Here is a 144,179-nt window from a genome sequence, read left to right on the forward strand (position 1 = left end):
ATCCATATTTACGCCTATTCCCAAGAGGTAATCCAACTGAATGTGGAAATTACAGAGCAATATCATCAATATCACAAGCAAGCAAAATTTTGCTGAAGGTCATTCAAAAGTGGCTGCATCGGTATATCGATAGGGAACTGCCAGAAATTTAGGCCGGTTTCAGAAGAGGACGTGGAACCAGGGATATCATTGCTGATGTCGGATGTATCCTGGCTGAGAGCAGAGAATACCAGAAGGATGTTTACCTGTATTTTATTGACTATGCAAAGGCATTCGACTGTGTGGATCATAACAAATTGTGGGTAACATTGCGAAGAATGGGAATTTCAGGACACTTAATTGTGCTCATGAGGAGCCTGTACGTAAATCAAGAGGCAGTTGTTCTGACAGAACAAGGGGATGCTGAGTGGTTTAAAGTCAGGAAAGGTGTGGGTCAGGGTTGTATCCTTTCACCATACCTATTTAATCTGTATGCTGAGCAAATAATCCAAGAAGCTGGGCTATATGAAGAAGAACGGGGCATCAGGATTGGAGGAAGACTCATTAACAATCTGCGTTACACAGATGACACAACCTTCCTCGCTGAAAGTGAAGAGGACTTGAAGCACTTACTAAAGAAGATCAAAGGCCACAGGCTTCAGTATGGATTGCACCTCAACATAAAGAAAACAAAAATCCTCACAACTGGCTCAATAAGCAACATCATGATAAATGGAGAAAAGATTGAAGTTGTCAAGGATTTCATTTTACTTCGATTCACAATCAACACCCACTGAAGCAGCAGTTAAGAAATCAAACGATGCATTGCATTGGATAAATCTGCTGCAAAGGACCTCTTTAAAGCGTTGAAAAGCAAATATGTCACCTTGAAGACTAAGGTGTGCCTGACCCAAGGCATCATATGCATATGAAAGCTGGACAATGAATAAGGAAGACAGAAGAAGAATTGACACCTTTGAATTGTGGTGTTGGCGAAGAATATTGAACATACCATGGACTGTCAAAAGAATGAACAAATCTGTCTTGGAAGAAGTACAACCAGAATGCTCCTTAGAAGCAAGGATGGTGAGACTGCGTCTTACATACTTTGGATAGGTTGTCAGGAGGGATCAGTCCCTGGAGGAGGACATCATGCTTGGCAAAGTACAGGGTCAGTGAAAAAGAGGAAGACTTCAACGAGATGGATTGACACAGTGGCTTCAACAATGGGCTCAAGCATAACAACGATCCTAAGGATGGCACAGGACAGGGCAGTGTTTCGTTCTGTTGTGCATAGGGTCGCTATGAGTCTGAGCCAATTCGACGGCACCTAACAACAACAACAACATGTCATTCGAGTCCAAACAAGGTGATTAGGTTTTAGTCTCTAAGAGGTGAGACTGGAATGTGATGGTAACTCAGGAAGCTGAAACCTAACCATGTGTACAGTAAGCTTTGTAAAAGATTTTTTTAATGGAATGAAGCAGACTGTATGGAGTCCCAACAAAGGGAAGCCAGAGAGTAAGAGCAAGATTGTGTTCATCAGGCACAGTCCCCAGGAAAAAGCTCCTGAGATGGAGAATAGAAATATTTGGCTCACTCCAAAAAAAAAAAAAAAAAAAAAACCCAATGCTGTCATTCCGACTCATAGCGACCCTACAGGCCAGAGTAGAACTGCCCCATAGAGTTTCCAAAGAGCACCTGGAGGATTTGAACTGCCAAGTCTTTGGTTAGCAGCTGTAGCACTTAACCACTACTCCACCAGGGTTTCCTTTGGCTCACTAGGGATGTGTATTCTACTGGGAGGCTAGGACACTTCAATAGGGTTTTCCAAAGCTGGGGTGAAATCTCCCTCAAGACTCTCTACCACCATTTTCTCTGAATCTATGCTCATTGAAAGCAGCATTTAATGAAAAATTCTGCTTCCAAGTTTTCCTGATATCTGGAAGAGGGTGAATACTAGACAAATACTCCCAGGCTGATGTGCATGGTTGTCCATGTTGCGCACTGGGCAAGGATATCATAACAAAGGGAATATCAGTCAGAACCTAGACATTATATGTTTGCACGTTTATTATGACAATGCTCTGGAAGACATTAGAAAACTCTGATTTTGACAAAATCAGTATATTGCAACAATATTCTGACTGATGAATGTAGAACACTGCGAGGAAGAGTCTCTTTCTTATAGCTTTATTGAGGTATAATTGACAGAAAATAAACAGTGCACATTTAAAGTGTACAGTTTACTGAGGGCTAACACTTATCTGCTTTATATTGTGGATTAGCCTGTGTTTTCTAGAATTTTATATAAATAAAATCACATCATATATTCACTTTTTTGAGGGGTCTAGCTTCTTTCAGCATCATAATTTTGAGATTCAGCCACATTATGTGTATCAATAACCCGTTGCCATAGTTCGTTTTTGTATTTGCTGGGTAGTATTCCATTGAGTGTATATACCACAGTTCGTTTACTCATTCACCTGTTAATGGATATTTAAGTTGTTTCCAGTGGGGCGGTTATAAAAAAAGCTGCTATGAATATTCAGGTACAAATATTTGCATGGACAAGTGCTTTCATTTCTCTCGAGCAAATAGTTAGAAGTGAAATGGCTGGATTGTACTGTGGATGTACGTTTAACTGTCAAAGAAACTGCCAAACTGTTTTCTTGGTTGTGTTATTTTCCATTCCACCGGCAGTGTATGAAAGTTGTGGTTGCTCCGCATCTTTGCCTATAGTTGGTGTCATCAACCTTTTCAATTGTAGCCAACTAATGGGTGTGTGGAAACCCTGGTGGCGTAGTGGTTAAGAGCTATGGCTGCTAACCAAAAGGTTGACAGTTCAAATCTATGAGATGCTTCTTGAAAACTCTCTGGGGAAGTTCTACTCTGTCTTACAGGGTCAGTATGAGTCAGAATTGATGGCAATGGTTTTTTTAATGGGTGTATAGTGGTTTCTCACTGTGATTTTAATTTGCAATTTCCTAATGAGTAATGATGTGCTTCTATACATGAGCATGTATGCCACCCGAATATCTTCTTTGATGAAGTATCTATTCAAATCTTTTGCCTATTTTAAAAAATTGTGCTTTTATTTCATTATTATTATTGGATTATAAGAAAAAAAAAATCTATGGGGTAAAAAAAAAAAATTTTTTTTCTTTTTTTAATCTATAGGGTTGCTATGAGTCCAAATCGACTCGACAGCAATGGGTTAATGTATTTTAAATACAAGACCTTTTACTGAATATGTATTTTGCAAATGTTCTCTCCAGATCTGCGATTTTTTATTTTTATAACAGTGTCTTTTGAAGAGCAAAAAGTTTTAAACATTGAAGAAGTCCAATTTATTGATTTTTTTCTTTTATAGTTCATGCTTTTTATATTCCAATATTTAAGCAATCTTTTGTAAACTTATGTTTCTTTAGTAGTTTTATAGTGTTGGTTCTTAAACTGAAGTCTATGATCCATTTTGAGTTAATTTTTTATATGTGGGAAGGGCCAAGGCTCTTTTTTTTAGTTTTTTTTTTCCATGCACATGGCTTTCAAATTGTTCCAGCATTATTTGTTAAAAATATTATCCTTTCCTCCATTGAATTTCCTTGGCAACTTTGCTGAAGCTCAATTGGCCACTATCTTAGTCACCTTGTGCTGCTGTAACAGAAATACCGCAAGTGAATGGCTTTAACAAAGAGAAGTTTATTCTCTCACAGTCCACTAGGCTAGAAGTCTGAATTCAGGGCACCAGCTCCAGGGGAAAGCTTTCTCTCTGTTGGCTCTGGAGGAAGGTCCTTGTCATCAGTCTTTCCTTGGTCCAGGAGCATCTCAGCACAGGAACCTCAGGTCCAAAGGACATGCTCTGCTCCCGGCGCTGCTTTCTTGGTGGTATGAGGTTCCCATGTCTCTCTGCTCGCTTCCCTCAAAAGAGATTGGCTTAAGACACTATCTAATGTTGTAGACCTCATCAATATAACTGCTACTAATCTATTTTATTACCTCATAGTGATAGGATTTACAACACTCAGAGAAATCACATCAGATGATAAAATGGTAGACAAACAAGGGAATCATCACCTAGCCAAGTTGACAGATATTTTGGAGGGACACAATTCAATCCACGGCAGCCATATATGAAAGAGTCTAGTTTTAGATACTCCATTCTGTTCCATCAAATCATTTGCCTATTTTGAAGCCAATACCACACTGCTATGAATAGAAATGGTGAGAGAGGACATCCTTGCCTTATTTCCAATTTTAGGGGGAAAACATTCGGTCTTTCACCATTAAGTATGACGTTAGCTAAAGGTTTTTCATATATGTCATTTGTCAGACTGAGGAAGTCCCCTTCTATTACTAGTTTGCTAGTGATGGAGCATTTTTACCAGGAATACTTCTTGAGTTTTGTCAAATGCTTTTTCTGCAAATTTTGGAATGATCATACGATTTTTGTTTCATAATCTGTCAATAGGGTGAATTACAAATGACTGATTTTTCAAATGTTAAACCAACCTTACACTCCTGGGATAAATTCCTCTTGATCAAGATAAATTATCCTTTTTACCAATTGCTGTGTTTGGTTTGCTAAAAACTTAAGAATTTTTGCATCTGTGACCGAGAGGAAGAGTGGCCTGTAGTTTTCTTTTCCTGAAATGACAAAGTTTTGGCATCAGAGTAATTTGTACAAAAATGTCTCACGGCTTAGTAGCAGCCCTGAGTGTCTTGGTAGCTTGAGGGGAATAGTAAAGTAATAAATTTTCCCTTTGCTTTGGTAGTTTCTTCCTGAGAACCTGATCTCTAAGTGTTGCAACACAATCTAATTTCTGCAAAACTGTAAGACCAGGCTATGAATTCTGAATCCCTTACCAGGGTCCCTCCACTACCGTCCCTCCACTACCGTCCAGCCTATTTTTGCAGGTGCCTGTGACAGGCTAATAATTTGATACACCTTCAAACCACATTCCTTAAATATCTGGTAAATGTTTACCGAGAGGGTAAGAAGGGCTGTGCAGCAGAAGGTTTCAGGAGGAGGACTCTGGTAGCTGTGCTCTGCAGTTTATCTCTGGTCCCACACTTGGACACTCCATTTAGCTAAAGTTCTATTAACTCTTGAGGTTCAGCTTACAAGGCAGTTTAATGACAATCTTATTCATATTATGCTTAACAATCATAATTATTCTGACAAGACCCCTTGGAAAATTTCATTTCCTCATCTCAAGCAATTTTGAAGGCAATTCCATGTAATCACATGTAGGACACCTCCTGAGAAGAATTCCAATAAAAACCATTTCTTTCATCTTGTTCCCTATCTTATGATAGTCTGGAATCACTTGTAGATTGGCAGTGTGGGTAGACCTGCTGGCCACTCCCCAAATCTGGCTCTGACTTATTCAGAGCCTCAGAGGTCCTGTCTGAACAGCACTGGCATTCTATCGCTTTTACAGTCATAGTTATGAGAACTAGTGTTTTGTTTCCTTTTACCCTCCAGCCTTTTCCCTCTTATTGAGTGCCCACTATGTATCAGGAAGTCTGGTAGCTGCCACCCTTAAACAAAGAAAAGTAAAAAAAAAAAAAAGGCCCTTTAGGGAAAAACAATTAGAAAATAATTTTAGTTTCTATGTTTCCTATGTTATCTATTCAACCATACTATAACTTTTTTTTTTTAGAAGTCCAGCTTCTCATTTTTTAAGACCAGATATTGAGTGAAATTTAACTGGGACTGTCACTAAGGTGGCTCATTATATTTCCACCTCACACAGGTTGTTTTTTCTTAGAGTCTTACTTCCAAACAAAGTCTGAGGACTGCAGAACTAAAATGGACAAGGCTCACCAGAGCATATACTATGATTAGAGACCTTTGAGTAGGGGGATTACGATTTGCATTGTCTCTGGGATATCATCAGGAAGTGGCCTCTCCTAATACTTCAACATGGTTAATGTCTTCTACAAACTCAGAAACAACAGAATGAGAACTGTAGTACTGCTGGCCTTTTGAGTGCTTAGTCTGCTAGCAAGCATCCTAATTAATAATATTTTTCATGGTTCTCTTAATGAGTTTAACTTGGGTAACAAAAGCTGAATCTTTTAAGCTAAGTATATAGAGATTGATTTTCCCCCCAAAACATTTCAGTTGTCAGGGCAGAAGAGAGGAAAAATGAAAATATTGGTTGGTATCTCATACATTGTCAAACAGAACGTTCCAAATGCATAAGGCTTTAAAGCAACAGTTTGGCATTTCAAAAACAGAAAGCCAGTTCTCTACTTGGGTTTCTTTTTTTCCCAGAAGTTATAAACTGGTGGCCATCAAACTAATGTAGCCTAACCCATGTTTCAAAAAACAGTGAATTAATTGCCAGCATTTAATAATTAGGAAAGGAGCGCTGGTGGTACAATGGCTACGTGTTCAGCTGCTAACCAAAACGGTGGTGGTTAGAATCCACCAGCAGCTCCCTGAGAGAAAAGACCTGGCTATCTGCTCCCAGAAAGATTACAGCCTAGGAAACCCTATGGGGCAGTTCTATTCCGTCATACAGCGTTGCTGGGAGTCAGAATCAACTCGATGGTACACAATAATAATTATTGAGAAATTGCCCATAAAAATCGGCATTTTCAGCTTCACTCCAAAATTTGGAAAATTGGGCTCACGTTCCTGTGTGGCAACAATCAGCTAAACTCTAGTACCAGCTGCTTGCTTTATGACAAGCATTTGGGCTCATCTCCACCCAGCTGTCTTGCCTACCTTAAGGTGAGATGCATCATTCCACTCTCAGAGCGCAAACAGACTATATGTATCTTCATTTCATATAGTATGTGTGTGAAGGACGTAGCTTGGTAAATTTCATATTTACTTTTGGATAAAATGGGAAATAGCAGATAAAATAGAAAATAGCAAAACACAAGGTGCTGGCATTCCATCTGATCCATCAGTGGAAGGTTTGAGCCCACTTTTTTTTTTTTAATAGCAATTTAATGATTTTTTTTTTTTACTTGTGCTTTAGATGAAGGTTTATAGACCTAGTTTCTTATTAAACAGTTAATATACATATTGTTTTGTGACATTGGTTGCCAACCTCACGACTTGTCAGCACTCTTCCCTTCTTGACCTTGGGTTCCAAATTTCCATTCATCCAGCTTTCCTGTCCCCTCCTGCCTTCTCATCCTGGCCCCCGGCCTGGTGTGCCCATTTAGTTTCGTGCATACGTTTGAGCTGTGTGTATTATTGTTTATGGGCCTGTCGAATCTTTGGCTTAAGGGTGAACCTCAGGAGCGACTTCAGTACTGAGTTAAAAGGGTGTCTGGGGGCCATGCTCTTGGGGTTTCTCCAGTTTCTGTCAGACTAGTAAATCTAGTCTTTTTTGTGAGTCAGGCTTTTGCTATACATTTTTCTCCAGCTCTATCTGGGACCCTCTATTATGATCCGTGTCAGAGCAGTTGGTGGTGGTACCTGGGCATCATCTAGTTGTGCTAGACTCAGTCTGGTGGAGGCTGTGGTCTTTGTGGTCCATTAGTCCTTTGGACTAATCTTTCCCTTGTGTCTTTGATTTTCCTCATTCTTCCTTGGTCCAGATGGGGTGGGACCAGTGAAGTATCTTAGATGGCCCTTTGCAAGCTTTTAAGACCCCAGAGGCTACTCACAAAAGTAGGATGTAGAACATATTCTTTATAAACTGTTAGGTCAATTGAGCTAGCTGTCCCCAGAGACCGTGGTCCCCAGCCCTCAGTAAGTAATGATTATTAAATGAAGAATCTGTATCTGAAAACTAATGCATTTAAGACAATTATAGTCAAGTGCGCTTTCCCTATCCCACCCCTTGAGCAACCAGGCGGCCAAGGTCTGCCAGAGCGGCTTTTATTTGCTCCGTCATCTCAGGACTGGAAGGGATGAGCCCGTTTAAGGCCTCCTCATAAAACTCGATTCCCTTCTCACAGACCTGCCTGTCTCCCAATGGCAGCAGTGCCACTGGCAGGTTCCCTCTAGGAGTTCGCGTCAGGCAGCGGGCGCTGGTCCCTCCGGTTTACCCTTTCACCCCCTCTTCAGCCCTAGGGCGCCACGCGGGGCGGCGTGTTTTTTCCGCTCATTCCGGAGGCTGTGCTGGGGAGACCAGGAATTGCACAGCCTCCTGCTTTGCCGAGCCGTGGAATCCAAGTACTCCTCACCCCAGCCGCTCTGCTGGGGCGCTAGGGGCTAGAAAGTGTCTGGGGTTTGTCTCAAGTTACCCCGATTAGAGAAGCAGCCAGCCTCCAGGGAAGTCTGAACTTATCCCCGACACCCCCCATCCTCTCCATTTCTAGTCCCGGGGGGTGGGGAAGCTTGAGGGTGGCCGGCCGGGTCCAGACGCCCGGCAGCCGGCTCCGTTCGCCGCGGGCAGGCAGGAGCCGGGCCGACCAAGGGTTGCAGACCCAGAGCGCTAAGCAGTGGAGAACGCGCGCGCCCGCGCGCGCGGCCCAGCAGCCCAGGACATCCCCTGAGAAAGGCGCGGCCGGAGGGCGACAGGAAAGGTCCGCGGGTCCGGATCTCTGCCACCCGCTGGCCAGCGGGCTCCTAGGCCCGAGCGGTGAGTGGCAGCGGCGGAGGGAGCGGCGAAGGCGGACAGGGGCGGAGACGCGGGCACTGGTTGGCGTGGGCTCGGGGGCGGGGAGCGCGGGGCGGGTCGGAGGCGGGGCAGCGCCGGGGGCTGGGGCTGAGGGCTCACCGAGAGGAGTCGCGAGCGCTGGAGCGGAGTTGGAGGAAGCGGCGGCCGCGGGAAGCTGGCGAGCAAGCGTGTAGGAGACGGAGAGCCCGGATCGGGAGAGCCTGCGGGTCGGTGCCGGGTCGGAGGCGCGTTGAAGCCGTACGCACACGAGGCCGTCGCTGCAGCCCGGGCCCCATAGAGGAAGGAAGCCGGCCGGCGGGGGAGGTAGGCGGCGGCATGTCCGGGTGTGTGTGCTCGGGAGGGGGAGGTGGTGCCTGCGTGCGCTGTCGCCTCTCTTCCTGTCACCAGCAGCCGCTTCTCCTTCTGCAGAGCCGAGCCGGGGGAAGCAGACCGGGCGCCGGCCCTCCCCGCCGCCGGCATCCCCCACCCGCGGGGCAGCTGCGGGCCCTGCGCCCCGGCTCCACTCGCCGCGAGCGCCCTGCGCACTCCAGTCACGCTCCTGGTTCCCATTTTCCTTGCCCTCCGCGGAGATGGTTCTGCACGCCGCCGAGCGCTTTCGTCCCGGAGTTACAGGCGTGCTTAAGGGATTGCCCCCTCCTATTCGTTACCTCACACTTCCGAGGGTCCCCACTGTCTCCTCGCTGCAGTTTTCCGGGGTCCTTCCCCGGAGGGGAGCACCCTGCCCGCTGCCTTTGCGTTATCGGGAAGGAACGATTCCTTGCCCCACGGCCCTCCAGCTGCAGATGGGGTCGCTGCCTAGTCCCTTCCCCTGGCCGGGCGGGGCGACGGTGGTCCCCGGAGCTCGCCCCGGGCCCCCGCCCTCCGAAGTTTGCCGCCCTCCTCTTCCGGGGTGGGGGAAGTGCGCCTCGGGGCGGTTGGTTGCAGGGGAGCTAACTCGCCGCCTAGTGCCGGCCGGGCTCGGGCAGGTTGTTGGAGGCATATTTAACAGGGTCTCGGAACCGCCCGGAAATCCAGCTTTTTGTAACGCGGTGCGAGAGCGGAGGGATCTGCCCAGCAATATGGAGCCGGCTGGGGGTTTGGGGAGGGCGAGGGGGAGTGCGAGCCTTAGCTTAAGTACCATGGGAGTTACCTTGAAGCTACATCTCTAATACTTCACAAGGGCAGAAACTGCCCCGCAGATCACAAGACAAAGAAAACAGAAAAGCTCGGGCCAAACGCCCCCTTAAAGAAACATACTTTTGGTAGCCAGAATTTGAGTTTGAAATGCAAGGGTGTGAGTGGAGTGGCTGTTAACGTGTTGAATGCAGCCCGTGTGTTAACTGGGTTTGGAGGAAATTCTTTAGCTTCTCTGGGAGCTGATAATATCAGAAAGGTCTCACTTTAACCGTTAATGCCTGACGGAGCTGCAGCGTTGTTGGTGTCCGAGTTTATGCCTTATTAGGGGGATTTTATGACTTCGGAAACAGTGTTTTTGTTGTTGTTAGGTGCCGTGGAGTCGGTTTCGGCTCATAGAAACCCTGTGTACAACAGAATGAAACATCGCCCGGTCCTGCGCCATCCTCACAGTCCTTGCTGTTTGAGCCCATTGTTGCAGCCACTGTGTCAACCCATCTCCTTGTGGGTCTTTCTCTCTTGGCTGACCAAGCATGATGTCCTCCTCTAGGAACTGGTCCCTCCTGATAACAAGTCCAAAGTATGTGAGATGAAGTCTCTCCATCCTCGTTTGTAAGGAACATTGTGGCTGTACTTCTTCCAAGACAGATTTGTTCATTCTTCTGGCAGTCTATGGTATATTCGATATTCTTTGCCAACACCATAATTTAAAGACATCAGTTCTTCTTCAGTCGTCCTTATTCATCGTCCAGCTTTTGCATGCATATGAAGCAATTGAAAATACCATGGCTTGTGTCAGGCGCACCTTAGTTCTCAAGGTGACATTTTTGCTTTTTATACTTTAAAGAAATCTTTTGCAGCAGATTTACCCACTGCATTGTCGTTCGATTTCTTGACTGCTGCTTCCATAAGCACTGATTGTGAATCCAAGTAAAATGAAGTACTTGACAACTTCAGTATTTTCTGTGTTTATGGCGATGTTGCTAATTGGTCCAGTTGTGAGGATTTTTGTTTTATGTTAAGATGTAATCCATACTGAAGGCTGTAGCCCTTGATCTTCATCAGTAAGTGCTTCAATTCCTCTTCATTTTCGGCAAGCAAGGTTGTGTCTTTTGCCTATTGCAAGAGGTTCATGAGTCTTCTTCCAATCCTGATGCCATGTTCTTTTTCAGATAGTCCACCTTCTCAGATTATTCAGATTGGATAAATATGGTCAAACGATGCAACCCTGATGCACAGCTTTCCTGATTCAAACAAAGTATTCCCTTATTCTCTGTGAACAACTGCTTCTTGGTCTATGTAGAGAGGTTGCGCATGAATGAGCACAAGTATTCTGGAATTCTCATTCTTCGTAATGTTATCTATAGTTTGTTACGATCCACACGGTTGAATGCCTTTGCATAGTCAGTAAAACATAGGGCAATATCCTTCTACATTCTTTGCTTTCAGCCAAGATCCATCTGACATCAGCAGTGTTACACCTTGTTCCATGTCCTCTACTGAATCCAGTTTGAATCTGGCAGTTCCATATCTATGTACTGCTGTGATGGTTTTTGAATGATCTTTAGCAAAATTTTACTTGCGTGTGATATTAATGATATTGTTCCATAATTTCTCCATTTTGTTAGATCATCTGTCTTTGGAATGGGCACGTATATGTGTCTTTTCCAGTTGGTTGGCCAGGTAGCTGCTGTCTTCCCAGTTTCTTGTCATAGATGAGTGAGCACCTCCAGTGCTGCATCCATTTGTTGAAACATCCCAATCGGTATTCCATCAATTCTTGAAGCCTTGTTTTTCGCCAGAGAATCCAGAAAGATACTTCCCTGTGTTTTACTGACTATGCAAAGGGATTCAGCTGTGTGGATCATAACAAATTACAGATAACATTATGAAGAATGGGAATTCCAGAATACCTGTGCTTATTCATGCAGAACCTGTACATAGACCAAGACTTTCTGTGCAGCTTGGATCTCTTCCTTCGGTACCATCGGTTCTTGATCATTGCTACCTCCTGAAATGGTTGAAGTCGATCAATTCTTTTTGGTACAGTGACTCTGTATATTCCTTCCATCTTCTTTTAATGCTTCCTGCGTCATTTAATATTTTCTCCCTGGAACCCTTCAATATCGAAACTCGAGGCTTGAATTTTTTCTTCAGTTCTTTCAGCATGAGAAATGCTGAGTATGTTCTTCCCTTTTGGTTTTCTAACTCCAGGTCTTTGCACATATCATTACATTACTATTTTGTCTTCTCAAGTCATCCTTTGAAATCTTCTGTTCATCTCTTGTACTATACTTCTCTTTGCTTTAGTTACTCTACTTTCAAGAGTAAGTTTCAGAATCTCTTCTGATATCCATTTTGTTCTTCTTTTTTTCTTTTCTGCCTTTTTAATGACAGAAGCGATAGGGTTTTTTTCCTGTTCTTTTCCTCTTTCGCAGTCAGCGTGAAGTATGTATGGATAAAGCAGTTCCGGGTCTTGAATGCAGCATAAGATTGTCAATTCAGCGTAATGAGGTTTAAGTTTTGGTTGTTAAGGGGGACATTCCCAAAGCTTATTGACCAAGGCTTTATGGGAAACTATATTTTAATATTTCATTAATTTGTGTTATATCTTGACAACTTGAAAGATAGTTGGGTATTGGCTAGGAAAGGTTGAGTAAGTAGATGGGTTCTTTTTTTGTCATAGGCTATGGTTTTTTTTTTTTTTATCAGAGTAATAGAGTGTAAAAATGTAAATTATTAGGAATTTGGTGACTTCTACATAGAAGGTCACAAATATTGTTGAAAAAGAAAAAGTTTGACACCAGCTATAACTTTTTGATTACACTGTTCTTGGAATAACCCATTTTTAAAGCAAGCAGATGATAGTTTTCTTAAGGACAAAAGTTACTTAAACTTTGGAGAGTAAGTATTTTGCTATAAAAAAAGAAAATATACTACGAGAGATTTATTTTCTAATTTTTTGGTCCCTCCAAGATTTAGGTTTGGGGAGTTCTGAAATAGCCGAGCTTTGCTGATAACTGAGAGTTCAGAGTCAAGGCAAACTGGAGAGGCCAGTGGAGGAGGCTCCCTGTCTTGCAGAAATACTGGCTTCTTCAACTTTTACATGCCATTTGCAAGTAAGGTCATACTGCTTTTTCCATAGAAGTACTGTATATGGACTGGTATGATTGGAAAAAAGTTTTATGTACCTGATACTAGTTTTCAAAGTGTTACGTGCATTTTCTTTGAACTTTGATCTTGCTTTGGGACGTGTTCTTGTCAGTTGCATAGCAGACTCGGCAATTTACACACTGATATCTGCAGCTTGATTTGCTTTCTTAATGATTTTACCGTGTCTTTTCACATATAGTCAAATGTAGAAAAGCATTTCACTTCTCAATGGTTATAAATATATATATATATATATTGGGGTTTTTTTTTTGGTTTGTATGTTTGTTTTAGCTATTTCTTAAGTTTAAGTTTATTTAGTTCAGGAAAACCCCATGGTGTAAAGTTGGTTTTGGGAAACAGAAGTGGTACAATAAGTTATAGGTAATACATATTTTGGTAAGTGACAGGTTTTTGAATATTGCTGGGGAGGGGTGCATGTGGGCGGTGGTGTGGTGGCAGCGTGCAGTAAGCTTCTTGAAATGTGGATTGCACCTAAGCTGGTTTTTGAGGGGCTTTGAATCTTAAATGGGAACCTACCCCTCTTATGCAAATTTTTTACAGTTAAAAATTGTTGGCTCTTTCCTTAATTAAATTTTCCCATGACTGCCATGTAATTTTTAGGTCGATGTGAATTAGCTTGATGGTAACTACCAACAGCATGTTGGTTGAATTTCCTTTTTTCCGTAGGTAGTTCAGAGGAGTATTCTAAAAAGGCATTCACGCTGGAAGATGGTCTACATGCTCAGTAAAACAGAAACAGCTCTAGCTTAGCTTGTAGTGTGTTTGCATCTTGTGATTTGCAAGGTGTGTTTTATTGAACAAAGCGATGGTGAATGAGCACATTTAAAAAAATATAAGATTTTTATGGTGAGGTAAGCTATGGAAAACAGGAGTTTGTGTTTGAATTTTTGTTTTTGATTCACATTTGAGACATACGAAATATAGGAGAAAATGGGAAGTGCTTAAGTATCGATACATTATCTATTTCAGACAGGTTCCCAATAGAGCGCCCTCTTTTGGAGGGTATAGGAATTTTGCCAATGAAGGTAAGGTAATAAAGCATCTTTATGGAGAAGCCCTTTAAAAGCTGGAAAGGGATTGTCAATTTAGTTTTTACTTCAGAAGACATAAACTGTATCTCAGCTTTTTATCAAAAAAACTTTGGTTATAATTATTTTTAAAATTATTCACATTATCACATTTTTTTCACATCTTGTCCGTTTATACACTGTTGTGATTACTTGCTATGATTCTGCCAACGCTCTTACTTGCCGAAAAGAGTGGCAGTAAGGCCATTTCATGTACATTAAACCAAATGAGCTGAAAATAGACTATGTAATTACCAACAAACTTGTCTGTTTGGTTTATGTTAGAGTTTTTTAGAAAGGGTAGAATGAGTATAACTTTTACTTAAAAAAAAAAAAAAAAGGCTTACTATAAAAGCATCTTTGGAAATCTTACTCTTCCAGCATTGTTTTCCTTGAAAGAAATCAAATATGTACCCCCAGGCACCTGTAGTAAAAATAGTTCTCCGGTTAATGATCATCCCAGACAGTATTGCAGTCACAGGAATCTGGCTGAAGGGTGAGGAAACTCCACCAGTGGGCTTAGTGAGTTCAGAAAGCCAAGGTACTGGTTTGGCTGTGCCCTGCCTGTCTGGCCTTCCTCCTGGGTGCCCCACTGGTCCCAACCTGGAGTTAAGCCCCAGGAACTAGGCCTGTAACATGAGAAGGTATTTGCCTTTAGTCCCTGGGGGATTGCATTAGTGCTATCAGGTTTTCTTTCTGAGAGCCCAGGGAGCAGCCCCCAAACCCTGTTGTAGAAGAAAATTGCCCCCAACTCCCTACCCACTGATGAAACAGCACACACACACAGGCCCCTGCCAGGTCTCCTTTGTCCTGCTACTCTCTGCAAAGAGCTAGGTGGGTAAAGTCCATGTGCAGTCTTTATCTGTCTGTCTCCCTGTTTATTCTGAAGAGGAATTAAGGCAACAGCAGAGAGTTTTATTTTGGCCAGCTTCGGGGTTCATTTGGAAATGTTTGTAGCATTTAGTGACAATGCAAAGGAAAATACCTGGCAAATGCCTGTTTCAAATCTCTGAATTGTAGAAATGGCAGCAAGTGATATTTAATATTAATAGTAGTGATAATAATAATAACAGTAATATAGTTATACAGTAGATACAGTTTACTAGCCATGTAACTTTATTCAGCTTCTCTGTGCTTGTTTTCTCATCTGTAAATGGGGATAATAATTATACCTAGAGTGGTTGTAAGGATTAAATGAGTCGATATATGTAAAGCTCTAACAGTGCCTGGCACATAGTTAACACTGTGTCGGTGTTAATTATAGTAAGATCTTATTATCAAGCATGGAGCTGAGTGCTTTATATATATAAAATCATTTAATTCTCATAATAACCCTATGAGGTACAGGTTCACTTATTATTTCTGTTTCACGGATGATAAAATTGTACCATGGTGAGATTTAAGTAACTTACCAAAGGTTATATATCTAGAAAGGGATGGGGCATCCGAGTCAGGAGCTCAGTGCTCACCAAGTATTTCATAAAATAACATGGTTTTCTCACAGGAAGAAAAACTTTAGACCATCTACTTCAGTCTCCTCATTCCATGGCCGTTTCCTCAGGTTCTCTTCACCATGATGGTGCAAAGGCCCCATGACTTTTTTGAGTGATAGAATATGCTCCTCAGATCCAGGGAGTCGCAGCTTGAGAGGTGGCATTGGCCTTTCTCCCAGCTTCCCCATGTTGATCACAGAGCACCTCAGAGTTGCCTTCCAGCTGGGCCTGGGTCCTCTCTTCTCTGCCCCTCCTTTGGTGCTCAACCCCACCTGTCACTTTGATTGCTTTCTGGAGAGCCTTGCCTCCTTGTCCCACCTGGGCTTGTCTTGTCTCCCCCAGTGGAAGGGCTCACGGGCAGGAATCTCATCTTACACACCCTGCTTCTCAGCAGTACAGACCCACCATGTGCCTGGTGTGGCAGCCAGCAAGACCTTCTGGCTAGTTGGTTGGTTTGAGCATGAATTGAGATATTTGATGTCTATGATTTTAAGCTTAATCTGAGCCCATTTTTTAATGTTATTTTAATTGAAATAAAATTCACCCTGAGCCCGTCATTTTAAATTGAAGATAATTTATTATGTCTACTAGGATGTTTTAACTGTGTTCAATTTGATTTTCTTGATTTCCAGGATCCCAGAATTTCAGAGGTAGGAAGATTTTAAATAATGATTTTTTTTAAAGACTATCTGAATTTCGATGGGGAACTTGCCCTAGACTCTGAGTTAGCCCAGTGAGGATGGAGAGATGGAATATAGGGAGAGATGGGCTTAAGGCCCAGCAATATCTCCATACCCTCCCACCTTGACTGAATATCAGACCCATTTGGGCTGCCACCCAGCGCCAAACTGCTAACTTCATCACAGGATGGAATGACATGACTAGAGTATATTCTTAAAATTTTGTAAGTGTGACTCAAGAGTATCTTTTTCTCCAACCCCTACGTCCACACCAAGTTTTACCTTGTCCTTTGCAAAAAGGGATGCAGGAAGTCAAGAAAGTCAGAGCTTTTCAAAGAATCTTGTTTGGTTCTTTGCCAAAATGCCTACAGTGTTTTACAGGGTAAACAAACAACAAGAAAAGCTATTTCCAAGCAGTTGTACATTAAGACATCATGGATTTCTACTTGTTGAGCATTAGAACCAATTTTATTTTGAGGAGTAGAATGAGAATTGCTCCTTATCTTAGAAGAGAGAGAAAATATACTTCCTAGTTAATGGTATCGCAGGCAGTCTTCTTTAAAGGGGTTGAAAGACTGGAGCAAAATAATTCCCTTTAAGGAAATTTAGAACTGTTGCCTATGATATATAAGAATAAGTTAATTTGTTATTTGTTCATAGGATTTTTATACCTTTTGTTACAGTAACTTATGCATACACTAGCTTGGAGCCTATATCATAAAACTGCCTTGGTTATTTGAAAACATTGAACTGTAGATGGTGAATATTATCCATATGTCAGAACCTTTACTATGTAGATAACTATGTTGAATCTGGTTGCAAATAGTTCAGTGGACAGGTATGTGTAACCAGAGAGAGTGGTGGCATAATCGTGTGAATCTGGGCAAGGTATAGCATGTAGCCTATCAATATGGTTAGTTTGGGCTACAAATTGGTCTCAGGAGGATTACACAGGCACTGCCAAATGCCTTAGGCACTGGGTCTTCTGCATCCTGGGAGAATTTGAAGATTAGAGAAAAGGGAACTTGCCAGTCCTCTAGATGTGACAGCCCAGGCCTTGTGGCTGTGGATTGATTCTTCATGTCTCCCCCAAAGGAGGAGCTGAATTGTCAGAAACTTGTTCAGTGAGAGGCCTGGGATAACAGGAAGGGCAGAGATGCCAAGAGGGATACAGGTGGTAGAAGCTAAGCTCATAGAGCAGAATTGGGCAGGGTTCCAGAAGTGGGCAGCCTTCCAGAAGTTGTGTGCCTGTGTTATTTTATTCACTAGTTTATGGGCTTCTTTGGCAAAGGTGCATTTTAATGAAGTCTCAAAATTTGCGTGGCCCGAGATGCTGGGTCTTGGATTTAATGGGACTGCTACTGTGTAATAATGGGTTCTTTTTGTGCAGGTGTGTTTTTCAAAGAGCCACATACACTTTTCCAAGTATGTTCACCAGTAAGGCTGCTCTCCCAGAGAATAAAAGGCTTACATTCAGGGTTAACCTGGGAGGCCAGAGTGTGCAGACAAGGAATCACATTGCCAACTTCACTGTTATATTTGGGGTGCCCATTTTATGGGCAGCAAAGCAAGTTGAATTTGGGGAGTAGGTTCTCATGGTGTTAAAAGGGAGGGGGGCCTGGAACCAGATTGCCTGGATTTGAATTCTGGTTCCACTTCTCTCAAATGTTAGTGGTTCAAACCCATCCAGTGGTACCATGAAAGAAAGGCCTGGGGACCTGCTTCCATAAAGATTACAGCCAAGAAAACACTATAGAGTTCAGTTCTACTCTGTAGCACATGGAGTCACCATGAGTCAGACTCAACTGGACGGCAATGGGATTGGTTTTTTGGTTTCCACCTCTCCATTACTATCATCATAGCCAAGATACTTAAACTGCCTGCACCTCACTTTCCTCGTATATAAAGTACCTACCTCTTTGGTTAGTTATCTTGAGGATTGAATGGATAAATACACATAAAGCTTCTGGTAAGCATTAGATGGAGCCCTGGTGGCCCAGTGGTTAAGAGCTTGCCTGCTAACCAAAAAGGATAGCAGTTCAAATCCACCAGCCTCTCCTTGGAAATCCTGTGGGGTCAGTTCTGCTCTGTCCTGTTGAGTCACTATGAATCGGAATCTACTTGATGGCAACCTGTTAAGTATTAGATGATGACAGGGATCATTAAAATTAGAATGGCAGTCAGGAGAAAGTATACAGTGTGCACAGAGTAGGGGCACTTGCCTCCTCTGCCCAGCAAGACCTCCGTATCTCACCACCAACTGATTCATTTGTCTTCTCGCACTCCTCTGACAACATACCACATCACAGCTGACCTCAGATTATTTAACCTGTTCTATCTGCATCTATCTTCCTGACCTTGATTACGAAGATGGGATTGTAGACTCGAGTTCTGTTTAGAATCCTAGAGTCATATAAGATCTGGGGTTCTTTTTATCAGAGAGGGCACAGAGATCTGCACAGGGTTTTTTTACAGACACACACACACACACACACACACACACACACAAAAGACTCATTGTGCAAATGGCAACGAAGGGAGAATTCGTGGACATGTAGGTGTGAGTGGGAGTTGATCTGATAACTGGTTAGGTCTTTGGCCCGCTAGGCGGGCATTGCGAATCTAGGGTCTAGCTCTTTAAAGTCATCTGGTAATTCCTTAAGATTCTTTCTCCCTTTGCACGGATTGAACATCAGGCAGGCTGGAGCACAGTTTTCAGGTTTATAAAACCTTGACCTTGCAAATTTCATTTCCACCCGGACACAAAGCCTTTTCTTACTCTAGTGGCCCCCAACGAGGAGCATAGACATATGTCTAGGTGTGCTGTGGGCAAGGGCCTGGGGGTTGCTGGGGACCTTGCAGGGGTAGGGGGATACAGTTCATTGTATGCCCATCCTGTTAAGAATCTCAACAAACTGGCCCGCTGGGTGGTTGAAATAAAGGATGTTCTAGGAAGCAGTGGGCATAAAGATCCCAGCCTACTGGTTGAGGACTTTTAATCAAAAAGACATACATTGCCAGGAAATGCTAACAAAAATTTCAAGGCAGATTTGGAGGAATTAAATTATTCTTAGGCATACTGCCTGGTTTCCAGGCGTTTAGGGATATGCAAATTTTCATGTTTTCTTTAGAGTTCTGTGTCGCATTTGTACAGGGTACATTAGTACTAAAAATGAGATTTGCTAGTCCTACATTTTCGTGTGAATTTATGCAGTGAATATTTAATTTGATTCTGGATCTATCAAAAGGAGATAGAGTCTTCAAACAGAGAATATAGTTTATTTTTCTCGTATGCCCTGCTGACTGCTTTAGTTTTTTTCTCTGACTGAAATGAAAAGTAGAATACTATCCCAAACTAATATTCTTGCTACACCAAGACTTCCAGTGTTTGTTTTTGGTTCTTTTAATATGTAACTCTCCTAAGAGTGTTTTTGTGCTACAGCTAAGAGGCTTTAACTGTGTAAAATTGAATCCTTCACAGGTCTGAATGCCAACACGACAATTAATCTGTGATTAGATTTTGCTTCTTAAGATGCCTACACTGAATAGCACCTATAATATTAAACTTCTGAAGTGTTCCACTCTTCAGAACGTATAAAAGCTCTCTTTGATAAAGCACACTAAAATTACGTGGCTTTTGTTTTTATTGCTTTATTGTACTGCCAGCTTAACTGAACACTTTAGGTTGCTTTTACTCTTTATGATAAAGATAATGTTGAGAAATGAATGTTGGGCAAGGTGTATACCTGGTCACGCTGTTCCGTCAGTTGGCTGCTCTCTGATCACTCTAATTCCTCTGCCTCCGCTATGTTTAAAAAAAAAAGGAAAGCGGGGGGGGGGCGGTGCTTCACTACCCCTATCACCGTCCACTGAAGTTATCTTCATAGAATCATCTGCAGCATGTCTCTGCTTCCTCTCTGATTTCTTAGCTCCTTTACATTTGGTTACTGTCCTCACTACCTGTTGCCGTCAAATGGATTCCAACTCATAGCCGTCTTGTAGGACAGAGTAGAGCTGCCCCGTAGGGTTTCCAAGGCTGTAATCTTTATGGAAGCAGACTGCCACATCTTCCTCCCATGGAGTGGCCAGTGAGTTTGAAGCGCCAACCTTTCAGACAGAAGCCAAGTGCTTAAATACTGTGCCACCAGGGCTCCTACTATCCTCACTGCTGCACTAGGATTAGAATCTGTTTTCCCAGAAGTTGATGATGATCCCTCAGTGGGCAAACCCCAAACTACCTAGCCTTCATTCAGTCTCCCCCTTCTGGATGCCTCTATAGGGTTTAATGATTACCTGCGTTGTCTCCAAATCTTTCCTTTCTCACCTGCCTTTGTTGTTAGGTGCCGTAGAGTTGATTCTGACTCCTGGTGACCCCATGTGACAGAGTACAACTGCCCCATAGGCTGTAATCTTTATGAAAGTGAATTGCCAGGTCTTTCTCCTGCAGAGCAGCTGGGCGGGTTCCCACTGCCAGCCTTTCTGTTAGCAGCTGAGCGCTGAGCTCTTTGCACCACCACTGCTTCCTTTACTGAGCCTCAATGTTCAGTCCTTGGGTCATTTTTTTTTTTTTAACTTTTAAGTATTTCTTCCTTGTGAGCATCTTCATTCCATTGAGTTTAGTCTCACCTTATTTTCAACTGATTACTAAATCTCTAGTGTCTTCCCTCTCCTGAATCACAGACCAGGGTTTTATCCACCCACTAGCACCTTGTGGAGTCTCTGGGTGGCCCAAATGATTAAGTACTTGGCTACTAACCTAAAGTTTGGCAGTTTGAGTCTACCCGGATACTCCTCGGAAGAAAGGTCTGGTGATCTGAAAGGTCACAGCCATTGAAAACCTTACGGAACAATTCTACTGTGAGTCACATGGAGTCACCATGAGTCAGAATCAGCTCCACTGCAATTAGTTAGCACGCTTGTGTTTGGATGCCCAGTGTCACTGTAAGCCTGTCATGCCTCCTGGCTTCCCTTAGCCTGAAAGTGGTAGCAAAATTCTCCTTATTATTGCAGGATCAGGCACCTTTTGCCCTTCTCTTTCTCCTTCTTGCTCCGTATCTAAGCACTTGCAAAATCCTATAGATTCTTTCTCTGCACTGTCTCTTACTTCAGTCCTGTCCTTTCTGTACCCTCTGCTGCCACGTTGGTTTATGCCCTCTTGGCTTCCTGCCCAGAATACTGCAATACACCTTCCAGAGCCTGCCTCACCTCTTCTCTGCAAGTCCCCTCTCCTATGCCCTGTGGCCAGATTGAGAGTCCTCAAATGCAACCCTGACCCTGTTGCTCCCCTTTCAATGGCTCCATTGTGTATGGAATTACTCACAAACCCAACACGGACGTGCATAAGGTCATATGCTTCTAATCTGGATCCCACTGCTCAGATTTTGGCTTCAGATGCATTGGACTGCCTGTCCTAGCTCTTCTCACAATGTGACATTCGCTTAGTCACATCTGTACCTAAGATTACACCACCGATTGTACTCTGTCTTTACATTCCTGCAGTTAGATGTAGTTGCACCATTGCTTGAACCCCCTAGCAATTTGTCTCTGCCTCTCTGATGGCATGTACCTAGTGTTATGGTTCCTTGTGTATCTCTCTTATCGCTGAGATGATGCCACATGCTCACCAACCCTCCTCCTCCCACCCAGTGTTCTTAGAAGGCAAAGACTGTCTTGCTAATCCAGCGTGAGCAATAACACACTGGTCTGTGTCCGTCTGCCAAGTCGATTAAGTACTTGTTGAATGGAAGTACAAATTCAGATTCACACAGATGGCAAAGTGTGAAGTTCATTCATAAGTCTTGTTTTTCCTTTGCTAGGTGCAGCTTGCGTGTGGAGTGCAACAGTAAAATCAGACGACAGATGGACAGTGTGACAAGAGCGTCAGAAAGGATTGGGCCTCGCGGTGAGAGTCAGCCTGGAGTCAAGTGTTGACAAGTTGCTGGAAAGGAGGCAAGGGGAGGACAGTGGCACGCAGAGGAAGTGGAGCCCTGTCTTCATTCGCACCATTGATGGAGGACAGATGGACAGCCGGATGGCCAGCCACCTCTCCTCTTAAACCTTTGGAGAGTTGTCATTTGTCCTCTGCTGGACACAGATTAGGAATTTTACCACACTCTCTGAATTCACTTTCCATAGAAACGTAAAATTAGACTGCCGCGTATAAGCAGACTCATCTGTTGCATGGTAACAGATTTGCAAACATGAGTGCTGAGGGGTACCAGTACAGAGCGCTGTATGATTATAAAAAGGAACGAGAAGAAGACATTGACCTGCATTTGGGTGACATATTGACTGTGAATAAAGGGTCTTTGGTAGCTCTTGGATTCAGTGATGGACAGGAAGCCAGGCCTGAAGAAATTGGCTGGTTGAATGGCTATAATGAAACCACGGGGGAAAGGGGAGACTTTCCGGGAACATATGTAGAATATATTGGAAGGAAAAAAATCTCACCTCCCACACCAAAGCCCCGGCCACCTCGACCCCTTCCTGTTGCACCAGGTTCTTCAAAAACTGAAGCAGACAGTGAGCAACAAGGTCAGTATTGATGAACGATTGCTTGATGACTTTTTTGTTAAAAGGTAAGAACTTAGGTTTGGGTTGTTCTGTTACGGTCTGCACAGAAGTAATCCTGGCAACTTTACCTGAATTTATAGATGGTGAATAAAAACTCCAGTCAATCATTACACAGCTAGAAATTTGTATTTGTGGGATGAGGAGTTGTTATAAAAATAGGAAAATGGTATCTGAGAACCTGTTGAGTGAGCATTTAAGCACTATTCTTATAGCTGCCATCGAATTAAACATCTGTTGCATTCTTATTCTTGTAATTGGTATTATGTATCTATATAATCATTTTGGGCAAGCGGAGGATAAATCTAATGTAAGTACATTTAACATTAATATGATTTGTATGGAAAAACAGAGAGAGTAATGAAATAACCAGAGAATTCAGCACAAAAGAAACCGTTGTTTTTATAACCCTGTATCTACCTCTTGGTTTCCTCTCCAGGAACACTGTGGCTGAAGCTGAAAACCAGTCCTGTAGTTAGGATAAATGTAGACAGATTTCTCTTCCTTCATGGGCAGTGTTATTTGTAGCATTAATGCCTGTATTCTGCTTGGCCTTCACGAAGAGGAAAAACAAAACAAAAAAATCACTGAATACTTTTCTTAAATGGAAAACACTTCGATTCAGAAATCATTTTCTGTTCCTTGGAGATGGTCCACACTGGAGCTTTAGCACAGCTGTTCATTTAAGGCTTCACTTCTGTTCATTTTCACACGCTCAGCTTTGATATTATCAGCTTTATCAAGTACTGTTTTCCTCACTAGTAGATTTGCAAGCATTTGTTTTTTTCCTTTATGTAGTCTTTTTTTCTTGAGGACTGATCAGAGGGACAGGTATGTTTAAAATGAGTGGACCTACCTGCTCTGGTTGCGTGTTGAGTAGAACTGACAGTAGCATCACCAGATATTTCTGGAAGAGACTCTGATACTATGAGTAATGTATTATGCCTCCTTAATGTTGGCTTATTCTAGCCCAAATGAATGAGATAATGAGAATAAAGAAGCAGACCTCAACACTAAGAACTGCTTTTTAGCCAAGGCTTTGAACTGGTTTGTTCTGATTTGAACCCCTGTTGAGAATTTGCATTTCCACTCCAGATATACTGAATCAGAATCTATGGTTTTAACAAATCCCCAGGTGATTCTTATGTAGAATATATAATACATTTTGAAAACCACAGCTCTACCAGTGGTTCTCAGAATGATCCCCTAACCAGCAGTATTAGCACCGCCTGGGAACTTGTTAGAAATGCAAGTTCTCAGCAGGGGTTCAAACCAGAACTAACGGGTTTGAAGCCCTGCTTTTAGCACTGGGTAATGATGGCTCAGTGGTTAAGAGCTTGGTTGCTAAACAAAAGGTCAGCAGTTTGAATCTACCAGCTGCTCCCTGGAAACCCTATGGGGCAGTTCTTCTCTGCCCTATAGGGTCACTGAGTTGGAATTGACTTGATGGCAATGGATTTGGTTTGATTTTTTGGTCAGAGGTAGGATTAGAAATATTTTTTCAAAGCCAAGTAATTTGATAAGGATATTTGAAGTGAAGGTTTTTGTCTTCTTTGCCTGGCCCAGAAGGGATACTTGCTTCATAAACATTATACTGTAGTTTATAAATAAGTTTTCAAGTAATGTCTTTAATCATAGAGTTCAAAAGTTAATTTTTCTTTGCATGTGAATCAGAAAACCTTGACTATGTACCAAAAACCAAATCCATTGCCATCGAGTCGATTCTGACTCATAGCGACCCTATGGGACAGAGTAGAACTGCCCCATAGGATTTCCAAGGAGCACCTGGTGGAGTAGAACTCCTGCCTTTCGGTTAGCAGCCAAGCTCTTAACCACTGCACCACAGATGTATGTAATTTTGTCAACTGTTGAATTTCCTGCAGTTTCACTTAGCAGGTTGAAGATACACTGTATACTTAATTGTTTTTCTCCACCAACCTATTTTTTTTTTTAATTCGGTTTGTATTTTTTGAGTTAGAAATACTTCCTTAAGTAGGCAACTTTAAAAGGAAAAATGATTTAGTTTGCCCGAGAATACAAAGGATCATAAAAATATCTGACTAAATTAGGGAAGATCATTCAAGAGGTGAAAAAAGGTACCTTTGTCAAGATTAGTGACAAAAAGATTTTGTAAAACCAGTTTTTCTGCAAAATTGCATTTGCTAACGGGTGTCAGGTGAAAGGTGATTTGGATAGGGTACATAGAAAAACACATCTCTGTGTATAGGAAAATGGTTTTCCCTTTTTAGGCCCTAAGCTTGGTTATAATGAATGCATTCTTTCTCATGTAATGTGGTGACAATTGAGATTTTTAAGTTTTTTCATATTTCTTTTTAATACATGGAAAGGTGTAGAGGAAACTAAACTTTTCTAGCAGCACTCAAGAAAGAGACCCATGGTAATGTGCAGGAAAGTATTAGGAAGAAAGATCTTGAATATACATGAGAAATTAGGAATTACTGAAAGGTTGAAAAGGCAGTGGGAAGGGAATGTGTGGGGAGAATAATTCTAAACGTTAAGATTTTCTAGAGATGTTAGTCTTGTGTTCTTATTTAAATATAATTCCTCTGAAGTGAAAATTTAGTAGCTCCTGTTAGATGCATGTCAAATTGATACAGAAAGCGGGCTATAACGACAGACTCTGTTTGTTCTGACTCTTCTTGGTTTCTTTTGCCTAAGCACGTAATTATTTGAAAAGCTTTTGCAGTGACAAGTTATGCGAAGGGAAGAGAGGGTTGTTCTTTTCTCTTTTACCATAATGGAATTTTTACTCCCTTTTTTTTTTTCTTTTTACTCCTTTTTTTTTTTTTTTTTGACTTAGCCTGTTTTTTGTGTTTGCCTGTCGTTACTTCATTTATAAGATTACCTCTGAGGTCCAAGCACCACGTACATTTCTCTCTCTCTCTCTCTCTCTTTTTTTTTTTAAGATAATATTGAGTTTTTGATGAAAGTTGACATAGCAACTTAGGTTCCCATTTGATAATTTCTGCACAGATTGTTCAGTGACAATAGTTAATTTTATCACAGTGTGTCAACATTCTCTTTAATTGTGTTCTTTTTGTTCCATTTCTAGTTCTCTAGTTCCCCTGCCCCATTACCTTCTCATCTTTACTTTTGAATAATTGTTGACCTTTTAGCCTCATACTGACGGTTTTTAAGTAGAGCACCAGTCTTACTGGTATTGTCTTATATTTTGTGTACCACTCTACTGTTTTGCTAAAAGGTAATCTCGGGATAGGCTCGGTTCTAGGTTTAAAGCAGGGCTTCAAACTGGTGTGAACCTACTCAGTCATGGCTGATGAGGCGAAACTGGAACAGATTCAAATTATTAAAATTTGGGTGATCTGGAACAGTAACTGAACGGGAGAAATTATGGGTCAAAGCTCTGGAATGGGTGACTTGGAAGAAGCGTAGTGAGCCCTTTTAGGAGCCTGACATGTGAGATTGGATTATTGGCAGGACTGTGGTGACACACATTCAAAGTGGCACAGCCGGTCACCATCTTTGACTGGGACACAGCTGTTTCTGACTCTGCTCAAAATTCAGTGGGCAAGAGATTTGGTTGCTATGCAACATGTATGCTGCCCTTGTTTTCTAAGAGGGAGATGAGGATTCTAGCGGGGCTTCGATCCATAATTTTTCCCATTTCAGTTATTGTGCTGGTTCACCCAAATTTTAAAAATTTGAGTCTGTTCTGGTTTTGCTTCCTCAGACATAACTGAACTGGGAAGAACCAGTTCGAATCCCTGATTTAAAGAGTGTCTCAGGGCAATAGCTTCAGGGAGTCCTCTGTTCTCTACTGTTTCAGTTTGTCTGGCCTTTTTTTTTTTTTTTAAAGGGTTTGAGTTCCACATTTTTTCCCATTCTGTCTGGGACCATCTGTTGTGACCCTGGTCAGAATGATCAGTGGTGGTAGCTGAGCACCATCTAGCTCTGCTGGTCTCAGGGTTGATGAGGTTGTGGCTCGTGTTGACTTGTTTCTTCTCTGAGCTTTTGGTTACATCCTTACGGTTTTGCTCCTGTAAGTAGAGAACGGTAGTTGTCTCTTAGGTGGCCACTTGCAAACTTTTAAAACCCCAGATGCTAATCATTTCACTAGAAAGCAGATAATGATTTTTGTGAGTCATTTTATGCCAATTGACTGAGTTGTCCCATGAGACTAGGGTCCTAAGCTTTCAAACCCAGAAAACCAATCTTTGGAAGGTATTTGGTTATGTCTGAGGAGTATCTGTATTTGTGTGTTCAGTGAACATATGTGCCTGCACCAACTTATTTACACATACGTAGATTTTTTAGAGATACTTCTAGAGCCTTGGTGGCACAACAATTAAGAGCTCCGCTGCTAACAGAAAGGTCGGTATTTCTCATCTACTTCTGGAGCCTTGGTGGCACAGCGGTTAAGAGCTCAGCTGCTAACAGAAAGGTCGGTATTTCTAATCTACTTCCGGAGCCTTGGTGACACAGCGATAAGAGCTCAGCTGCTAACGAAAAGGTCAGTATTTCTAATCTACCAGCTGCTCCTTGAAAACCCTATGGGGTAGTTCTACTCTGTTCTGTAAGGCCGCTATGAGTTGGACTCGACTCGATGGTAACAGATTTGTTTTTTGGTTTTTTTTATAGACTTCTGTCTGTTCTTATTTATGTATATACCTTTATCTACCCATATACCAACACACCTATAGCCATCCATATGTGCTCAAGCACTCATATTTACTTTGGTTTTGCCACAGTTCTCTTTTATTGGGATGGGACCATTGGCGCACCGTGTTAATGGGCAGTGTGGTAAATTGAGGGGGCTTGCACCTGTGCTGCATGCTAATCCTCTGAACCTCCCTGCCTTCACTGTGTTTGAAAGATAGTTGTCATTAGACTTTGGCCAAGGGTAGCCTGTATGCAAGAGTGCCTCACTTTTCCACTTTTCTTATATGTTCCCGGAAACTTTGAAATTTAACTTTTTGGAGGAAAGAGGGTGGAAAACCTGTATGAAAATCTGATAAAAGCTCCTCTCAGGAAAATGCACCTTACTCCACTGCAGTTTGCATGCAGGTTTTTAGGGAGCCCTGGACTATAGATAGGAGTACCTGGGTGGCACGAGCAGTTACGCACAGTTCACACCAACCCAGATGTGCCTCAGAAGAAAGACCTGACAGTCCACTTGCAAAAGGTCACAGCCTTCAAAACCCTATGGAGGAGTTATGCTCTGACATACATAGGGTCACCACGAGTTGAAATCGACTTGACAGCAACTAGTTTGGTGTGTAGTTTGTCTTGTAGATTGAGTTGAATTTATCTTACTGGAGTTTAAGTAATTCAGTAAACATGCACTGAGGCCCTATTTTGTGCTAGAAAGCAGGGATATGAAATGCAATCAAGACTTGAGAGAGACTGACCTCTGATGCCCTCTTCCTCCTCTCTTTCCTGGTCCCTCACACTTGCCCAGCATTCTGCCGCCTGGGGCTGTGCTATAACTGTCCCCTCTGCTTGAAAACTTCCCCAGACATCCACTTAACTGACACTCTCACCTCTTTGCTCCATTTTCTCCTTCTCATGGTAGCTGACTCTGCTCACCCTCTTTCATGCTGCTATCTGGCCCTCTGCTTTGCAAAGCACTTAGGATCTAGCCTACTATATAATTAACTTAGTACGCTTATTGTTTATAGTCTCTTCTATATGTGACCTCGGTGAGGTTAGGCATCAGTGTTGTTCCAAGTCTCTAGACCAGTGCCTCACACAGTGGGCTCTCTCACAAGTGAGTGAATGCATGCTGTTGAAAAGTTCATCGTTTAGCTATTTCATTTCTTACATGGCTTTGGAAACTAGCCATGAGCTGAGTGTGTTGTGTGCAGGCATACAAGGCTCTAACAATCAGGGTTGGTTTGTTATTTACGTCATTCACACCTGAGGAACTCTGCAGCCTCGGCCTTGACTGTTGACTGAGCTAGCCCTCAATGATATGTCTCCAGAGTTATAATTATCTACCTTCATGCTTGGGACAGGTAGTTCTGCTGATGGAAAAGTGGGTTCAGCTGATAATCTCTTCCTTTAGCCACTTAAGCAAAAATGAATTGAACATGTGTCATGAGCAATGAGTGTCCTTGGGCCACAGATTTTATACCCTCTCTTTTGCATGGGATGCTAAAATTGCCAGTCTGAGTATCTCATTTTATTTCATGTTCCAGCAGCCCAGTAAAGCTCCATTTGACCTTCTTTGGAGAGAACCTCTTCCACATTTTGTATACAGGAAGGGTGTGGATAGGTATGCAAATGGGGGCTACATGCTCTTTCGAGAGGCATGATATTGAAAGGTGATATTCTAGCTCTCTGCTTCAAGTGGTTCAGACAGTAGCATTCCATTTCTGTGCACACAGCCCATTCTGTTGTGGTTCCATGTTTCCTCTTGTACACAAGGAACTGAGTTGATTGGAAATGAGGATTTAGGAATAGGGAAATGAAATGTACTACTCTGCTTATATAATTATAGGTAAGCTGTCCAGTGGGACTATTTCTTGAGACAGGGCTTTTAACAAGTACTTTGAAATCCTTTAAAGTCATGTTATTGCAGAATATTTAGAGTAGTGAGATTCCGTGACCATGTTGGTTTGTATAAAATGTTGAAATCTGCCTAACTTGAGGGATCATTTATAAATCGGAGTTCACGCACAGCTTTCTCAATCCATCCTCCGCACACCACTCCCCTGACCCCCACTGTGGACCCTGACAGTGGGTCCTAGCTGGTTTCATGTATAAAACATTTAAAGCACATGTTTTGGCTGGGCTTTTTGAAATTTTGATCAAAACTTCATCTAAACAGAAAAAAATTTCTACAATTTGTTTTCATGGTTTCCTGGACCATGTTTTTACTTTTGCACACTCAGCGTTTGAGTGTCCCTATACAGCCGCCACTCCCTGTCAAGAAAGCAAGGCTGTAATAAATCACATAAATTGACTACACTGTATAGAGGTCACAGAAAATAGCAGCCTGATCCCAAATTACACACCTTTGCGGAGCCCTGCGGTCAGAATGTATCACGATCTCCTTGAGGGAACAGAAATAGTGCCTGTGAAAGTAATTTGCTTTGCTTCACAAATTCCTCTTTATGAATTCTGTTTTACTTCAGAGTCTGCCCCTTATAACTTTCCCTACCTTCTTTCCTACTTACATGAGACTTTGCTGTGAAGTTGGAGGAGTGTCTTGTTAAAGCCCTTAGTGAGTCTCCTTCAGATGTGGTAAGACACGTGAGTTCTGGTGTTGACTGCCCATTCTGCGCTGACCACTTAGCTTCTGTGAGAAAGTCGGCATAGTCCAGGACTCGTCTCTAGCTTCTGACCAACCAGAAAATGTAATCACAACACTAGGGATTTTGTTGTTGTCAGGTGCTTTGAGTAGAACTGCCTGATAGGGGCTTTCTAGGCTGTAATCTTATGAGAGCAGAGGGCCAGGTCTTTCTCCTGCAGGGTGAGTTCTAACTGACAACCTTTTGGTTAGCAGCTGAGCACTTAATCCTTGCAGCGCCAGGGCTCCTTATTACCCAGGCGTAAAAATTTTATGTTTTTTCCCTTTGTGTTTTAATGGGAAATGAAATGTATTTCTACAAGATGTAATCAATGTAATTGGTTGGGGAGATGATCTGGAAAAAACAAGTGTATAAAGTTATTTTTTTAGGAACTCAGACAAGCCTAACCACTTCTCTTTTGGTCACAGAATATATTATTCATGTATTAAGTTACATATTAAAGCATAGTTCTTCGTCTCATGAGCATCAGCTTTTATATTCTTCCTACTAATTTCTGTGGAACACTTCTGCTCTGTAACTCTGCCGTGAGTTGGAATTGACTTGACAGCAATGAGTTTGTTATCTTATTATTTGAAGGGAAGAACTTGATTTTCTTTTTCCTGGACCTGTGATGACAGTTAAGTTCAGGGTTACACAGTCAGATGTTATTTGAGGACAAGCTTTCTGCCAGGTGACCATGACCTGTGTAATTTAGAATCCTGGAGCTGCAGTGGACAAGTTACATTTTGTTACTTAAGGTGAGTTATTTGTTCAGATGGTTTCATTAAGGTTTCCAGCTTTAGACATTTCTTTCTTCTTTTTTTCCAAAATAGGCACAGGGTCCAGTGTCCTTACTATTACAGCTAGGTAAAGCTCTCACAGCTCTGCTTTGAACAGAAACTATGTAAGTGGAGGGAGCGTATTTCATTTACTAGCAGGAGATGACTAAGCTAATGTTGTTCTCCTAAGATTTTGTTTGTCATAAAAGTAGAACTCTGTAGGCTAAAAGTGTTTCTTTTGTTAGTTTAAAATTTGATGTTAGTCGTTTTTGGTTTCTAGGTGAATTTTTGCTTTAAAACAGGAGGAATTCTGATTAGTAAGCACTTCTACAGTAAGTCAGTTTGAGAAAATAAATGTCTGAAATTCTACAACAAATGGTGCCTTACGTCTGCTAAGTAGCATCCAAAAGGGGAGGGTTTTGTACCTCTGGCAAGTAAGAATACCAAGTATATGATGCCATTTACTTATCCATGTTTTGCTTAGTAAAAGAAAACAGATGCCAGCAGTTATTGCTGGCTGTTGCATATACCTGTGTCTTTGTTGCTAACAAACTCCCACGAGGAGCACCTTAAAATGGTCTGGAGGCTGAAAAAGGAGAATATAACCTGATGTGATAGCTAGAAATGAGAAGCATAATTGCATGATGGATTATATCATAATGTTCTGAGATCGCAATCGAATTTATAGCATTTAATACCCCAACAGTTCTTGGGCTTTTGAAAAATCTAAATAGAGGAGGATACAGTGAACTAGGAATTGGCTGTATTTGAATTACTTGGGTACAATTTCCCTAAAACGTGAAGTTGTTTAACAAAATAATGTCAGATTATAAATGTGTTATTTCTCCTTACACTAATTTATGTACAGGACCACAATATCTTGTTTCTACTGTGATAATTCTATGCAGTATACATTGTTAAAGTGTCCTGATAAAACATACATAGCTTTGCAATTAAAAATAAAACAAACAAGCGGAAGATCTCTCTGTTTAATTGTGTATGCAGAACTTTCTCCCAATGGCTGTGTGCCACCTAAAGTACGGCTGTCGCTTCAGGAATGCTTTTTCTTGGCGGTTTCTTGCATGAAGGTGTTTGCAGTGAGTTTGTATTCCTCTGTCTGTTCACAGCTGGTAGCATGTATTATGCAATGACTGTAGATTATTCTGGCATGTCACAGTGTGAGGCGTATTGAAGCTCCAGCTGAATTTATTACAGTGTATTGTGGGAGACTGTTTGTAATTTGATGATCAAATCTGATACACAAGATAGTAAAGAGTGTAGGCATAAGTGAAATACAAATCTCTGTGATATATTGTTTGAGTCATGTATTATTTGACTGTGATACATTATTTGATTTGCTTCCTGTAAATTCCTTAACCCTTCTAATCCCAATGTTCTTCATTGTAAAATGAAAAGCTAGATACTGCCTCTTCTGGTTTTTGGCTATATTTTTTGCATTAACCTCCTCTTAGTGACCAGTGACCCTCGGTCATTGAAATTTTCTCCATTCCTACTCATAAGAATTGCTGGAGAAGTAAAACCCAGAAATGTATAAGTTCTCATTATAGTGTTCCCTAATAATGTAATCCAGAATCCCTGTATATTGGAAAAGGGAAAATAGCTAGAGTTTATGTAGAAAAACAGGCTAGGATGGTTTGGAAGATATGTGCGTGGGACCTCACTGATTGGAGCTTAGTCCATGGAATTATTTGAAAGTGCCTAGTTGATCCTGGAAGAAAAAAAAACAAAACTGGTTGCTGTCAAGTCAATTCCAATTCATAGCGACCCTGTAGGACCGAGTAGAACTGCCCCATAGGGTTTCCAAGGAGCAGCTGGTGGGTTTGAACTGTTGACCTTCTGTTTAGCAGTCAAGCTCTTAACCAGTGTACCACCAGGGCCTGAGTTTTTGCAAATTTACATACTGGATGATTTAAAGGTATATTTCACCAGTGTGAGAAACCCTAGTGGCATAGTGGTTAAGTACTATGGCTGCTAACCAAAAAAGGTCGGCAGTTCGAATCCTCCAGGTGCTGCTTAGAAACTCTATGGGGCAGTTCTACTCTGTCCTATAGGGTCGCTATGAGTTGGAATCGACTCGACGGCAGTGGGTTTGGTTTTTTGGGTTTTCACCGGTGTGAGAATTTACGCTCTGCCTCTGTGGTGGGCAGTCAGCAATTGCAGACATTGAAATGCTTTTAAGACTCTCAATTTCACACCTTGCACTACATGAGCAAATTAAAAGTTATCCATAAAGTGCTTCCTTTATACTGCATCTATGCAGTGTAACTATTTTTGTTGCTATGATAATACGCTGAGTTCCTAGGGATTTGTCTAGTTAGTATTTGTGTGGTAAAATTGCCAAAGCAAGTAGAGGGTGATGGTTATAAAGCTTGTTTATTCATACCTCTTCAAATTTATGTGATAGAGGGATTAAAATATGTACCCTGGAGATAACAAGTCAGCATAGGCGTTAGGCAAGGCTGTGCTGTGAAGCCAGCGTGGCTCTCTGGGATGGTCATGTGAATCTGGCTGAAGGAAGAAAACTGAAGTGGTGCCCTCAGGCTGAGCACATGTCACCATGGCCACAGCGAGAAAAAGTCAACATCGGTTCCAGCTTGCTCCTAGTTTTTGGAAAATGCAGTTTTCAAAACTACTTAAGGGTGTTTATAAGATAATCTACTGTGAATTTCCATTAAATACTGCTGATTTTGTTTTTATCCTCTTTTTAAATGTTTAAATGTTTACTGTTTTTTAAATGTTTACTATTTAAGGGTGTTACTTCTTTAGAAGAAAACAGTTCATTTGAAATATTTTTCTATTCCTGTGTCCTAACTGTGGAAAAAAAACTGAAAATTTGTATCATTATTAATTTATAGTTTCAAAATATTTTACAACATTGCTAACGTATTAACTCTTATGCTTTCAGGTAGCAGAAAGCATATTTTTTAAATTTTTATTTAGAGAGGGCTATTTGAAGATACTAGAGCAAGGCGACTTCATTACTAAACAATATTTGATATTTACAATGTACCAAGGAGTTCCTGGGTGGCCCCGGTAGTTAAGGACTTCACTACTAGCCAAAAGGTTGGACGTTTGAATCTATCCAAAGGCCCTCGGAAGACAGACCTGGCAATCTGCTTCCAAAAGGTCACAGCCTTGAAAACCCTGTGGAGCAGTTATACTGTGCACACATGAGGTTACCATGAGTCGGAATTGACTGGACAGCAACCTAACAAGGAATGAGATATAATAAACGTGGTTAGAACATAGGATCAGAGTATACGTTCTAGCCATTATCCAACACTTTCCCATGAGTCTGCTTAAATGTTGAAAATGTCTTTTTAAACGTACTTAAATGTTTGCTAAGCATTCTGCTAGGCATCTTATAGATGTTTTTCATGTGATCCTCAAAACCACCCTGCCAACAACACATTATTATAATATATATGTGTATTTTTTCTTTTTTAGATTAAGGGACTAAAGCTGCAATGATGGTATAAAATACTTACAAAGGAGGCTCCATAGCAATGGAGCATTCACAGGGTTCAGGAACACTCTTGGCAGGCGGTTGGGTGGGTGTGCATAAGTGGTCATTTTGTGAAGTTATCGATAACTGAAGAGACCAAAATTTTCTGCTTTTTGGGTGGCCTTTTTATCTCTTTTACCTATTTCCAATAGCTATAACATTCATACAGCCACAAAAAAAACTAATCGTAGCATTTTCATCTTTCCTTTACATAGCACTTGAAACCTTTTCTTATATCTGCTAAATATATTAAAGGGGTGAGTTCCAGTGAGACTGGTGAAGCTATGAAATTAAGACAGAGTTTTGGGTATATGTGCGTATATGCATTTTTGGGGGGAAGACATATTGTCTTAGTTATCTAGTGCTGCTATATACAGAAATACCACAAGTGGGTGGCTTTAACAAAGAAAAATTTATTCTCTCACAGTTTAGGAGGCTAGAAGTCCAAATTCAGGGTGCCAGGTCTAGGGGAAGGCTTTCTCTCTCTGTTGGTTCTGGGAGAAGCTTCTTGTCATCAATCTGCCCTGGTCCCATAGTTTCTCAGCTCTGGGACCCTGGGTCCAAAGGACATGCCATTCTCCTGGATCTTGTTTCTTAGTGATATGAGGTCATCAGGACTCTCTGCTCGCTTCTCTGTTTTGTATCTCAAAACAGATTGATTTAAGACACAGTCTGATCCTGTAGTTTGAGTCCAGCCTCATTAACATAACTACCACTAATCCCACCTCATTAATATCACAGAGTTAGAATTTATAACACCTGGGAAAGTCACATCAGATGACAAAATGGTAGATAGTCACTCAATACTGGGAATTACGGCCTAGCCAAGTTGACACATATTTTGGGGGGTGGGGGAGGGGACACAATTCAGTGTATAACACTTATAGCTTGATCAGATACTCAAAAGTTTTATAACATTGGTAAGTAGATTTTCCTTCTAATCATGTTATTTTGACAAAGTTAAATGCCTACTTTACATGTTTCCTTGAGCTTCAAATTTCCTTAATCTGACTAAAAATTAAATCATTTTAATTAAAATGTAGCACAGGCTGGTTATTATCTGCTTAAAAACAAACAAACAAACACCTTGATGGTATTCAGCATAAGAATTATTTGTTTTGGCATGTACATAACAGCTGCTTAAAATCCATAAATACAAGAAATCTCAAGTTGACCCACATGACTCTTTAAGTCCTGTACCTGAACTATGTCAAAGTTAGCAGTAAATGCCATTATACAAGACTGACAAAGTTACTAAATTCCTTTGAATGTCAAACTTTATTTCTTAGGAAAGTCAGTCACTGCCAAGTTTATAACATAAACATTGTGTTTCTGTTACCTGAATTCCAAGGACAGGAGCGTAGAGGAGGGAAAATGAAAGGCACAGATGAATTTTATTTCTAGGTGTTTAAAAAAACAAAACAAAACAATGTGACATATCACAGAGATAGTCTCGAAGCTGATAAATGCCAGCCAAAGTTCTTGGATGCTCTTTATTTTTGCTTATAGTTTTTTAAGTTAAAAAACAGGAAACTTTATTTAAAGGTTTCCTGATTTAAAATGGATAATGGTGATGGTTGTACAACATGGTGAACGTAAATAATGTCACAGCATTATACAAGTAAAAATGGTTGAATTGGCAAAAGTTTTATTATACATATTAAACCATAATTAAAAAAAAAAATTCCTAACTTAAAAGGCCACTGGCTGGTAGCTGTTGATGCAGCCTCTTTAGACTTCTCACTAAGTCCCTAAGAAAGCAGACAAACACTTACATTCTGAACAGTTATAAAAACTAGAACTACCAGAAAAGAAATTTCTACTGTAAGCCCAAAGAAATTGGGTTTAAAAACATAATAGAATAAGTTTTGATCATTTAGAGGTCACAGTAGGTAGGCAGACTCATGTCCTCTCCCAACTTTTTGGCTGTAATTCAGAAAGGGCCTAGGCAGCTGTTTCCAGAAACCTTTTTCCTACTTCTTTTCCTCATCCACTCCAACAGTGCCTTTCTATCCAGTGGGAGGTCACAACTCAGAAAATCACCAGACTGAGCTGGAGGATGGGGTAGGGACCATCACTATTACATCCTGAGAATCTTACTCCACAGATGTGTTGGAGGATAGAGTCAGGAAGAGCTGTGTTTACCAAAGAATTTAGTGTTGCAGGTCCTCCACCATTCAGGGCATCTGAAAGCCAGACAAGGCAGGAGAAAATTTCCTCTCAAGCAAGCAGAACTACATTAAAATGAAAACCACATTGAGAATTGGCCTGGCAACTCTTCGCTCTAAGTCTAAAACCAGTACCCAAGTAAATCAAGAGTAGAGTCGGAGTAAACACCAGGTCTTGGGTGAAACACTTCTTGTTTAGTGGTAGATAACCAGGAAAAGCAAAACTCCCCCTCCTGAAAAATGCCCCGTAAAGGAAAGGGGAGATTATTTTGAAGATTCAAAGGAAGTGCAGACCTCCAAAAATTGTGTATCACCTGAAGAAGACATGGCCCTCAGGTAAGAGGGGCAAAAAGACGTTATGAGATGATGAGCTGAAAAGACAATGGAATGGAATGAAATGGAAGTGAAACAATAAATAAAGATTGTAAAGAAACTAAGAGTGTAACGGCCCACTAAAATCCATGTAAGAGGCAGTAAAGAGTAGAACTGACACAGCTGAAAATGAAATCAGTGCAGTGAAGACATACAAATACCTTCTTCCAGAGTCCAAAGAAAAGGAGTTAAAAAAGCAAGGGAGAACATGGTAGACATAGAGAAAAGATCTAACACCAGACCTGTAAATGTTGGTATACAAATCATTGAGTGAAAAGAAGCAGTAACCAGCAACGTAATTAAGATAAGCTTTCATGCATGTGTGCAGATTTTAAAGTGCTCTCCATATTTTTCATATGAAATCAAAGAAAGGCCACCCCTAGATATGTTTGGCAATTTTTTTTTTTTTTTTAGTTACAAGAATAACAGTAATGTTAAAGCTTCCTGTCAAAAATACCTGGTTAACTACCAGGGAACAAAATTTAGGCTTCTTTCTCCTTTGTAGCAGTAAATGCCAAAAGACAATTTCCGTAGAGTTTTGAGCAGAAAAGGTGATGACTTAAGAATTTAACATGGAAAGGAAATGAAGAGACATCCTCTGAAATGCAAAGAGCTCAGAAGAGATGTATGAAACTTCCCCTGTCACATGGGAGGATTCGGAAGTTGTCTTTTTATTCCTAAGCTTTATAATTAGAAATAAAAAAAAAAAAATTTTTTTTTTTTTTTTGCATAGGTTAAACAACAGATATTTCTGAATACTTAAGGAGCAGTTACCAGAAGGAAAAAATTGTATTTTCCAAATACCTGTAAATACAATGCATATACCAAAAGAGACAACAAAGCATGAAAATATTATTGATGTGGGGAAAATGCTTACTAGGTATGAAAACTTTAAAGAAATAACTGTGTACATACACGTAATATAAAACTGGGTTTATACCTATATTTGTATATTCAGATATTAGTTATATGCCAGGTGCTGTGCTAACATTTTACTACAGTGATTAATTACTTCTCGTAAGAAGCCTATGACAACTAGACTTAATGGTCTGACTGAGACTAAAAGGACACCAGAGGTCATGGTCCCCAGACCTTCTGTTAGCCCAAGACAGGAACCATTCCCAAAGCCAACTCTTCAGACAGGGATTGGACTGGACTATGGGATAGAAAATGATACTGGTGAAGAGTGAGCTTCTTGGATCAAGTAGACACATGAGACTATGTTGGCATCTCCTGTCTGAAGGGGAGATGAGAGCGTAGAGGGGGTCAGAAGCTGGCCGCATAGACAGGAAAAGAGTGTGGAGGGAAAGAGTGTGCTGTCTCATTAAAAAAAAAAAAAAAAATTAGGGGAGAGCAATTAGGAGTATATAGCAAGGCGTGTATAAATTTTTGTATGAGAATCTGATTTGATTTGTAAACTTTCACTTCAAACACAATAAAAATTAAAAAAAAATCCTATGACTTTGGCATAATCACTATTCCCACTGTAAAGATAAATTGAGGCTTAGTTAAAGACTAAGGCCCAAGGTCACACTGCTAGTGGAGGAGTTGGGATTTGACCCCAAACAATCTGATTGTTGACCTCGTGCTCTTAAACAACTGAGCCTTACTGCAAGATAGCCCATGAGTGGTAATGCTCATAGTGTGTGGCACAACCTTGTTCCTGGCCGCAGCTGTTCAGCCGGAAGGCTTCCCTGAGCCAAAGGCAGATGATCCACTGGCTTGATGTGGCTTAATGTGAAAAAAATTAGTTATACCAACCAGATTTTTTCCCTCCCAGGAAATAGACCCAAGAGAAAATGAGAGAAAGAAGCAGGTATGTGAATAAAAGACCATCAGAACAACAGGCTGGGATTAGATTATTCTAAAGGACAGTTGAGGTCAGTTTATTCCCAAACATGTTAGAACCTATGATTCTTAAATATTTTTGGTGTTTAACCTTCACGGTATCCCTCACTTAGCTAGTACTTCTCAAAATGTCATGCGTGTATATGTATATTCATACTGTTCTGATAGTATAAAAATTCGTAAGGCAATATAGGAAGGTCATTGGTGGGTTAATTATGTAAATACATCTTGATTATTGAGTTTGCTGTTTCACCAGAATCGGCTCTACAAGATTGAAAACTCTTTGCTGCTTTACTTGCTGTCATTGTTTGAAGTTACATGTACAGTTTTATTGTAACTGTCACTTGTGGTCTAATTTTTTCCTGAAAGGAAACTTGAGAAACCTGGTCAACTTTAACATTTAGAGGAAGTTTAAACATATTGGAGCATAAAATTCACAGTTGTTTAGGTTGAACCTCCGTTTCTTGTCAAACCACATCTATCCAGCCCTTCTGTGATTGGAATAATCTAACTTTGGCTTGCATTAAGGAGACATTTCACAAGATGCAAAGAATGTTTACCCTTGTTTTCTTTGACAGGATTCTGATTCACTGGAGCTGACTCTTAAGATCTTTTTGCCTGTCTAATGACAGTATATATTCTGTTGTTCTACATAGGGTTTTCACTGGCCAATTTTCAAAAGTAGATTACCAGGCTGTTCTTCCTATTAAGTCTTAGTCTGGAAGCTCTGCTGAAACCTGTTCACCGTGGGTGACCTTGCTGGTATGTAAAATACCGGTGACATAGCTTCCAGCCTTATAGCAACAGGCAAGCCACCGCAGTATGACAGACTCAGCTGGACAACTGACAATGACAGTGACCAAATAAATGATTTGTCATCCATTAACTGTTTTTATTCCTTTAACTACTTTTGGTCAGTTGGAACCTAGTTGTTGTTAGGTGCTGTCGAGTTGATTCCGACTCATAGCGACGCTATGTGCAACAGAACAAAACACTGCCCAGTCCTGCGCGACCCTCACAATGGTTATCCGTGAGCCCAGTGTTGCAGCCACTGTGCCAGTCCATTTCCTTGAGGGTCTTCCTCTTTATCACTGACACTCTACCAAGCATGATCTCCTTTTCCAACCTAGTTGTAATGGCCGTTTAATAGGTTTGGATAACTTGTATCCTTTGACTATGAAAGTGAAAATATTCCTTTTTTTGGGTTTTTGTTATAGTATAGCTGTGAGACTAGTTGCCTTCATATACACTAGAAGGATGGTTAGTTTCACGGTGATCTTTTTCCAAAATACAGAGCCACTGTGTCTTCCCCACTCTCAGGCGACTACTACCCACTCCATTTTCTAGAACACGCTTGAAATATAGTAAGGCATGTACTTAGAAAATGCTAAGAGTCTCTTGATTCATTGGATTCCTGAGGGGACCCTCTTTTGCCAGTGTCAAATCCAATGTTTTAGATTTTAAATCCTAGCAAATGTAGTTAGTAATCTTCAGATTATGCTGTCCCACATTTAATGTGTAATTTCCTAAGAGAAGGAAATAGATAGAATGGGGGTTAATAGTTACAGTAATTAAAGCTTCTTCAAACGAGAAGGAAAAAAAAACACCCACTTTTGTTTATATGACTTATAAAGAGGAAACTATTACTGTTTGGTTTAGACCTTTTCCCAGAAATCCATCTCACTGAGTTGATACTTAATGTTTTAGGCAAAGACAGTGCTGGTTCTGATTTAGTTACCTTGTTCTGAATCTTTCATTCATGGGTATATTGTTAGATGATTTCATGAATTTTTTGATTTCCTGACTTTAGTTCATTACATCCAGCTGATACCTTTCCATTTTCTTAACTACGTGAGATGAAGCGATTCTTGATTACCGTGCTAGCTGACATGTACTGAGCGTTTGCTTTGTGCCCGGCACTGCTGCATGCTCTGCCTGCTTGTCTCAGTCCCATTTTACAGGTGATGCAGTTGAAGCTTGGCTAGGTAGGAACTTGCCCAGACTTGAACACTTGTCGGTGGGAAAGCTGGGATTTGCGTGCAGACTCTCTGACTTCAGGATGCCTGCATTCAGACACTCTCAAAGTTAAATGCAAGAAGAAAAAATCCTCTAGCAGTATTAACTTCCACATAAACCGAAAAAAACAAAACAAAAACGTTGTCATCGAGTCAATTCTGACTCATGGCAACCCCATGTGTTACTGAGTTGGCTACTTGTTAGGGTTTCCTTGGCTGTAATTGAGTCTGAACTTTTTTATGTGGCCTTAGATTGAATCTTGTTCAGGGAACAGAGTAGTCAAACTTTGGCTCATATTGTGGTCATAATATATGAGAAAAGTCCCAGATGCCAGGTAGTTCCATAAATCATGAAGATGGATTTAATGATTTTATTTGAAGTACTACTCCCACTAAGCCAAGGCAGGGTGGCCTTGAAAGAGTGTCTTCTACAAGTATGTAGTCACTCAAATGCTTTCCCATGCCTGACCCAGGAGACAGCTTTAATGACTACAATATGGGCTAACCCCTAAGACTAGTAATTCCACCCCTTAGGAGCTAGAGTATCCTCTGGAGTTGTGATTGGGGAAAAATTCACTCCTTTGAAGTGGGAGGCATATTGGGTTGAATGGATAGCCCAAGGCTTGTCCACTTGATAAGCCATACCCAAAGGTTTCTCAATTCCAGGGGCCTCCACCTTGTTCCTTCCTTTATTTGAATTTGCCCCTCAGTTTCTGGGTAAGTTGGAGTGTATCTGTCCAGGGAAATCCCTGGTTTAGGTTTAGTCAAGTTTGCCAGCGAAAACTGGATCAAAGTGTGTATAAAATTTGCTGACCCCCATCTCAGAGGTTAACATTTTCATTTATGTTTTTCATGACTCATTTTAAATTACAGTGCTTTTTTACAGATATAGAAAGAAGCCTTCCTCTTCCCACCCTCCCCCAGACACCACATAATGGAAAAAGCAAGAGTTTTCTGCATAAGCAAGGCTTTTTAAAAAAAAAAAAAAAAGCCAGTCTCTGATGGGACTCTTTTCCTGCCAGAATTCCCACTGCTTCACTGTCGCAATTTTTACAAAAGGCCACGATGAAAGAGGAAGGCCCATTTTGAGCCCTTTGCCTCTGTGTTTTGTGAAACATAACTTGTTTCTGTTCTTGGTATCAGAAGAGTTGTTATTTTTGAACCTCTCTGATAGGCATGTAAAACCTACCAGGCTCTCTAACTGTTAAAGTAAAAAATCTGATTAAAAAAAGATTTGTTCCACTGTTATGATTAGATGCATAAAACTTTGAAAGGTTTTAATGTTCTATTTCCTGTTTAAAAATGTGTCCTCTTCTGTGAACTCTGACGTGATGGGAGGATTTCCCTCAAAGAAAATTCAGTTTTGGAAAGATCCATCCCTGGAGGTCATAACCTAGAAAATTCTTGAAGGAAATTTTCAGTGAATTAAAAGGGGGTGCGGTTAGAAAGCTGAAAATTCTCTTCTCCCACAGAAGTAGGTGAATTGAATGAACTCTTTCACTCTGGAGCTTTGGCAGGGCCATTTAATTTGTAGCAAAGATGTCTTCAGAAGTCACTGATTTCAATTTAGAGTGGAAGAGAGAGGTAGCCTAGGCTCCCACTAGGAATTTGTACTAGTATTGTACCTTTCTTTCCTTCCCCAGGTGTTCACTGCAGAAAATATACATAAACGAATGATAGACATGCTTGCCCCCTTGCAACCTTTCTCTTCCTTTTAGGAGCAGTTCAGTTTACCTACAAAAGACAAGGTTCTATAGCATCAAGACTGAACTCCCTGCCCAGGGCTTCCGCATAAAGCGTTTTGGTGGATCAGATTCTGAAGAATCTGCGCTGCACAATCAGATGGACCAGAGTGACAGTGTACTTAATTGAAATGACATGAAATGGTTCCTTAAGCTTCATGGACAATTGAGTAACTTCAGTTTCCTCTTTTTACCCTTGTTTACTTCCTGCTGTTCTAGAGTCAAGCGTTAGGTATTCTGGTCTTTTACAATGAGATGATTAAACAGCTGTAGTTTAAATTAAAGCAGTAATTTGGAGTGTTCTGTGGCTGCCTTAGTTATGTCTTTACTAAGATTAAATTCCTGCGAAGTTGACAGATACATATGGGCAACAATAAGTGCTTACCCAGGGCAAACCAAAATTGTGTTCACCACTGATCCTTGGCAATTTTTTATTTATACACAGAAACCTCTTAAAATGGGAATAATTTAACTTGATTTTGTTGGTCAGGTAGAAGATAAAAAGAACCTGCAGCATCAGGTTCAGTTGTGAGGAGAGTATTTTCATGGGTGTAGGACTGAGTGATGGAAAATTCTGTTGTTTCATTCATTGGGACTTAGCAGAAAATATGTGTTGAAAGTCTCTTACCTAAATGGATCATAATTAAAGACTTGGGATTTATTTGCTTTAATTAGAAATACTAAGCTCACTCAGTGGACCTTGTGAAAACATTTTTTTTTTTCCCTAACTGCATATTTCATATCGAGTAATTAAATTTCTGTGGGTAGAATGAAAATGTTAGCTGTAACCATGATTGCAGCTCATGCTGAATATATTAATGCTACTGTTTACTGAATCATTAACTGGTCAGATCCTATGGTCATTTTAAATTTCTTTTTTCCTGAATACTTGTTGTAAGACAGTACGTGTTTTAAGAAAATGCACTTACTTGAACTTCTCAAATCTAATGTGGCAATCTGTGGGAGTAGGGGTAAGAAATCATAGTTTTAACTGCACATTGTTTAAAATTTCGTAATATTCCATTGCATAACACATCCAGAGGTTCCATAGAAATCCACAGTAATATGCAGTTTTATCAACCTCCCTGCACCCCAGTGGTGCAAGGAGTTATTTTTCTGTTATTAAGGGGGCAAAATCCCCAGACATCTGTCAGTGATGCTGGAGGAGACCCTTGTGGCATAGTAGTTAAGAGTTACGGCTGCTAACCAAAAGGTTGGCAGTTTGAATCCCCCAGGAGCAACTTGGAAACTCTATGGGGCAGTTCTACTCTGTCCTGTCAGGTCGCTAGGAGTTGGAATCTACTTGATGGCAACGGTTTTGGATTTTTATGATGCTCGAAGCTATGCCACTGGTATTTCAAATACCAGCAGAGTCACCCATGGTTGACAGATTTCAGCTAAGCTTCCACATTAAGACAGCGTGGGAAAAATGACCTGGCGATCTACTTCTGAAAAAATTAGCTGGTGAAAATGTTATGAATAGCAGTGAAACATTGTCTGACATAGTACCAGAAGATGAGCCCCTCAGGTTGGAAGGCGCTCAGAATACAGCTGGGGAAGAGCTGCCTCCTCAAAGTAGAGTCAAGTTTAATGATGTGGATGGAGTAAAGCATTTGAGACCTTCATTTGCTGATGTGGAATGACTCAAAAATGAGAAGAAACAGCTGAAAACATCAATTAATAATACGAATGTGGAATGTATGAAGTATGAATCTAGGAAAATTGGAAGTCCCCAAAAGTGAAATGGAATGCATAAACATTAATTTATCCTAGGCATTAGTCGAAATGGACTAGTATTGGTCATTTTGAATCGGACAATCATATGGGTCTGCTATGCTGGCAATGACAACTTGAAGAGGAATGACGTTTCATTCATCGTTAAAAAGAACATTTCAAGATCTATCCTGAAGTGTATTAATGACAAAAATGAGGAAATTGAAGTTTTTTACCAGCTTGTGCAGCCAGAAATTGTTAAAACATGCAGTCAAGATTCATTGATAATTACTGGTGATTAGAATGAGAAAGTTAGAAACAGAAGAAGGAACAGCAGTTGGAAAATAAGGCCTGGGTAACAGAAATAATGATGCCAGAGATCTCATGGTAGAATTTTGCAAGACCAATGACTTCTTCATTGAAAATACTTTTTTTCAACAACATAAATGGTGACTGTACATGTGGATCTCGCAAAATGGAATACACAAGAATCAAATTGACTGCATCTGTGGAAACAGATGGTGGAAAAGCTCAATATTATCAGAACACGGCTAGGAGCTGACTGTGGAACAGATCAATTACTTATATACAAGTTCAAGTTGAAGCTGAATTAGAACAAGTCCACGAGAGCCAAAGTATGACCTTGAATGTATTTAGAGATCATTTCGCTTTACCAGGCATGATGTCCTTCTCCAGGGATTAGTCCCTCCTGATAACATGCCCAAAGTATGTGAGAGGAAGTCCCTCCTGATAACATGCCCAAAGTATGTGAGAGGAAGTCTCACCATCCTCACTTCCAGTGAGCATTCTGGCTGTGCTTTTTCCAAGTCAGATTTGTTCATTCTGCTGGCAGTCCATGGTGGATTCAGTACTCTTCGCCAACGTCATTATTCAAAGGCATCGATGTTTCGGTCTTCCTTATTCGTTGTCTAGCTTTCACATGCATATGAGGTGATTGAAAACACCATGGCTTGGGTCAGGTCCACCTTAGTCTCTAAAGTAATATCTTTGCTTTTGAAGCAGATTTGCCCAGTGCAATGTATAGTTTGACTTGTCTGCTTCTTCATGGGCGTTGGTTGTGGATCCAATAAAATGAAATCCTTTATAACTTTCTATTTTCTCTATTTATCATGATGTTCTTTATTTGTCTAGTTGTGAGGATTTTTGTTTTCTTTTCGTTGAGGTATTACCCATACTGAAGTCTGTGGCCTTTGATCGTCATCAGTAAGTGCTTCAAGTCCTCTTCACTTTCAGCAATGCAGGTTGTTAATGAGTCTTCCCCCAATCCCAGTGCTGCGTTCTTCATACAGTCCAGCTTCTCGGATTATTTGCTCAGCATACAGATTGAATAAGAGTGGTGAAAGGATACAACCCTGGCACACACCTTACTTGACTTTAAACCACTCAGTACCTCCTTGTTCTTTTTGAAGGACTGCCTTTTGGTCTGTGTACAGGTTCCTCACGAGCACAATTAAGTGTTCTGGAATTCCCATTTTTTGCAATTTTATCCATACTTTGTTATGATCCACATAGTCCAATGCCTTTGCACAGTCAATGAAACAAAGGTAAACATCTTAACATCTTTCTTGTATTCTCTGCTTTCAGCCAAAGAGTCATCTGACATCAGTTCATTTTAGTTTAAAATATGCAAAGTTTGGGTTTTTACCAAGATGTGGTAGATATATAGGAAAATGAGTTTGTTACCAGAGCTATAGGAGTTATGTTCAGTGTCCTTTCTCATTGTTCTTGCTTATGTGGGGCACTTGTGAACAGATTGGGCTTCTCTCTTTGAACAATGCCCTTGGCCAACTGTTAGTCCTAATTGCTGTGACTAATTTGCTGTGTGACGTAAAGAAGGTAACATATTTAATCTTGGTTTTCTTGTGTATAAAATAGAATTAATGACACTGCCAAACCAAGGATTTGTGAGGCATGATGATTACAACAAAACCCCTACAAAACTCATTAGAGGATTAAAAACAAATATTTGATGATAACATTCAAAAATAAAATAGTACATTTGGCACCAAAAAAAAAAAATGTTTCCTAGACTTAAGTGAATGTTTAAACTTGAAGGAAAATGAAAGGAATTGAAATTGCTTGGCCACAGGAAATAAAGACCTGGGGGCCAATTTAAACAGTTGCAAATTATATGAAGCAGTGTTTTATGGGAGGTGAGAATGAACTCTTCTTCATTTTTTCTGAGACTGTCCAAAGAAGAAGTGAGGCTAAATTACGACCAAATTACATAAATCAGACAGCAAGGGTTTTTCAACTGACTGATTCTTTCTTAGACACCTACTTGAGTAGTTTCTTAGTGTCATCAAAAGGTGTAGTGAATTTGTTGAACAGCTGAGTATATGTTGCCCTAAACAGAGACCACTGAAATAGTGCTTTGTTTCTTGAGAGAAAGCTTCTACTTCCATTTGTATTTATAAGTTTTGTACCTTGGAAGATATTTTCTAGTCAACTCCTATGTTCTTTTTACATTTCATTACCTGTACCATTTAGTTGAAAGCCATTCCAGAGCTTTTAGTATGCTGTATGAGTGTGTTCTGTATTTACTGTATACCTTCTTTGAAGGTAGTAATACTGTCAAAAGAGGCATTGGTGGGTGGTTCAGTGGTAGAATTCTCACCTTTCATGTGGGAGACTCAGGTTCAACTCCAGACCAATGCACTTCCTGTACAGTAACACTTGTGTGTTGCTACGATGCTGAACAAGTTTTAGCAGAGCTTCCAGACTAAGACGGACTAGAGACAAAGGCCTGAAGATCTACTTCCAAAAATTAGCCACCGAAAACCCTGTGGATCACAACCATCGTCCTGTTTGTACAGGGGGTCATCGTGAATCCTGAGCTGACTTGATGGCTGCTCAGAACAACAATACTGTCAAAACCACGTTAGGCCAAAAAAAAAAAAATCTCATTTTGCTTTGTCCATTTGGTGTATTGCATTCTGAGATTTTCAAGACTTTTATTTCTCTTAGAAAGCCCAAATTTTAGTAGCTTAATAAATCGAAGTTGTCAAGGGTTTCATTTTACTTGGATCTACAATTAACACCCATGGAAGCAGCAGTCAAGAAATCAAAAGACGCATTGTGTTGGGCAAATCTGCTGCAAAAGACCTCCTTAAAGTGTTGAAAAGCAAAGACGTCACCTTGAAGACTAAGGTGTGCCTGACCCAAGCCATGGTGTTTTCAATTGCATCATACACATGCAAAAGCTGAACAGTGAATAAGGAAGACCAAAGAAGAATTGACACCTTTGAATTGTGGTGTTGGTGAATAATACTGAATGTACCACGGACTGCCAAAAGAACGAAGGAGCCTGTCTTGGAAGAAGTACAACCAGAATGCTCCTTGGAAGCAAGGATGGCGAGACTACATCTCCCATACTTTGGACATGTTATCAGGAGGGATCAGTACCTGGAGAAGGACATTTTGCTTGGTGAAGTAGTAGACGGTTAGCGAAAAAGAGAAAGAAAGACCCTCAACAAGATGGATTGACACAGTGGTGGCAACAAAGGGCTCAAACATAATGATTGTGAACATGGCACAGGACCGGGAAGTGTTTCATTCTGTAGTACATAGAGTTGCTATGAGTCAGAATTGACTCTATGGCACCTAACAACAACAATGAATTGCAAATATTTTGGTTTTATGATTACTGATCACATAGCATATTAGGAAAAAAAAAAAATGCTGAGCCTAGGGTGGAAAAGCTCTTTCTGAATCTGAATCTTTTGCCTAAGTAAACTTAGCAATAAAGATTGCCACCTATTGGTGGATATGATCAAAACAGAATTATTTTGATGTTGCCCTGAGTTAAGGTATTTGAACACGTGTGATTGGATTAGGAACCTTTACAATACTGTACTTCGAATTCATCATTGCCAATCTCGTTAAATCACAATAGATATTTAAGGAGTAGAGGCAAGCAGCCCTCATGGTCCCTTTTCAAAAGCACATTTTTGAGACTGTCAGAGTTCCATGTTAATGGAATTTTAAATGGATAAATGATTTTTAATAAGATGCATTTTGGAGGCTTGATTGATTTTGAAAATATTTTTCTAGCTCTACTGTTAGTTTCAGCTCTCTTTCAGTCTAAGCTTTGGAATCCAGCATTTCCTGCACAACTGGAATGGAATGGACTTGGTAATAGTGGCCTTTGGTGCCCCTTGGTGCCAGGCTCAGTTTTTCCACTTTGTGGGATTTATGCAAAGAGCTCCCCAGAGTGTTGAGTGCCCTTGAGGTGCATTTGATATCCAAAGAAATGTTCATTTTTTTTGGTTGAAAATTCTTAAATGGTTCCAAAGTAGGAAAACATCAATAGCTCAACCCCATTATTTGGATGGACATATAAATTTAGTTATTAGTATTACTTGGGTTTGAATATAAACTCAAGTGTAGCAATTTTTTAGTTGTTAATGTCACCTTAAATTCATCTCCCCTCCTTTTCCTCGATGCTTAAGTCCCCTTCAAACCTTGAGAAAATTAAATTTTACAGAGATCAATGTTTTATCTGTGATTTTGTGTGTGTGTGTGTGTTGGTAATATCTTAATAAATCTGTGAATAAAGCCAACACTGTTGCTATATGGTAGCCTTATTTTTTCCTCACATGTCTGCTCATATTTGAAATTTTAAGCTTTTGCATGTCAAAAAAACTCGTTGCTGTTGAGTTGATTCCGACCCGTAGTGAACCTATAGGACAAAGTAGAACTGCCCCATAGAGTTTTCCAAGGAACACCTGGCAGATTCAAACTGCTGACCTTTTGGTTAGCAGCTGTAGCACTTAGCCACTACGCCACCAGAGTTTCCTTTGCATGTCAGGTACTACTCAGATGATTATCTAATACCCCATGTTGGCATTAAATGTTTAGTTAATTAACTTGGCAGAATTTATTTACAGCCCACTGGGAACTAAGTACTATAAAAAAAAAAAAAAGCAGCTAACAAAAGAGGTAGTACAAGGGAAATTAGAAGACCCATATGGTATTTGCTTTAATTTTTACATAATGCATCTATATATGTGTGAAAAAAATACATAAACTGTTACAGAGCAACATACTGATAAATTTTAAATGATTCCAGCACAATGAAAGCAAAACCAAACGGCAGAGTTGATTTGAGGAAGGCCATAGTAAATCAAGGCCATACTTCCCTGAAGAAAGTAAAACATATTTCTATTTTCCGGCAGATTCCTAAGGATGTTGGCATTAGGGTCTTACCTGGTGTTGCTGCATAATTTGAGAAGATGAAATAGAGGAGAAAAGGTAGCTTTGTGAACATCATCAGAGAATTAAGACATGAGTGTTTTATGTATGAAAGTTGAAATGCATTGTTAAGATCAGGCTGTGTAATTTCCTTCTGTAAAGACCTGCCCATTTGCCAGTAATGATACCTTCTTTCTCTTCTATTTTTGTCCCTTCCTTTAGGAAAAGGAATATATGCTTACTCATTATTTAAAATTCAAAGTCATTTTCCTGTTGCAGTTGAGTTATTGTTCATACCATCACAAAAGAGTAGAATTAGGTACATGTGAAGCTTTTATCCCTCTTTCATTTCTGCGTTTTCAACCATCTAGTCTGTATGGTTGTATCACTCTTTGTTCTTTTTTGTATTATTATGTTTCCATAAAAGCACGTGTACTGGGCTTTTATAATGCTACCCACACATATGATCTACCCTGACACTTTGTCGCCTTATCAAAAAATCCAGGACTTAAACACACATACTCAAGTATTTAAATTCAAAAAATGTTTTCAATTCTCATTTTACTTTTTTAAAATATTGTACTGGGCAGTTGTACTTTGTAAGTAAAAATGTCTTTCTCCAAATGACATAGGTTAGTGAAATGGACCATTCTAAGAATTCTGCTACCCCAGTTGCTCCTATAACTGTGCGACTGGGATAACGATTTAACATCTCATAAAGCTGTGTTTTAATGAGTGTTTATAGGCACTGCTTACCAAGTATTTTAAGTACTCTTTTGATGGAAACTGCTTTTTAAAAAAAATGTCATATAGGTACTTTCTCAGTCAGGCAACCATTTGAACATTCTGCAGAGAAGGCAGATGATAGACTGTTTGGTGAGTGAATTGATGGATGGATGAAAAGCCACCCTCATGCCAGGTGACCTTTGCTTGTTCCCCTAGAGAACTTGGAGCTGATTCCCTGGGTGCTCTGTTCACATTCATGTATGAAGTACTGACTCTCTGCCAAGCCCTGGGCTGGATGCTGGGGCCACCAGAATACAGAGGGCATCTGCACGGCCTCCAGTGATGCTCAGAATCCAGTGGAGGGAAGCAGAGAGAATGAGCTCAGAGTGCTACCCCTGTTGAGTGAGCCATGTGCCTCCGAAACAGGAGGCAGCCGATTCCCAGCAATGTGTGTCTTCCTTCACCTGTCCCATCCACTCCTCTGCTGTGTCACTGTACTTCCTATTCTCTGGGGCCTGGGGGGCTGGGACTTCTTTGCCCCTGCTCTGATCTCAGGAGGTAGTAGGTGCTTCCCACCAGGGCTGGCATCACAGGGACAGGCCCCAGGGTAGGAAGTCAGTGGAAACTCGTGTGTTGCTCTGTGGCATCGACAGGATTTACTCCTGCCCTTCTACCTACCCCTATGTGGGTCCCCCAGCCACCCTTGCCTTTGACTTGAATTGTGAAGGTGAAATTACTGGATTGTTCCCATTGGCCCTGCCGTATTTACATATAGAAACTATCTGGAGTGAGTTAGGCTTCCATATTTATTTATTGAAATTTATATCACCCATAAGGAGCCCTGGTGGCTCGATGGTTAAAGCACTTGCTTTCTAATCAAAAGATTGGTTGGTGATTCCACAGGAGAAAGACCTGGTAACCTGCTTCTGTAAAGATTATATCCTAGGAAGCCTTATGGGGCAGTTCTGCTCTGTCCTATAGGGTCACTATGAGTTGGAATCAACTCAGTGGCACATAACACCATATCACCCATAATGTCACTGGAATACTCATATTTGCAGTCATCACCAAGATAACCAAAACCAAAAAACTAAACCTGTGCCGTTGAGTCAATTCTGACCTAGCGACCCTATAGGACAGAGTAGGACTGTCTCACAGAGTTTCCAAGGAGCGCCTGGAGGATTCGAACTACCGACCCTTTGGTTAGCAGCTGTAGCACTTCACCACTACGCCACCAGGGTTTCCATCACCAAGGTAGTCATCCAGTAATAGCTTGAGTGAAATAGAGTCAGATGGTCTAATTTGGGAACCTAACCACCATTTGTAACATTCTAAGGAAAGATGCGTTCTAAGTTTTGCAGAACCAACTTAAAAATAGCAATGGAAGCACAATCCGTGTATAAGGTGGCGATTTCCTACATTAACATTCAGATGTGTGAGGAAAGCCTTTATGTTTTGTGAGCTTGCATGTATGTCCCCAGCTTTTTGTTCCTAAAAAGCAACACTGCTCAGGGGTTTTGAATTGACTCTCCTGGAGTTCTTTGAGTTATGAGATTTTGAAACCTGGTTACCGGTGCCATTGAGCAAAAGGAAACCTAATTCATAACCTGAAAGCTGCTTTTAGAAAGAAATGTGTCTTCATTACCATCCTTTTATAAACCAAAAAAGACAAAAAACCAAACTCGTTGTTGACTCAATTCCAACTCATAGTGACCCTATAGGACAGAGTAGAACTGCCCCATACGGTTTCCAAGGAGTGGCTGGTGCATTTGAAATGCTGACCTTTTGGTTAGCAGCTGAGCTTGTAACAGTCGCACCACCAGGGTCCCGCCATCTTTTTACTTATATACTAAATTTAACTTGGTACTCCAATACTTGTTGCTTTGTGACTTCCTCGGGAAGGAGGGAAGTAAAGGAAATGATTAATTTTCTGATACAGTAATCAGCTGTTAAGTATTAAAGATTTATCTTCAAAATCTATCAGCAGGGGTGGATTATACAATAGGCAAGGTAAGCATGGTGCTTACTTTGCTTAACAAATCATCTGTAGTGTACAATTTCACATGGGCTTCACCACATCGGAGATCTTTGATGTGGTGAAGCCCATGTGAAGTTGTTCACTACAAATTAGTAAGTAAGCACAAGTAAGCCCGTGCTTTCCTTGCTTACTGGGTCATCTACCCTGTCGGGGATTGTAAATTTGAAATGAGGCTTTGATTCTGCAGGAAGGTGCTGTAGGGTTGGGAGGGAGACAGATGCCAGCCACACCTAGAAGCACAATCTTTGATGTGGTGAAAAAATGTGAAATTGTTTACTACAGATGATCTGCCTATTGGAAAATCTGTTCATGCTAATCAGATAGATGCAGTGGGTTACTGCTATCTCTTTCTAATAAAAATCCCACTGTTTATCCTAGTCTCCCCGCACCCCCCCGCGCCCCCCCCCAGGGAGATTCTTTAAGGTAGATGATAAAATTACTAACATCACCATTGTTATTGTGGAAGTTAAAATTCCTGGATTCTGGACTTGATTTATTTTGAAATAGCAGTTTAATAATGTATGATGGAGATGTACTGTTGATATAACCTTTGCAACATCTGGGAGCCTTGCTGTGCATGGTATGACTCAAAGATTTTTAAAGGTATAAATAGTATTTCTGAGTTGGTTTTTCAGTGTTCCCTATTATATTAAAAAATAATTTTTATAATGAGCATATCTTCATGAGCCCTTTTGGTCCTTAAAGCTGTTATTCGTTTGGCAGGGCTAAGGGCACTGAATATTTGTGAGCTGTTCACTGACACAGGAAGTGCATGAAAAGTGCAGGTTTGGGGGGAGGGTACGGAAAAGGGGATTCCTGTAGACCTGGATCAATTCCCAACTGATGTTTTCTGATTATGGACCCAGCTGCAAAAAGCTTTTTTGTGGGTTAGAAGTACAGCTTGTGTTGTTTTTTCAAGCCTTCCAGATTTTTTGTGAGTCCATTCTCCAGACTTTGCCAGTTTTTTTATTTTTATTTTTTAATTGTTATTTAAAAACAAAATCCAAACCTGTTGCCATCGAGTTGATTCCGACTAATAGCGATCCTGTAGAACAGAACTGCCCCATTGGGTTTCCAAGGAGCAGCTGTTGGATTCGAACTGCCGACTCTTTTGTTAGCAGCTGAACTTCTTAACCACTGTGCAACCAGGGTTCCATTATAAATATAAATACATATATATATATTCCACCAGTCACTCCTTGAAAACCCTATGGAGCAGTTCTGCTCTGTCCTATAGGGCCACTATGAGTCAGAATCAACTCCACAGCAACGAGTTTGGGTTTTTTTTTAGTTATATATATATATATATATAAAACACACCTTTTGCCAATTAAACATTTTTCAGGTGTATAATTTAGCAATATCAGTTCAGACTTTGCAATTTTTAAAATAGATTATTTCCATATCCACAGAGGAAACCATGCAGTTGACAGCATTGTGGGAGGGAGAAAAAAAAACACCAGACCAAACCCATTGCCTTCAAGTTGATTACGACTCATAGGGACCCTATAGGACAGCAGAACTGCCACATAGGGTTTCCAAGGAGCGGTTGGTGGATTTGAGAGAAGCAAACTCTATATCATCTAAGGAAGGGCTCACTCAGCTCAGGAGTTCTGAGGGGCCCCACCCTGGCTGGGAGTTGTTGGAGCCTTGGCAGGAGGTAGGGGAGTGACTGACCTTGGAGATGTTCTGGTGGGATCATGAGATTGGGTTGGAAAGCGCTCCCTCAAGTTCACCATTAGGAATGAGGCAGAATTCGCAATTTGGTATCTTAAGACCTATGCATTTGCCAACTGTTTGAGCAATCCCTCCTACCCCTCCCTTGAACTGAAGAGCAGTGACTTGTCAGAAGTCCCACAGTAAGCACAGTGGGGACTAGAAAGATTGGCCTTTGCGTCCCTCCTCTGCTGTTTAGTCTAAGAGCTGCCTTCTAGACCTCTTTAGGTCACACTATCCTGAACGGAAGGAAGAGCAGAGCTACAGGCACAAGTTCAGGCAAACTTGAGTTTACATCTGATGACATGCAAGTACCTCCACGTGTCTATTATTATTCCTTTACTTTCAGAGATGGTGTTTAAGTTGGCATATATACTTATTAAGAGAAAAGCTTGTAGTTGGTGAGATTACTAATTTCACCAAAAAAAAGAAGGAAAGGATCAAATACCAAGGGAGAGGGAGGGGAATATGTATTATTTAAAAGTGTGGAGAAGCCATCAAGTTAACAAGAAATGGTAGAATAAAATATGGTTTCAATTTGTTGTACTGGCTCAGGATAATGTTTCAGTAGTAAACTGTAGGGATTGTGTGCCTGTGTGTGTGTGTGTGTGTGTGTGTGTGTGCGCGCGTGCGCACACGCGCAAATGTGCGCACGATCAGAATTTCAAAAAATCCTGTTATTTAGAATTTCTAAATTGTCTGAGTCCATAATTCCATAAAAAGCTATGAAAATAATTTCCAAAGGACTCTCTGATAATCAAAACAAAATTGTGTCATCCATGGGCTGGAGGTCACCAGTCTTTTTGTGGAGGGTAGCTACTTTTTATTTCTTGAAGCCTTGAGTTATTGGAGTAGAGTGTGTAGGGAGTGTTGAATGGCCCATTCTGACTAGCTTAGCAATTAACCTAAGTAACACCCTGCTGCCACCCAGTGGTAACTGGCAGAACTTTCTACTCCACAGCACCCAACAGAATATTTGGCAGGAAAATTTTGCTGTATTTCTGCTTTAAATAATTCAGGGTGGATGTGAATTTTTTTTATTTGTCCCTTCTTCTTAGCAACACTAATATATCTGCATTGCTGTTTTCCCCCCAAATTAGTCCTAATATACATTCTCTTCTTGAATGTTTGTTACCTTGACTAAGTAATTACTGCTTTGTGATACTTCTACTTGTTATAGTTTTAATTTAGAGCATGTCTTCACTTATATCTTTGTGTTTATGCTCTGAAAACTGTGGTTTACCAGTTGCCTAGTCTGTTTCATGACACTTATCCTACATCTCAGACAAGAATTTATATATCCCATGGGATTCAAGCTGGACTTGAAGAAACAGCCAACTAGCTAATGGAATTATTCTGCCTTGTGAAGGGTTGCAGCCTTTTCAAACTAGACTCTGAGAAATAGAAAACAAATATTCTTGGGAAGCAACTGGATCTGTTAGTACTTGGCTAGAAATTTTAGGAAAGGAAAGAATATTTCCTCTGGTCTCAGGAGCACATTCAATGTGAAATATTACTATTTTGAAAAGAAGCAAGCTTACGTTTATCTTTGGGTCATTTATTTGACTTGAAAATAAATGGACCTAGTTCTTAGAGGTTGGGAATCCTATTTTAAATAAAATGACAGTTTAGTAAGTTATGCAAGATGCTCCCAACATCAGCTATTCACTAAAAACAGCTGGGACTTATAGAGGTGTTTGCAAATGTCTACCAGGAATTGGGGGATTGGTGAAGTATGGTACAAGTTTGTCCCAGCTGCACACATTTGCCTTATTTGACTTTTTTATGGTAAATGAAATGCATGCTTCATACATATTTGGTGAAGGCATATTCTCTCAGCACTTAACTAAGCAGGTGGAAAGTTTATTCAGTCAGAGGAATGACTAAAAACAATGAACCATAAACCCATCTAGCTCCCCTCCAGGAAAGAGCTATTAAATGTCTTCTTTTTATTTTCCCATGGATTCCATTTTTTTGTTTTTGTATTTTTATTACCTTACCAGAACCTCGAGTGATTTTTAAATGGTTGCCATATTTGGTCATAAATATATCAAGTAAATCTAAGTCTGCACACTCGAATGTGATAAATCCGTTGTTGGAACAAACTTTGGGTGATCACCTGGTGAATGCTCTATTCTTCGGCACCGTCAGCGCATATAAAGCAAGACCAAAGAGATTTGTTCCTGGCAAAAGAATGACCGTGCATTCTAAATGTAAATTTTTGAGATGCTTCATTGTCCTCTCTGCCCCTTCCATTAGGATGCAAAATTTAAAGTTTACTGAAAAGAATTTTGAGTCATGGAATTTTAGATTTGAAAAGGGCCACAAAGATTATTATTCAGTCCAGTTTGCAAAAAAAAAACAAACAAAAAGTCCAAAGGGTGAATGATTATGGTACAGGGACAGTTGGAATCTCTGGACAAAAGAGAAATCATGTTAAAGCATTTTCATCCTAGACCTCTACCCAAAAGGTGCATCTTTATAAAGACTTTGTTTTAGTGAAGTTGCCAATTCAAAAAAAAAAAAAAAAAAAAAGACCTTGTGATAGAAATTCTAAGGACAGGGTTATGATATATTTCTGGATTACTGGTTTTAATAGTTGTCATTCTTACCTTGGAGCTGGCCTAAATGGACTGATAAATGTTTAAGTTAGTTACCATTTATAACTTAATTTTTGAGATTTTAATGTGATTCAAAGGAATACACCCTTGGAAATGCTTAGCTATGGTTCATACCTGTAATCATGTTTCTTTTAGGTCTTAAAATTTTTTAATGCAGGGGAATAGATTGCATAAGTACAGTCTTTTTTTTTTTTTTTTTATCGAGGCAAATGAAGCAGTATCTTAAATTAAACCAGGGTTTTCTGAGGTTCTGGAATCTTTTTCCTAAATTTTCCACTGGGTAACCTCCAACTCCTTCTCTTGCCTTTGTCCCTAGTTGACATGAGTCAGGCCACGATTTGTACCACGAATGGTCTAGATGGTGCTCTGAGGCTGCACTTACTGGGGAGAGAAATCCTTCAAGGAAAATAAATCTGGAATGGCCTGGAGCATGAGTAGCTGGGATGCTCCGGAAGCCTTTTGAAGCTTAACTTCTGAGATTTCTAAATGGGTGATGAAATTTCACAGCATTTGGATTTTCTAAAATTACCAAAGGAGAATTGTTTTCAGGCACTCATTTGCAGAGTACTTACTTTTTAGTCCTCTAGAAATTTTTCTCAGATAAAGATTTTCCCCGTCACAGATGGGGAAGGAATAACCCACTTTTACTGATAAAGGGAAGTTATTGTTGTATGAGAACAAATGGTGAATTCGGGGCTGTTCCAGAGTCTTTGGGGAGTATTCATTCTTGGCCAAGCTAAATCCAAGCAGCATCATTATCTAGGTCAGCCTCCAATTCATCCTAGTTGGCTATTTCAGCCATTAAGTAAACAGATGTCACTTGTGAGCTGCTTCTTCGTAACCCTATGGACTGAGCATCGATTTCAAGCCAGGCCCCATAAGATAGTCCTCAGGGAAAAATGAGTTAGAGATTTTATGAAGAGAATGGTGATTGAGGAAAATACTTAGTCTTGTTTATAATGAGCTATATCTTCATTTTGATTCCCAGTCTCACTACTTTTATATTATTGTTTCAGCTTGAATTCATCCCCACTTATAACTTGAGAGGAAATCGAAGGACAAATTTGAAACATACTGGCTGTCAGTGTGAAACAGCTAATCCCTGTAAAGTATTTTACAAAGTATGGGCTGTCATGAATAGCTATTGTAATGGAGGGACTGTAATGTGCACATTCATAAATGTTCTTATGTAGGTTGGAATAGTATTTATGTTTTATAAAATTCGCAAGAGGTAGTAATTGTTTGGGGCCTTGGTCTGCAAGACATTTCACACCAAAAATGTTGATAACATCCTCAAAAACCGCAAAGACGTGGGTTTTGGAGGCTCGGTAACTGAGTGCCTTTGTGGTGTGGTTTTATTCATTTTTCTGAAGCACCTGCTTGCAAACAGTAGGACACTGAATTCATTGGGGCGTAGTCACAAAAGTCTTTAAAACCAGTTATCTGTTTATTCACGATAGCACAGAGTTCAAAGCAATTTGATTTCCCCGACTAGCTGTTTTTCTGTTCTTTAATAAAAACAGCCTAAACTTAGTTGTTAACCCAAGTCTTTCTCCACCATGACCAAACTCTTTGCTTTTCTGTCCAGGTTTTCTTTTTTGGTTTGTTTTTTGAAAATCAGAAAATATTTTGTAGTCTCAAGGTGTTATGGTTACACTTGGTTAATTTTTCTATCATGATATGAGGTAGATTGTTGTGGAAGCACTAACAGTGAGCGTGGCTGGGTGACCTCAGGGCCACTGCTGGGCTGTGAATGAGGAAGGAAGGCCGGGGTGCCCCTGGATCATCTGGCCTCATCTGTGTAAAATCCACTATTAACCAGAATGTTGTAATGATCTTAATTAGGTCCCATTCTTAAGTACTTCAGAAAAAAGAGTAAAACCACACCACAAAGGCACTCAGTTCCTAAGCCTGCAAAACCCACGTCTTTGCGGTTTTTGGATTCATTAAACTGCATGTTCTGGGAAGAGGGATGTACTGGAGACTTTGAATCTGACGATGCTGTGCTATAAAAATACACACCATCAGACCAACTTATCAGAAAGAAAGACAGCGTCAAAGTAAATTGAAGGGGCCTCGCCCCTGAGACTAGGTAGACATTTCTGCCTCTGCCCTTTTATTGTAACTTCTGTTCATCTGTCTTGTACCCAATATCGGACATACTAATGATCACTAATTTTATAAATGAAATTATTGCAGCTCATACTGTCAAGATGTGAACCTAAGCAGACCTTAGGCTTTCTGACTTAATCACCAAACGATGCCAGCTTCTCCCTGATAATTGAACCTTCTGTCAGCTGCAGTCAGCAGACAGGAGGCACACAGACACATTTAATGCTCATTTTAAGCAGAGCCAGTAGCAGATGGAGAGCCGTCAGATGAAACAATTTTATTAATCACGGCATTGCGGCATTTCTAAAGAACCAAAGTATAGGTCTGTCGAATCTTCTGACCCCACACCAGGCACTGTGGCAGACACCAGGATACCTGCTTCCTCATATTTGGTCAGGTTCTTAATGTATAACAAACACTGTGGGTGCCCCAGCTCCCAGTCGGTACTGACTAAATGCCTTCACAGTTGGGTTAAGCTGCTTTTTACTCATTACATGCTAAGAGTAAAAGAACACACAGAACTCTTACTTGACTTTCTTGGGATATAAGAAATATGGTTCTGTTTTGCCTTTTTAATTTTGACCTCAAAGCTAACACATTTCCTGATAGCAAAATTCACACTGACAAAAACTGAAGGCCCTGTCTTCTAGAGCTGTGCTGCCCAGTAAGACAGCTACTAGCCACAGTGGCTGTTGAGTCATTGGAATGTGGCTAGTCTGCATTGAGATGCCCTGTAAGTGTAGAAATTATAATAATAAAAAAAAAGAATGTAAAATATCTCACAATTCTTATATTGACTGTCTGTTGAAATGAGAATACTGTTTTGTGTATTCTGCTTGATTTCTTTTCATGTGTATCTGTGTCTTCTGAAATGAATATAGAAGACAGGAACATGAAAATGGTTGGCCTCTTGCTGTAATTTTCAGTGGGGGCTGGGGGAGCAGGGGAGTTGTCACCATGATCGAGGGGTGCTAGTCTCATTCAGTGGGCATAGATCAGGTATGCTAAACATCCTGTAGACTTTCTTAGAATCAGAAAAAAAATCAGTAAATAAGGAAATGGGCCAGTTGAGGAGTGGCTGTTCTTGAGCTTTCTACTTTCCAATTCTTTTTTTGGCTGGAAAACACTCTTTTTCAAACTTCATTGTCTCGCTCTTTGGCAATCCCAATTCCAAGAGTAGTGTACCAGGCTACACCAAGAAGGCAGTCTTTAAGGGAAAACCAAAGAAATACCATGTAATGACAATCTATTAGTACATATGGATCCCTTGGAAGGGACTGCCTTTGTGTCCACTAAACCAGATGATTCCCGATCAGTTAAATCCTGGTTCTGACTAGTACAGCTGTGTGAGCCTGGACAAATCCCTAACTTTTCTGAGCCTCTGTTTTTCTTTCTGTAAAACAGGGATGATGATAGAACTACTTTCATAATGCTAGAAAAATTTACTGAGATAATTTCAGTAAAGCAGCTTAGAGTACCTGGCACACATTAAGTTCATCATAAATGTTAACGGTTACTATCATTTGTGTCTTCCTAATGACAGCCTCAAATACCAAGGACAGTCTTAGGCTGGCATTGCTGAGCTTGTGTGATTTGGGACTATTTCCTATCAAGACTACCACATTTTTGACAATGTGTTATCTTGTGAAAAATGAAATGACTGAATGACAAGTTCCCTATGAAGAGAGTGGAGAAACTCTCAGAGATCTAGGATTCGATGAACAGAGCAGTTTCCATTAATACCATACTCTCTAATCAACTCCTTTACCTATTTTTTCACTGTTGTTTGTCCTTATTGGCCTGCCTTCCTGTCTCTGAGAGCGCAGCAATACTGTGTATATCTTGGTCAGAAGTCTCAAAATGTGAAAAGAGCTTGCACTTACAAGCAACTGAATTCAGAAACTCAGAAGAGGGAGAACAGGAGAAAAAACTGGTCACTTAACCTTCCTGAGTCTCCTCCTGTATACAAATAAGACAGTCTTGCTCACAGGGCTGTTCTCATGACTCAAGGAAATAACCTAAGTACAGCAACTAGACCAGTGATTGTTCAACCTGCCCCCCTTCTCTTGCTTGGCCTGACTTTGATGTTTCTGTACATTTCATGACTTTCACCCCCCCATCAATATGTGTGTATATACATACGTGTGTGTGTGTGTATAAACTGCAGTCAAAGTCAGATTCTTTCTTTGTAGAATCATGACTTTGGAACACATTTAAGAATATGTTGCTAGTTGTCTGCTGTTAGATCACATACAGAAATTGGAGAATTTTTTTAGTCCTTTTGAATTTACCATTCACAATGGCAAAGCAACATTTTATCTCTAACTTGAAAAAAGTCCTTCAAAACAGCTTCCCCTCCCCTTATTAGAGGTTATAGGTTAATGTAGTAGCTCAATGAAATAGAATTAAAATTTTCTATTCTTCCGTTTACTTAAATTAATTCACTTAATTTCTTCCCTCCCCCCCCCCCGATATATTTGAAGTAATAATTTATTTGGTGCCATCTCCACTATCCCCCTCTCGTAGCTGTGATTTTTGCCAGATTTTTAAAGTACTTAATGAGTAAGTGTAATTTAGTCATTTTTATTGGCCATGCGATCTCCTTGATTTTCTCATTAAATCATATTTTAGAACATCTGCTTAAACCTTTACTGTTTCACTGATATGGACACTGAGTCCCAGATCACCCAACCTTTTGTCAGCAGAGAGACGAGACCTAGAACTCGTGTCCTCACTCATTGTCACCTTTTTTTCTGCTTCCGTGCAGTGGCTTTGTGATTGTTTTGTACGTCATATAGTCATAGTCATAGGAAACTCTGGTGGCATAGTGGTTAAGAGCTACGGCAGCTAACCAAGGGGTCGGCAGTTTGAATCCACCAGGTGCCCCTTGAAACTCTATGGGGCAGTTCTACTCTGTCCTTTAGGGTTGCTATGAGTCAGAATCGACTCTACAGCAATGGGTTTGGTTTTTGGTTTTTAGTCGCAGTTATAGTCATGCACAGGTAAGGCATAAGAAGTACCTGTTTTTGAAAGAGAATTCACAGAAAGCGTGCAATTGTGTTATAACCCGCATTCTAGTTTTTCCAATATTATTATAATTTTCCAACATTAAATGGCACCAAAAAGTAATTTAAAGATTAAAACGAAGCTGTCATTAAAAGGCAAATGTAAAAAGTGACCAATAGGGGGAAACCTAATACAGCCATTTGTATTAATTTGCTTAACTTCTTAGTCTCCTTTCAAAAATTACCCAAGCTCCTATTGGAGCCAACAAAAAACATCTGTTGTTTTATTTATAGACACAATTTCTAAGAAGCATATTCTATAGCAGATGAAAATGTAGTTGACAGCTCATAATTCATAAAGTTACTGAGGCCTAATCTGATAGAACAAAATGTACAAAACTCCCTCCTGTGGTTCAAGCCCTATAACTTCCCGTTTAACTGAAGACCGAAGTGGTGCAATGGAGAAGTGGAACATAGGTTGTTATGGTTGTTAAGAAAGAGGCAACTATGAGATGATAATGCAGAAAGAATACCCTGCAGTGATAAATGATTGCTTCCACGTCTGTGCTATCCGCTAGCCTGAGTCACTAGATATTTTTTCGTTTGAAACATCACAGGTGTTTCCATGATAGGAAACCAACATTTTCTTTACTATTCCAGCTTTTAACTGGGGGAGTTTCAGTTGCATACTATCCACAGATTTTTACCAGTGTATTTTCTATCAAGACTCTAAAGCGTTGATTAAAATTCCTGATTGCATAGTTCCATATCTGGGTCAAGCTTAATTTTTGACCTTATTCCTTTTCTTTCTCCAGTGAGCTCTGGTTGATATTGACATACCACTTTTCCCCTGTTGACTTTTAAACAGCTGTACACCCATCCGTCACATATTGCTTATCTATATTTTTTAGCTTATTTTTGAGAATCTTTTTTGGAACACAATCAGGCTTCATTCTATAATCAATATATATTTTATATTTCTATCTGTACAGACTCCAGTGTAATCCCAACTTAAAAAAAAAAAAAGATTGATTTGACACAAATATTCTATTTGTTGAGCCCTTTTCCCACCTGATAATTAACTAGAATAGTCCATTTGTACCTTCCTGAAAGTGATAAGTTAGCCAGCTATATTTAGCTGAATAAAACCCATTATATCCTTGGGAAAAGAATGTGCTTAGTTTAGCCTTATGAGAAAATATTTTATAAATGCACTCCTGAAAATATTTAGCCTGGCTAAGTGGGCTGGCCAAGGTTCAAGTCCCATAAGGCAGAGGTGATAGCGAGAAGCTGCCAGCCAGCCCAAGCCCAGGCTCCCAAGTTGAACAAATGTACCTCTTGTCACTAAGGCTTGTAGCTGTGGGTGCCTCCTGTCACCAAATGCATTTTCCATCTGCATCCCACAAAGGTTTTTCAGTCGGTGCTCATGGCTTTGTAACCTCTAAAATGGCATCTTGCAGTATGGCTGCCTGACAAAGCAACCCCAGCTTCATGGAGTGGTTATGACCAGCTTTGAAGTCCAGCTGCTCTTTAAATCCTAGCTTCACCGCTTACTGCTGGCATGGCTTTGGAAAAATTGCTTAGCTTTTCTAAGCCTCAGTTTCCTCTTCTGTAAAACGGGGGAAATTATAACGCCTCACTAATTAAGCCCATGAAGAACTGAGCACAGGTTCTGACACTGCTTAATACATGTCTTAGTCACCTAGTGCTGCTGTAACAGAAATATCACAAGTGGGTGGCTTTAACAAAGAGAAGTTTATTTTCTCGCAGTAAAGTTGGCTAAAAGTGCAAATTCAGGGCTTCAGCTCCAGGGGAAGGCTTTCTCTTTTGGCTCTGGAAGGTCTTCCTCGTTAATCTTCCCCTGGACCAGGAGCTTTTCTGCACAGGAACCCCGCTTTAAAAGGCAGGCACTCTGCTCCTGGTGCTGCTTTCTTGGTGGTATGAGTTCCCGAGCTTGCTTGCTTCCCTTACCTTTTATCTCTTGAGAGATGAAAGGTGGTGCAGGCCACACCCCAGGGAAACTCCCTTTACCTTGGATCAGGGAGCTGACCCGAGTAAGGGTGGTGTTACAATCCCACCCTAATCCTCTCAACATAAAATTACAATCACAAAATGGAGGACAACCACAGAATACTGGGAATCATGGCCTAACCAAGTTGATACACACATTTTTGGGGGGACATAATTCAACCCATGACAATACATGAGAACTATCATGTATGTTGTAATCGTAGAATTTGTCAGATCAGCCCTTCTGATGTTGCCTATTCCTCTGCATCTCTTCACTCCAACACACATTCCAGATTTTAAGAGCTGAATCCTCTTGAGTGTGGTGTGCTGGGAAAAGCTCTGGTGCGGTGTTACGGAGGCCAGGGTTCTAGTCCTTGGCCTGAACTTACTCTGGCACCTAGGGCTCGTGTGAACAAGGTGATTTCCCCCTCACCTGATGTTGCATTTGTGAGTTCCGACCAGCCAGCCAGGAGAGACACACAGAGCAGCACAGCTTTCTACTGGTAATGTCTCTCTCTTTTGATATCTAATTAAGTGTGATATCAGACCTACCAGTACCTTGACCCTCCCAGTCATCTGCCCGACAGGTGCTAGCTGTTTGGGTGGTGTGCTGCTCTGCTGTGGCATAAGACCAGCTCATGAAGTCCAGGGCTTTTTGGCAACAAGTTATCAGTCAGAAGTTTTATCTCCCACAGTAATCTGGATGGGCCCTCTCTGGCTGGTGGACTCAGCCTAAATTCTTGCTACTTCAAAGTGTGGCCTAAGGACCTGGAGCATGGGCATCACCTGGGAGCTTGTTAGAAGTGCAGAATTCTAGGCCCCACCCCAATCTACTGAATCAGATTATTAATATGCATGTTAAAGTTTGGAACCCACATATATCTATAGCATTAACTTTTTTTTTTTTTTGCTAGAGTTAAGACTTCTTTCTTCTTTTTGGGTAAGTAAAGTATACTGATGTCTGCAATTTAATTTGAAATGTACTCAAAGAAAAAAAATGAGATGGGTTGGTGAATGGCCCAGTACATAGATGACTATGTGATAAAGGAAATACGATAAAAGAATAGTTGTAGAATCGAGGTGGAAAGCACATGGGTGTTCACTGTACAGTTCTTTCAGCTTTTCTATATATTTAAAAATGTCAGAGAAAAACATCTTACTCTTCATACTTGTTAGAATGGAATCTAGTCAATCTTTTCTCCTCTGACTTCCATCCAGGCTTTCTTAAAACTGTCTGTTCTGCCGAGCTGGGCAAATTTACCTCTTTGGCCGTCTCTGTCTCTCTCTCTTTGTAGTGACACTCTCCTTGGTCAGCCAATGTCCTGCTTCTGTACTGTTAGAGAGGTTCCAGCCGGGATCAAACACTTCTTTCTGGTGGCTGGTTTTGCCAGTGATATCTTTCCTTATCTCTTCTCTTTCTGGAGCAGGGGCCCCTGCAATTGCTTGTGGCATTAGGGCTTCTCAGGCTACATTGGAAGACCTAATTTTATTATTTTAAACACTTTTAACATTCTGTCTTTGAAGTTTTACTCTGCAATTTATTATCAAATATAAGTGGGAGACAGAAAAGCGAAGTCATGATATATGCCACAACGTAAATGAACCGTGGAGACATGATGCTGAGCTAAATGTCAGCCACAAAAGGACAAATGCTATATGATCTTAGTTATATGAAATAAGCAAATAACATAGAAACCAAAAATTACTAGTGGTTGCCAGGAGTGGAAGGGAAAGGGGGAGTTTTTGTTTGGGGGCATTGAGTTTATGTTAATGGTGGTGGAATATTTTGGAAAAGGATAGTGATAATGGTTGTACAACATGAAGAATGTAATCAATGTCACTGAAAATGTACCTGTAGAAATTGTTGAATTGGTGATTGTTGTGAATATTTTCACCACAACAAAAATATATATTTAGGTATATTTATAAACATATATATGTACACACACACACGCTTATATGTACGTATGTAGGTGGGAGAGGAGTGCTCCACACATTTACCTTCAGCCAGGAAGCAGAGATAGGTTGGTTCCCCAGGAATGCTCCTACTCCTCATTATTAAGAAGCGTTTCCATTGCTTAGAAACCGTGGTGGCATGGGGGTTAAGAGCTACAGCTGCTAACCAAAAGGTCAGCAGTTTGAATCCACCAGGCGCTCCTTGGAAACTCTGGGGCAGTTCTGCTCTGTCCTGTAGGGTTGCTATGAGTTGGAATTGACTTGATGGCAAATTTTTTTTTTTTTTTCTCCATTGCTTACCTAGGTCTTAGGTTTATGTGTTAATTTTGTTTAAATGTTAATTATATGCCTCTCAAAAATATTTTATAGTGAGGGAGAATGTACGGACATGCTTATTTGTGGGTGTGGGGGCGGGGGGCAAGTGCAAAAACTAATAATATCAGGATAAAAACCTTCCAAGTCCATTCCAAGTCATGGCAACCCTATGAGTGTCAGAGTAGAACTGTGCTCCATAGGGTTTTCAGTGGCTGGTTTTTCAGAAGTAGATATCAGACCTTTCTTCCAAGGCACCTCTGGGGGGACCCGAGCCTCTAACCTTTTGGCTGCCATTTATACCACTCAGTGACTCTATTACCCTTACTCAAACACATCAGAAGGTATTAAGACCAAGCGTCAACTACATGTGTGCTAGTTGGAGGCCTTGGAAAGAACTTTTGGGAAACTTACCACAGGTCCACTCATTGATTGGGACTTGTATACTCTGGTGAAGGGAAGATCTATGGGTACGACCTATGAGCTATGTGACCTTGGCCAAATTACTTAATTTTTCTATGTCTCAGTTTCCTTACCATTAAATTGAGAATAATAAAGAGTATCTGACTTTGAACTGGTATGAAAAAGAAATAAAAGCATGTTTCATATAGAGTGTGGCTCCTGGTCGGCGTTCAGTGTTATTCATTCACTCGCTCATTCATTCAACAAATTGTCAAGGGTCCAGTGTGTGTAGTTAGGAGGTTTACTCCCATCTTTCCTTCCCATTTGGGGCCTCTGGGTCATAGTTCATATGAGATCTTTCTAAACCAACAGACCAAAAGACCCAACTTCCCTTTTAAATCATTAGCCTCTGAAATCCTCTGGACTTAACTATAAACTCTTTTCCTGGAGGGGAAAAGGAGAAGTGCCTTTCTTCCCCCTTTACCTCTTGCCCAGCATTTTAATTTTTTTTTATAGGCTGTACATTGTAATCTCTAAATCAGACTCCAATTGAGGTGATAAGAATCACAATTAATTAGGCTAGCCTGACAGAGATTAAATGTAATCTTGCATTTCAGTTATCTCTTAATTCCCCAGCTTTAGCTAGGTCATCAGAAGCAAAGCTGTAATAAGAAGATCCTTATTTGGTTCCTATACCAGTCTGTTGTGTAGAAACAAAATGAAATGGGCAGAGGATCTGGGATCCCTTTCATTTGTTTTTAAGCTGTGGGGCAGCAGAAGAGATAAATGGAAGAAGATAAACAGAAAGATACAAAGGCCAACGTGGTTAGAGTTTCTGTAAAGATTTGCAAACTTCTAGTTTAAATCTGTTGGCAACTCTTTTCGTTCCCTCCTACTAGTTATCTCTGAAAATAATGTAGTTGTGGCTGAAGATTTATTTCCACATCTACTCTTTCTACTCCCATTTTCAGTTGCCAATGTGTTTTTTTCTGCCTCCTTCAAAAAAAAAAAAAAAAAAGTTCTTGGTTCCTCCAAGCTCAACATAATTTATTACACAATCATTCCAACTTCATTTTTCCTTCGGATTCAGAAAACTGAAGTATAATGACTCAAATAGGTTAGTATTATAATCCTTACTGGGAAGAAAGTACAATAAATTGAAAATAATGTGGTATTTGAGTTAAGACTTCTAAAAAAATACTGGGGTTGAGTCTATGCAGATGTCTTCTCTATCAAATATGCTTTCAGTTTGCCACCTTAGGAAAAAAATCGAGAAGATTCTTTCTTAATTGTAATAGTTTCTGGTCTAAAAATGAGCCATTGCAATTGGGTATTTCAAAAATTCATTAATAATCATAACAAGCATTATAGGAGTAATTCTGACATTAGAAATAACTATCCATTAGTTTGCTCTTTCTGTATACTAGACACTGCCTACCATGTGTACATTATCCATTTACTCCTCATTATACTCACCCCAACCCAGTGCTGTCGAGTCGATTCATTATACGCACAGTACTCCCATTTTACAGATGAAGAAGCTGAGGTTCAAATTAATTAACTTGCCTAAGATTACACTCAGGAAGTAGTAAAACCAGGATTTAAAGCCAGGCCTCTTTGGGTTTAAATCTGTGCTTTCAATCATTTAGATACTTTTTTCTAAAATTGGGGAACCCATACTAGGTTTTTTGTTTATTTTTTTTAGCATCGTGAGGCATCTAGGAAGAATGGCCTGGTGGTCAGCTTCTAAGAGGTCATAGCCTTGAAAACTCTGTGGAGCAGTTCTATTGTGCAACACATGGGGTTGCAATGAGTCAAGACTGACACACCAGCAACGGCTTTTTTTTTTTTTTTTTTTTTTAAATCTTAGCCAAAGAGCCCAGGCTAGAATTTGTTATGATTTTGCCCATAGAGCTTAAGAAGTATAAAAGTTCTGGGTGTTAACCATTATAGGCATAAAGCATGAAGGTGCTTATGAGGTTTATTTAAGAAAGGAATTGGGATTTCTTAGGTTTTTGCCTACCAGAATGTACATTTTTCATTGGAAGTCGTGAGAGGAATCATTTCAGACAGGAGTAAAGTTTTTATTCAGCAACAGTTAACAGGCTGACTAACATCTTGAATTAATATTAATTCATCCTTTGCATATACACTTTCTCTTCTGTGTATTTTTATTACATTTTAAAAGGTAAGTGGCAGTTTTTCACACACTTCCAAGCTGCTTCCATCAGTAATGAAATACTTGGCTTGGGCAGTCTCTGGAGTCTCAGTATTTCAGCTTAAACTTTCTACTCGGCTCTGCCAGGCACTAACTCTAAAATGTCTTTTTTTTTTTTAAATGGAGAACGGCTCCAAAAGGTGCAGCTGTGTGCTGGTTTCATCTTGCACTTTGTAGCGGTGTTGGCACCACTTAGTGCAAGGAATGCCGCTGTCTCCCACACACCGCTGGAGCCCAAGGACTGTTCAGGCCTGTCCGTGTTAGTGGTTTGGGAAGGGCCTCACATTGGAGAGAAGGTCCTCTTCTGTTTCATGAGATTGGTTGTCACCAGGGCAGAGGGGAGAAAACAGAACTAGTGGAAAATGCAGCATTTGATGTGTCATCAGAAATTTTTTCTACAACCTGGGACACCTAGTTCACCGTGTTCTCATACAGATTGAAGGCTGGTTCCTCCTTTCGTTTGATGTAGTGCATTTCCTGGCTTTACCACTTTTAGACACGTCTCCTGTTCCTTCTTCTCTTTTTCCTGAGCAATACTGATTTCTTTGGATGCAAAAATGATTCAGCTCAGTGGAAAACTTGTGTTGGATTGTAGTACAAGCATCTACAAATTCACCCAGATTCTTAGGCGTGGACTTGATTCTCCAGACTTGCGTACTGTGCTACAACAGGCTTCAGCACCAAAAAGCACTTCTCAAAGAGGTATAAAAATCTTACTGGAAGGACAAATCTAACGAGAATTTCTATGTAAACTTTAGGAGAATCATGCTCTGTTAATTTCTGTTCTGTTTGGTAGCCGCCATGTTTTTTTATATGGTCTGTATTTTTTTATTGGCTTATTTTTAAGTCCTTTTGTGTTTTGGTTTATCAGACTCTATGATGTGGTGCTTGATCATGGACTTCTCAAAGAACATTTTGCCAAATTTGGTAATATTCCTAGCAGTTGTCATTTCCTGTTAGAATTTCTTAAAATGGAATCTAACGAAACAGTAAATATCAGTCTGTTGTATTGGATGGAATTAAAGAAATAGTTGATTTTAGGATTGTTGTAAAAATTAATATTTTGCTTTAAAATACTTCTTAGATTTTAAACTGTAATTGATCTTGTTGCCCAAAGTAGAAGATGTGAACTGTGAAGGCTTCTTGGGTAGGGCTTCCACATATGCTGTGTCTGAATATTTTAAAGGAAAAATGGATTGAATCATAGATGTTGTACTAAGGAATAGGAAATCCTTGAATTGTTTTAAAAAAAATTGTCTCTCTTTGTTAAATTTACCTTTTAAAACTCCTGTTGCAAAATCCTGATCAGCTGTGATGACTCATATATTTGAATAGTAAAACATTTTTTAATATTAAAAATTGAGTGGCAGATCCACTCAATACAGTATAAAAGGAATACTTGCAGTTCCTAATATATATATGTCTAGTTTTTTTGTTTGATCTTTTTCAAGTAATCTGTTGTACAATTTGAGAAAATATCCAGTGTTTTCATAGTACCTAGTAGCTATCACATCACTTTTCAGAAACTCCACGCAGCGCTTGCATGAGTGAAACAGATGTCGTTGTTAGTTGTTGTCCACTTGATTTCAATGCGTGGCAGCCCCACATGTGCAGCGTAGAACTGCTCTGTAGGGTTTTCAAAGCTGTGACCTTTTGGAAGCAGGTCTTTCTGTCTTCTGAAGTATTTCTGGGTGGGTTCGAACCACCAACATTTTGGTTAGTAGTTGAGTGTTTAACTGTTTGCATCACCCAGGGTATCCAGTTAAACTATCTTCCCCCCGCCCCCAACATTGAAAGAATTAAGGAAACGAAGAAGATTTTGCTTTTATTTATTTATTGAGTTAGTTTTCAAGCTCAAGTGAAGAAATAGAGAGATGGAAGCCCTTTTAAATGTATCATTTGCCAACCCTGCGATATAACAACTATAGGATGAATATTTCAGTCACAATTAGATGAAATCTTTGTTGTTGTTGTTAGGCACAGTGGTGCCAACTCATAGCAACCCTGTGTACAGCAGAACGAAACACTGCTGGGTCCTGCTCTGTCCTCACAGTTGTTGCTGTGTTTGAGCCCATTGTTGCAGCCGCTGTGTCAGTCCATCTCATTGAGGATCTTCCTCATTTTTGCTGACCCTCTAACTTACCAAGCATGAGATCCTTCTCCAGGGACTGGTCCCTCCTGATAACATGTCCAAAGTAGGTGAGACGAAGTCTTCCCATCCTTGCTTCTAGGGAGCGTTTTGGCTGTACTTCTTCCAAGAGAGTTTATCATTAAATTAACTTTCATATTTGCCTGCAGAAATGATCGTGTTGATAAGATTCTGGGAGGAGATAAACCTTTGCTTTATTAAGTAATTCCATTTTCAGTTGCCAGTACTAAAGAGATTTGCTTTCTTTCTTTTTTTCTTTAATAAAAAAAAAGCGTGTGTAATTTATGAGAGAAGGGAAAGAGGAATTAATCGTGGGAGCTGGATAAGCATGGAGTGGATATGTTTTTATGTGTCTACTTTTTAAACTTTAGCCTTTGAGTTTTGGGATAGGCTTAGAACTGTAGGTTTGAGAGGGCTAAGGAGAGACACTGTCTGAAAAAAACCGGAGTTGCCTGGAGCCAGTTCTGACTCATGGCGACCCCATGTGTTTCAGGAGTAGAACTCTGCTCCATAGATTTTTTAATGGCTGATTTTTAGAATGGTGGGTTTTTCAGAAGTACGTCTCCTGCCGTTTCTTCTGAGGTGCTTCTGGGTGGATTCAAGCCTCCAACCTTTAGATTAATAGCTGATCACCTAACCATTTGCACCACTTAGAGGCTCCAGAGACACTATAAAACCAAACCTGTTGCTGTTGAGTTGGTTCCAACTCATTGCAACCCTATCGGAAGAGTAGAACTGCCAGATAGGGTTTCCAAGGAGAACCCTAATTAATGTTTCTCTAAACCATTTTATTTGTCTACCTTTATATTTTCCCTGTATTACAAATGCTGGGAAACCCTGGTGGCATAGCGGTTAAGTGCTATGGCTGATAACCAAAAGGTCAACAGTTCGAATCCACCAGGTTCTCCTTGGAAACCTCATGGGGCAGTTCTACTCTGTCCTATAGCGTAGCTACGAGTCAGAATTGACTCGACGGCAATGGGTTTTTTGTTTTTTTTTTTACAAATGCTGATAACATAATATTCCATTTTGTTCAGTATAGTAGGCATTTGGGGGAGGGGGTACTTTTGTGAGCTGATAATCCAATAAGACAAAGGTAAGCAGTTAATAGTATTATCTGCAGAAATGGAATCATGCACGCTTCAATATGTGGTATTTTTAAAACTTTTACAATACTTTTAGTTAAAAAGAACGTATGAAACTTACAAGGTATTTGTATTTTAAGTGCTTTTCAGATACACTTGCATTTTAACAGTTAGTGATTTGGAAATATTGTTGCTGAATTTTTAAGGGGGTCACCCACATAAATTTGCTTACCATAATAGTATGTCCTAAAGCATATTACTAAGGAGCACTGTTGGTGCGGTGGTTAAAATGCTCAGTGGTTAAACCCACCAGTTGCCCCAAAGGAGAAATATGTGGCAGTTGCTTTTGTAAAGATTAAAAACCAAAAAACCAAACCCAGTGCCATCGAGTCGATTCTGACTCATAGCAATGTTTGTGAAGATTACAGCCTTGGAAATCATATGGAGCAGTTCTACTCTGTCCTCTAAGGGTCGCTGTAAGTTAGAATCAACTCAGTGGCAGTGGATTTGGTTTGGATTTTGGGGCCTTTTGGGAGTCCCGGTGGTCTACTTCCGAAAAATCAGCCATTGAAAACCCTATGGAGCACAATTCTACTCTGACACGCGTGGAGTCACCATGAGTCAGAGTGGACTTGATGGCAATTGCTTGGGGGTCCGTGTAACACAAAGCTGACTCAAGAATCTTTCACCTGCCATTGGCAAAATTTGCCCTTGCTCAGTTTATAGAGCTGCGCTTTTCAATACAATGGTTACACCCACATGTAGCTATTTAAATTTAAATCAACTAAAATTAAAAATTCACTTCTTCAGTCGAAGTAGTTATATTTTAAGAGCTCAGTAGCTAGTAGCTACTTTATTGGATAGGACAGCTATAGAGCACTTCCATCCTTGCAGTAAGTTCTACTGGACAGTGCCGCTGCAGGGTTTTCTTCCATGATTCACCCTCTTTTATCCTGGGCAGTTGCAATGACTGATAAGAGTTAGTTGGCAAGATCACATGTGTCCATCTTTTACCAAAAAAAAAAAAAGAAAAACCCACTGCCATCAAGTCAATTCCAACTCATAGTGGCCCTATAGGACAGAGTAGAACTGTCCAATTGGGTTTCCAAGGCTGTAATCTTTGCGGAAGCAGACTGCCATATCTTTCTCCTGCGGAGTGGCTAGTGGGTTTGAGCCACCAACCTTTTGGTTAGCAGCCAAACACTTTAACCACCATGCCATCACCAGCTCCTACTATAATCTGAAAAGGTCTTAAGCCAGAGGGTTTAGGTTTGACAAAATAAATTGTTTTATCAGTAATCGGAGGTCAGAATTTAATAAGGTAATAATTTTTCTTTAATTTTGTATTGTGAATCTACTTACGTTGACTCTTAATATTTGAAACATGGACTCAACTGGAAATTTGTGTAGCATCACATATGGCTTGTAATAAAGAATTATACCACTAAAATCTCAGTGAAACCAAACTGCAAATGTTTAATTTTTTCTTAATTTTATAAACCATTCCTGGATAAGAATGTGTTGTGATGAACTTTAAGTATATAAAAAGTTAATTATTGATAGCTAATAAATGGGTTGCCCAAGTATAGATAATTTCATAAAGACTGCCCTTTCCCTGTATTTTGCAGTTTGAAAACTTTGAGGTGAATACATTTAGCTCCCTCTTCTGGCATGTTATGAGAACTTTTTACTTGAAAATAGTTCCATATTTTTTTGGAGTGAGTGAAGTTATAATGTAATGTTAAAGGAAGTTATTTGTGAATATCATCAAATTAGTTTTTTTTTTTTTTCTTTTGTAGTATTGCAACTGGTAAACATGTAAATAAAGCACGGAAAAACAATTCCTGAGAGCATCACATTTCTTAGACTACTAACTGACCAAACCAATGTATGCAAGTTAAGAATTCAGCATTGGTTACACAGGGACCTCATTTGAGTCTCATGTGGACAGTGATTATTTGTATTGACTTCCATATCTCACACTAGGCCCACCCCAATATTTGTAGCCACATAACCTGTGTCTCCCCCACATGTCTGTCAGTTTGTTGTACTGTGGAGGCTTGCGTGTTGCTGTGATGCTGGAAGCTATGCCACCAGTACTCAGATAACAGCAGGGTCGCCCATGGTGGACAGGTTTCAGCTGAGGTTCTAGACTAAGACAGATTAGGAAAAAGGACCTGACGGTCTACTACTGAAAAGAGTTAGCCAGTGAAAACCTTACAAATAGCATCTGAACATTGATAGATACAGTCCTGGAAGATGAGCCCCTCAGGTTGGAAGGCACTCAAAATACAACTGGGGAACAGCTGACTCCTCAAAGTAGAGTCAGCCTTGATGACGTGGATAGAGTAAAGCTTTCAGGACATTCATTTGCTGATGTGGCATGACTCAAAATGAGATGAAACAGCTTCAAACATACATTAATAATCGGAACCTGGAATGTATGAAGTATGAATCCAGGAAATTGGAAATTGTCAAAAATGAAACCATAAAACATAGATATCCTAGGCATCAGTGAGCTGAAGTGGACTGGTATTGGCTCTTTTGAATCAGACAATCTTAAATGGTTTACTATGCCAGGAATGACAGCTTAAAGAAGAATGGCATTGTATTAATTGTCAGAAAGGACATTTCAAGATCTATCCTGAAGTATAATGCTGTCAGTGATAGGATAGTATCCATATGCCTACAAGGCAGACCAGTTAACGCGACTGTTATTCAAATTTGCACACCAACCACTAAGGCCACAGATGCCGGAACTGAAGGTTTTTACCAGTTTCTGGAGCCTGAAATTGATTGAACATGCAATCAGGATGCATTGATAATTACTGGTGATTGGAATGTGAAAGTTGGAAACAAAGAAGGATTGGTAGTTTGAAAACATGGCCTTGGTGATAGAAATGATGCTGGAGATCGCATGATGGAATTTTGCAAGACCAGCAACTTCTTCACTGCAAATGCCTTTTTTCACCAACATAAACAGGGACTATACATGTGGCTCTCGCCAGATGGAATACACAGGAATCAAATCAGCTACATCTGTGGAAAGAGACAACGGAAAAGCTCAGTATCATCAGGCAGAACAAGGCCAGGGGCCAACTGCAGAACAGACCATCAATTATTCATATGGAAGTTCAAGTTGAAACTGAAGAAAATTTGAACAAGTCCACGAGAGCCAAAGTATTACCTTGAGTATATCCCACCTGAATATAGAGACCATCTCAAGAACAGATTTGATGCATCGAACGCTGATGACTGAAGACCATATGAGTTATGGAATAACATCAAGGACATCATCCATGAAGAATGCAAGAGGTCATTAAAAAGACAAGATAGAAAAGACCAAAATGGCTGTTAGAAGAGATTCTTAAACTTGCTCTCGCATGTCGAGTAGCTAAAGCAAAACGAAGAAATGATGAAGTAAAAGAACTGAACAGAAGATTTCAAAGGGCGGCTCAAGAAGACAAAGTATTATAATGACGTGCAAAGAGCTGGAGATAGAAAACAAAAAGTGAAGAACACGCTTGGCATTTCTCAAGCTCAAAGAACTCAAGAAAAAATTCAAGCCTCCAGTTGCAATAGTGAAGGATTCTATGGGGAAAATATTAAACGACCCTGGAAGCATAAAAAGAAGATGGAAGGAATACACAGAGTCATTATATCCAAAAGAATTGGTTGACATTCAACCATTTCAATAGGTAGCATATGACTAGGAACCGATGGTACTGAAGGAAGAAGTCCAAGCTGCACTGAAGGGAATGGCGGAAAACAAGACTCCAGGAATTGACGGAGTATCAACTGAGATTTTTCAACAAATGGTTGCAGTGCTAGAAGCACTCACTAGTCTGTGCCAAGAATTTTGGAAGACAGCTACCTGGCCAACTGACTAGAAGAGATCCATATTTGTGCATGTTCCCAAGAAAAGTGATCCAACCAAATGGGGGAATTGTCAAACAGTATCATTAAAATTACATGCAAGTAAAATTTTGCTGAAGATGATTCAAAAGTGGCTGTATCAGTGTATTGACAGGGAACTGCCAGAAATTCAGGCCTGATTCAGAAGAGGACATAGAACCAGGGATATCATTGCTGATGTCAGATGGATCCTGGCTGAAAGCAGAGAATACTAGAACGATGTTTACCTGTGTTTTAATGACTATGCAAAGGCATTCGACTGTGTGGATCAAAACAAATTATGGATAACATTGCAAAGAATGGAAATTCCAGAACACTTAATTGTGCTCATGAGGAACCTGTACGTAGATCAATAGGCAGTCGCTCAAATGGAACAAGGGGATACTGAGTGGTTTAAAGTCAGGAAAGGTGTGTGTCAGGGTTGTATCCTTTCACCATACCTATTCAGTCTTTATACTGAGCAAATAATCTGAGAAGCTAGACGATATGAAGAAGAATACGGCATCAGGATTGGAGGAAGACTCATTAACAACCTGCGTTATGCAGATGACACGACCTTGCTTGCTGAAAGTGATGAGGACTTGAAGCACTTACTAATGAAGATCAGAGACCACAGCCTTCAGTATGAATTATACCTCAGCATAAAGAGAACAAAAACCCTCAAAACTGGACCAATAAGCAACATCATGATAAACAGAGAAAAGATTGAAGCTGTCAAGAATTTCATTTTACTTGGATCCACAAACAGCACCCATGGAAGCAGCAGTCAAGAAATCAAAAGACATATTGCATTGGGTAAATCTGCTGCAAAAGACCTCTTGAAACTGTTGAAAAGCAAAGATGTCAGCTTGAAGACTAAGGTGTGCCTGACCTAAGCCCTAGTATTTTCAGTTGCCTCCTGTGCATTTGAAAGCTGGATGATGAATAAAGAAGACCAAAGAAGAACTGACGCCTTTGATTTGTAGTGTTAGAGAAGAATATTGAATATACCACGGGCTGCCAAAAGAACGAAGAAATCTGTCTTGGAACAAGTACAGCCAGGGTGCTCCTTAGAAGCAAGGATGGTGAGACTATGTCTTACCTACTTTAGACATGTCATCAGGAGGGATCAGTCCCTGGAGAAGGACATCATGCTTGGTAAAGTACAGGGTCAGCGAAGAAGAGGAAAACCCTCAACAGGATGGATTGACACAGTGGCTGGGTTGACACAGTGGCTGCAACAATGTGCTCAAGCAGAATGATTGTGAGCATGGTGTAGGACTGGGCAGTGTTTCGTTCTGTAGTACTTAGCCTGAACCGACTCAACGGCAGCTAACAACAACAATAGCCTGTGTTTAAATATTTTAAAGTTACACATTACATAAACAAACTGTTCCATAAGATCTGTGCTATCCACCTACCAGGGTGAATATTCCTTCATGATGACCCAGAGGCCAGATTTGATGTTAGAGTTCTTGGGCATCTCAAAGCTCTGACCCAGAGCAGGGTGGTATGGGGAGAACTGGCCCCTGGACCATCCTTGACTTCATCCTACACCACGAGGGGCCTTGTACCTCCAAAGTCCATTCCATCAACAGCCACTTCCCACCCAGCCTCAGTCCGTTTCTTGGGGCCAGGAAGGATGGACCTGGGGAAGAAGCCATAGAGGCCATTTGGGCAGGGAATTCTGGGATTTTTTTGATAAATACTCTGACTGTGTCCTGGGAGAGAGAAAGCCAATGTGGTCCCTTAGCCCCAAAACCTCATCACACTCTGAGCAAAGGTAGAGAGGAGCCTTCTAAAGTACAGGGCCCAGGATAGGGGTCCCTCTTGCTTCCACCTGAGTTTGCTACTGTCAGATAGAATGAAATCATTTTGTATTTAAGTTTTCTTCATTGTCGTCTAATGCATTCGATTACCCCAAATTAAATATATCTAATGGTGGGATTTTGTTTGTTTACAGCTTTGACTCTTCTGGATCTTGCAGAGCAGTTTGCCCCTCCTGACATTGCTCCCCCTCTTCTTGTCAAGCTAGTGGAAGCCATTGAAAAGAAAGGTAATAAGACTGGTAGAGGGAACCACTTACCTCACTGTACCCTTCTTTCATGGGTGTTACTAATCTTTTGGGCATTCATTAAATAAATTTCCTCCTACCTGCTATGGGCAGATACTTTACCAGACACACAGACAGTTTGTGGCTGTGTACGAGAGAAATAATCTTGGTCTGTGATTTCTAACTGTATATTAACATGTAGTTACTGTTTGGAAACTATATTAAATATTCCACAATTTAATAAATATAATTAACTTGCTTCTTGGTGCTCAGATGGTTTGGCCAGGATTATTAACATGCCAGAGAAGATGAATAGTAGGAGTTGACTTCCCAGGATATTTGGTACATATCTAGAATAGATATTGGATGGAAACTGGAATGTCTTCCTGGCAGCAGGCTCCTCACAGGTTCTCCAGAGAGCTGTGTTTTACATACACAGTCTGTTTTGTATCCTAGGTCTGGAATGTTCAACTCTATACAGAACACAGAGCTCTAGCAGCCCAGCAGAATTACGACAGCTTCTTGATTGTGGTAAGTGTCGTGGAACTAGAAGTAAAAGTGAGAAAGATAGTTCTTGCCCATCTGTTTCAGGTAATGCACATACAGAAAAGTTGACCATAACGCGTGCAGCATTCTAGTGTTCTAACCCGCACCAGTTCCTTCGACCCTGTTATGGTGCCTATGCAAACCAGGGCAAACCTTTGGTATTTATGTCCTGAGCTGAGGTAGAAGTGTGTGTATACCTGCCTGCAGCCACGTTGACAGTCTTCACAGCCTTGAGCCCCTGGGTCCTGAACAAATCACAGAAGAAACAGTCTTTTGAGATTTGTCTGTTCTGCGTATCTATTGTCTTTCCCCTGACCCTGCAGTTGGCTACATCTAATTCATCTGGAGCTGTTAAAAACTAGGATTTAATGTTTAACAAATGTCTCTTCTAACCTATTCTTTCTGTCCTTTCCCCTTTCTTTTTCCTTTCCCCCTCCATCCTTCCCTCCCTCACACCTACACTTCTTTCTTTTTTCCTTCTCATGCCATACTTATGTTAAATAACATCGTGATATTTTATATTCAGTGGTGTGCTGATGAAAACAACTTTTGGGGAAGCTTTGGAAAAAGCCCTGGTTTATAGCATTTTCATGGTCCCTGGGTGGTGCAAACAGTTAAGTGCTTGACTCCTAATCAAAAGGTTGGTGATTCGAACCCCTCCAGAGTCACCTTGGAAGAAAGGCCTGGTGATCTGCTTCTGAAAACTCACAGCCTTGGAAATCCTATGGAGTGCGGTTCTGCTTTCTAACACATGGGATCTACATGAGTCAGAATCAACTCAATGGCATCTGGTTTGGTTTGGTTTGGGGTTTTTTTTTGGTGGTATAAATATTCCCACCGTGTCTGATTTCAAGTTGCCAACATGATTATCACCAAAGGTGGAGCTGGGATGGGTTGTGCACAGTTGGACATTTCGAGCCACTACGAGTTGGCTCTAGCACACCACTTATATGACACTGATTGAGCCAGGTAGTGGCTGTGCTAGTTGTACCCCTCTCCTTTGCCATACAGCACAAACTAACTGTACAAGTGTGAGCCAGTTTACAGGTCACTTGCCATCATGTTAGCCAGTCATCTTCTCATATCAATTTCTAGCATCTCTCAGATCCTTCATTCTCCCCCCCACCAATACTCTTTTTTATTTTTCCTTTTTAAAATAATTTTCTGTCTCACATAATTTAGAATAAATTTGGAGATTTGAACCAAAGAGTGAAACCCAGTTGGAAGAATCCTCTTCAGAAGTATAAAATTATGCTACGAACACCCAAATATATTTAGTAAATGAGAATTTGAAACATGTATGTAAATTTTAAAGGCAGCTTATGACAATTTCTAGAAAAATGTTTGAGAGGAAAGGGGACTCGATCTTTATCAGTAAATCATTTCACTTGAAATGCTTAGGCCAAATGTCTGAAACTATAAAAATTTTAAGAAATCTTTATTTTTCCTTTACGCGCGGAAATCAGTCTTACACAGAAGGCATGTCCTTTTTGCTCTTGTGTCTCCTGTCCCGCCCACAAAGTAGGTAACTAGGAGCTGACTGATAGAAAGCTCAAGATAGAAAGACTCATGTTTTTCTGTATTTCTAAACAGCTTTACAGGGGTGTTAAGGAAATACTAAATTTTGTCCTTAGCCAGTTGAAAGAGAGGTACATATTTTGGTCAGAAACTTGGTCACATTGTTATAAGACACAGGAAATGTTTAGACATCAGAAACCTATGAAATGGGAGTTGTTTGAGAGACAGTGGTTAAGTTTTCAATGTGACCAAATACAAAGTGATGCAGCTTAGCTAAAAAAAAAAACCACCACGGGTAAGATGAGGTAAAGAACCCAAATTCACGTCAACAATATATATATTTTGTTGGTTAGCTTTCCTTCCCCATTGAAATAAAAACATGCATTTAGAAAATGGTTTCATTTGGATTCTGTGCTATAAAAATGAGTTTATTGGCAAATAAGTAAATACATAAAAAATAAACTTTGTCATTGTCCAAACTTGAGAGTAGACCCACTGGAACTGTTTCTAGCTCAAGGATTTTTCACTGCAGAATTTGTCAAATCCAGGAAGAAGCTCAGATAACTCACATCACTTAAGCCTGAAAAAAAGATTATGGCCTTTAGCCAACCAGGTGAATTACCAGTATCTGAAAAGGACAGATGTGGAAGAAATGGCCCATGTTTATTAGGCACCTACTAACTTATTTCATTGTCACATTAACCTTGTGATATAAATCTTCGTTACTTAAATTCACCAGTAAAGGAGACTGAGCACAGATAAGTGATTTCTCTAACATTTTCCAGCTGCTAAGTGGCAAAGAGGAGCCTTGGTGGCACAGTGATTAAGGCACTCGGCTGCTAAACAAAAGGTTGGCAGTTCAAACCCACTAGCCGCTCCATGGAAGAAAGATGTGGCAGTCTACTTCCATAAAGATTTATAGCTTTGGAAGCCGTATGGGGCAGTTCTACTTTGTCCTGTGGGACCGCTGTGAGTTGAAATCAACTTGACGGCAACAGGTTGGTTTGAAAGTAGCAAAGCTGTGACTTGAGTCTGAAATAATCGGAATCCAAAAGCCCTTGTTCTTTTTTTTCTACTATACTGCCCTAAAATGAATTGTTTCTTGCTTCTTTTGAGTTTTAAGGGCATGAATTTTCTCCAGGTACTTTTTTTATTATTGTTTCTCTTAGATTAGGCTTTCTCAACTGTGGACCTATTGACATTTTTAGGATGAATAATTCTTTAGTGGAGGAGGAAAGGGGCTGCCCCGTGCAGTATAGAATGTTTAACAGCATCCCTGGCCTCTACCCACTAGACACCGATAGCATACCCCTCCCCGAGTTGTGACCATCAAAAATGTCTCCAGGCATGGCCAGTTGTCCTCAGGGAGAGGACGAGGTCGAGAACCACTGAGAACCACTGACCTAGAGATCAGCTGGGGAGGGGTTTTCGTTCCAGGAGGAGCAGAAGTGAAGGCCAGATAGTTGATTGGTTACCTGTTTACAGCAGGCTCAGTGAAAACAGGAGTGGAAGAAAGTCTCCTCAAACCAGACCTAGAGATTATGTACCTCTCACCTGGCTGACTTGAAAAGTCATCACATGACAAGTGTGTAGAGCTATGAGAAGAGCATGTTAGGGTAGATTTAATACGGAAAAGGACTTATAGAACGGAAGTGAGAAACCCCCAGGAGCTTTATAAGTTGCATTAAAAAATAAAGGAATCAGTGTTATTTTATTCAGACACTATAAAGGCTGCCATGAAATACGCCTCAAGTGTTAGAGAAGAGCCTCAGTGAATTAACATCTCTCTAGAGGTACTGGGTTTTTTTTTTTTCTAGAGGTTTTATAGTTCATGCTGCAAACATTAAACAAGCATGTTTTATGTGCAGTGCATTGAGGGATACAAGAAGAGCAGGGGAGAGCCACAGACCTTGCCCCAAGGTAGCCTTAGTCTAGTAGGGGGTGCTGATCCTGCCTAATTATCATACTGCTGGGAAGTGGCCTGGTAGAATTGTAGCTCAGCAGTCCAAGAACACGGAGAAGGCAGCGGGAACTCTGCCTGAGGAAGGAACATGTGGAATTTATAGTATCTTAACATTTATAAACCGGGAGTCCCTGGGTAGTGCAAACTGTTAAGCTCTTGGCTATTAACTGAAAAGTTGATTATTCAAATCTACCCAGAGGCACCTTGAAAGAAAGGCCTGGCAATCTTGCAAAAGCTTACAGCTGTTGAAAACCCTGTGGAGCACAGTTCTACTCCGAAACACATGGGGTCGCCATGAGTTGAAACCAACTTGATGGCAAGTGTTTTTTGCTTTTGTTTTGTTTATTAATTAAGTAATATTTATTTGTTGGGCATAAAGATGTATTAAATGAAGTATATAAGAGACCAGTGGGTCCTGGTGGTGCAGTGGTCAAAGCACTTGGCTGCTAACCAAAAGGTCGGCTGATTCAAACCCACTAGCCATTCCACGCCCTTTTCAAACTTGTTGCAAATGTGATGTGCCCCTGGTTAGTTCTTTGTAGGACATTTAAGTGGTTTAACCTTTTGCCTGTTTACCTTTAACAATTCTTTTCCTCAAAATGATCTACCCACATTTTATGTCAAACTGAATTTTCTCAGAGCTTGGTGGGGTTGTGTGAGCGATTAGCTTTTATAAAATCTGCCTAGTTAGTGAGGCAGGCAAGTTTGGTTTATAATAATGATATGTCTAGGGAATTTTTGTAGCTCCATCTCAACCTGGAGTGATTTATAATATCACGTTCAACTTGTGGGTATCCAGGATACCACTTTCTTCTACGTGTTGTGTTGTTGCTAGGTGTCATTTAGTTGGTTCCGACTCATAGCGACCCTGTGTGCAACAGAACAGAACACTGCCCAGTCCTCTACCGTTCTCCTAATCGTTGCCATGTCTTCCATTTACTCGTGCTCATACACCTTGGAGTAAGCTTTGATTCTTCCTCATTCTCTCCTTGACCTCTAGCCAATCCAGTCAATCCCCACTCTTGATAATGCCTTGAACCTTTCTTACTTCATTAGAAGTCAGAGGCTTCAGATGATTAAAACTGGTATTTCAACTTTCAGCATCACTCCTGTCTTAGTTATCTAGTGCTGCTAACAGAAATCACAAGTGCGTGGCTGTAACAAACTGAAATTTATTTCCTCGCAGTTGAGGAGGCTAGAAGTCTGAATTCAGGGTGCTGGCCCTAGGAAAAGTCTTTCTTTCTCTCTTTTGGCTTTGAGGGAAGGTCCTTATCTCTTTTCAGCCTCTCTTCCTTGGCGATCATGGTGATCTTCATGTGGCATGGTATCTGTCTTCCCCTAACTGTACTTGCTTGCTCGATCTCCTCTTTTTAAATCTCAAAAGAGATTGATTTAAGGCCCACCCTACACTAATACTGCCTCATTGTTAATATAACACAGAAAACCCTTTCCCAAGTGAGATTATAACCATAGGTGTAAAACCATTGCCTTCAAGTCCATTCTGACTTACAGTGACCCTATAGAACAGAATAGAACTGTCCCATACCGTTTCCAAGGAGTGGCCGGTAGATTCCAACTGCCGACCTTATGGTTAGCAGCCAAACTCTTAACCACTAAGCCACCAGGGCTCCAACCACAGGTATTGAGATTAGGATTTACAACACATATTTTGGGGGGACATAGTTCAATCCATAACAACTGATTTTCAACTTAGCAAGGCTGTTTAAAATGTTGTGTTTTGTCCATCAGCCTACCTTTTTTCTGTTGAGTACACTTGAGTCCTCTGATAATTTTCTTCAGATTATCTTTCTCATTCCTAGTGTACACCCTTCTGCACCAGCGTCTCCCTCTCCTGGTGTCTTAGATGCCCGTGGTCATTCCTGTCTCCAGATCTTTGTTCCCAATCCCTTCTTTCTGTCTGGCCCTGTGCCTTTTTCTGTCCCAAGTACTCAAAGCGCCTTACCGCTGGAGAGTGCTCAGAGGCTGTTTTTGGGTAGCGTCACCCATTATTGAATTGCTTGGCCTTTTTTCCAGCTGAGAAGTTTACTGGGCAGGCATGCTCATATCTTTCTTCTGAGATAATTCAGTTAGATTACTAATGACCCAGTCAAAATTGATGGGGGAAATTCTGAAAATGTTAAAATTATTTTTACAGATATTTATTCTTGAAATTGATTGCAAAAATTCTGTAATAGCTTAATGCTTAATTAGTCATTCTGTTGGGTAAAATTTGCATTAATTTTGAGAGGCAATATTTATCAACTGAAGGTTTCAGAAATCTAGGAATTTGCATTTGTCATTTTCCTGTTGAGGTTTTAGGCAACATTGACTATCTTGTTAACCCACCCCCTTCACAGAACCCTTCTAAAACAGAGCAGAACCACCCTCCAGACAGTGTTTTTTCCTTTCCTGTATCACATTTATATAAAACATTCAGGAAATAAACGGACCCAATAAAATGTCTGAAAAAAAATTTGTTTTTATTTGCTTTTACAGATGTCACCTCCGTGGACTGGGAAATGATCGATGTGCACGTTTTAGCAGATGCTTTCAAACGCTATCTTCTGGACTTGCCAAATCCTGTCATTCCAGGAGCCGTTTACAGTGAAATGATGTCTTTAGCCCAAGGTTAGTTTTCTCTTCTGAAAGTCTCATTGAACATAGCTTTAGATGTGGACGTGCTTGTCAACTCTACTAAATGCTACATACAAAGAGAGATTATTTAGAAAATATTAATAGTAATCTGCCCCTCTTCCTCCCACCATTGTCTCAAACTCCCACCCTTACTGGCCATCACATAGAAGACCCAGATTCTCGTTTGCTTAGGAAACTTGTCTGCATGTTGAAATGGCTAATGGTTAACCTTTTATCAGTACTAGCAAAGTTCACTCCATCAGTGAAGGACGCGTTGTTCCAGGTGCTGGCATCAGATTCAGGGACCCAGGACTAGGACCCAGTAACTGGGGGTTTTCTGGTTGTCTTCCTCGAGTGGCCATTACAAGTGTGTTGAGGGGAAAAGACTCTCAGTTATAGGCACTAGTGCTCACTTAAATGCTTTGGGGACAGGAAATTGTGGTTCGTAACCTTCAAAGTTAAAACCTGTGCTGCTTATCTGATGCTCCTCCGAATTAGCCAATCACGCTTGAAGGGCAGATTTCTGCCAGCACACCCTGAACATCTGTGGTTTCTTACACCCAGAGTTTCTTGCCTTTCCATTTGACTTGATATTTTTTTACTTTCTCACAATGCTTTTTCTAATGAGAAGAACAAACGTACTGTCTGCTGCTCCTGATGACTTCATTTAAACGACTCCTTCTGTAATTAGGCAGAAGAACAGAAATTTTATAGGTGTTTATTCATCGATACCTAGAAACCAGTCTTATTTTATCTTTGCCTTTTTTTTTTTTTAACTTGTAGAAGTACAGAGCTCCGAAGAACATATCCAGCTGTTGAAGAAGCTCATTAGGTCACCTAACATACCTCATCAGTATTGGCTTACACTTCAGTATTTGCTAAAACATTTCTTCAAGCTCTCTCAAACGGCCAGCAAAAATCTCTTGAATGCAAGAGCACTCTCTGAAATTTTCAGCCCTATGCTTTTCAGATTCCCAGCAAACAGGTAAGTGAAAGCAGATAAACGTGTGTATTTTGGGGGGCGATAAGGGTAGTCCTAACTGATTTGTCATTGAACTCAGTCCCAAGATACTAGTTCACAACTGTGTGCATTTTTAGTATACACCTTTGCTTGAATGTGTTTAGATGAAAATTAATTTGTTTTTAGGGAAAAGATTCCTAAAAATACTCTCTCTTTTTTTTTCGTAGCTCTGATAATACTGAACACCTCATAAAAGTTGTAGAAATTTTAATCTCAACGGAATGGAATGAACGGCAGCCTGCACCAGGTAATGCTTTTTGGAAATTTGAAACGCTTATTTTAAAGAGCCTTAAAAATGCTGGCCATAGACCTCCTTTGAAGTAGCATAAGATTCTTGTGGAACTGAGATCTGTAATAATCTGCTACCTTGTGATTTGAAAAAAAAAAAGAAAAAATAGCTGGTGGTATATATGGTAAATATTATTCAGATGTCAACATTTACAGTTTTTAAATTATCTTGCTTTTAGACGAGCGTTGGAGGAGGTTCCCTTCCCTCTCAACTTTTATGGTTCTAGTTGTTGAAGAAATTTATGGAGTTCATTTTAGTTGTTGACATTTTTTGTTTTTCTTTCTAATGCTTGTAAAGTAGGGGATTTATAATTACTCTATAATTTAAAGTATTTTCAAATGTTTTTTTTGGAAGTAGGTATGCCGAGAAATGTTTGTCAAAATAAACATTTTCAATAATGCACGCAGTATGAAACCAGAGCGTTCACTGCAGCAGGTTAAAGTAAGCCAGACACTTCTTTGAAAGCAGGCTGGCGTTCAATTAGCCATTTAACAAAGCAGGAAATGTAGACCATGTTAGTAGTGGATTTAATTTAAACTGATGTAGTTTTCTTCTACTGTGGAAAGCCCAAACAACCTGACTTTGCTGTATACTGGTTAAAAAGTTAATATAGGCCAGTCATTTAGAATAGTGGTTTAGGGTCCTATCAAGTGAGGTGAAGCTTCAGGATCACTAGAAAGTGTTGCTTATAGTCTTAATGTATGCCTATAATTTAAATACAGCATGATGAATTTATTATCAGAAGTGTTGCTCCCTTATAGGTAACTCATGTAGATTACCATATTTATCTCTGTGTGGTGGTCATAGGGGCTCAGTTGTCAGTGTCATGCAATAGGGAATTAAGTTGTGCTCTTCTATTTTTTTTTTCTTCTGTTAGGTGTTACACAGCCAGGCTTGGCTTGTTTACATCTGGGTGGGGCTAGGCTTAAAACCCACCTTTAGGGATGGGATAGAGAATGGGCTGGACAGTAGCTCAAGATGTAGGTATTGGGAAGGGCTTATGTGGACAGCCCTGAAGTGTGGCACCCAAAGGTGATAGAGACACCAAATACAGTAGTTGGGGCTAAGGCGGTGTCCATAGGTTCTAGATCCCAGCAATCAGGGTGTTCCAAAGGGGATGCCCAGAGTTGTAGGGAAACAACATCAGAGAAGTTGGTCAACAGGTATGGCCTAGGACTTTAGTCCAGGGCGTGGCCAAAAGGTTTCTCCTCATGTGACTACTTGGATCATTTGTTTAATGGATTTTGGAGCTCTGTGTTGGGGTTTAGAGGCTGCTTTTGGGCTCATTAGGAAAGAATACAGTGATAGGTTAGCAGTATGCTGTGATAGAGGACAGGGGATGAAACATGACACTTGAGCCATTTATCGGCTGCCCACCCTAGACTAATCACATGGGTGGGGAAGAAGAGGACTAGCAAGAACAAAGTAGGACCCTGGGCCGAAGGGCTGAGCTGAGGTCTTTCACTTCCTTCTGCTTAAAGTTGAAGTATGTCTTAGAAACTAGTTAGGACTGGGCCCTGTTTGCAGTGAAGAGTGGGCCTGGTGTACTCAGTGGCTACCCCTTAGAAGAGGGGAGACATCTGGAAGCTGAAAGCCAGACAGGGTTTGACAGAATCCCACAAATGGATTTATTACATGGAGATTGTTTAATTTCTATAACACCAAGTATAGCAGATCAGTGGTGAAATTTAATGAGTTTCTTCCTAATCCCAACAAAGTGAAAATTCTATGCAATTCAAAAATTGCAGCCTTTATCATGATGCACCCTCAAAGCCACTTGACTTAGCAAAGGACACTACATTGCTAGACTGAGAAATTGGTGTGCACATTTCAGCGGAGGGTTAGTTCCCTCAGCTCTGCCAAAGAATGACAAAGTCTGGAACATTTATTTGCTATAGACCATCCTAACATTCATGTAGCCGCTTCACAAAAATTGAATCCAAGTAATTTTTAAACCCTAGTTTAAGCCATTTTCCCTTTGTATTATGTCTTTTAAAGAAGCCCTGGTGGTGCGGTGGTTAAAGCGCTTGGCTGCTAACTGGAAGGCTGGTGGTTCAAATCCACCAGCCTACTCCGTGGGTGAAAGATGTGGTAGTCTGCTTCCGTAAAGACTTACAGCCTTGGAAACCCTATGGGGCAGTTCTACTCTGTTCTGTACGGTCTCTATGAGTCAGAATAGACTTGACGGAGACGGGTTTTGGTTTTGGTTTGGTTATATCTTTTAGTCATTCTGGAAATGTAGAGGTCCTTTGGAATTAGTGGATGTTTCCGTGTCTCACTTGTGAAAATGTACTAGTCACACCAGGATAAACATCCGTACCCTCAGCCCCTTTGTATTCAGGAATGCCTCCAGTGCCTGCAATTGGCAGGGCACTCTGGGTTAGAGAAATGATTTCTTTCGCCTGGTAGGAGTGTGATGTTTTCCTAGAGTCCTTTATTACCACCCCAGCACGCGCTAGTAACAGGAGGGCCCTGGAAGCACAGCACCAGCATATCTCCAGTGAGTGACCATAAATCAGTCATTTGCAAAAACTTCACTGTTGTGCATAGAAATGAGCACTTAAATCACATTTAAGGGGAGAAAAAGCAAGACTCTGTTATGGGGCAAGTGGACATCTTTTCTAGCTCTTAGCAGGTAGAACTTGAAATGATAGGCAAAACTAATGATGTTTGAGGCAAAGGGTCAATTCAAGGAAGGCCCAGCAAGGTATACATTTGCTGTGTTGTTTGTTAGGTACCACAGAGTCAATTCCAACTCATACCAACCCTGTGTATAACAGAACGAAACGCCGTCCAATTCTGTGCCATTCTCACAATCATTGCTATGCTTGAGCCCCTTGTTGCAGCCACTGTGTCAGTCCATCACGTTGAGGGTCTTCCTCTTTTTCGCTGACCCTCTACTTTACTAAGCGTGATATCCCTCTTCAGAGATTGGTTCCTCCTAATAACATGTCCAAAGTAAGTGAGATGACATCTCACCATCCTTGCTTCTAAGGAACATTCTGGTTGTACTTCTTCCAAGACAGATGTGTTCCTTCTTTTGGTGGTACATGGTATATTCAGTATTCTTCACCAACATCGTAATTCAAAGGCATCAATTCTTCTTCAGTTTCCATCAATCATTGTCCAGCTTCCACATGCATATGAGATGATTGAAAATACCATGGCTTGGGTCAGGCACACCTTAGTCCTCAAAGTGACATTTTTGTTCTTTAACACTTTAAAGTGGTCTTTTGCAGCTGATTTGCCAAATGCAGTACGTCATTTGATTTCTTTACGGCGGCTTCCATGGGCATTGATTGTGGATCCAAGTAAAATGAAATCCTTGCCAACTTCAGTCATTTCTCCATTTGTCATGATGTTGCTTATTGGTTCACTTGTGAGGAATTTTGTTTTCTTTATGTTGAGTTGTAATCCATACTGAAGGTTATAGACTTTGATCTTCATCAGTAAGTGCTTCAAGTCCTCTTCACTTTCAGCAAGCAAGGTTGTATCATCTGCATATTGTAGGTTGTTAATGAGTCTTCCTCCAGTCCTAATGCCAGTATTAACGTAGCTACCTGGTATTATGTGCAATGTCAGCCTAGCTCTGTTCAGGCGCTGTTGGGGATGCAAAGGTAGAATAAAGCATTCAAAGTCAAATTAGATACGACTAATTTTTTAATGTGAAATATTTTAGCACGTAGTATATAATTAAATACTAAGTGGGAGTGTGCATACTCTAAGTACAAAAAGAATTTTAGAGATGCATTTTGTGACTTTTAAAGGTAATTGAGTAGACAGAAAAGGCTCATGGAAGAAATAGAACTTAAAATGGGCCTTGAAGAATAGGTAGAATTTGAATTAGGAGAAGGAAAAACAGCATTTTAATTCAAGGAGTTACAAAGAGGACATTCAAAATAAGTTTCAAAGTACAAAAAATAATGACTTGATTGTTTTATCAGGTTTTATAAAAGCAGTAAATATTTTAAATGATAGTTATATTAAAACATCATTTTAGAGTTATAAAGGATTGTCCAGCTGTGCCACCCAACCAATGTGCTCTAGAGCTCGGTCTGTGTGAGGGACCAGGTCCCAGGACACCTGGCCCATTGCTCTTTCTGCTGTCCACTTCTGCACAGGTGTCCAAAACCTCCATGAGTAGTTTAGAGTCTAGTCAAAAAGTCTTCTGAAGGTTCCAACAAGTAGTAAACTAAAAATCTGTGGAATTCGCCCTTGTGACTCTGTGAATGGAGCCCTGGTGGCGCAGTGGTTAAGAACTTGGCTGCTAACCAAAAGGTCGGCAGTTTGAATCCACCAGCCACTCCTTGGGAACCCTGTGGGGCAGTTCTGCTCTGTCCTATAGGGTCACTATGAGTCAGAATTGACGGCAACGAGTTTGGTTTTTTGGTTTTGTGACTGTATGGGTCACGTAAAGAGTCGCAATGCAATTTTTATAGCTTTTGGGATAAGGCTCAGAATCACTCCCATCAACTGTGGAGTAGCAAGAACCATAGATTTATGAGTCGAGTAGACCTCGGTTTGATCAGTGTTTGATCAGACTCGTTAGCTCTTACTACTTACTTGCCATGTTCTTCATTAAGTAACTCAGCCTTTCCAAACCATTTTCCAGCCTGTGAAATGGGGCTAATCCCACTCTGGCTGAGACCATTGTAAGGACTGAATGAGGTGATGTATGTATATATACCTACTCCTCACTTACTGACACGGTTAGATTCCAAAGACCAGGTCATTATGCAAAAATTGGAGTTATGCAAAAATGGAGGATGACCACATCAGATCACAAAAATGGAAGATGACTGCATCATTACACAGCTGCGAAAGTACGTCATTACATAACTGAGAATTGTGGCCCAGACGAGCTGACAACTAACCCTAACCATCACAGCCAGCATTACACTCACCTGGTACCTTGGCGTTTGTTACTGCCAGATGTATGTTGTTAATGCACAAAATAGTTAGGTAGTAGATTTTTTACTATTGTCTTAAATGCGAAATGTCAGATAATGAGATAGTGAGGAGTAGGTGTACTAAGTTTTACGACTCTATAGTGTCTCTCTCCTGTCTTTTGTGTATATTTTTAGTTCATTCTGTATCTCCAATTCCTTCAATCGAAAGTTCCTAGTTAGTACTTTCTGAAGCCTGTCAGGCCATTCTCCCCCCTGGCCTCTTATTTCCAGCCAGGAGAGCCAGTTCCTCTGGGAACCTCTAAGGGCTTTAAGCAAATCTGAAAAGGACAATTCATAGGCAGTTGCTGCCCCAGGGATGCTTGTGAGAAGAGGAAGGCTCCCATGTATGGAGCGCATTTCTCTGTGCATGGCTTGGTGAGTGGGGTGGTGTGGATTTCAGTAGCAACTTCCCCCGCCACCTTGGCCAGGTGCCTTTGTGCAGTGTACAAAACGTAGAGCTGTACACGGCAGCCCCCAAATTGCCAACTACTTCATCTGCACCCCAGTAAATCCTCCCCCAGCTTTATGCTTCACTTAAACTGACTCATTGAGTATGTATGTCTTTAAGCCACTCATCCTCATACACTTAATTTCTCTGTAATTCTATTAGTTTAATCTGTTAAAGTACATTTCTCAAGGGCAAAGACAAAGGCTGTCTCTCCTTTTGAGGTCTTCCTAACCTAGAACTGGGCACAGTGAAATACTTGTCCAAATGAATGGGATTTTAAACATTTCTTTGATAAACTTCCTGACTTGCCAAGAACTTTCACTCATTAATGCATCCAGCCACCCTGTGAAGCAATGATTTGCCCCTTTGATGAAGGGAAATGAAGATTTGGAAGGTTTAAGCTCAGAGTGAGCACTGTAACCTCTGTTGGTAGTTTGCTGCTCCTTTTGTTACTAAAAATCTTAAAAACGTTTGAAGCTGAATAGCAGATTTTTTTTAAATCATTGTGTGTTATATTTACCCTAGTAATACTTTCATAAGAACCCTGGTGGTGCAGTAGTTAAGTACTCAGCTACTAGCCAAAAAAGGCTGGCCGTTCAAACCCACCTGCTGCTCTGCGGAAGAAAGATGTGGCAGTGTGCTTTGGTAAAGATTACGGCCTTGGAAACCCTATGGGGCAGTTCTTCTCTGTCCTATAGAGTTGCTATGAATTGGAATTGACTCGACAGGAACGGGTTTGGTTTGGTTTGGTTAATACTTAACGTAGCTAAAGTAGATTTCTGTAGGGCACCCAAGGTAAAACAGGACCATTTAACACCAGGTGCCTTTGAATGAAATCCATTATAAGTGTATTTACATATTTCAGATTTCATGGATATATTCAGAAATATTAATGTAGCATAATCGAAGTCTAATTGCACCCTCAAGCCCAGAGTAGAAAATAAATGACTCTTTCTCCCCCCTGCCCTTCTACACCTGTCAAAGTTAATTTTTAACCACTGGCACATTGCAAAACATTCATCCTGAAGAGCCTGATTCATAAATCTTGTTTTAAATGCTCTGGGCTTGATTTTCAACCAAGACTAAAGCAAGCACTAAGGTAGAGGGAAATGACTTTCAAAGAGTTTTACTTTCCTCTGATTTATTTTTTATTGGGTTTAAATGTGGTCTGACTTAGAAGGTTGTTTCAAAGGTGAGAAATGAAACCTGGGAAAAAAAATGCATGTATTTAGATGTTTAGGAGTGAATAGAGGCAAGCCATGCTAGGTTTTATCGAAAAAGAGTGAGTTTTATTTGTGCTCTGAAAAACAGACGTATTGCAGTGTTTGTGTGTTGGTGGCGTACAGCTCCATTTTACTTTTGTTTTCGCAGCGTAGTCTTCTTGTTCTCAGGTATAGAATCTGAAGGGAAAATCACAGGCGAGGCGTGCTCTATTCTTCTACAAGCAGTGGGCACACCTTTTCAGATACCTCGTAGAATGTGTCAGATTAGGTAAACCTGGGTTTATTTATAAACTCAAACGGACGTTTTCCTTAGCATAGGACACGTAATTTATCATTAAGGCACTGGAGGTGGAGTAATGAATTTGCATCTTCCTGAAAGACCTTTCTGTCCTAAGTTGTCTTAAGTTAAAATTATGAAGAGAGGTATTCATTTCACCCCTAAACAAACATTTTGGTTCATGTTTTTATCCTCACGGCCTCTTTTTTTTTTTTTTAAATGGTCTTTTGTTCATAAATGATGGTCAGTGGAAACATTTAAAAAGTCGTGCAGGAGATGCTTGCAGGTCTTACAGTGAGAGCCTTCTCCCTATTGCAGTAATCCCCTCCCCTGTTCCCTGCAATAATCATTTCGAGTAAAGTCTCCTTACTAAAAACAAAACAAAACAAACAAAAAACAGAAGTTGTGCAGTTGTGCAGGATGATGAAAGCTATGGAACATTTCTCAACTTAGTGGTGATTTGCATGTATGAGATATACTGTTCAGTCTGTAACTTTCAGACATAGCTTAAGGATCAAGAGACATTTTTCTGACTAGATTATGCCTGCAAAGAAGTACAGTAATGGCCTGTTTTTGCCTCTGAAATGCATTTTACAAAACTTTGGGGAAAGTAATACATATTGTCTTCCAAAATCCAGAAGGTAAACTTGGCTTTCAGTTATATGTGTCAGTTCTTCTGTGTGGTTGAGTCTTTGATGTCCCAGACAAAGGCTGAAATTAAAATACAAGTTTTCCGAAAAGAGCTTCGCAGCCGCATAAGAAAATATTTCCTAAGTTATGATGACATCTGCACATTTGAATTACTAGTTGTTAGTGAATCATATAGATTAAGTGACAGTTGAACCGAATCAAAAAACAAGCTCTGAACATTGCCATCAAGTTGATTCCAGCTCATAGCAGCAGCTGAACGACTGTGTTTATTAGTCTGTGTGACATTTTGGACGTAGGGCGAGATGAATGAAATGTGCAGAAAGTTAATCATTGTCTCCCGAGCAGGAGTTACTGAGTCTGTTTCACCAGCAGAGGGCTCCCTATTTTAAGCTAATAAAGACTGTGTGTCTAGCAGATCATTTTTCAAAGACTAAAATTCAATGGGAAGATGCTCAGCTCACACTCTCAGTAATAACAGAACCTCTGTGGTAGATGATTGTACATATATGAGAAACTTATTTGAAGCAAACCATTTTCAAATCTATTTTAAAAGATTTCCCTTCTGTAAGTCGAGGGTGTACTACCTTCCAGTGGATAATTTTCTTCTGAGACAGAAAATACACTGTTGGACCTAGAGAGCATTTTCATCTTAGAAGGTTTTGACATGAAACATCATGTGCACCCAGACAGGTATGGCTAACAGGCTGTTTCCTATGTTTGTAGCTTTTAGAAAGGCTATTTTTAAAAGTAGGGCAAGATTATGCAACTCAGGGTGCAAGGGTATTCTCTGAGCCTCTGTCACTGTGGTCAGCAGTGGGAGCTGGAAGACTCACTCACAGACTGTGCTTTTTCACTGGGAAAGCAGGCTTCTCTGTATTGTCATTTGCACCATAGGAAAGTCTGTAAAATCACTCTCATCGTGGATTTAGCAGCATTTGCTGGGCACTGAGAATAATCCCGAAGCTGGGTTGCTGCTGTTTGCCTGTGTGGACTTCATGGAAGTACCCAGATACAGATCACCTTCCTATAGATTCAGGATGTTATTGGCAAAACCCATGTTTCTTCAAAGAGACTGAAAAAGATTGTAGCCTTTAATTTTTTTTTTTTAATTTAAGTAAGCCAAAAATAGAAATTAGAAAAACCTTAAGTTTTGTTGTAGCTATGAAACTTTTTGCATGTGGCTTTAAAGAAATGAACTTCAGTTTCACATGTTCATTTTGACTTTCTCTGGCAGAAGGAAGTTAAGGGCAGGGCCGCAGGGAAAGGTGTTTAGGATCAAACTTGAGAAGTCCAAGTTCTAGTGCTGGAGCCCTAATCTTCTGAGAACCGCTTCACCCCCTGGGTCAGAATTTTTTTTTAACGAGGCATAAGGGAAGTGATTGAACTGATCTTTCAATCACTTTGTAGTCATAAAGTTCAGTGGTTGTGTAACTTTCCAATGGGTTATGGTCCTCACGATAATATTAAAGTCTGATGCAGTGAAAATGGTAAAATTTTATTCTTTACATAGTAGCCAGTAGTTCCTAAGTCTGGTTCTTTGCAACTGTCTCAAATAAAGAGCAAAATAGAGAAAGGTATGTCCCTTGCTTTGCCATCCTATCCTTTGCCTCATGTAGCCATCACATAGATCTAATGCAGACATAACTTGTAATTATTAAAAAAGCATATGAGCATTTATGGACATTTACATATGTGTTGAAATCGACCCCATAAAAATAGCTGCAGGGTTTTACTTCTTTGTTTTTTAATCTTCACATGATCATGGAGTATAGTATCCATGCAGAGTTTATAGTCCTCTTCCCGGGGCTCCTCTCCTACTATTAATTTTTTTTGTTGTTGTTTAAATCTGTCCCCTGCCTGAATTGCTCTATGAGGGCTTTCCTGTTACACCTGCGGGGCTGTCTGTGCAAGTGTGTGGGAGGAGGTGCAGGAGGTGGACACTAGCAAGGCACTCTGTTCTGGGCTGTTCTGAGAGGTTCAGGCCTTTACAAGGAAAGCTTTGATTCTATTTTTTGCTGAACTAGCTCAGCCACTTCCTGTGTTTGGCTGCGCATAGTGCCTCGCTTCACTGCCGGCTACTTGAGCTCTGCGAGCGCAGCGGCAGCCAGTCACAGAGACTATTTTAGGTCCCCTCACAATGGCCTTCTCATTTCCTCGGCTAAAATGAGTGAGTTGGTCTTGCATTGGCCACTTGTTAGCTGATGACAACTTTGACTTTGGCGCCCCTCCCCCACGCGAAATCCCTAGCTCAGCAAATATTTGAACCTGCCCAAGTTAATCATGAAGCTGCGATCTTTATCTAAGAGAGACGTGCGAGCGGCTGGGCCTTTTTCCTCCCCAGTACAGTACCGAACTCGAGTGCGTTTCCCAATGGGGAGCCAGCAGTGAGCGGAGGCCCGGGACGCGGGACGCGGTGGCCGGTGCTGGTCAGGGGCTGTGCGGCAGCTGGCAGCCGGAGCAGCCGAGTCCTGATTGAAAGCTGGAGGATCCCTGCCGGCGCCGTCCCCGCCCCTGCGCGCACTCGCTGGAGGCCGTGAGCGAGCGGGCCCGCGAGTAGTCGGGGGGAGACGTGGGGGCTTTTCCCAGTTGGTGGAAGAATAGCTTTTTGGATATTTTTTCAGTTGTCGGATACAGGCATTTCAAAGAGAAACCGTTCAAATGCATAACCTGCAAAGTAAGTTGTCTTTCATTTGTGCACTTCTCAGCCCCTTCACTGTGTCGTTTTATACTTTTGTTAACTTTTGTTAAAGGTTTATTTCTGTAGCTTAAGTTTTGGCGCGTGTGTGTGTGTCTGTGTCTGTATCTGTGTATGTGTGTGTATGTGTGCGCGCGTGCGTCTGCCAGTGCTGCTTGCAGAAGGGAGATGAGAGATTAGGGGAGACACTTCCCCATTTCCTTGGGGGGTGGGCAGTACCAGGGAAAGATGGGGTTTAGGTTGGAAATTAGGCATTTAGGGACAGAGGCGATTACAAAGTGCTTGGCTGGAAGTTGGTTCCAGGCCAGGCTTTGGAGAGTCCGTGGAAAATCACCTGTCTCCCTGCCTCCTCCCGGGTCCGTTTGCCACATGGGTTCCAATAGCCAGATCACTTGCACCCAGTTCTCCAAAATGCACAGCAGTTTGTCTGGCCAGCTAACTGGTAGACGAGGGAGCAGCTGCAATAAGGACCTGTCTCCCTGTCCTTTTTGGAGAGGGTCAACATTTTAATTAAGCTATTTTTTCACCCTGAATCTTATTGGAGGGCATACCTCCCTACCTACCACCTTAACCATTTTTATTTGCATTTGAATTTAGGTTTACCTAAGGATGGGAGGGGGTAGGGTGAGCTTGTCTTCACCGTTAATGGAAAGAGAAATTAAATTAGAGAGGGGGTACAATTTTTTTTACAAGTGAGCAGTGCTCAGAGATCTCCTTGCCTTTAGTCTAATTTTTATATACTTTATGATCCAAATTTGATAGAAAGTCTAGGAGAATAAATTTCAAGGGCTCTGTGTTCTTTAAATTGTCACGCGAGCCTGTGATATACACCTGCGTGGATCACAGTGCCACTATAGTTATTAAAATGAGCCACATTTGTGTTGGGGGAAGGTCTTTCTCCCCCTTTCTCCCTCTACCCTATCATAATATTGTGACTGTAGAGAGGCAGCTTCAAAATGGGAATATATATTAAGCTCCAGTAAGAGTGGCAGCATTATATGCAGAATGATTTTAAAAAACTAAATAATTAGATTTGTAGAGGAATTGATTTCTTTTTATTGAATACTGCTAAGAAGGAATAATACTTGTGTCCAGAGTGAGGCATAAGAGATCTACAAAAAAAAAAAAAAAAAAGATTACATCACCCCCTCCTAAGCACAGTAAGCCAAAGACAGGTTCATCAAGGAAAAATAATTTCCAAAGATAACTACACCTCTGCTCTGCATTCTCATATATGGCCTTTTTTCTTTTTGAAGGAGTATCTTACCTTGGCCAGTTTTGTCTGACAGTAGCATTTCAGTTCTCATGACTCGTGTTGACAAGTATGTTTCTTATTTCTGCAAATAATTTGCATCTTCATTGCTGTTGAGATTTTTATTGTTGCTCCATGAAGTCTAGTTTTCATTAGCAACGTTTGTTAGCAGAGGAGATTTTGTCTTTGCCTTTTCTTTTTTTTCTTCTCCTAATTTTGTTTTCTAATGTGCTACATTTGTGACAGTGCTTAAATTCTGAGTTTTCAGTGAATTATGTAGGACTGAAACTAAATATCTAGGGTCCTTGATCTGTTCAGCTTATGACATATATGGGAGGCATTTAAGGACTATAAAATAAACCTTAAGTGTATCATTCTGATGCGTCTGTAAGATTTTTAAACCAAGGAACGACCAGACTATCTATAAACCCAGATGCACTGGGGAAAAAAAAAAGCTACGTGCCGCAGCGTATCAGCTTTTGTCAGCCTGCCAAGAGTGGGGCATACCATGCCGCAAGGAGTCATAAAACAGGAATTAGAAAACTCACTGCAGGAAGAGAACAGTCAAATTAAACACCTTTTTGAAACGATGAGCATGTATACACTGCAGTTCTGCTAAATGTCCATCTTAGTGAGGTTGGGATTGTGTTAAGGCCGGTGTAGAAGGGAAATGATGAAGCAGGAGTGGTCTGGTGACATTTTTCTGACTTGATTGGCTGGGGTGTGTGATGTAATAGGTTACAGTGCAGCCTCTTATAGGTTTTAAAATGAATTCCAAGACACCATTACAAAGAAAGCTGGACTCTTTTCTTATAACCGAGCTCAGCCAAGGGAACTCTTGCACAAATGTACAACACTGTTTGGAATATGGAAGACCTGGATATAGAATATGCTAAGACAGATATAAATTGTGGCACAGACTTGATGTTTTATATAGAAATGGATCCACCAGGTAATACTGCAGTATTGTAGAGAGCTAGTTAATTTTGTGGGTTTTTTAAAAATTTTGACAGCTACTGTAACATATCCTCTGTAGATTTCTGCTTTTATTAATTTGTTCTTGGATGACAATTAGTTTGATCAGAGCTTGAAAATTAAACAAATTGTTTGACCGCCTGTGGAAGCTAGGAGAAAGCAGGCTGTGTGTGGTAAATGCTTATTTCTTACTTGAATGGATATGAATTGAATTCCAGTTTGTCGTTGGTGTCCTTTGTGAATTGTGGTCCTTTGCGATTTGGGTGATATTGTGGGGTCTCGTTCCTATGATTAAAATGATGCACCCTTTGAGCTGCTTTTCTCTGTTGACAGTGGATGAGAACTGTGTGGCACTTTGCAGTGATAACACTTGGTACTTTAGAAATTATGCACAATGTAGCAGTGATTGCAACTCAGTTCGTGATGACCGGAAACTATTCTATATTCTAAATCAAACGTTGAGGCTTTGCTTGTTCTTTCTTATATTAACGTACTATAATGAAAAAAGTTTTCTAGTGTTTAGTTCTTAATCTTTGTAAAATAGTCTTGAGATACCTGAAATCATTTTGCATAAATTAAAGTAGTAACACAGTGCTTTAAAACTTAGAATTTAGCTGAAAGTCCTAGATTTATTTTGTTTCCTAAATTGTTTTATTCCAGTGTTAGTCCTTCCCCCAATTAAGAAATTAAAAAAACACTGCAGCCTCTTATGTGTCACCAGTTGGTGTATGTATATTGATTTGACATTGAGGAAGGGGGATGTGGTTTTTAATCACTCTTGCCATATAGAGCACAATTTATCCAACAGAATATTAGCATTAATACTAAGGAGATTTAGGTCACAGATGGGTTTCTTAAAGTGGCTTTTGGCAGAACACTGCTTGAAATACTAAGATTAGAGAAACCCAATTCCTCCTCTTAAAACATATTGCTGTAGATGAGCTTTTTTATCACCACAGCATTTGTGGAGGACAGAAACAATTTGTCTTTTATAATTAAATAAGAAGAGGAAATTAAAGCCAACCCATGTGATTCCTCCTGCTCATATGTTCATGGTTTCTTACTTTAGATGGATTTGACCACGCAGAAAACTTACAAGCATCTAGAAGTAGAAAATGTCATGACTCTGGATTTACTTTAAAATTCATTTGCATGGCCAGCCCAATCATTTGTTAACCTCTGAGTTTCTCTCTCTCCCCCTCTCTGGCTCTGTCTTTGTCTCTTTCTCTCTTTCAATTTTTTTTTTTTTTTTTTTGAGCCATACTCTGAAAAAAAAATTTTTTTAAAGAAAAATATCTTCAGTGTGTCAAAGAATTGTGCATTAGTTCTGTATTTCACAATTATTCTAATTCCTTTCTTTATATAGAAAGTTATTTATCTAAAGAAATTTTTGGTATAAGTTAAAAACTCAGTTGTACTTGGGATTGTGAACAACTTTTCTTTCTCCTTAATCTGCAGCACTGCCCCCTAAACCACCCAAGCCCACTACTGTAGCCAACAACGGTATGAATAACAATATGTCCTTACAAGATGCTGAATGGTACTGGGGAGATATCTCGAGGTAAGGTGACAGAAACTCCTAGTTTGCACTAGATACAGTTTTAGATTGAGAGGAGAAGAAAAAAAAAAAAAAAAGCACCAGCTTGCTAAATTCCATTTTTAGGATATCATCCAATATAAGCATGAAGCATAGTTGGTTCTATTCCAAAGACGACCAAAAAAAGTCCCTGAGCGCTGGAGAACTGTGGGTGCTGGATGCCACAGGAAATTAAATACCCGGGAAGTTTCATTGTTGAACTCTAAGAATCAGTGTTATTGTCTTAAAATGCAATTTTTTTTTTCCTTAGCTTTTTTTTGGAAGGGTGTGAGGGGCTGGGGGGGAAACTTTTTTGGGGGATGATTGCTTTTTCTCCCGATTTTTTTTAGAGTGACTGAAGTGTGGTTAACAAATAAATAAAAACTATGCCACAGATACATCAGTTGTGAAAGTGGGTATATTTTCCTTCTTCTTTCTTGGGTGGTGGTGGGGGTGGGGGGTGTATAACTCCCATGCACCTGTTTGTAATAGACTGAAACATCTAAACAAAGAAAGGATATGTTATTTCGCTCTAAAAATGCAATTAATAAGTGTAAGTCCAAAGTCATTAAATCCCAGAAGTGAACATCATCTTTTCATTTTAGGGAAGAAGTGAATGAAAAACTTCGAGATACAGCAGATGGGACATTTTTGGTACGAGATGCCTCTACTAAAATGCATGGTGATTATACGCTTACACTAAGGTAAGTGAGGGGGTGTAGCTGAAATTTGGGTATCTGGGTTGACATTAAGATGTATTCATCATCGGGAAATTGTGATGCTATTATTTCTATGCTGTATTTACAGGAAAGGAGGAAATAACAAATTAATCAAAATATTTCACCGAGATGGGAAATATGGCTTCTCTGACCCATTAACTTTCAACTCTGTGGTTGAACTAATAAACCACTACCGGAATGAATCTCTAGCTCAGTATAATCCCAAGCTGGATGTGAAATTGCTTTATCCAGTATCCAAATACCAACAGGTAATCAAGACTGAAATGTTCGGGTTATTATGATGTTTCAACAAGGTACCTTTAATACTTAGAAAAAATTTTGAAGCAGATGACTTACATGTAATCAAGTTTGAAAGCCTTTTACACTTGTGATCACAAAGTTAAAATTTTATCATTGCTAAATTAAGTACCTTAAATATTTTTCCATGTCCAATATTTTGTTAAATAATTGTTATTTGAGTCAATGCCTTATAAACCAAATTTTTATTTTTCCTCCAATCTCAAATCCTTCCAGGATCAAGTTGTCAAAGAAGATAATATTGAAGCTGTAGGGAAAAAATTACATGAATATAACACTCAATTCCAAGAAAAAAGTCGGGAGTATGATAGATTATATGAAGATTATACCCGTACTTCCCAGGTAAATTTTCTGTGAAAATCAGATTAAAAGTTCAGATTTCTTAGGTATTAGAAGCTTACAAGTATTATATACAGCTTCAAAACAAAGCAAAGATGAAAAATAGTTGAGTTTTTGTGAATGAAATGAGAAAGAGATCATCTATTTTTGAATCACTATTGATTGTCGGGGCATAGTATCTCTAAACCTTTTAAATGAGGCCTATAAATATCAGAGGAGTCCTTGTGGTGCAGTGGCTTAAGAGCTTGGCTGCTAACCAAAAGGTCAGCAGCTCAAATCCGCCAGCCGCTCCTTGGAATCCCTGTGGGGCAGTTCAACTCTGTCCTATAGCTACGGTTGCTATAAGTCAGAATCGACTTAATCGATGGCACTGGGTTTTTAAGTATCAGAGTAGTAAATTAAGTTCACATGATGAATGAAGAGGTTGCTATGATTTTTAAAGTTGATTCGATATAATCCCTGATTATAGAATGCTTTTTGGGTTGGAAGTTAATAATAACTGGAAGTTCCAAAGACTTGTACAATCTCTGAAGTGGACATTTAACCATTTATGTACTGTGCCGTGAAAAGCAGAGGCTAGCTACATTTACTGCATTGCATTTCTAGGGACTTAATTCCCTCTAGACCGTCATGTATATGGGGCCACCAGAGGGAGTAGATGATGACATGGATGCCATAAACTACTGATAAAGTACACCAGCTTTTTAAAAAGATGAAAACTGTAGGAAATTGTCGAGTAATCATTTTCCTTAGATTGGGAAAGTTCTCCAAAGGAAAATGTGTGTTTCTGCGATACGAGTTTAATGGATTTTATGAGTTCCTGTCCCACTTTTCTAACAGAATACTTAAATGCTAGTAAAAAATGCAGATCAAATGTCCTAGTAGTGTCTTAGAGTAAGAAATTGTTATATGCAAGGTATGACATTGTCATATAAAATTGTGTTTCAGGAAATCCAAATGAAAAGAACAGCTATTGAAGCATTTAATGAAACCATAAAAATATTTGAAGAACAGTGCCAAACCCAGGAGCGGTACAGCAAAGAATACATAGAAAAGTTTAAACGTGAAGGCAATGAGAAGGAAATACAAAGGTTGGTCAACCACGGGAATTTCTTCCAGTGTCCTTGTGCTTCAGAGAATGAAAATCCTCTAAAACTGCTTAAAGATTATCTCACTTTCTGTGCTTGGAATAATTAAAATAGGAAGGAAGAGAAAGCATTCTTTCCCTGAGGAAAACGGCTGGGAAGTCATAGCGGAACTTTTCATAAACCTTGGGGAACTTTCATGATGCACCCAGGTAACGACAGATGCTTTTCTCTTACCTGTAGGATTATGCATAATTATGAAAAGTTAAAGTCGCGCATCAGTGAGATTGTCGACAGTCGAAGAAGATTGGAGGAAGACTTGAAGAAGCAGGCAGCTGAGTATCGAGAGATTGACAAACGTATGAATAGCATCAAACCAGACCTCATCCAGCTGAGAAAGACAAGAGACCAATACTTGCTGTAAGCGTTTGAACTGGAACCCCACTGTTAAGGCATGAATCATTGGTAAATGTTAAAATTGTGGTTGAGTTACTGATGCATTTTCTTCCTAAAACTATTTTTCAGGTGGTTGACTCAAAAAGGTGTTCGGCAGAAGAAGTTGAACGAGTGGCTGGGCAATGAAAACACTGAAGAGTAAGTAGTTACTGAAGATGGGAGATAGCAAAAGAGTTTTCTCGTTTAAGGAAAACACAGGATTTGCTTTGTTTTCAGAGCAAGGAAGGAATTTTGCTAAGTTTGGAACCCTCACAGGAGAAAATGTATAAACTAAATCTCATTGTCTAGTATTTTTAAAAAGGAAAGGTTAAGCAAGACTAGGATTTATTTTTACCCATAATGGTGTCACATGGCACTCTTTGTCCATCATGATGTCCCTGAACATTTGAAAAATCCCAAAATATTTTTGGAACAGCCGGAAAAAAAATAAAGTTTAGTATACTTTGAAGCTGAAGTATGTGTTTTGTTTGAATTCATTGAAAACTGGCACACGTTTTAGTCAATCAATTTCTTGATCTAAACTGGATAAACAAGGTTATTAATACCTTTCTTCTGCCCAGGTAAAAATTAAGTGAAAACAGAAATAGGATAATTTATTGGCCACCTCTTTGTCTGGGGAGGTTACATTGAAAGCTAAACACGATAAGTGGAAAATTCAAGTCAGAGACGCTGAGTTATAATCAGACACGTGACCGCTGGCCTGGCTTGCTGGGCAGGAGAGGGGCAGGAACTGGGTACAAGTGACTAGAAGGCCCTTCTTCAGGGAGACAGTGGGGTAGGCTGGCGGTTTCCATGCTCTTCATTTAGAAGCTTTCTCTCCTACCTACTTAGTCAATATTCGCTGGTGGAAGATGACGAGGATTTACCCCACCACGATGAGAAGACCTGGAATGTGGGAAGCAGCAACCGGAACAAAGCTGAGAACCTATTGCGAGGGAAGCGGGATGGCACTTTCCTTGTCCGAGAGAGCAGTAAACAGGGCTGTTACGCCTGCTCTGTAGTGTATGTATCTCCTGTAGACCTTTCTTTTTTTTAACATCTCTTGAGACCACTAGTCGTTCATTCAGCCCTGGGGAGCAAGGATTTGAAACCAGTCTAGTCTTTCAGAATCTTACAACAGTACAGTGCTTATGTACTAGAGAAGATAAAACAAACATAATATCAGTTTAAAGTACTAGGCAGGACTATCTGTGAATCAGGTCTAGCAGAAAGAAGACTGCTTCGTAGTTGGAAAACTGAGGTTTGGGTCCCAATTCAGCTATTAGTTAATCATGAGAAGTCTTTGAGTCTTTTTTTTTTTCCCCTTCATTTTTAAAATGGGAATCACGATGCCTACTTTTTTTTTTTTTTTTTTTTGCCTCTCAAGGCCACTCTGGTTAGAATATGTGGTAATTCAGGTGAGAGCACTACTTACAGGTAGTGAACAGATCAAAACACAAGAGAAAGGACACTGTCATCACTGTCCTTCAAATAAGATAGGCCCACCCAAGAAAAGACACGTTTGTCATGTGTTATATTTTCTTTTCGTTTATTTCTTAATAGTTTGGAAAATACTTTGAGAAGTGAGTTATAAAGCACTAATAATACCATTTGAGGGAAATAAATGTCCTCTACTGGGGAAAGGTTCTAAAAGTGCATTATACTGTCTCCATTTAATCAGAGACATATTCCTAGAGGAAAGAAGGAATAAGAGGAACTTTGGGTAAGGACAATGGAGTAGGAGAATACAGAGTAAGTGCAGAGGTAGAGAGTTGTGTAGACATTTTAAGGATAGCCTGAAAGGAGGAGTCCCATTGGTAATTGTAATTGTAGTAATGGCAGTACCGCTGGTAGGGGAGTAACAGCAATATAGTACGTTTAGTGGTTGGAAGCTACCATTTGATGCGTGTTTACTGCAAACCAGGCATTCTGTCATGCACATTGCATACATTATCTCATTATGTTTCTCAGAGTTATAACTGTTGCTTATAGCTTATGATTGTCCTCCTTTTAAACCATTTTAAAGAAGAGATTGCAGCGGTTCAGTGATGTTGGGTTACCTACCTAGTCACTTAGTAAGGGAATGCCAAAGCCAAATGTTCGCAGCTAATCTAGGACTCTTTCCCCCAAGTTGAGATGGCCTGGATAGTATGCTGTTTCGTGATTACTATATTAAAAATGCGTTGTGGAATTGTGAAGTGTCCTGGACGAGCTCAAAAGGTGTTTTTTTTTTTTTCTTCTCTAGGGTGGATGGCGAGGTAAAGCATTGTGTCATAAACAAGACGGCAACTGGGTATGGCTTTGCAGAGCCCTATAACTTGTACAGCTCCCTGAAAGAACTGGTGCTACATTACCAACACACGTCCCTCGTGCAGCACAACGACTCCCTCAACGTCACACTAGCCTACCCAGTATATGCACAGCAGAGGCGATGAAGCGCTGACACTCTGATCCTTCTCCTGAAGTTCAACCACCCTGAGGCCTCTGGAAAGCGAAGGGCTCCTCTCCAGCCTGACCTGTGAATTGAGCTGTGGAAACAAAGCCCGCTGTCTTCGGATAGGACTAGAGCTTTCTTTGACAACAAAGCAGTAGGGGAAGACACACAGCCTAGTGCTGAGTGACCATACGTTTCTAATCCGGAGTGGTTACCTTCCCTTCTTTCTTTTTTTTTTTTTTTTTTTTTATTTAAAACGACAACAACTCACAACACAAAGAGAAAAAGAAATAAAAAATCTCTGCGTGCAGGGACAAAGAGGCCTTTAACCATGGTGCTTGTTAATGCTTTCTAAAGCTTTACCAGCTACAAGTTGGGACTTTGTAGACCGAAGGGTAGATGGGGCTCAGGAGCCCTGTGACCTGCAAAGGCTGGGTCCAGCCTGGTTTAGCCTGGGTGTGTCGCTGTGTCCAAGCACCCCCAGGCACGTCGCACTGTGGATTATTTCATTTTCTAACAAATGAACGATATGTAGCAGGAAGGCACTTCTACTTACAAGGGACACTTTGGGAGAATGTCAGTTCATGTACATTCAGAGGAAATTCTGTCGTAGCAAAGTGCCAGAAAGTGTTTTGTTTAAACTTTTCAAAATGACAAATACAAACAAACCAATAAAACCCACCAACAGAAAAATTGAACTTGGAAAACAGGACTTAAAAATGACATTCAGTATATAAAATATGTACATATTATTGGATGACTAACTATCAAATAGATGGATTTGTATTAATACCAAATAGCTTCTGTTTTGTTTTGCTGAAGGCTAAATTCACAGCGCTATGCAATTCTTAATTTTCATTAAGTTGTTATCTCAGTTTTAAATGTACCTTCAGAATAAGCTTCCCCCACCCTGATTTTTGTTGCTTGAAAATATTGTTGTCCCTGACTTTTGTTAATATTCATTTTGTTATTTTTTTTTTTAAGAAGAAATGTACAGGATGCCAGTAAAAAATGGCTTCAGAATTAAAACTATGAAATATTTTACAGTTTTTCTTGTACAGAGTACTTGGCTATTAGCTCAAGGTTAAAAAGTTCATGACAGATTTTTGGACTAAATGTTTCATTGGGCAGTGCCTGATAAGCTTCAAAGCTGCTTTATTCAATAAAAAAAAAAAAGATATTATGAATATGACAAAGTATCGCTGAGTCCAACCATGTTGTTTCAAGACTCTGAAAATACGGTACCTGGTAATGTTTATTTCATAAAGAATTGTGAACTTCTTGAATCTAGGGAGGGGGGTATGTAACAAAAGGATGGGGTAGGTGGGGTGGCGGGAAGGGCGGGGAGGTGGTTTGCACTTTCTCTTGTGGTTACAGAGAAGAGGTGAATAACTGCAAAGTGAAGTCTTTTCCTACTTCATTAGTTACTGTCAATTAATGACAATTAAAAACCTACTGTAACTGTCTTATCATAGTCCAGCCAGTCAGATATTTCAGCTCTTAGAAAGTTCTTGAGTTTGTTGTTGGGTTCCTGGAACTGTGTACACCTTTGCTTAGAGCACTGCTTTCAAGGTAGAACCTGTGCAGTTAGAAATGTTTTTCTCTTTTTAACATTAGATTGTCCACTACAGACAACAAGCATACCTTTTAGAAAAAGCATGATCTGAAAAAAACTTTTTATTTGGGTGTTTTGTTATTTTTCTATCCATTCAATTTAGAACATAGAGCAAATAGATATGTTCATTATTGTCATGGCTCTGGGCCCACTGGAGCTTGTTAAAAGTCCTGGCCATTTCAGGAATCCCAAGTAATTGTACGTGTTACGCTTTACTGTGGGGAAAAGGAAGTGATTAATAATCTTTCCAACTTAGGGAGAGTAAGAAGTGCCTCTCCCTGATTTACTTACCAAAAGCCATTATGTTTGGTAGGAATTGTACATGTGTTACAAGTAATAAAGCCTAATTATAATCATGGTCACTACCCTGATTGATTAAAGTGGAATCTTGCAATTTCAGTTTTCCTTTCTCAATATTAGACCGATTCACCTGCAGTTTTATTTCTCTTCCCTTCAAATAGTGGGGTGAGAGGGTTTTGTTTTAATGTTGATCCTTTCAAAATTCTTTCTAAAGAATCAGTCTAGCAGCTGAGTTAATGATCTGTAGAATGTATTATTATTATTTTTTTTCCCCTCTTTCCATGAAGCTACTCAAGAGCAGAATTCAGTCTTAACACCAGATTGTCAGCCCTGAAACTTGACTGAACTGATCTATCTCCCTCTCATCTTCAAATAATATCATTTCCCTGGTTTTAGTCTGTGAGTGTCTTTGGTTTAAAACTTCTGGTGGAAGTATCCAGCCACATCACACAGAAGTCTTAACAATTAGTCAGTAGTAGTTGATAAACTAGTTCTTGTTTATTTTGGTAGCACATCCATGTATGCTATTAAATACATAATTTTTATTTAATTTCTAAAATATAAGATTTGAGTTCAAAAGTCTCATCAGAAGCTGCAGTTTTGTTCGTGTTTTTGCTTAAAGACTCTTTGCAAGATGACATGGTATTTAGGCATTTGCCTTATTTTTGCATCTCATAAGCATAAATGCAGTAGATCTTCCATGGAACAGCGAGGCAGGATCCAGCGTTCCATATCACAGTGAGTTACACCATCTCTGCGGAATGCCTTTTTCACTGCTGTGTAACATGTCCACCACATTTGTCCTTCTTGATGTTTGACCAGCCGGGCTCTTTGGGTTTAATCAGCCATCTTTTAACAACACTGTCTTGGTGGCTCCTGACCACCAATGAATACAGCAGAGGCACTTCTGATAGTGATTTTATCCATGCATCTATTTTCTCCACCCACTGTAGTGTCCTAAAGATAAAAGGCAGAGGCTAAGCTGCAGATAGCCTGTGATAGGGCTGTGGAAGTGGGATCCTTGGGAGCTCCATTGTGCACGACAGAAAGATCATAACCATGTGAAAAGGCAAAAAGCATGTGTTTACGACATCTGATAACTTCATGGCCCTTGATATCTGTATATATGTATATGTGCATGGACTGTGTTTCCCGCACACCTTTCAACCAAAACAGATCCACAGTCGTTGAGTTCAAGTGCATAACAAGCAAATGTCTAGTACAATTCTGTATATGTGTATGGATTTTTTTTTCTTCTTTGAGGTTGCCTTGTTTTGTCTTAAAAAGGTGAAAATTGTTTGCAAGTGAAGTGAGAAGTTCATAATTCTTTGGCTTTTTTCTGTTTTTAAAACAAGTTACTCCTTTTGGGGGGGCTGGTCCGGATGACTCGCGTAATGGGAAAATCCTTGTCTTTGGTGTGTCGAGTCAGGATGTGTTTCTGTGCGCTGTCACTGTGGGGAACCAAGTGCTTTGGCATATAGTTGGTTATGAACTAGTTAATGTGTTTGGGAAGTCCTACTGATGTTCCTTATTGGGAGAAAAATTCTGCTAGTTTTAACAACTGTGCTTTTGCTGTGCATGGTATCCAAGTCAGTTGGAAAGCAGACCCCGAGAGCTGTTGGAGTTCAGGGTCATCTAAGAAAGGGGCAGTTTAAAGCACAATGCTTCAAATGGGACAAAGTTCTAAAATGCCAAATTCGTATTTTTTGAAAATCTAGTTATGTAAAATACTAGCTTTATGGGTGGGGTGGGAACAGAATTGAGTTAATTGGGAAGAGTATTTAACATGAAACTTGTCACCATGAGATAGCATTAGCTGCCCAGGATGCTGCTATTTCAAAAAAAAAAAAAAAAAGCAAAACAAAAAAAAACTCATTTATATGTGTGTATTTTTTAAAACGACGATCTGTTCAATGTTTTTACAAATCTGTTTATATGACATTGTTAAAGTTGGTCTTTTGACGAGAGGGAGGATGTCATGGTCAGTTGTAATTTTGCCTTTACAAGGCAACCAGGGTGGGGGGTGGAGGGAGTGTGCCTCCTTGACATTTTGTTCAAACTATAGATTCAATGGAGCTACGTCTTGTTGTTTTAAGTTGCTTTAATGCATTGTATTAGGTCTTCAAACAGAATAAAGGTTGTTTTGAAACTTAAGTTTTGGGTTGAGATTTCAATTATCACCTAGGAAATATTTCCAAAGCAGCTCTTTTGGTTAATAAATGTTGCCACTGTTTCTGTTAGTCCTCACCCATCCGCTTTTATTCTATAATCACATTATCTTGTTTTGGTAAAACAAGAAGGACTATGTAAGAGTGGTCACACGAATGATAACTTCCAGTGTTTACATAATTTCATCATCTCCTTAATGTTGTTAGCTGCCAATTCATGGCGATCCCGTATACAAAGTTTTAGACTGTTTTGATCCATAGGGTCTTCACTGGCTGATTTTTTGGAAATAGATTGCCAGACGTTCTTCCTAGTCTGTCATAGTCGGAGAGCTTCTCTGAAACCTATTCAGAATCACAGCAATACACAAGCCTCCCCTGACGGATGGGTGGTAGCTGCTCAAGGTGCGTTGGCTGAGAATTGAACCCAGGTCTCCCGATGGGAGGTAAGAATTCTACCACCGAACCACCACTGCCTTGCATATCCTTAATAATGAAGAGACATACCTCTAGGTGATGTCATTTCAAGGCATGTTCCTGCTATAAGAAGACATAAGAAAGCCCACTATCCCTCAGTCCCTCCCCTCCCCCACCACGCATCCTCAAATCTTCAGAATCGTCCTCTAGAAACTATGGTTTATTGTGGCTTCCAGTTTTGTCTCTGCTGTGCAGTTCAGCATATTTCACACACAATGTAGGGATAGTATGAAGTGGCGGGCAGCTTGAGAGGTATGACGTGATGCTCTGGACAGAGAGCTAAGGACATGCTCCAGATAAAGGGTTCTCATTGCACCATCTAGTCAAGCTACACAAGTCTTACTGCAACATAACTTGCACATTTGTTTTTAGTAAAGAGCACATGACAATGACACCTTGCCTGTATATAGCGCTCCTTTTACATGTAGGCATAGTGAGGGCCCTCGGCAAGGTCAGTAATGGAGGTAAGAGGGGCATGCAAGTGATCACAGTAGCGACAACAATAACATTTGCTGAGTGTGGCAGCTGCTGCCTGTTTGCTCTCAGATTCGTTTCCTGCTTAACCTCTGCTCTGTTAGGTATACAAAGACTATATTCCCAGGGTCCTTTGCCTTCTGGTTTCAAGGTAATGTGTCTCCACTGCAGCTCTAGCTCCCGCCAGACAGACCCTCTCTCCAAGGTCTGAGCAGCCTCACTACGCTCTAGATCTCTGAGGAAGGCTGGTTTCTCGGCTCTGGCAACATTACCTACTTTTGTTTTGACTGTAGCCCAAGGAGTGTAGCAGCTTTCCACTGTTGCTAAGCCTCTGGTTTCCCTTACCACCCCTGCTTGGTTTCTGAGCCCTTCCATTAATGAGTAACTGAGTCCTTTCAGTCTCTCCATAGGAGCTAATTCCTTTTTTCCAGACTAGACTTTGATTGATACACCAAGTGATTATTATGCATTAAACTCGATAGGCTTTGTCTTGTTTAATCCTTCCACAGTTATATGAGTTAGAAGGTATTATCCCCATTCAACAGGTGAAAAAACTGAAATATAGAAGTTAAATGACATGCTCAAGTTCATGCAGCAATTAAAGAGTAGAGTACCTAGGTGGTCTGAATCAAGTTGGAGCTCTTGACCCTCGTGCTGTAATGAGAGTGCCCTCCAATGGAAAATGCACTAGGGAGTTCAAAGAGAAGTCCACCAGTAACTCCCCTGCTGTGGATCTAACCACGTGGATCTCAACTGGTGGACAATGCACAGATGGCCATCGATGAAAGGCAGGGAATGGCATCGGTTTGCTTTAGACCAATGGTTCCCAAAATGTGATCCCCAGTCTAGCAGCATCGGTTCACTCGGAAACTTGTAGAAAGGCAAATTCTCAGGCCCCACCCCTGACCTACTAACTCTGTTTTTACCCCTGACCTACTAACTCTGTGAGTGGGGCTCAGCAATCTGTTTGAACAAGCACTCCAAGTGATTTTAATGCACACTAAAGTTTGAGAGTCAGATCACCTGATTGTTGAAAAGGACTTCTAGTATTTCAATGAAAACCACTGCCCTTTATGAGTAATACAAGTATAATATTTATAATTAATGCTCATGGCATACACTGTTTGGAGGAAAAGTACCGGGTGAGTTTGCAGCTTAAGAAATGACTGGCCTTACCTCTGCCTTTAACCAGCTGTGAGAACTTGACCAACTTAGTTCACCTGCCTAGGTCTCCAGCTCCTTATCTGTGAAATAAGGGTATGGGCCTGGATGGTCTCTGGGACCCCTGCTAGCACATATGCTGTGATTTGGTGTACCAAATGAGACTACTCAATCTCCCATTTCTCCATTTACATTTGTGCCACAATTATAACCCATAACATGACTGGTGACTGCAGACCACTTTGCAATTGATTGAATATCGGCCCTTAGTGTTGTCAGTGATGATAACATCAGCAGAATTGGGGTCCACTTATCTTGCAGATGTCTTAAAGCTACACTTGAGGTGAATCAAAATTGGCAGCCAAGTTCTTGACATGTGGAGGGGAGTGTGTTTGCAAGTAATACATTGCCCATCTCTCTACAGCACAAGGCACTGAGTCAGAGAGCCCAGCCCGCCAAATCCTTTGGGGAATGGGAGGTGAGGGGTGGAGGTAAATGCAATCTCTTAAGACCTAATACAGTGTCAGCCCATTAAAAAAACTTTTTTTTCCAAACTTACCCTTTAAAAAATCTATCTGAAAATAAGAATCCTGTTGCAATATCTTAGGTGTAAATAGATATAATTGATTGTTCACTATCCAAACTTCAGATAATCTTCTCAAAAGATAGCACTTTGTAATCTCCAGTTTGATACTGATGTCATAAATCAGCTCAAAAGAAAACTGCTGAGACGCTTTTTGGAAAAAAAAAAAGGATAAATGAGTAACCACCAACATGCTTATCTGCATTTTGCTTTCCAAAAGGAAGTTTAGAAATTCCCTTCCCTCTGTAGCACTCAATCACAACAGTCTGAAGCATGACCTCAGGCTTAACTTTTTGTTAAAGAGAAAAATAATCTGAAGCTATACCTGGCCTGACACATGCAAAGGTTTGGCCCGTAATACAAGAACAGAAGAGTCAACCTCCAAATACCACCAGCCATCATTCTAAGAACAAAATTGCAGTATAGCTTCATTCATCACCAGGACTGCTCATGGGAATTATGGTTTTGACTGGAAAATATACCATACATTGTATGACTAACCCAATGGAACCAATTTATTTATCTGCAGCTCTCATTTTAGAGCTCAATGATTTATAGTCCAAGCCTTTAGAAAAGAAAAAATGTGGATATACACTGTCGCTAAGAGTCAGAATCAACTCGATGGCAGAGGGTTTTATAGACAGGCCCTGTGCCACGTGGTTTGAAGTTTTAAATTGTTTTTTCACGGTGGAGATCTGTTTCTTTGGATCTTTACAGATGAGCCATCTGATTACAGCTCATCAATTCATTGAACAATGAATTATCCACCTACCATGTGCTGGACACTGCTGCCCTCTGGAAATACAATGATAAAGAAGGCAGGAAAAGAGCCACAGTCTGCTGGTGAAGGTAAACCCTTAAACAACTGCCATCCTGCATGATAAGGGGGATAATAGAGAGGAATGAGGAGTCCCAGGTGGTGCAAATGGTTAACGCACTTGGCCGCTAACCAAAAGGTTGGAGCTTCGAGTCCACCCAGAGATGCTTCAGAAGAAAGGCTTGGCTATCTACTTCTGAAAAATCACCCATTGAAAACTCTCCAGAGCACAACTCCTACGCACACGAGGTTGATGGCAACTGGTTTTTTTTTTTTTTTTTTAGAGAAAACGGAACAATAAACTTCAGGAGACCATGGGAGAAAGAGTTAGGCAAGTCTTCAGAGATGACATTTTAAGTTGTTACCTATCCTAGAAAAAGGGTCTGGTAGTTGCTCTTCTTCAGCCTTCGTGGGGCTCATGCTCTTGAGGCTATGCCATTGGATCTCTTAATAGCATCACTTAGCAGATAAATTGTTTGGTTTTCCCAGTGTTGTCATAGGCATTATATCCACTTTAAGTTCTCCTCCAGAATTGAATGTCCCCATCTGTGGTTTCTGTGCTATAGGTCGTTCAGACAGCTGATGTCACACTGCTCAGCTCCAGGTAGGCTACTGTCCTCCCTGTCCATGGACAGATGCTGGGGCCTCACTTGACTCATTGGCTGTGGCACATTGGATGTGAGCTGCATGCAGCTGCCTCTGTTCCTTTCATTCTAGGTCAGGAATTCTCAACCCCGGGCTACAATTAAGACTCACCTGGGTGGGGAGCTTTTAAAATCATGGATCAAGACTTCAAACTGGTTCTGTTCAGTTCGAACCCCTGCTGAGAATTTGCATGTCTAACAAGTTCCTTGCTGAGAATTTGCACTTCTACCCTAGATATACCGACTCAGAACCTAGAGTATAACAAGACCCCCAGGTGTTTCTTATGTATAACTTCCCAGAACTTGGTAGAAATGCTATGGATACCCAGGCGAAACCTGACCAAATGAATTGTAGTCTCTAGGGGGTAAGGATTAAGGAGCCTTGGTGGCACAGTAATTAAAGCGATTGACTGCTAACTGAAAGGTCAGTGGTTCAAAACTACCAGTGGTCTGCAGGAAAAAGATGTGGCAGTCTGCTTTCATAGAGGTTTATAGCCTTGAAAACTCTATGGGGTCACTATCAATTTGATGGCAGTGGGTAGGGTGAAGATTAAATAAGATAAAGTATAAAATGCACCTGGATGATGGCTGACATACGATAGATAAATTATGGTTGTTGTTGAGACTTGCCTATTCAATAAGCCTGGGTTCCCAAGACCAGGAACTGTACCTATGACTTTTGCTTTACCATAGTTCTTAGCATAGGGCTGGATGTATAGTAGACCACTGAAAAATCTATTGACTTAACTTTGAAAATATTTATTTATACCTTTTCCTATTTACAGAAAATATTTTATTATTTTTATTGGATCTTAGGTACACAGTGTTGGATTACTCACACTAAAATCTAACACACTAAAATCATTGGTCCATGCATAGCTGGCTGCTGTTTATCTAATTGTTCAGAAAAAATATCATATAATGTTTTTGTTAGTTTGCTTTTCATTGTGGTAAGTATATATATATATGTATATGGAGGCCTGGTGGCACAGACGTTAAGAGCTTGGCTGCTAAGCAAAAGGTTGGTAGTTCAAATCACCTGCCACTCCTTGGAAACATTGTGGGGCATTTCTACTCAGTCCTATAGGGTCGATATGAGTCAGAATCGACTCGACGGTAGTGGGTTTTGTTTTTTATGGGTATATAATGAAACATTTGCCATTTCAACATTTTTTTAATAAAGTTTTATTGGACACAATTATGTTAAAAAAAATTACCAATGCAAAACAAGTAGTGCAAGAGGAGGGCAAAAGTTATTGAAAATAAAAACAAATCATGTCTAAGAAAAGCTCCAATAATCGAAGGAAAACAGAGCTTCCTATCAGCCAGGCAAAAAAAGGACCACACAATGGTTCCTTAGAGCTAATGCTCCAGAGGAGGAACTTGTAGTTTATTGTGAGATAAACATTTTCCTTGCCCTGATACTTGACAGCAATCTGTCAAAGGGGTCTTTGTAAATGATAGCACCGTTTACACAATGTTCTCAAATTAATTTTTTTTTCAGAGATATTTTCTATAGAGTGTTTTCCTATTCAAGCTGTGGCACAAGGCGAATGTTGTTCTAGAAAGGAGGTTCTGTGGCTTGGGTCTAAAACCCTGCTCCAGGTGCATCTCGTCAGTTTCCTAGCACTCCTTGGGCTGTACCCACTTCCACATGCCTGAGAAAGTGGCTCTGCAAGTTCTGCAGAAGGAAAGGCAACCAAGTTGAGGACCACGGCTTATTTGCTAGACTGTCTCCAGGCCAGGAACTCAGCGGTGATTCTCGCTTGCCACTTAATGTTAGTTTTGGCTCGTAGATAATGTTAACGCAACTTTTCACAAAGTCCTTGTGACATCTCTGGCAGTGCCAAGTTTCAAGGCAGTTTGAGACTGGACACTCCACTCTCTTATCTAGATGTCAGCTTGATCTGGTCTGGAGCCCAACATCACATGTCGCTACGTTCTGTTCATCATTCTAGCTCATTTTTCCTGTTAACCTTTTTTTTTTCCAGCTTGATCTCTCAAAGCATCGTTGTGATAGACAGATTTCAGTGATACATTTCAGCTAAATAAAACCAGTTGCTATTGAGTCGATTCTGACTCATGGGGACTCCTGTGTGTCAAAATAAGACTGTGCTCCATAGGGTTTTCAATGGCTGATTCTTCAGTAGATTGCTAGGCCTTTCTTGCATGGTGCCTCTGGGTAAACTTGAATTGCCAACCTTCCAAGTAGCAGTGGAGCACGTTAACTGTTTGCACCACCCGGGGACTCCTTCACCTAATTAACACCTCTGGAACTTTTAAGTCCAGTTTTTCTGGCCTTTTCCTGGGCGGGGGGGGGGGGGGAGAGGATTTCCTGGGGATTGTCATCAATACATAAAACTTGAGGAATTTCTGCAAAAATCTGTGAGTACAGGAATGGAAGGAAATTCTGATCAGCCTTTGATTAAAGACATTCAAAGGGAAAGCCTCTCTGGGAGCAAGTAGGTATAGATTCTTAGCAGAACTCCACAGCATATCCTCCTTCTCCCCCAGATTTAGCGAAATTGGGGTTAAAGGTGGGCCAGCAGGGGTGTGCTGGAAAATGTTCAGCAATTTGTTCTCTGTACCTCCCTGAACATGGAGTTGGAAAGAGATATACAATAGCACACCAATCTATAGGATAGTATTTCCACCATGCAAATACAACAGATGAAAAACAACCTTGAGAGCATAGATAACAATAAAATGTAGTAAAACAATTAGGAAGTGATGAGATCTGAATGTACTTTATCTTTTATGTAATATAATTATAATTTATTTGATTTTAAGTTTATAAAATATAATTTTTAATGATAGCTGTGATTATCATTTGATTGTAAGTTTATATAATTGAAGTTTTAATAATAGCTGTGTGTAAGAACAAGCTTACAAAATTTCTGCTGCAGAAATTTCAGTCAATCACTAGGCATATTAAAAGTTTTTGTAATTAAAATGAAGGGGACATTTCTGGAGGGTTAGGGCAAACGTCACCCACTGAAGACAAATTCGCTCCAAAGAACAGGAAAAAGAAATCAAATCCATTTTCTCTATGCAATTGGTGAGAAACTTGCATTTACAAAAAGGAAACAATTTGAGATCAGATCTAATTGCTATCAGATGAAAACCACGAGCAGATTTTAAAATGAATGCTGCCAGTGAAAAATAAACTGGAAAATTAAATGCATGAGAAGAACAACTCAAGATGTCCTCAGAATACAGAGAAAAAAAGAAAAGAGATGATCAAGGTAAGTGAAAAGAAAGAAGCTCTAGAGAACAGGTTCAGGAGATCTAATACATATATAGTGCAAGAGAACAGAGCAGGAGAGGAAAAAGGCGTAGAGCTGTGAGAACATATGCAGGTGATCGTGTACACATGTGTGAATTTCCCAGTACATGCTCAGAGGGTCCAGTAGCTTACATGAACCACCATCTGGATAACTGAAAATTTTGAAAGCATATTTAGTTGGCAGCTTTCAGGTTTTTTTTGATATTGTATTTGTGTCCCCCCACCAACTTTCCCATCTATTGTCCCATCCTTGTTGATGGGAAAAATTAAGACACAATGTGAGAAGCTCTTACCAAACGTGATAGCTTCATGCCCTTGAATTTTCTTGAAGTTCAAACTGATTCAGGATTTGCCAAAGTCTAAGCCGGTTTACTCCTGATTCCGGCAACCCTGAAACTCTCACTGAGTCCAAGGAATATTATTTAAAGTTTTGATCTTTGTGCCTTACAAAATTCTTGTATCTTCTATTAGAAGAAAATATCATTTGGTGATTATTAGCTCAAAATTCTATTTAACGGGCTTAAAAATAACAAAATGCTAGAAGTTACTTACATACTCCAGGTAAAATTTGCTTCAAAGAGAAACTATACCACAAAGGTCCCCATTCATATTTAATACACGTCTGAGAGATGCCATTCCCATGTGACAGACAGTAATTGAATCTTAGAGGACTTAAGCAGGCATTACTATACTGGCATGTAAAGACGGACAAAAGAATTAGTATCTGATTACAATAATGATGCTGTTAATAACTACTACTCATGTTATTGGATACTTATTGTCTTGGGTTGAATTGTGTCTCCCAAAAATATGTATCAAGTTGGTTAGGCCAGGATTCCCAGTACTGTGTGGTTGCCCTCCATTTTGTGATTATAATTTTTATGTTGAAGAGGATTAAGGTGGGATTGTAATACCCTTACCCAGGTCACATCCCTGATCTAATGTAAAGGGAGTTTCCCTGAGGTATGGCCTGCACCACCTTTTATCTCTCAAGAGCTAAAAAGGAAAGGAAGGGAGCAGAGAGGGGGGACCTCATACCACCAAGAAAGCAGTCCCAGGAGCAGAGCATGGCCTTTGGACTCGGGTTCTTTGCATAGAGAAGCTCCTAGTCCGGGGAAAGATTGAAGACAAGGCTGACAGACAAAGCCTTCCCCTGGACTGATGCCCTGAATTTGGACTTGTAGCCTACTTTACTGTGGGGAAACAAATTTCTCTTTGTTAAAGCCATCCACCAGTGGTATTTGTGTCATAGCAATACTAGATGACTAAGACACTTACTGTATACTAAGCATGGTATGCGAAGTATTTTACATATGTCATTTAATTTTTATTGCCTCCCAATTTGCAGATGAGGAACTGAAACGTAAAGAGGTTATGCTAAGTGCCCAAAGTCATAGATCTGATTTGTGGTGTACCTGGGACTCAAATCCAGGTCTGCCTAATGTCCAAGCCCTTTCTCTGAAACATGACACTGCACTTCCTCCAATTACCCAAGATGCTGTGTAACACGTTTTAGGGAACAGGCACCTATAACAACCTTGTCTTTAGAAACACTGACTCAATGACAACAAGAAACAGAGGATCCTGGTGTATCCTCTTTAGAATGCCAATTTTCACCCCATCTGCCACATTTCCCATTGGTGCAGATTCCTCTAACAAGCCCTACCTTACCTCTCTAACTCTCAGTGAATTCACCTCTCACTGATCTTTCAATGCATTTACTCCTTCATACTCTCACTTGATTTTAAATTCTATATTCCATATGGGAAATTATCAACTGCAAATAAGGGAAAAGCCACCTAAAAGTGGTTTAAGTGAATACCATCAGAGGTCTGGAGGTAGACAGAGTTCTCGGACGGTGCAAACAGTTAATGGTTGACGTTTTAGTCTACCCAGAGGAGCCACAGAAAAGAGGCATGGTGATCTACTTCTGAAAAATCAGCCACTGAAAACTCTATGGAGTACAGTTCTACTGTGACACACATGGGGTCGCCATGAGTCAGAACTGACTTGAAGGTAACTGGAGGTAGACAGTTACTGGGGTTAGTTTGCAAGTGCCATGATTCCAACCAAGACCCAGGTTACTTTCATGCTTTGCTCTGCGTATGGGTTTTTTGTCCTCATGCTTGTTGCTTCACGGTCACAAAATGACTGGCCAACTCCAAGCATCACTTCCACATTGCAGGCAGTAAGGAGGGGAAGGGATACTGCCCAATGAGCTCTCCTCTCACATCTGTTCCTTTTATCAGAAAAAGGAAACATCTCCAAATGTCCCCAGCAGATTTTACATCTCATTGGTCAGAGCTGGGTTATGTGTCCAGCTCTAGTCTCAACTGAGGACAAGATATTAAGAATCTCACTTCCATATCTATAGTGGGAGGTGGACAAGAAGAAGGGGTTGAGGATAGCTGCTGGGTCAGTCAGTCAACAGCATGTGCCATTCTCCACTGTATGTGTATGCTCTTTTTCTTTAGTGCTTTTTCACCCCAAATAGACCGTAAGGCCTAAGGATTTGTTGTTGTTAGGTGCCATGGAGTCTATTTTCAACTCATAGCGACCTCATGTGACAGAGTAGAACTGCCCCATTAGGTTTACTAGGCTGTAATCTTTATGGAAGTAGATCCCCGGGTCTTTCTCCCACAGAGCTGCTAGGTGAGTTTGAATCACCAACCTTTAAGTTAGCAGCCAAGCACTTAATCATTGCACCACCAGGTCCAGGAGAGCAGAGTCTTTTTAATTTTCTCCTTACTATGTTCTCTCCTACTCCCGCCATAGTCACACATAGTTCTGGGCTACATTAGTGGTATTTAAATACTGGGAAATTGAATTTATTGTCAAATACATACTCTTGAAACATAAGGATTGTTTTTCTTTCATTACTTTATTTCACAGTCTTGATTGAAACACAAATAGAGAAAACCTTTAAGAAATTTGGTTGTATTTCACTACTATGAAAAAAAAAATGCAATGCCCAGAGCAAAAGAGAGGTTGCTGAACCCAACATTTTCTGTTTTGGTTACCTTTCCAGACCATTTCCATGATGGTTGACACCTCCCCCCCCCCCGCCCCCCGCCACACACACATGCACACACAGACGCTGAGCAGGAAAAGTCACAGGAAGTCAGGCTTACGTTTGCTTCTTGTTGGCAAGGCTGATTAAAGGTCCGCTGGGGTGGAAATTTGAAACTATTGGCTAAAGTTGACCCTGTTCTTGCTTCTGTGTTATAATAGGCATACTGAGGGCTTGATACCACTGGCTTGGTGCTCCTGAAGCTTTCCTGAGCTTCTTTACCAACCTTATTCACTGCTCTCTTCAGGTATCCATAACACTACTTTGCCTTCTCGCTTCTATCACCTGCACTACCTATCCCACCTACCCCTATTCTCCCAATGACCTTTGGAAAAATGCACCTTGGAGTCATGAGTTCAGAGAACAGAAAGCATTGCCGGGCTGAGAGAAAGCCTGAATTTTAGCCAAAGTCATCACCAAAGCTAAAAGCAGTTCCAACTTCCAAAATTTGCAGATAGAACAATAAATCTAATGACATCTGTAGTCGTCAGCTTACAAGATGGCCTCTAAGAAGACCTCAGTGATTCTTGCCTCCTGGTACTTATGCTCCTATGCAGTCCCCTCCACTGTGAAAAGGGCTGACCGGTGTAACCAATAGGATATTGTGGACTGTCTTAGTTACCTAGTACTGCTGTAACAGAAATGACACAAGTGAATGGCTTTAACAAAGAGAAATTAATTTTTTCACAGTCCAGCAGGCTAGAAGTCTGAATTCAGAGTGTCAGCTCCAGGGGAAGCCTTTCTCTCTCTGTTGGCTCTGGAGGAAAGTCCTTGTCCTCATCTTCCCCTGGTCAAGTAGCTTCTCAGGCACAGGGACCCCGGGTCCAAAGGACGAGCTTTGCTCCCGGTGCTGCACCCTTGGTGGTAGGAGCTCCCCAACTCTCTGCTTGCTTCCCTTTTCTTTTATTTTTTGAGAGATAAAAGGTGGTGCGGGTCACACCCCAGGGGAACTCCCTTTCCATTGGATCAGGGAGGTGACCTGAGTAAGGGTGGTGTTACCATCCCACCCTAATCCTCTTAACATAAAATTACAATCACAAAATGGAGGACAACTGCACAATACTGGGAATCATGGCCTAACCAAATTGATACACACATTTTTGGGGGGATATAATTCAATCCATGACATGGACCACTGGAATACTGTGACTTCCAAGGCTAGGTCATAAAAGACACTGCATCTTTACCTTGTTCTCTCTTGGATCACTCACTGTGGAGGAAGCCAGCTGCCATGTCATGAGGATGCTCAGGCAGCCCTATGGAAAGGTCAGCATGGTGGAGAACTAACTCCTCAGGTCAATAGCCAGCATTAACATAGCAACTACGTGAGTGAGCCTAGAAGTGGACCCACCAGCCCCGATCAACCCTTTGGATGACTGTGCCCTGGCCAACATCTTGCCGGAGACCCCAGGAACCAGAACCACTCAGCTAAACTGTCTCCAAATTTCTTACCCCCTAAAACTGAGTGAGATAATAAATGTTTGTTGTTATTTTAAGTTTTGGGGTAATTCGTTGTACAGCAATAACTAGTATAACCTCTAATATTCTTCCATTGTTATGGCTCTTTACAGTTTAGAAAATTGTTTTCATATTCGTTATCTCAGTTGATTCTTTGAGCCATCCTATATTATGTGGGAAGAACAGGTACAACAGTCTACTTTTCACATGAGAGTATACAGGCTCTGAGAAACGAAGCAATGTGACATGATCCCATTGCTGACACATGTTGGGACTTGGCCAAGGACCCTGGTGATCTGGTTCCTAGTATGGGATACTTTTTACTACAGTCCTTTGCTATATCAATGGGGAATAAAGAAAATGACAGCAGAGTCTTAGTTTCATTCCCTGCCCCAGAGTAACAAATTGCTGAAATAACAACTAGACTAAGTTGTATTCAACTTAACATCAGTTTAGATATCTAGGTTCTCACTGAAGTCAAAGATAGTCACCTTATTGCAGCAAGTGTACCAGAGCTGTGCTCGAAGCCATGCTACTTGACTTGTATGATGGAAATGCACATGTCCCTCCAAAATGAAACCCTCCTTCCTCTATATACCTCAGTCTTCCTCTGGCTATATTTATTCTGAAGTAATCATGGAGAGATGATGACTCTAGATGCTTGGTCTTAGCTCACAATGATATTCGTGGCATATTACAGCTATTTGGAGTAAAGTTTTGGGTAGAGAAGAAAGCTCCATATTTCCTGTGACTTCTTCTATCTTCTTTCCATCATAGCTTCTTTTCAACATCAACTCCACTTCCAGAAGATCCCTGGTTCTAAGAAGTAGGAAATACCATGTGGGCATTGGATCAGGCTCACATTTTACAAATCCCAGGCTACAGCACAGCTCTCAAGGCTTTGCATGCAGAACATGTTTACCCAGTATGGGCCACAGCAAAGTGAGAAGGATAAGAGTTTCAAGCCACCCTTGTCGGCAGGACAATAAAATAGGGATTTAACATGGACACATGAGTATCAGCCCAACATTTCTTTTGTGTTGTTGAGACCTACCATCCTACCAAGGAATGCCCAGCCAAAGCCTCCTGGGCACAGTTGGTTGTATCCCCGACTGGTGCACTTGTTCAACCTGCAGGTTTAGTTCCATGCTTACAAACACAGAAGGAGAGCAGATGCCTAGGGTCAAATGACACTTCTATTTTCCTAAAACATGTTGCTTTTGTACAATTATGAACTGTTACTATTGGAAAAAATCTTCTAAGTAGCAGAGTCCCATGCATTTTACAGGTAAAGAAACCCACAACTAAAGGAATAAAGACAAGCATCCCAGGTTCATGACAAAGTTTGGGCTATAGCTCTGTATTTTGTGCTCATTCGCCATATATCACATAGCCTTCTCTCGCGATGTACTCAACTTACTAACAGACAACTTGAAACAGTTTCTCTTCTGCTACTACTCTACCTGAAGCTCATAGCTTGGGGACTGACAACCTCAGGGATTTGGGAATAATCTACTCTTGGAATCTCCTTTAATGGGAATAAGCTATAGTATTCAGGAATGTAATGCATTTGCCATAAACTCTCGTGTAGCTTTTCTGTGGCTCAGCTTTCTCATCAATAAAATGGGTATAATAATAATAGTAATTTCTGTTTGTAGCCTCTTAGGAGGATTAAATGAGGGAAACAACAACAACTATGTAAAGAGCTTAACACAGTTCTGGGCATAGAGAAAACCTTCAGATGACTGTGCCCTGACCGACATCTTGCCTGAGACCTCAGTAAATGTCAGCCATTGATAAAAAAGAGTCACATAGAGAAAACATCTCTGGAAGTAGTAAAGATTCAATATGGAGGAAGAATCATGATGAGGTTCCATAACTCAAAGTAGAGGACTTATCAAAAATGTGCTGGTCACATGATATTATGAGACAGCTGAATCCAGCCAAGGGGAGAAAAATAAAGGCCATTGGAAGAGGAGGGCAAAATGCAGCAACCAACAGGTGGGGGAAGGGAGGTGGACAAAAAAGAGCAAGAGGGAAAAAAGAAATAGAGAACCAGGCCAGCACATTACATTTTAATCTCCTGTGCAGTTGATAAAAGCCTTTATCTTCCCAACCACCCTGAGAAGGCGGCCCGAGGTCGGCTATTTGAGGAACAAGGAAGAGATGAAGGAGACATACAAGACTGCACAACCAGTGCAACCTTGAGGCCTCCCCAGTTATTACCAGTACGCCTTTTAAAACAGGCACAGGGCTGGGGCACACCCTCAGGCCTATCTCAAGCCTCTGAGCTCCAGGGGCCTGGGTGCCAAGGCTCCACCCCTTGGCTGGGGCACCTGATTTCTTTGCAAGTGAGAGAGCCCACAAGCTTGGGCCCTGGGGTTTTCCCATCCCTTTCTCCCAGCCTTAGCTTTAACCACACCTACTTCCACAGGGCTGCTGCATGCAGGGCCTCAGAGACCCAACTGCGGGCCCCGGCCTGGAAGGACAGAGAAGCCTGTCCACATTCACATCTGTCACTACCATTTTCTCCTAGGAAGGCATCTGGAGCAGGCAGGCCTGAATGGATGGTTTAGTTGTTGAAAAGCCCCAGGAACACGTGTGGGTAGTGACCATGTCTTACCACCAACTTGGGCAGGTAACTTAGCCTCAGATGCCACATCCAAAAAATGAAGTTAATAAAACCGGTCCCTGCTATTATTCCAGGGAGGGGTGGGTATGGATCAGTGAATTGTTAAAAGAAATTGCTTCAGGGACAACAGGTGTCAGTTAAATGCAAGCCATCATGATTCATCTAGGACTTTCTGATTAAAAAAGTGAGAAACAGAAAGAAAAAGAAGTAGGGGAAGGAGGGAGGTTAAAAAACAAAACAAAAACAACTCTTTAAAAGGAAAAAAGTAATTTCACAATTAAGTAGGCCTCTACTCCAGGCTCAGAAAAAACAAGTCATTGGTTTTCTCTCCTCAAGAAAGCCTTTCAAAGACTGAGGGATCCTGAGGAACTTTGGGGAGTGGGGGGATCTGAGTTGGTTCTGTCCAAGATAATTTCTGCAGAGGACAAGGGCCATTTTCTCAAGATATTCTCCCTTCCTAGCTAAAAGCCACTATTTTAGGGTCTTCTGAAGAGCTTTAGGTGTGTGAGTGCCACTGTTTGCCTCAGTGGAATGGATAGGCAAGCAGTATGGTGTGGCTTCCCTGAAAGAACCGATGCTCAATCAAAATTCTCTTCTGCTCTCTAATGTTCTGTAGTACCCATGGCAGTCGAGTTGCTTCCAACTCACAGCGACCCTATAGGACAGAGTAGAATTGCCCCCATAGGGTTTCCAAGGCTGTAATCTTTACAGGAGTAGGCTGTTACATCTTTCTCCCACAAAGCGGCTAGTGGGTTTGAACTGCCGACCTTCCTATTATCAGCATAGTGCTTAACCACAGTGCCACCAGGGCTCCTCAATGTTCTATACTAGTGGTTCTCAAAGTGTGGGCCCCTTGGAACTTGTAGGGAAAGCATCCAGACCTGTGGGGCACTGGCAGTTTTGTGGTAGAATTCTTGCCCTCCATCCAAGAGACCTGGATTCAATTCCTGGCCAATGGACCTCACGGTTAGCCACCACGTGTCTGTCAGTACCTGGATTCAATTCCTGGCCAATGGACCTCACGGTTAGCCACCACGTGTCTGTCAGTACCTGGATTCAATTCCTGGCCAATGGACCTCACGGTTAGCCACCACGTGTCTGTCAGTGGAGACGTGTGTTACTGTGATGCTAAACAGGTTTCAGTAGTGCTTCCAGGCTAAAATGGATTAGGAAGAAAGCTCTGCTGATCTACTTCTGAGAAATCAGCCAATAAAAACTCTATGGATTACAACAAACTGATTCGCACCGATCATGGGGATGGTGAAAGACAAGGCAGTATTTTGTTCTGTTGTGCGTGGGTCACTATGAGGCAGGAGCCAACTTGATGGCAGCTAACAAAAATTACTACCCAGACCTGCCAAGTTGGAAACTCAGGGGGTGGTATCCAACAATCTGTGGTATAACAAGCCATACAGATGATTCTGATGTTTGGCCAATGTTTTAGAATCACTCTTCCACACTAGTGCTCCTCAAACTTTAACGTGCCTACAAAGCATCTAATATCTAGCTAAATTCCAGGCTTTGATTCAGAAGGTATAAGGTGGGGCCTGAGAGTCAATGTGTCTGTGAAGCTCCAGGTGTTACTTATGCTGTGGTCTGTGGACTACACTTTGAGGAGTAAGGCTCTACACCAGTGACATACAACCATGGGTTCACATAGAATCATCTGGGAAGATTTTAAAAACAATAACAATGCTTGAGCTCCACCCCCAAAATGCCAATTCATTTGCCCTGGGTTTGTATCCCACTATTGGTAGTGTTGAAAAAGCTCTCCAGGTGATTCTAATGTGCAGCCAGGGTGAAAACTGTTGCCTACATTCTCAACTTTATTACATTCAGCTTAAAATGCTTTGGCTTCTGTTTGTTTTACACCTACCCAGCAGTATATGCAATTTAGGCTGTCACTTGATAATTGTAAATGCATGTGAATGAAGTAGCCAGCCAGTGGTTCAGGGTGGAGAGGACTTATGGCATCTATGAGGGGTGGAGAGACTCTCCTGAGGATGGGAGGCAACAGAACAGGGAAGCCAAACCTTGTTTATTTCATAGCCTTACATAGGGGTCACCTTGTATGTCTTTGAGAAAAAATGGAATATTTCGGTTTTAGCAGGTGTCAGGAAACATTGTAAAAGACTTTGAAATTGGCAAAAATGATTATTGAGTGTCCTGTCACACTGGGTTATCCTCTGTATTTCATTGAAACAGCAACTCTCTGAGTTGTAGAATGTGGATAGTAAAGTAAATCATTTTATTCATAGAAATGCAAATTGTGTCTTATAGAGAAGTACCCAATTATTGTTCTGTAGATATTGACCAGTTTTATATTAATCTCCAAATTCACTTCAGCATTCCTAATGGCTTTATATATGTTTATGGATTTTTAAAGACTCATTATTAATTGGAATGTGGAACACACAAAGTATGAATCAAGGAAAATTGAAATCTGTCAAAAATGAAATGGAATGCTTGAAGATAGATATCCTAGGCATTAGGAGCTGAAATCGACTGGTATTGGCCATTTTGAATTGGACAATCATATTATCTACTGGGCCAAGAACAACAAATTGAAAAGAAATGGTGTTACATTTACTGTCAAAAAAACATTTCAAGATATATCCTGAAGTACAACACTGTCAGTGACAAGATAATATCCATACACTACAAGGAAGACCAGTGAATAGAACGATTTTTCAAAATTTACACACCAACCACTAATGCCAAAGATGAAGAAATTGAAGATTTTTACCAACGTCTACAGTCTGAAATTAATCAAACATGTATCAAGATGCATTGATAATTACTGGCAATTGGAATGCAAAAGTTGGAAACAAAGAAGAAGGATCAGTAGTTGGAAAATAGGGCCTTGGTGATAGAAAAGACGTGGAGATTGCATAACAGAATTTTGTAAGACCGATGACATAGTCATTGAAAATATCTTTTTTTAACAACATAAATGGTGACTATACATGTGGACCTCACTGAATGGAATACACAGGAATCAAACTGACTGCATCTGTGGAAAGAGACAATAGAGAAGTTCAACATCATCAGTTCAGAACAAGGCCGGGGGCCAACTGCGGAACAGACCATCAATTACTCATATGCAAGTTCAAGTTGAAGCTGAAGAAAATTTTAAAAAGTCCATGAGACCCAAAGCACTACCTTGAGTATATTCCGCCTGAATTTAGAGACCATCTTGAGAATAGATTTGACATTTTGAACACCAAGGATGAAAGACCAGATGAGTTGTGGGATGACATCTAGGACATTATATATGAAGAAAGCAAAAAGTTATTAAAAACACAAGAAAGAAAGAAAAGACCAAAATGGATGTCAGGAGAGACTCTGAAGCTTGCTCTTGAACATAAAGGAGCTAAAATAATTGGAAGAAATGATGAAGTAGTAGAGCTGAATAGAAGATTTCAAAGGGTGGCCCCAGAAGACAAAGTAAAGAATTACAATGAAATATGAAAAGGCCTGGCGATAGAAATCCAAAAGAGAAGAACACACTTGGCGTTTCTCAAGCTGAAAGAACTGAAGAAAAAATTCAAGCCTTGAGTTCGAATATTGAATTCTATGGGCAAAATGTTGAACCATGCAGGAAACATCAAAAGAAGATGGAAGGAACACACAAATTCACTGTACCAAAAGAATTGGTCAACATTCAACCATTTCAGGAGGTAGCATATGATCAAGAACCAACGGTATTAAAGGAAGAAGTCCAAGCTGCACTGAAGGCATTGGTGAAAAACAAGGCTTCAGGAACTCATGGAACACCAATTGAGATGTTTCAACAAATAGATGCAATGCTGGAAGTGCTCACTTGTCTACACCAAGAAATTTGGAAGACAGCTACCCAGCCAATCAACTGGAAGAGATCCATATACGTGCCCATTCCAAAGAAAGGTAATAAAACAGAATTTGGAAATTGTTGCACAATATTATTAATATCACAAGCAAGTAAAATTTTGCTGAAGATCATCCAGAAATGTTTACAGCAGTATGTTGACCCAGAATTGCCAGAAATTCAAGCCTTCTTCAGAAGATCATACGGAAGGAGGGATATCATTGCTGATGTTAGATGAATCTTGGTAGAAAGCAGAGAATACCAGAAAGATGTTTACCTGTGTTTTATTGACCATGCAAAGGGATTCAACTTTGTGGGTCATAAGAAAATGTGGGTAACATTGCAAAGAATGGGAATTCCAGAACACTTAATTGTGCTCAAGCAGAACCTGTACATAGACTGTGAGGTAGCTGTTCAAACAGAACAAAAGGATACGGCATGGTTTAAAATCAGGAAAGGTGTGTGTTAGTGTTGTATCCGTTCTTCATATTTATTCAAACTGTATGCTAAGCAAATAGTCTCAGAAGCTGGACTATATGAAGAAGAATATGGCATCAGGATTGAGGAAAACTCATTAATGGCCTTTGATATTCAAATGACACAACTTCCTTGCTCAAAGAGAAGAAGACTTAAAGTGCTTATTGACAAAGATCAAAGACCACGGCCTTCAGTATGGATTAAGACCTCAACATGAAGAAAGCCAAAATTCTCACAACTGGACTAATAAGCAACATCATGATTAATGGAGAAAAGATTGAAGTTGCCAATGATTTCATTTGACTTGGCTCCACAATCGACACCCACGGAAGCAGCAGACAAGAAATCAAACAGCATATTACATTGGGCAAATCTGCTGCAAAGGACCTTTTTAAAGTGTTAAAAAGCAAAGATGTCACCTTGGGGACTAAGGTGTGCCTGACTCAAGCCATGGTATTTTCAATAGCCTCAGATGTATGCAAAAGTTGGACAACGAATGAATAAGGAAGGCTGAAGAAGAATTGATGCCTTTGATTTATGGTGTTGGTGACAAATACTAACTGCCAGAAGAAGGAAAAAATCTGTTTTGAAAAAGGGCAACCAAATGCTCTTTAGAAGCAAGGATGGCAAGACATCGTCTCACATGCTTTGGTCATGTTTTTAGGAAGGGCCAGTCCCTAGACAAGGACATCATTCTTGGTAAAGTAGAGGATTAGCAAAAAAGATGAAGACCCTTAACAAGATGGCTGCCACAAAGGGCTCAAACAAAGCAATGATTGTGAGGATGGTGCAGGACCAGGCAGTGTTTTGTTCTGTTGGAGTTCTATTAATGGGAACCAACTCTAAGGCACCTAACAACAACAATGACAACAGCATGGATTTTTAATTCTCCTTTGAAACAGTTGTAACATCTTACTGTTTCCTACTTAATTAATGAGTTAAATAACATTTTTGATGTGTTTATTTTCTAATTATATGGGGATCATGCTCTTAACATTAAAAAAAAAAAAAAGCCTTTAACAAAGAACATGTGTTTCATTGGGTAGTTGTGATAGGCTGAATAATGGCCCCCAAAGATGTCTGTCAATTTGTCAGACTGTGGTGGTTTGCACGTTGTTATGAGGCTGGAAGTTATGCCCCCAGTATCTCAAATACAATAAGGTCATATCGTGGTCAGGGCCAGATTACCCAAAAAGCAAGTTATGAAAGGGTTTACTTGTACATATTTACTAATCTATAGTAAACAATGTCACCTGTTTTTCACCATGTCAAAGACTTGGTGAAACAATTGTTCACTACAGATTAGTAAGTAAACACAAGTAAGCCTGTGCATACCTTGCTTAACGTACCTTGCCTATAAGTTAATCTGCTGCTGGTGAGGGTGGACAGGTTTCAGTGGAGCTTCCAGACTAAGACAGAGTAGGAAGAAAGGTCTGATGATCTACTTTCAAAAATTAGCCAATGAAAACCCTATGAATCACAGAATTTTGTCTGAGACTTCATCTTGTTTACTTTTGGATGCCGCATCAGAGAAAAACGTCATGTTTGATAAAGTGGTCAGCCAGCCAAGGTAAGGGAAATCCTCAATGAGATGGATTGACACAGTGACCGCAACAATGGACTCAGACATACCAAAGATCTTGAAGATGGCACAACACTGAGCAATGTTTTATTCTGCTATACATAGGTTAGTTACCGGGCATTGGAGCTGCCCTGACAGCAACTAACAAAAAGAACAAAGATTTCAACATTCTAATCCCCAGAATGTGTGAGTATGTTACCTTACATGACAAAAGGAACTTTGCAGATGTGATTAAAATTAAAGTCTTGAAATTGGGAGATAATCCTGAATTATCGAGGAGGGGACAATGTAATCCCAAGAATCCTTATAAGAAAGAGACAGGAGGGTCACAGAGAGGACATATGAGGATGGAAGCTGAGGTTGGAGTGATAAAAGGATGCACCCACAAGCCAAAGAATCCAAGAGGCCCCTAGAAGCTGAAAAAAGCTAGAGCCTGCTGAAAGAAAACCGCCCTGCCAACATTTTGATTTTAACTCTTAAGAATCATTTCAGACTTCTGACCTGCAGAACTATATGTTAATTTGTGTTGTTTAAATTTATTGCAGCAGCAGTAGGAAACTAATACAGTAGTGATCAGTAGGCTGCTTCCTGTGCCCTCTGAAGGTGGTGGGTTTGTATGTCTGTGTTCACTGCTGTCTTTAATATGTAATGATGACTCATGCCACGTTCCTGCCTCTGATGTTATATCATACTCCCTTTCATCTTCCCTCTATCTTGTTGTTCTAGCTGCCCAGCAGATCCAATAAATGTAGCCTCACCTCTAATGACCTCAACTCTTGCTTTCGCTTTCACTCACTCATAAACTCATACTCACCAAAATTATACTACTGAGGTTTAAATCTTCATTTCTTTGATGACCTTAGAAGCATTCCTCAATCTTATCTCACCCATCTATACCCTACTCTGGTGTACTGTTTTTCTTGCCATTTTTATAAAAGAGAAAATAATGGCACAAGTGACTTGCCAAAGGTCAGCAAGCAAATGGCCATGCCTCACTCATCCTTCCAAGGAGTTCATAAAAAATCCAAACCTGTTGCAAGTGACCCCACAGGACAGATTAGAACTGCTTCATAGGGTTTCCAAGACTGTAATCTTTACTGAAGCAGACTACCGTATTGTTCTCTCACAGAAAGGCTGGTGGGCTCAAACTGCTGACCTTTTGGTTAGCAGTCTATCACTTTAACCACTGTGCCACCAGGGCTGCTTCTGAAGAGCTCAGCAGTTTTAAAATGAGATGCTCTCCACAGAGACTTCACATTATAATGGGATGATCTGCAAAATGCTTCTGGGTCCCTGAACTTGACCTTCATGTTCTTCTGTCCAAATCCAAAGGTATTTCTCTTACTCTTCCAGACACTATTTGAGTTTTAAAATTCTTCTCCTTTCTCTTTCACAGAATCAGCTACTGCTGCATCAATCCTGGCACCTTGAGAGTTGCAAAGAAAACAGTCCTTGCATTTTGCGCCCCTAAAGCAAAATGGGTCACCAGCAACTCTACCGAAGCCACTCAAGAAAATTCAGCCAGAGCTCCTACTCTTTCCAGGTTTTCTGAAACCGGCATGGTGTGATCCAGAAAGGCGGCTTCAATATTTGTCATCGTTGTTTCCATCATACATGAAGGTATAGGTTTATCAAGTTGAACTAATGACCTTCCTTGGATGGATTATTTAAGACATCTACCCAACAAAAGAAACAATGAAAATTCCTTATAAATAAAATAAAAATAAAAATTTAATAAAAAAAAAGAAAGAAAGACAGTCTCTGACCCTTGGGCAGTCAAAATTTAAGACATGGACAAGATAGGCCACTAAACCTAATCATTAAATGGTAAATAGACTGGAAAGAATTGACCTGTACAGGTCAAGGGTAAGTGCACAAAGGGTGGGAGCTGGGATAAGTGAATAACTGAAGTGGGGAGGGAGAAAGAAGGATCCAAGAGTCCCAAGTTCAAGCAGGAAGAGGGAAGAAGCCATCTATGCTCCAATGGTCAGTGTTGGGAGCAGGGATATGAAGGGGTGGCATTTCAGCAATTGCAGTGAACCTTTTTGCAGGGGAGAAACTGCACTCCAGACAGCATGAGTTCAGTGGTCTTCAGAGGACAGCCTTTTAAGGTAGCACTAGTCTGACATCAGGTGCTGTTTGTTCCTGAAAGACCCCCGCAGACAGACCTCTCTAGGAGAAACAAAATCATGTTCCAGCTGTATTAGCTATTATGTTTGATTTTCAGCCAATTTCACCTAGAGTAAGCTGGAAGAGGTACCAATTAGCTGTTTTTATCAAGCATCTGTCAGGAAAGTAACATGAGCTCAGCTTCTTTCCAATCTTGACTTGTCATTTTCCTCATCTAGACAAGTGGAGAGACAGGGCTGCATGAAACCTTGTCCTCAGGCCTGTAAATGCACACACCCCCAGCACAAAGAAAATAACATGATTATGTCAAGGCACGAATTGATTTATCAGGAGAAACCTCTAGACTGTTCTCCCTCCTACCCTCAAATTAGTTGCAGTCAAACGGATTCCGACTCAAGGCGACCCCATATGTGCAGGGTAGAACTGCTCCATAGTGTTTTTAAGGCTGTGACCACTTGGAAGCAGATCACCAGTCCAACCTTTGGGTTAGTAGTCAAGCGCTTAACCATTTGTGCCTCCCAGGGACTCTTACCCTAAAATAAACAGGGCTAAAAAAGGAGTGTAGTCTACACACGTGGAAACAGGAAAAAATCTAATGACAAAATATTAGTCAAATAAGTCTACTTTTTAATAGATGTATTAATCGAGAAGTTTCATTCTCTTACACACTCAGACAAACAAACACACACACACACACACACACACACACACACATTCCCTTCTCCCCTCCCTCTCAGGTCACAGAAGCCATAACTCTTTTAGCATCCTTTTTGGGGTCTGGCGAGTGAGAATGCAGCTTAAGAGATGGTGTGGATGGAAAGCTTCTCAAAACTTCCTTGTCAGGGTTCTCCATTTGCCCTATTTAAAAAAAAAAAAAATTATTTTCTTATCAAAGTAATTGTTGTTGTTATGTGCCGTATAGTTGGTTCCTACTCATAGCAACCCTACAGGGCAGAGTAGAACTGCCCCCATAGGGCTTCCAAGAAGTGACCGGTAGATTTGAACAGCCAACTTTTAGTTACCAGACGAGCTCTTAACCACTGCGCCAGCAGGGCTCCTATCAAAGTAATACATGAATATAATTTTTAAAGTGAAATAACAATGGATGAGATTTATGGAATGCTCTGTCTGCACCAGACACCACTCTAGGTATTTTACAAGGACTAACTCGTTGAATCTCAACATGCTCCATGAGTTAATTGCTACTCATGTCATCCCCGTTGTACAGAAGGTAAAACTGATGATCAGTAACTTTCCTAAGGTCACAAAGCTAGAATTATAATAGAGCTTTATTCTGACAGTTGTTCTCCAGAACAACACACTTAACATTATTGTGTTCTGTTTCTAGAAAGTTTATAATAAAGCTATAGTGTTTAGAGTCTTAAATATATATATATATTTTTTAAACCTAGCAGATTCCTAACACCAGCACCACCTCTCCTGGCACTCCTCTCACTCTCCCATCCCTAAGAGACATCTACTTTCTACTCCTTTCTTGATTCCTTTGGGTATGTATCTCTATAGTTCTAATAAATATCCTTATATCTCTTGGTTTATAATTGACATAATCTATTTAATTCTTATTCTGGTAGACGAGTATTTTAGCTCTTACATTCTTTCAATATAATAATAAGCACAATTTTTGGTTAGATCCACATTCAGCGTTTTCACTATTTATGACTACTATTCACTTTTAAGCCAAGCAACAGACTCTGTTACAGTCGCTAAATTGTATAACATTTGTTTGTCCTGGAGTTAGTAATTAGTTTTTTGTTTTTTGTTTTAATTTGCTTAGGGTTTTTTGATCTATATAGCAAACTCTGCTCCTATCCTCCTATAAAAAAAACCCAGTGCTGTCGAGCTGTGCACAACGGCTTCCAGTATATTTCACAACTTCAAACCCATCAGAAAACTGTAAGTTTCAATATCTTTTCCTGAAGATATTCCTCCCAGAGTCCTCTGTTCTCCTGCTTCACTTTGGCCTGGTTCTTTCTTCTTGCTGCACAGCTGTTGTTCAGGGATTTCCCTTTGCCAACATCCTGGAATTTCCCTTCACTCCTTCCTATGTGGATCTCCTGTTTCCTAAAATTCCTGTCTTCCTCTCTCTGAGTTTATCCCCTATTTTGTTCAGCATACCTTCCAAAAGTTTCCTGAAAATAGAAGATCATTTGTTTCTCCTTAAAGTATATTTGGTGGGTGAGAGACAGTCATCTGAATGTGGAAGAAGGGGTGGACTCTGAAACCAAACCAAACCTGCTGCTGTCAAGTCGATTCTGACTCATAGCGACCTGACCCTGTAGGACAGGATTTCCAAGGAACATCAGGTGGATTTGATCTGCCGACCTTTTGGTTAGCAGCCATAGCTTTTAACCACTACACCACCAGGTTTCTGGGTGGAAGCCAGAGGGTCTAAAATAGCTTTCAATCCCTCCCATTTTTTTTTTTTTGCCTCCTCCACATCTCTTTCGATACTTCACAATACTTAGTGTCACCAATTCTGATGCCAATTAACGCATTTCACCTGAGTCCTGCAGGTGAAATGCCTTAATTTAGTTCTTCCTTTGTAGACTCTCAGTTTTGACCTTGTCCTGTTTTGCTAAGTCATTTCCCAACGTTCCATCTGCTTTTTGTCTCCATATCTTGTGTTTCAGGGATTCTAGTATCATTGAACACAATGTTTCTGTTTTTTGTAATTCTTGTTATTAAGGGGATGATTTTTGAGAGAAAAATGGGCTTTGCTGCTGTTACTTTGCCATTCTTAAACTCAGGCCTTCTTGATCACTTGGTGTCCTACAGAGTTGATATCTGGCAAAGCTGGATCATAGATGATCAATGTTCTTCACTCAATAAATATTTCACAAGATCAGCTGTTATTATCTCTCTAGTCAATTGATGTCCTAACGGCCTAGGAATTGAGATCCATTTTGTCAAATCTCAAGGCTCAGGCTTGCTTTTGTTCAGCTGCAGATTCACTTTGATCCTGGTGGGATGTTCTCTCTCAGTCCTTGGATCAATGGTAACCAAACTTTCAGGTGCTAACAAGCACCTAGGTACTTGTTTAAAAAAAAAAAAAAAAAGTAGATTCCCAGGACCTCTGAATCAATAGGACACAGAAAATTACATTTTTAAAAACACCCATGTGATTCTGTGGTCCCCAGATTTCATTCTGATCGGCACTTCTGATACATCAGCCAGTGTTGCCTGCAAATTTACCCTCATGTCAATCGAGTAAGAAACCCTGGTGGCGTAGTGGTTAAGTGCTATGGCTGCTAACCAAGAGGTCAGCAGTTCGAATCCACCAGGCACACCTTGGAAACTCTATGGTGCAGTTCTACTCTGTTCTAAAGAGTCGCTATGAGTCTGAATCGACTCGATGGCAGTAGGTTTGGTTTGGTATGGTTTGGTCAATCGAATAGCGTGTCAGTCCTCCCTTTTGCTCTACTTCCTAACTGATAAAGAAACGTAAAGCTCAGTGATATTACAGTGCTTTACTTGTAATGTAGTTCCTTCTGTCTTGTTCTGTAATCATGTTACAACTTGTTCTTATTTATAATTATGTACAATTCCTTTAAATTGAGTTTGACTCTAGTACCCAAGCCCACCCAATATCCCCAATTTGAGAAGTTTTTTTTTTTTAAGAACAATAATAAACATTTATTGAGCACTTACTATGGGCCAGGCACTATTCTAAGTGCTTTCCAGTTACTTATTTAACCTGGTATCCCTAGGTTAAATAAGTAAGAGGTAAATACTATTATTATCTCGATATCATAGGCAGGAAAACTGATGGTTAGAGAGTTAAACAGCTTAGCCAGATCACAAAGCTAGAAAGTTATAGAGTTGGAATATGACTAAACTGTCAACAGCTGTCAGCCCTTCCAACCATTTTTAAGGGGGTGGAGGAAGGCACAAGACACAAGCAGACCCAAAATGCCTCACCCTTCCACCCCTTACCAAGCCAACCTTTCACTTAGTAGTCAAGCACTTAACTGTTTGTGCCTCCCAGGGACTCCTACCTTAAGATAACCCTTCACTGTAGAGTATATTCCATCTCATAATGACCCTATAGGACAGAGTAGAACTGCCCCATAGGGCTTCCAAGGAGCAGCTGGTGGATTTGAACTACCGACCTTCTGCTTAGCAGGCACATGCCTAACTACTTCATCACCAGGAGCTGTTAGAAGGAAGTTAACAACATGTAAATTTGAATCTGGGACAGTTGTTTTAGCAAGTTACCTCTGACACTGAATCTGCAAACGCAAGTGTTGTTGAGGGCCACCTAAGTGGGAGCTTAGGGGTTCTGGCAACTGAAGCTACCTAAACATAAGTCTGAGGGCAGTAGTGGTTCTGTGGTAGAATTTTTGCAACCCATCTGTCAGTGGTGACCTGTATGTTGCTGTGATGCTGAACAGTTTTCAGCAGAGCTCCCAAATTAAAATTGAGTAGGAAGAAAAAACTGGCAATCTACTTCTGAAAATCAACCAATGAAAACCCTACCGAGGAGGCGGGGCCAAGATGGCTGACTAGGTAGAAGCTACCTTGGATCCCTGTTGCGACAAAGACTAGGAAAAACAAGTGAAGCGATCACATACATGACAATCTACGAACCCTGACCATCAAACACAGATCTAAAGAGTTGACCTGAGTGACAGAGACTGAGAACGAAGAACCACGGGGAAGCAGCGACTGTTTTCGGAGCCTGGAACCAGTGTCCCAGTCAGGAAACCTTGGCGCTGGGCTTTGGACTGGGTGCAGGGAAGCTGAACACGGTATCCTGAGATGGTGCAAACATGGGACACAGCCCCAGCCCCCAGAAGTGACCTTGGGGGAAACCCAGCCAGTGCACGCAGGCAGTGCGGTGATGCGGCTGACAGGAGGAGAAGTCACCGGGAGGCAGTGACTGATTTTGGAGCCTGGAGTGTGCCGTCCCAGCCAGGGAACCTTGGTGCTGGGCTTTGGACTGGGAGTGGAGGAACTGACCACGGCTTCTGAGACAGCACAAGCACGGGATGCAGGCCTGACCCTCAGGGGCAATCTCGACTGAGCCAACGCACACAGGCTACACATGCCTCGGGAATCTCAGATAAAACAGTCATCACCAAACAAGATAAGTAACTTTGTCTATATTCTGGGGTGCTACTCTCTCCTATTTATCTGAACCCTCCCCTCCCCTTCCCAAGCAGCTTCATTAACATTGGAATTTCCTGAGCCAGAGAGTGAAGTGCGCTGAGGTTTTTCTTTTTTTTTTTTTTTTTTGGTCTTTTCCTAACCCATTCTCCTGGCCTGAGAGAAACAGCTACAAAAAAACTCAGGGACCAAAAATCCTTCCCTAATTGGACTAAAAATACAGAACCAACTCCAGCCAAACATATGTGATCTACAGTCTTGGGCTTTCATCCTTACAGGGAACAAGGTGGCTATTACAATGCAAAGGCAATTCTGATAGGGATCTGCCTGTACTTGTTTTAGCAGATTACTGGAAGGACAAGTTTCCCAGGTCTGATATCTCTGCATATTCAACAGAGCCCTCACTGACCCACAACAGGGAACTGAGAGCTGAAGCTCCCCCAGACCACCTAGCCTCCTGCGTTAGGGGTCTAAGGAGGGTGACACCTACCAGTCTGTAGAGGTACTTGCATTGGGGGCCTCAGGTACAGCTGCAGAGCCCACCCACCAAAGTGCTTTAGGAATAGAGACACACCTACCTCACTGGCACTTGGGGGAAGCCTGTCAGCATCCTGCCCCTCCGGAGTGTGAACCCCTGCTGCTACTACAATCTGATGCACACAACTATCACCAGTACTTCTCTAGGTGGATAGGTGACAGTCTGCACCACACACTTGATGACCCAAAATCAGATTCTACTCAAGAATAGTGAATGGACCCTTAGGCTTATATATCTGGTAACAGCCCAAACCAGCTGGTAATAGGACATAAGTGATTCAAGGGCTACAACAATCAAGACAGCGCAATCTAGTAGCCCATCTGTGTATGTTGAAAGAAAACAAAACAAGATAAGACTCAGTGAGCAAATATAGAATAAATCACTACAATATCTTAGAGATGGCTCGGAGACAGCAGTTGATATCAAACCACATAAAGAAGCAGACCATGATTGCTTCTACAACTCCCCAAACTAAAGAATCAAAATCTTTCCCAAATGAAGATACAATCCTGGAATTGCCAGAGGCAGAATATTAAAAACTAATTTACAGAATGCTTCAAGACATCAGGGCTGACCTCAGAAATGAAATAAGGCAATCTACAGAAAAAGCCAAGGAACACACTGATAAAGCAGTTGAAGAAATCAAAAAGATTATTCAAGAACATAGTGGAAAAATTAATAAGCTGCAAGAATCCATAGAGAGACAGCATTCAGAAGTCCAAAAGATTAACAGTAAAATTACAGAATTAGACAACTCAATAGGAAGTCAGAGGAGCGGACTCGAGCAATTGGAAGGCAGGGTGGGGGATCTGGAGGACAAGGGAATTGACACCAATATAGCTGAAAAAAAATCAGATGAAAGAATTAAAAAAAATGAAGAAACGCTAAGAATCATGTGGGACTCTATCAAGAAGAATAACTTGCGAGTCATTGGAGTCCCAGAACAAGGAGGGATAACAGAAAATACAGAGAGAATAGTTGAAGATCTGTTGGCAGAAAGCTTCCGTGACATCATGAAAGACAAAAGGATATCTATCCAAGATGCTCATCGAACCCCATGTAAGATTGATCCAAAAAGAAAATCACCAAGACATATTATCATCAAACTTGCCAAAACCAAAGATAAAATTTTAAAAGCAGCCACGGATAAAAGAAAAGTCTCCTACAAAGGAGAATCAATAAGAATAAGTTCAGACTACTCAGCAGAAACCATGCAGTCAAGAGGGCAATGGGATGACATATATAGAGCACTGAAGGAAAAAAACTGCCAGCCAAGGATCACATATCCAGCAAAACTCTCTCTCAAGTATGAAGGCAAAATTAAAACATTTACAGATAAGCACAAGCTTAGAGAATTGCAAAAACCAAACCAAAGCTACAAGAAATACTAAAGGAAATTGGTCAGAAAACCAATAATATCAGATACCAGCACAACACAAGGTCACTGAACAGAACATCCTGATATCAACTCAAATAGGGAAATCACAAAAACAAATTAAGATTAATTTCAAAAAGAAAAAAATGCTCAAAACAGGGAATCATTGAAGTCAATATGTAAAATATCACAATAATCAAAAAGAGGGACTAAATACAGGAGGCATAGAACTGCCATATGGAGAGGGAAACAAGGCAATATAGGACAATACAAGTTAGGTTTTCACTTAGAAAAATAGGGATAAATATTAAGGTAACCACAAAGAGGTCTAACAACTCCATAACTCAAAATAAAAACCAGGAAAAACATAACGACTCAGCAAACATAAAGTCAACGACTATGCAAATCAGGATCACACAATTTACAAAGAAAAACGTCTCAGCACAAAAAAGTAAGTGGAAAAATGAAATTGTCAACAACACACACAAAAAGACATCAAAATGACAGCACTAAACACATACTTATCTATAATTACACTGAATGTAAATGGACCAAATGCACCAATAAAGAGACAGAGAGTCTCAGACTGGATAAAGAAACACGATCTGTCTATATGCTGCATACAAGAGACACACCTTAGACTTAGAGACACAAACAAACTAAAACTCAAAGGATGGAAAAAAATACATCAAGCAAACAAGCAAAAAAGAGCAGGAGTAGCAATATTAATTTCTGACAAAATAAACTTTAAAGTTAAATCCACCACAAAGGATAAAGAAGGACACTATATAATGATTAAAGGGACAATAGACCAGGAAGATATAACTATGTTAAATATTTATGCACCCAATGACAGGGCTGCAAGATACATAAAACAAACTTAAACAGAACTGAAAAGTGAGATAGACACCTCCACAATTATAGTAGGAGACTTCAACACACCACTTTCGGAGAAGGACAGGACTTCCGGTAAGAAGCTCAATAGAGACACCGAAGACCTAATTGCTACAATCAACCAATTTGACCTCATAGACTTATACAGAACACTCCACCCAACTGCTGCAAAATATACTTTTTTTTTCTAGCGCACATGGAACATTCTCTAGAATAGACCACATATTAGGTCATAAAACAAACCTTTGCAGAGTCCAAAACATCGAAATATTACAAAGCATCTTCTCAGACCACAAGGCCATAAAAGTGAAAATCAATAACAGAAAAATTAGGGAAAACAAATCAAATTCTTAGAAACTGAACAATACCCTGCTCAAAAAAGACTGGGTTATAGAAGACATTAAGGAGGGAGTAAAGAAATTCATAGAATGCAACAAGAATGAAAACACTTCCCATCAAAACCTCTGGGACACAGCAAAAGCATTGCTCAGAGGTCAATTTATATCAATACATGCACACATTCATAAAGAAGAAAGAGCCAAAATCAGAGAACTGTCCCTACAACTTGAACAAATAGAAAGTGAGCAACAAAAGAATCCATCAGGTACCAGAAGAAAACAAAAAATAAAAATTAGAGCTGAACTAAATGAATTAGAGAAAAGCAAAACAATTGAAAGAATTAACAAAGCCAAAAGCTGGTTCTTTGAAAAAATTAACAAAATTGATAAACCATTAGCTAGACTGACTAAAGAAATACAGAAAAGGAAACAAATAACCCGAATAAGAAAGGAGATGGGCCACATCACAACAGACCCAACTGAAATTAAAAGAATCATATCAGATTATTACGAAATATTGTACTCTAACAAATTTGCAAACCTAGAAGAAATGGATGAATTCCTAGAAAAACACTACCTACCTAAACTAACACAATCAGAAGTAGAACAACTAAATGGACCTATAACAAAAAAAAGAGATTGAAAAGGTAATCAAAAAACTCCCAACAAAAAAAAGCCCTGGCACAGATGGCTTTACTGCAGAGTTCTACCAAACTTTCAGAGAAGAGTTAACACCACTACTACTAAAGGTATTTCAAATCATAGAAAATGACCGAATACTACCTAACTCATTCTATGAAGCCACCATATCCCTGATACCAAAACCAGGAAAAGACACCACAAAAAAAGAAAGATGCAAAAATCCTCAACAAAATTCTAGCCAATAGAGTTCAACAACATATCAAAAAAATAATCCACCACGACCAAGTGGGATTTATACCAGGTGTGCAAGGCTGGTTTAATATTAGAAAAACCATTAATGTAATCCACCATATAAATAAAACAAAAGACAAAAACCACATGACCTTATCAATTGATTCAGAAAAGGTATTTGACAAAGTCCAACATCTATTTATGATAAAAACTCTCACCAAAATAGGAACTGAAGGAAAATTCCTCAACATAATAAAGGGCATCTATACAAAGCCAACAGCCAACATCACTCTAAATGGAGAGAGCCCGAAAGCATTTCCCTTGAGAACGGGAACCAGACAAGGATGCCCTTTATCACTGCTCTTATTCAACATTGTGCTAGAGGTCTTAGCCAGAGCAATTAGGCTAGACAAAGAAATAAAGGGCATCTGGATTGGCAAGGAGGAAGTAAAATTATCTCTATTTGCAGATGACATGATCTTATACACAGAAAACCCTAAGGAACCCTCCAGAAAACTACTGAAAGTAATAGAAGAGTTTGGCAGAGTCTCAGGTTATAAGATAAACATACAAAAATCACTTGGATTCCTCTACGTCAACAAAAAGAACATCGAAGAGGAAATAACCAAATCAATACCATTCACAGGAGTCCCCAAGAAGATAAAATACTTAGGAATAAATCTTACCAAAGACATAAAAGACCTATACAAAGAAAACTACAAAGTACTAGTGCAAGAAACTAAAAAGGACCTACATAAGTGGAAAAACATACCTTGCTCATGGATAGGAAGACTTAACATTGTAAAAATGTCTATTCTACCTAAAGCCATCTATACATACAATGCACTTCCGATCCAAATCCCAATGACATTTTTTAATGTGATGGCGAAACAAATCACCAGCTTCATATGGAAGGGAAAGAAGTCCCGGATAAGTAAAGCATTACTGAAAAAGAAGAAGAAAGTGGGAGGCCTCACTGTACCTGATTTTAGAACATATTACACAGCCACAGTAGTCAAAACAGCCTGGTACTGGTACAACAACAGGCACATAGACCAATGGAACAGAATTGAGAACCCAGATATAAATCCATCCACATATGAGCAGCTGATATTTGACAAAGGCCCAGTGTCAGTTAATTGGGGAAAAGATAGTTGTTTTAACAAATGGTGCTGGCATAACTGGATATTCATTTGCAAAAAAATGAAACAGGACCCATACCTCACACCATGCACAAAAACTAACTCCAAGTGGATCAAAGACCTAAACATAAAGACTAAAACGATAAAGATCATGGAAGAAAAAATAGGGACAACGTTAGGAGCCCTAACACAAGGCATAAACAGAATACAAAACATTACCAAAAATGACGAAGAGAAACGCGATAACTGGGAGCTCCTAAAAATCAAACACCTATGCTCATCTAAAGACTTCACCAAAAGAGTAAAAAGACCACCTACAGATTGGGAAAGAATTTTCAGCTATGCCATCTCCGACCAGCGCCTGATCCCTAAAATCTATATGATTCTGTTAAAACCCAACCACAAAAAGACAAACAACTCAGTCAAAAAGTGGCCAAGAATATGAACACGCACTTCACTAAAGAAGATATTCAGGCAGCTAACAGATACATGAGAAAATGCTCTCGATCATTAGCCATTAGAGAAATGCAAATTAAAACTATGATGAGATTCCATCTCAGTCCAACAAGGCTGGCATTAATCCAAAAAACACAAAATAATAAATGTTGGAGAGGCTGCGGAGAGATTGGAACTCTTATACATTGCTAGTGGGAATGTAAAATGGTACAACCACTTTGGAAATCTATCTGGCGTTTTCTTAAAAAGTTAGATACAGAACTACCATACAACCCAGAAATCCCACTCCTCAGAATATACCCTAGAGAAATAAGAGCATTTACACGAACAGATATATGCACACCCATGTTTATTGCAGCTCTGTTTACATTAGAAAAAGCTGGAAGCAACCAAGGTGCCCATCAACAGATGAATGGTTAAATAAATTATGGTATATTCACACAGTGGAATACTACACATCGATAAAGAACAGTGAGGAATCTGTGAAACATTTCATAACATGGAGGAACCTGGAAGGCATTATGCTGAGTGAAATTAGTCAGAGGCAAAAGGACAAATATTGTATAAGACCACTATTATGAAAAAGATCTTGAGAAATAGTATAAACTGAGAAGAACACATACTTTTGTGGTTACAAGGGGGCGGGGAGGGTGGAAGACGGTTATTTACTGATTAGTTAGTAGATAAGAACTACTTTAGGTGAAGAGAAGGACAGTACTCAATTCAGGGAAGGTCAGCTCAACTGGACTGGACCAAAAGCAAAGAAGTTTCCGGGATAAACTGAATGCTTCGAAGGTCAGCGGAGCAAGGGCGGGGGTTTGGGGACTATGGCTTAAGGGGACTTCTAAGTCGATTGGCAAAATAATTCTATTATGAAAACATTCTGCATCCCACTTTGAAATGTGGCATCTGGGGTCTTAAATGCTAACAAGTGGCCATCTAAGATGCATCAATTGGTCTCAACCCACCTGGATCAAAGGAGAATGAAGAACACCAAGGTCACATGATAACAATGAGCCGAAGAGACAGAAAGGGCCACATGAACCAGAGACCTACATCATCTTGACACCAGAAGAACTAGTTGGTGCCCAGCCACAATCGATGACTGCCCTGACAGGGAGCACAACAGAGAACCCCTGAGGGATCAGGAGAACAGTGGGATGCAGACCCCAAATTCTCATAAAAAGACCAGACTTAATGGTCTGACTGAGACTAGAAGAATCCCGGTGGTCATGGTCCCCAAACCTTCTGTTGGCCCAGGACGGAACCATTCCCGAAGACAACTCATCAGACATGGAAGGGACTGGACAATGGGTTGGAGAGAGATGCTGACGAAGAGTGAGCTACTTGTATCAGGTGGTCACTTGAGCCTGTGTTGGCATCTCCTGTCTGGAGGGGAGATGGGAGGGTAGAGAGGGTTAGAAACTGGCAAAATCGTCACGAGAGACTGGAAGGAGGGAGCGGGCTGACTCGTTAGAGGGAGGGTAAGTGGGAGTATGGAGTAAGGTGTGTATAAGCTTATATGTGACAGACTGACTTGATTTGTAAACTTTCACTTAAAGCACAATAAAAATTATTAAAAAAAAAAACAAAAAACTCCCCATCTAGGATACTCCACTGGTCTCACCCCTTCCAGAGCAAGGAATAATGAAGAAAACTAAAAATACAAGGGAAAGATTAGTTCAAAGATCTAATGGACCACATCTACCACAGCCTCCACCAGACTGAGTCCAATACAACTAGATGGTTTCCG

At 40.4% G+C, this 144,179-nt stretch overlaps 1 protein-coding gene across 3 annotated transcripts; it reads left to right on the top strand.

Annotated features, from left to right (window-relative positions):
• Positions 1-8,787: 8,787 nt before the first annotated feature.
• On the top strand, positions 8,788-105,218 carry PIK3R1 (phosphoinositide-3-kinase regulatory subunit 1). Of its 3 annotated transcripts, XM_049864904.1 has the most exons (16): positions 8,788-8,876; positions 21,917-22,634; positions 77,529-77,621; positions 78,075-78,149; positions 84,142-84,273; positions 85,063-85,264; positions 85,468-85,547; positions 99,518-99,620; positions 100,241-100,339; positions 100,443-100,623; positions 100,889-101,014; positions 101,960-102,102; positions 102,340-102,516; positions 102,622-102,690; positions 103,384-103,554; positions 104,777-105,218. In XM_049864904.1, the coding sequence occupies exons 2-16, from the start codon at positions 22,301-22,303 to the stop codon at positions 104,964-104,966; spliced, it is 2,175 nt and encodes a 724-aa protein (XP_049720861.1). In that variant the 5' UTR covers positions 8,788-8,876; positions 21,917-22,300; the 3' UTR covers positions 104,967-105,218. The 3 variants fall into 3 exon arrangements, with proteins under 3 accessions (XP_049720861.1, XP_049720877.1, XP_049720867.1); XM_049864920.1 differs by lacking the exons at positions 8,788-8,876; positions 21,917-22,634; positions 77,529-77,621; ... (2 more) ...; positions 85,063-85,264; positions 85,468-85,547 and adding an exon at positions 85,565-95,811; XM_049864910.1 differs by lacking the exons at positions 8,788-8,876; positions 21,917-22,634; positions 77,529-77,621; ... (2 more) ...; positions 85,063-85,264; positions 85,468-85,547 and adding an exon at positions 97,178-98,036.
• The last annotated feature ends 38,961 nt before the right edge of the window (positions 105,219-144,179 follow it).

This window comes from Elephas maximus, chromosome 2 (genome assembly GCF_024166365.1).
Source record: "Elephas maximus indicus isolate mEleMax1 chromosome 2, mEleMax1 primary haplotype, whole genome shotgun sequence".
Classification (NCBI taxonomy): Eukaryota; Metazoa; Chordata; class Mammalia; order Proboscidea; family Elephantidae; genus Elephas; species Elephas maximus.

Coding starts and splice junctions, on each gene's coding strand:
- PIK3R1 (XM_049864904.1), top strand. CDS start 22,301: ATGAGTGCTGAGGGGTACCAGTACAGAGCGCTGTATGATTATAAAAAG. Junction 85,548..99,517: donor TGAACGGCAGCCTGCACCAG/GTAATGCTTTTT, acceptor CTTAATCTGCAG/CACTGCCCCCTAAACCACCC. Junction 103,555..104,776: donor TGTTACGCCTGCTCTGTAGT/GTATGTATCTCC, acceptor TTTCTTCTCTAG/GGTGGATGGCGAGGTAAAGC.